General features: G+C 39.0%; 2 protein-coding genes across 21 annotated transcripts; both read right to left on the minus strand.

Moving 5' to 3' along the window:
* Nucleotides 1–26,813: 26,813 nt before the first annotated feature.
* LOC104217447 (uncharacterized) lies at nt 26,814–61,775 on the minus strand. 20 transcript variants are annotated; one of them, XR_011405374.1, is made up of 6 exons: nt 36,925–40,803; nt 29,774–36,586; nt 29,363–29,432; nt 28,422–28,484; nt 28,016–28,144; nt 26,814–27,140 (listed from the first exon to the last, which is right to left on the minus strand). XR_011405374.1 is itself a non-coding variant. In XM_070168027.1 (5 exons), the coding sequence occupies exon 1, from the start codon at nt 40,051–40,053 to the stop codon at nt 39,487–39,489; it is 567 nt and encodes a 188-aa protein (XP_070024128.1). In that variant the 5' UTR covers nt 40,054–40,803; the 3' UTR covers nt 26,814–27,140; nt 28,016–28,144; nt 29,363–29,432; nt 34,144–36,586; nt 36,925–39,486. The 20 variants fall into 20 exon arrangements, 5 of the variants coding, with proteins under 5 accessions (XP_070024128.1, XP_070024126.1, XP_070024125.1 ...); XR_011405365.1 differs by adding an exon at nt 61,246–61,775 and having other exon boundaries at nt 28,016–29,432; nt 36,925–37,383; XR_011405362.1 differs by lacking the exon at nt 36,925–40,803 and adding exons at nt 55,712–55,935; nt 61,246–61,775 and having other exon boundaries at nt 28,016–29,432.
* Nucleotides 61,776–64,070: 2,295 nt separating this feature from the next.
* Nucleotides 64,071–86,861, minus strand: LOC104214217 (protein MICRORCHIDIA 2-like). The gene is made up of 18 exons (XM_009763861.2): nt 86,474–86,861; nt 86,306–86,380; nt 86,035–86,069; nt 83,589–83,667; nt 83,410–83,499; nt 83,121–83,196; nt 81,220–81,298; nt 80,971–81,099; nt 79,118–79,216; nt 73,912–74,019; nt 73,673–73,822; nt 73,080–73,169; nt 72,563–72,614; nt 72,377–72,488; nt 66,490–66,724; nt 66,202–66,290; nt 64,603–64,645; nt 64,071–64,461 (listed from the first exon to the last, which is right to left on the minus strand). Exons 1-18 carry the CDS (start codon nt 86,712–86,714, stop codon nt 64,354–64,356), a joined length of 1,890 nt encoding a protein of 629 aa, XP_009762163.2. The 5' UTR covers nt 86,715–86,861; the 3' UTR covers nt 64,071–64,353.
* Between the last annotated feature and the right edge of the window lie 57,318 nt (nt 86,862–144,179).

Below are 144,179 nucleotides of genomic sequence, written 5' to 3' on the forward strand. Positions count from 1 at the left end.
CGAGCTATGTGTAGACAATAAATTGCATTGAGAAAATAAAATCGAGACTGTCACAACCCAAAATCCACTAAGAGTCGCGATGGCGCCGAACATCGTTGTTAGGCAAGCCAACCAAGATACTTAATTAAATTCTTGTTTTTTAATTTTTTGCAAAACTATGATTTTACTTCAATTTTACCAGTAAAAGATAATCGTTTCAAATCAAATATAAATGTTAAGAAGTTAATACAAGATAACCCATAATCATCCCAGGACTTGGTGTCACATGTGCATGAGCATGTACTAGGAATGAAGTAAAATACAGTAAGTGGACAGAAATGAAAATACGGTACAATACTCTGAAGGAGACTCTGCTGGCTACGGTCGTCTCGATAAATGCAACTCACATGAGTCTTCGTATCCACCATGCCGCTATGCCACTAGCCACACATAAACCTATGCAACAAAAATGCACAGCAATGTATGAATACGAAAACAACGTGTACCCAATGAGTATCATGTCTAATCTCGAAGAAGTAGAGATGAGAGGTCGACTTCGACATTTACTAGTGGTCCAATAGTAATATATTTTTAATGCGAGCGATCATGGATTTATTAAGAACGACAATAATTTCAAATAAGTCACGAACAGGAAAAAATTCCTTTTTATATTAAAAGTCTCTGTTTAATAATCTATTAATTAACAATTAGCTCAAGTCGGGGAGAGAAAATATCAATATTAATAAATCTCCAGGTAAGCAATATAAGCATGCGCAATTCATGCCGAAGTCGTACGGCCCGATCTAACATAAATGTAAAATGTGCATTGCCAAGGGTCGAACGGCGCGAACCATAGATGCATCTATTACCCCGCTCGCGAATCATCCATGCGATGTGGTCAACATAAAATAAACAAACACCCTACTCGCGAATCATACATGCGACACAGGTACACATAGAATCACATATTCAAACAGTTAATCAAGACTTTATCAGGGAACAACCATCCAAGGAAAATCCAATTCTCTTTTTACAATTCAAGAAAATGAAGCTCAATCTTTTAGAAATTCACTTACCAATTCGATAGGATTTACACAATTCAACTGTCAATAAGATTACAGATATTCCAAGTATAGCACGTTTTTGGGTCCTAGACTACCCAGACTTACACATATTAGTAGCTACGCATGGACTCTCGTCACCTCATGCGTACGTAGCCCCCATAAATAGGAGCACATAACCAATTATTTCACATATGGGGACAATTCCCTCTTACAAGGTTAGAAAGGAGACTCACCTCGCTCCGAAGATCCATAATCAGCATTCCTCGTCCTTCCGAAGACTTGAATCGATGTACAAAGCTCCAAATCTAGCCAATAATAATACAAATCCATTAATATATGCTCAATTACCCCTAATGATCCAATTTATAACAATTCTTAACTCCGATCGAGAAGTTGACCAATATGCCCTCGGGCCCACGTGTCCAGGTTCCGTAATTTTTCGAAGAATAAGTTTACCCATAACCTTGCGAACTCAAATATATAATTTACTCTCAATTTCCTACCCAAAATCGCGGCCAAAATCCAAAAATACCATTTCTAGGTATTTCCACCAAACCCCAAATTTCTACCAATTTCATGCTCAAATCCGTACATAATCAATGTATTTAACTCAAGATAGGTGGAAATATCTTTCCTTGTCGTTGATGATGAAAACCCCCTCTTCAAACCCTCCAAGAATCGCCAAAGCCAAGATAAATATGAAAGAAAATGGCCAAATCCCGACTTTAAAACAACCCACTGCCTCCAGCACTTTCCGCACATGCGGTCTCTTGACCACTTCTGCGGTCTCACAAGTGCGAACCAAACTCCGCTTTTGCGGTCCAAGGCTCCCAGCCCATTCTGCTTCTGCGTCCTCTCCTCCGCAGATGTGGTCCCGCATTTGCGGTAAAACGACCGCATCTGCGGTCCTAGCCTAGCCATCCATTTTCGCTTTTGCGGCTCCGCACCTGCGGCCCTAGTCTCGCAGGTGCGGTTACACCAGCAACCAGCAACTTCAGCCCTTTTTAAAATTTCATTTTCGATCTGTTAACCACCCGGAATCCACCCGAGGCCCCCGTGGACCCCAACCAGTCCCAAAACACATTACGGATTTGCTCGAGGCCTCAAATCATATCAAACAACGCTAAAATCACGAATCGACCTCCAATCCAAGCTTAATGAACTTTAAAATTTTAAACTTCTACATTCGATGACGAAACCTATCAAATCACGTCCGATTGACCTCAAATTTTACACACAAGTCACACTTGACATTACGGACCTACTCCAACTCCCGGAATTGGATTCCGACCCCGATATCAAAAAGTCCACTTCCGATCAAACTTCTCAAAAACCTTAAAATTCCATCTTTAGTCAAATGACCCAAAATGACCTACGGACCTCCGAATTCACTTACGATTGTGCTCCCAGTAGCAGAATCACTATACGGAGGTATTCCCAGACTCGAAATCTCAAACGGACATTGATAACCCTAAAATGCACTTCCATCCAAACTTATGAGATTCTCCAAAAATGCTAACTTCCATAATAGGCACCGAAACATTCCCGGGTCTTCCAAAACCCAGTCCGAACATATGCCCAAGTCTGAAATCATCATACGAACCTACTAGAACCTTCGAATCCTGATTCCGATGTCGTTTACTCAAAAATCCAATCTTAGTCCATTCTTTCAATTTAAAGCTTCCGAAATGAGAATTCTCTTTCCAAATCAACTCTGAACTTCCCGGAATTCAATTCCGATTGTGCGTACAAGTCATAATACTTGAAGTGAAGTTGCTCATGGCCTCAAACTGCTGAACGATGCGCTAGAGCTCAAAACAACCAGTTGGGTCGTTACATTCTCTCCCACTTAAACATACGTTCGTCCTCGAACGTGCTAAGAACTGCGTCGGAGTTGCCCGAAATCACTGTTTAACACCTCGAGAACCTACCCGTGGTACCACAACTCAGTTGGGCACGTTAGCTCGATCAATTTTGGAGATGTTCTCTTTTATTCAAGCAAATAAGCCTTAGAGCCAAATTCCAACGTTCGGAATTTTATGCCAGACCTACTTCCAACATACGCTCACCGTATCAGTAACTACACGCAGCACCAAAACATGATTGTATACCTTAGTTGAATTCGCACCTTGCACCACTTTACTCACAGGACCACAATAACATTCTCTAATCAAATTAGTCGAAATTCCACGAATCTGATGCTCCCAATGCACCTTATGATATATATAAGACTTGTTTTAACTCTTACAATACCGCCACGATGGGAGAGATGTGTAGGAATTCATAACCAACTGCCGAATCAATAAATCATTGAGTATATACTCCTGACAAGAACCATCACCTCATTTTGAACCAAATAATGGTCTTACCTCCTTACTATACTTCATATAATCAGATTGCACTGATCCTAACTCCAATGATCTCGTCTCACCCAGTACAAACTGCTCATGCAATAAGCTATCCCAGACATGATCAAAAGTCTTATATGATGCCACAATGTGCCAATATGTTACCAATTTGAACGTGATACAAAGGAAAACAAACTCTGAAAAGGAAATCCAATTGCCCCACTCGCGAATCATACATACGACGGGGGCAACATAATTAAACAAACACCCCGCCCGTGAATCATACATGCGACGCGGGCACACAACTAATATGAGTTTTTCTCAGAAAGATAGGAAACAAAACGCATAAAAAACAGATATAGGAATATGTACTCAACATCACACTGTTGCGGCGCGCAACCCGATCCAAACAACATACCCATGGCGGTGTGCCACCCGATCCACACATAAAATTCACAAAGGAGTTACACACCGAGCCAGATTGCTTACTACAACAAAATACCGAATATCGGTCACAAGCACACTAAGTTCACAATACCATCCCTGGGGAGACATATAGCGCCATAGGCTACAAAACTCAAGCACAATAGAGGTGCAATATATGATCTGAATCTCGAGAGCCATCTTACTCATATAACATCATCTCTGCGCGGAACCTCAACACATAAGAAATTCACCAAGCCGTCTCGCAACTCATACCGCACATTATATCACTACATGAAATAGTTGACGACGAAATAGTACCCCGACTACTCTTCCCTAAGGAGCGCATTGCTGAAATGAACACACCTGGCCTGATATAGAGCCCATATTCACATTTAGATCCATCCACAGACCTCAAACTAATTTTGATCACATTGAACTAGTCTAATAACCTTTCAAAGGTCCATAATAACTCCCTTTTTTTCTCATAACACCCGAGAACTACCATCATGGCTGGTGTAATCCTCCACAATCCACAATCCAATAAACCGAGTGCCCTCCAGGCATCAATTCTCAATTTAATGACATCACTACAGTCTTTGTACTTGGTTTAACTCTTCAATCAATCAAGTGACTACATGCCACACTTATATAACCTTCCTGTGGGGCACGCTCCCAAAACCTTCCGTAACAGATAACAGATCTGTACATCCAAACCACCGGTCGTACTAATGCTAAAAAGCTATCAAGAATCCTTAACCAGGATGCAAAGCCTTTTTCACAAAGCACCAATCTCAGGTGACGCTGAGGACAATACCAACTTACTTTAAACATCGAAACTCCCTTCCTGCTCATTTGAGCCTGTGACATCCTTGTCAACACGAACTGCAACCTTGATCCTTACTTTAATTTCCATACCACTTACTACACCCATCATGCAAATATGCGATAGAACAAGATTTTCATCATATAACTCCGGAACCACTAATAGGTTAACGCTTCATCATATAAAAACTTTTCACCTAACTCACTTCAGGAGAACCATAGTAACACACAGGTGAATTCTCATAACCGTAGAATATGCAAATCTTTAAGTAGTGGTCTAAGCCACCAGAGCCCTTCCGGGATCCGCCTCCATGTAACAGGCCATAACAGTAGAATGCTTTTGAATAACATCAATTACGGCGGTCGACAGGCCTCACACACACCATCACAAATCACTTGTATAACTTGATCACGCTGAAGGAATTGATCACTACCAGCAATATGCCAATTCAACTATGGCTAACCGACCTATCTTCTTTCCAATTTATCCTTGATTGCCTTAGAAATAATACTAACTCCATTCAACACATAACACACTCCCTCCACACTCATTCTGAGTGACCTTGAATCACGAGACCATGTTGTCTCAAATCCCACGAACCATTTCATACCTCCCAAATGCTACACTACAAGTCAAAATTAAACATCATAGAACATTCTGGGCCTCTTCTCATAAGCTGCTATAAATATTGATTCTTAACCGTACCTATAGGCTCGAAATTATTAGGCACCACACTTTACCCCTTTGAATCCACTAGGACCGTGGTTGAGAGCCACCCGCTCTAAGTTGGCCCCGAATATAATCAACTCCAAGAATCTTCTAGAATATGAATACCCTGTCGGCGAAGCACCCGGCAGAGTCACTTCCCTTGAAACCCGCATCTATACAAGGCATAAACCTTGAATCCTTCCCCAAGTATGAACATGATCCAATAAGGCCGACCATAGCACACCTTTAACAATTCTTTTGCTCAAATTATCACTTATGTTCTTTCCCTGCAGCTGAAATAACCCATCAATATGCTAATAACTAGAAACCTCGCAAGTAGTTAATCGTGCAACCCAACCGTAGGCGATGGAACTCTCCCACTTAGCTTGAAGCCACTATTACACAACTCTGGAATTCTTCGGGATTCTTTATCTCTTATTGACACAACCTTGCGAAATCAATCGCCAAAATTCTCAAAATCTTTCTATAAAACCCCTTTTATACTCTTGAATCATCAACCACATTCGCACGACCGATCGCTTTGCTGTATAACCAATAGAATTCTTCGCAAAAGCCTCGCCAACCACGCAACCGCTAACCTGCTCATATGGAATAACCCACCTATGGAAATCACTTCCTAACATTTTCCAACGCTGCTGCACCGGGTACAATCACTACGATATCAATAACCCATCCTGAGTCCGGGCTCACTCTCTAGTTGTACAAGTCCATTCACCCCTCGTGGACATCAATTAAATGTGTGGCAACATCCTTCCAATTCAAAGTTGTGTTGTATCCTTCTTCATTTCAAGCAGCTCATTCCCTTTGTATCAAATCTCCTGCCGCATAATCGCTCATACTTCAAATTAAATCCGTAGACACCAATCACTAAAATTCTCAAATCATTCCAAACTCTCCTTAAGGTGCATAGTCATCCTACCACAAAGCCCACACGCAACTCTTCCACTCTCCCACTTTAGCGGAACTCACCCCTTTAATCGACTACTCAACCTTTGCTTCTTATAACTGGCCTTCTAGAAATTTTAACCACCGTCTGACACTCCCCATATGTCCTTTTCTCATCCTCCGCTGCTCAGATGTTGCCTTAAATAAAATCTATCTTCACAGCACTTGAACCCTCAAATCGCTACTAACCTTAAACTTTTTCGAAGAAAATCTTTCTCGAGCCACCAGTATTAGAAACGCCGATTCAATCTTGAATCACCGTACCCCGCGATCTTTGACAGTCATTTCTCCCATATTATTTCATCATATCTTACCCCAAAGGAGAATTGCAGAAGACCATAACACCGGCAAACTTAACACATACAATCGAGGACGACGACACTACATCGCAGATAAAAATTCCACCACGATCGAAAATACCAAGTCTCGTTTCTCCATCACCCTAAATCTAGACATTCATAGACCAATTGCTTTTCCTCCGCCGGAAATGAAATATCATATCTCTAAATCGTGCACTGAGTAGACTTCCTTTCAAATTATTCACCGCCCCAACACATAGGCAAGTATCCTACCATCAAGCCAGTACTGTGCGCTAACCAATCATGAGCAATTATAGCGATCTGTGCATAGTCTTAAAGCTCTTAGAAATACTGTTACTGAGCTGAAATGACAAGATATCCTCCCGCAAGGAAACGACAATAGCCCAATCAACAATATCGGGAGAAACATCCCGCACCACATCTGTAGTGCCATTACAATCCTTCAATTCTCGATTTATAACCAGCGGTTCGCGTCGCGTAAGATTGAGTAGGAAGGAAACAAGGGCATAAGCCACAAGGAATCAAATCGCACGATGAGGAATCAAGAAGGAAAGTACTCCTAACAGCCCTATAGCCTCCCGAAGATAAGTACAGATGTCTCCGTACCAATCCGCGAGACTCTACTAGACTTGCTCATAACTCGTGAGACCTAATGGAACCTAGTGCTCTGATACCATGTTGTCGCGACCCAAAATCCACTAAGGGTCGCGATGGCGCCAAACACCGCTGTCAGGCAAGCCAACCAAGATACTTAATTAAATTCTAATTTTTAAAAAATTTGCAAACTATGATTTTCCTTCAATGTTACCAGTAAAAGATAATCGTTTCAAGTCAAATATAAATGTTAAGAAGTTAATACAAGATACCCCATAATCATCCCAGGACCCAGTGTCACAAGTGCATGAGCATTTACTAGGAATGAAATAAAATACAGTAACTGTCCGGAATACAAGGAGACAGAAATGAAAATATGGTACAATTCTCTGAAGGAGACTCTGCTGGCTACAGTTGTCTCGATAAATGCAACTCACCTGAGTCTCCTTATCCACCATGCCGCTATGCCACTAGCCACACATAAACTTGTGCAACAAAAATGCACAGCAAGTGTAGTATGAGTACGAAAACAACATGTACCCAATGAGTATCCCGTCTAATCTCAAAGAAGTAGAGACGAGAGGTCGACATTGACATTTACTAGTGGTCCAATAGAAATATATTTTTAATGCGAGCAGTCATGGATTTATTAAGAACGGCAGTAATTTCAAATAAGTTACGAACAGGAAAAAGTTCCTTTTCATATTAAAAATCTCCGGTTTCATAATCTATTAATTAACAATTATCTCAAGTCGGGGAGAGCAAATATCAATATCAATAAATCTCCAGGCAAGAAATACAAGCATGCGCAATTCATGCCGAGGTCGTACGGCCCGATCCAACATAAATGTAAAATGTGCACTACCGAAGGTCGAACAGCGCGAACTATAGATGCATCTATTACCCCGTTCGCGACTCATCCATGTGACACGGTCAACATAAAATAAACAAACACCCTTCTCGCGAATCATATATGGGACGCATGTACACATAGAATCACATATTCAAACAGTTACTCAAGACTTCATCAGGGAACAACTATCCAAGAAAAATCCAATTCTCTTTTTACAATTCAAGAAAATGAAGCTCAATCTTTTAAAAATTCACTTACCAATTCGATAGGATTTAAGCAATTCAACTGTCAATAAGATTACAGATATTCCAAGTATAGCATGTTTTTGGGTCCTAGACCACCCGGACTTACACATATTAGTAGCTACGTGTGGACTCTCGCCACCTCGTGCGTACGTAGCCCCCACAAATAGGAGCACATAACCAACTATTTCACCTTTGGGGACAATTCCCTCTTACAAGGTTAGAAAGAAGACTCACCTCGCTCCGAAGATCCATAATCGGCATTCCTCATCCTTCCGAAGACTTGAATCGATGTACAAAGCTCCAAAGCTAGCCAATAATAATACAAATCCATTAATATATGCTCAATTACCCCTAATTATCCAATTTATAACAATTCCTAACTCCGATCGAAAAGTTGACCAATACTCCCTCGGGCCCACGTGCCCGGATTCCGTAATTTTTCGAAGAATAAGTTTACCCACAACCTCGCGAACTCAAATATATAATTTACTCTCAATTTCCTACCCAAAATCGCGGCCAAAATCCAAAAATACCATTTCTAGGTCTTTCCACCAAAATCCCAAATTTCTACTAATTTCATGCTCAAATCCGTACATAATCAATGTATTTAACTCAAGATAGGTGGGAATAGCTTACCTTGTCATTGATGATAAAAATTTCCTCTTGAAACCCTCTAAGAATCGCCCAAGCCAAGAGACAGATGAAAGAAAATGGCCAAATCTCGACTTTAAAACAACCCACTGCCTCCAGCACTTTCCGTACCTGCGGTCTCGGAGGTGTGAACCAAATGTCGCTTCTGCGGTCCAGGGCTCCCAGCCCATTCCGCTTCTACGTCCTCTCATCCACAGATATGGTCCCGCATCTACGGTAAAACGACCGCATCTGCGGTCCCATCCTAGCCATCCATTCTTGCTTCTACGGCACGAAGGCCGCTTTTGCGGCTCCGCACCTGTGGCCTTAGTATCGCAGGTGCGGTTACACCAGCAACCAGCAACTTCAACCCTTTCCAAAATTCTATTTTTGATCCGTTAACCACCCGGAATCCACTCGAGGCCCCCCGGGACCCCAACCAGTCATACCAACCAGTCCCAAAACATATTACGGACTTGCTCGAGGCCTCAAATCATATCAAACAACGCTAAAATCACGAATCGACCTCCAATCGAAGCTTAATAAACTTTAGAAATTCAAACTTCTACATTCGATGACGAAACCTATCAAATCACGTCCGATTGACCTCAAATTTTGCACACAAGTTATATTTGACATTAAGGACCTACTCCAACTCCCAGAATTAGATTCCGATCCTGATATCAAAAAGTCCACTACCGGTCAAACTTCTCAAAACCTTCAAATTCTATCTTTAGCCAAATGACCCCAAAATGACCTACGGACCATCGAATTCACTTCCGATCGCGCTCCCAATACCAAAATCACCATACGAAGCTATTCCCAGACTCGGAATCTCAAACGGACATTGATAACCCTGAAATGTACTTCCATCCAAACTTATGAGATTCTTCCAAATATGTTAACTTCCACAATAGGCGCTGAAACGTTCCCGGGTCTTCCAAAACCCAGTCCAGACATACGCCCAAGTACGAAATCATCATACAAACCTGCTGGAACCTTCGAATCCCGATTCTGAGATCGTTTACTCAAATATCCAATCTTAGTCCATTTTTCAACTTAAAGCTTCTAAAATGAGAATTCTATTTCCAAATTAACTCCGAACTTCCCGGAATTCAATTCCGATCGTGCGCACAAGTCATAATACCTGAAGTGAAGCTGCTCATAGCCTCAAACTGCTGAACGTTGTGCTAGAGCTCAAAGCGACCGGTCGGGTCATTACAGAGATCAAAACATATCGCAACAATCGTAGTATTTTATTTCAAATATTTGAGTGTTACAATCTCTATGAATTCTTTGATTCTTCTTTCCAATAGAAAATAAATTCAAGGGTCTTTGAGCTTGATCTTGAATATGTATTTGTTACCACGAATGATGATCTTGTTCTTTAACTTGATTGCTTGAACTTAACCTTGATTTGTTCTTCGTTCTTGAGCTTGAACTTGATTGCTTGAAGCTTGAAACTGTGGAGGAATTTGCAGTGTTTGATCCACGAGCTCTTTCTTACTTCTTGTTATAACTTCTGGTGTTTGTTTTGAGTTATGAAGACCCTTATTTATAGTTTTGGAAGAGGGGTTGTGATAAGAACAAACTCTTTCCGACCAACCAAATTGAAGTGTGACATTGCCGAATTTGATTGGCCAGAACATGTCACTTGCACGCGTGGCACGGTTTCATTGGCCGTCAAATGTGAGTTCACATGCCTTGTCATTTTGACACGTGGCATGATCCTATTTGCTCTTCCATTTGACTTGGTGCGTCACGTCATTTGACACGTGGCACCAAACTGGACCTCTAGGAAGATGACATCTTGGGCCTAATGAAGTGAGCTCATCACTTTAGGCCAATCAAATGAGCTAGCCCAATGGATTAAGACTTATTTATTTAGTCCATATATATTAGATTTATATAATTAATTCAATTATATTAGCCCATAATATTTATTTGGACTAGTATATTTATCATATAATCTAAATTATTTATTGAATTTGAATCCAATAAATTTAACATGATTACATATGCCCTCTACTTTAAGGCTCGTCGAATACTAATCTTCGAAGACTAGTCTTGAAGTACATAATTTCTCTTTCACTTTGTCTATCTAATGACGTGTTGCTTAATTTGAGTGTTTGGCAGCACACAAAAATGTTGCAAAGCCACCAATGTTTGAGTTGTAATCACTAGGCTATGTAAGACAATGATTCATTTATTAGCCACTTTAGCATGTTGTATTCTTTTCTCCACTACATTAATATCTCGTATCCTTTCTTTAAGGATATAAAAAATCCAATCAAATTCCCTCATGAACTTACATCCTTATTTTAAGGAAACGAACTGCTTATTGAATTTGTCAAAAGACGAACATTCACGGTGGAATCCAGTGTTGTTAAAGAATTCCATACTTATCCAAATTAATTTTAAATTAGAACCTTTTCTCTATTAGCACTTCTAACCCGTGTACACTCAGAGCAACTTTCCACTACTTAATTAGACTTTTACTTGGATTGTGGAACACACAGTATTATTATCATATCAAATTACCACATCCCAATTCATGTGGGAAACTAGATGTCGGAGCCGCCAGCCATTTCAATTCCAAATAGCAATTTGAGTTGCTTTTGGATTCCTGCGATAGTTGTCGAGACTAGACCAATCCTATTACGAAGTAACAGTACAGTAGTCGAATTCTATCTGAAGTGCGAAATATGCAATCCCACATCGGCAATTCACCTCCAAAAACTGCCTTATGACTTCTATAAATACAATATTCATTATTCTATTAGTTTCACTTTCAGCTTTTGCAAACCACTTTGAGTCTATTTTTGACGACTTGAAAGCATTAACGTGAAGGTAATTTCTTTATTCTACGGTTAATAGGGAGCACTGGTGAGGAGGAGAAGAGAGCGAACAATGAGAGGTATAAGGTAGCTAGGAAGGAGGCGAAGATGGCAGTAACGGAGGCTAAGACAGCAGTTTTGGCTCGTCTGTATGAGGAACTAGGGAACAAAGGCGGGGAGAAGAAGTTATTCTGAATTGCTAAGGTGAGAGAGAGGACAACTCGGGATTTGGACCAAGTGAGGCGCATAAAAGATGATGACGGCAAAGTTTTGATGGGGGATGACCAGATTAAGAGGAGATGACAGACCTACTTTCATAAACTCCTAAATAAAGAAGGGGATCAAGATATTTTACTAGGTGAATTGAGGAATGTCGACAGTCCCCATGAATTAAGTTATTGTAGGAACATTGAGGTTGATGAGGTCATGGAGGCAATGCGTAAGATGAGAAGGGGCAGAGCTACCGGGCCAGACGAAATTCCGGTTGAACTTTGGAGGTGTGTGGGAAGAGCAGGCTTGGAATGGCTTACTGGGTTGTTTAATGTTATATTCAAGACTAATAGGATGCCTGAAGAGTGGAGGTGGAGTACAATGGTTCCGTTGTATAAAAACAAAGGCGATATCCAGAGCTGTAACAACTATAGAGGTATCAAATTACTGAGTCATACCATGAAGTCTGGGAGAGAGTGGTAGAAATAAGAGTGCGAAAGACGGTTTCTATTTCAGACAACCAGTTCGGGTTCATGCCGGGGCGATCTACCACAAAAGCTATCCACCTTATTAGGAGGATGGTAGAGCAATACAGGGATAAGAAGAAGGATCTCCACATGGTGTTTATTGATCTAGAGAAAGCGTACGACAGAGTTCCTAGGGAGGTCTTATGGAGCTGCTTAGAGGTTAAAGGGGTCTCGGCGGCCTACATTAGGGTGATTAAAGACATGTATGATGGAGCTAAGACTCGGGTTAGGACAGTAGGAGGCGACTCCGAGCACTTTTCGGTTGTTACGGGGTTACACCAAGGGTCTGCGTTCAGCCCTTTCCTATTTGCCCTGGTGATGTATGCACTAACTCAACATATTCAAGGAGATGTGTCATGGTGCATGCTATTTGCTGATGACATAGTTATAATTGATGAGACACGAGGCGGTGTCAATGAGAGTCTAGAGGTTTGGAGACAAGCCCTTGAGTCTAAAGGCTTCAGGTTGAGCAGGACGAAGACGGAATACCTCGAGTGCAAATTTGGGGCCGAGTCGACGGAAACGGGAGTGGAAGTGAGGCTTGACTCTCAAGTCATTCCTAAGAGGAGTAGTTTCAAGTACCTTGGGTTAGTTATTCAGGGGATCGGGGAGATCGACGAGGATGTCACACATCGTATAGGGGTGGGGTGGATGAAGTGGAGGTTAGTGTCGGGAGTACTGTGTGACAAAAAAGTGTCAACGTTACTAAAAGGTAAGTTTTATAGAGCAGTGGTTAGGCCTGCCATGTTGTATGGGACCGAGTGTTGGCCGATTAAGAACTCACATATCCAGAAGATGAAAGTAGCAGAGATGAGGATGTTGAGGTGGATGTGCGGGCATACAAGGATGGATAAGATTAGGAATGAAGATATTCGAGAAAAGGTGGGTGTGGCCCCCATGGAGGATAAGATGCGGGAAGCAAGACTCAGATGGTTCGGGCACATTCAGAGGAGGAGCACTGAGGCACCGGTGAGGAGGTATGAACGACTAGTTGTGGTGGGCACGAGGAGAGGTAGAGGGAGACCTAAGAAGTATTGGGGAGAGGTGATCAGGCAGGACATGGCGCGACTTAGGATTACTGAGGACATGACCCTTGACAGGGAATTGTGGAGGTCGAGCATTAAGGTTGTAGTGGGGGAAGTTGTGAGTATTTCTACAGCGCACTAGAGTGAGACTAGCCAGTTAGGAGTTAGTCTTAGGATGTTACTGGTCAGCTACTGATGCAGGGCTTTATCTGCTGGATATTATTATATCTTCTATCTTTTCGTACTTCTTATATTTCTTATATTGCTGTTATTTTTATTTTATGTTATGTTATGTTATTTTATGTTAATCTATTATGAGTCTATTGATAGTACTAATATATCGTCTCTTGTCGTTGTGTTGAGCCGAGGGTCTCCTGGAAACAGCCTCTCTGCCCCTCGGGGTAGGGGTAAGGTCTGTGTATATATTACCCTCCCTAGACCCCACTTGTGGGATTATACTGGGCTTTGTTGTTGTTGTTGTTCTTTCTTTATTCTATTGTCCTTTTTTGTAGGTGAAACAAGAAGGATTTGTTCTTGTTTAACAAGATGATCCATGCATGAAGAAGACCATCATAGGGTGTGAGGGGTTGGGTACTCATCCCTGCCCGAATATCGGAGATATTACTCTCATGGCCCAACTATCAGAGAGATTACTCTCAATATGGCTCAGCTATCGGAGAGATTACTCTCAATGTGGCTCGACTACCAGAGAGATTACTCTCAATGTGGCCCAACTACCGAAGAGATTACTCTCAATGTGGCTCGACTACCGAAGAGATTACTCTCAAAATGACCCGACTATCGGAGAGATTACTCTCAATGTGGCCCGACTATCGGAGAGATTACTCTCAATGTGGCCCGACTATCAGAGAGATTACTCTCAAAATGACCCGACTATCATAGAGATTACTCTCAAAATAACCCGACTATCGGAGAGGCCAACTTAAGGTGCAAAGGGACTCATATGTCCACCTTAAGATTGGAAAGTTATAGTTCCTTTTAAGGACAAACCCATGAACATGTCAACTTAAGGCACAAAGGGACTTATATGTCCACCTTAAGATTGGAAAGTTATAGTTCCTTTTAAGGACAAACTCACGAAGAGGCCAACTTAAGGTGCAAAGGGACTTATATGTCCACCTTAAGATTGAAAAGTTATAGTTTCAACTCGAAGACGACATCGACTTAACGACATCGACTTGAACACTTGGAAAACTTTGAAGATTTGGAAGACTTTGCAGACTTCAAGTTGAAGAACAATTGACTTTTGAAATTCAACTTGAAAAATTAGCAGAATTGAAGACTTCAACTTGAAGATTTGGAGGGCTTAAACAATTCTACTTTAAGACCGGCGAATTTGAATACTGAAACTTGAAGACCGACAGAATTGAAGACTTCAATTTGGAGGGCTTAAATATTTCAACTTGAAGAGTGGCGAACGTGAAGACTTAAACTTGGAGATTTGGAGGATTGAAATATTTCAACATCTCTTTTGCTTTACATTGTCCTACTTTGATCTTAGTCGCATAATTTTCAGCTTTACGCGCTTGTAACAAAAGATTCATATCTTGTCGTGGGAGAGTCCAAATAACAAACCATTTGATTTCTCGAAAATTAGACTTCAATATCTAAAATATATCCAAAACTTAGAATCAAACACCTTCATAATCGCCCCATATACTACTTTGAAATCAGCTTTAGATTTCACCATTTTGAAAATTTTGGATTTGTGCAGTCTCACCAAAAAATTAATATCTTGGTGTAGAAATGTCAAAATTATGAACCGTTTGATTTTATGAAAACTAGACTTTAAAATCTAGGACATATCCAAAATTCGGAATCAAACACTATGATAATCGTCCCAGATATTATTTTGAATCTAACTTTAAATTCCGACATATTGATAGTTTCAGATTTGCGCCGTTTCACCAAAACATTGTATCTTGATATAGGGACGTCGAAATCACAAACCGCTTGATTTTATGAAAACTAGACTTCAAGATCTAAGACATATCCAAAATTAGGAATCAAATACTTTGAGTCGTTCCAGACATTATTTTGAATCTAACTTTAAATTCCGACACACTGATCGTTTTAGATTTGCGCAATTTTACCAAAAAAAATGTATCTTGGTGTAGTAACGTCGAAATCATGAATCGCTTGATTTTATGGAAACAAGACTTCAGGATCTAAGACATATCCAAAATTTGGAATCAAACACTTTGAGACTTGTCCCCGATATTATTTTGAATATAACTTTAAATTTTGACACGTTAATAGTTTCAGATTTGCGCGACTTCACCGAAAGTTTTATATTTGAAGTAGGGACATCGAAATCATGAACCATTTGATTTCATGGAAACTGAACTTCAAAATCTAAAACATATCCAAAATTTGAACTTTAATGCCTTAAGGATGGTTTCAGATGATAGTTCGAAATCGACTTTGGTTTCTGATATGTCGACAATCCCAAATTAGCGCGACTTTACCAAAATTATGTATCTTGACGTGGAAGCCTCGAGATCGCAAGACCTTTTTAATTAACAAAAATTGAAATTAAAGAGCTTCATTTCACCAAATATCTTGGGTTCAAGTCTCATTGAATTTGAAACGTCGTGAAGGCTCACCAAAAAAACTTGAAGGTTTGGCGAACTTGAAGGCATAGCAAATCGCGGACTTCAATGCAAATGCTTGGTGGCCTCCTAAAAGAGATTAATCATTTTATTGAATACACCAATTTTCCATAGCGACTTGCCCCCTTTAAATCCAATGGGATCTAAATTTTAACAGAATAATGGTATCTCAGCTCGATTTTCAAGTGCCTAATAAAATGGATTACATTCCATCATACTTCATTCGAACGAAGATTGGGGATCATGTATCTTTTGAACTTATGCAACTGAACTCAAAATGAAACTCTAAGTTGCCTACGTACCTCTGTGAAGAGGATCAAGTCATACCGCAGTTCAGAATGGGTGATTTTTTTATGTCCTAACTTTTGCCTAGGTCGCCTCTTTTGAGTTTTTCAAACTAGTGGACTTTTTTTGTGTGGGTCGTACACAGTTTAGACTCATGTAGCCAGGAGTGTAGGAACATGCAGTTTAGGCTCATGCGTCAAGGAGCATTGCAACTTCAAGGATAATACTTCTTCAAAAACATGCCATTGATAGGGCCGATCTTCATGCCATCTGCATCAATCAACTTTTAAGCCCCACTTGAATAAGCTTCTTGCACGACATATGGACCATCCCATTTTGAAGTGAACTTTCCTATAGGTTTATGGAAAGTAATAATGGGTCTTCGTATGACGAGGACTTGATCTCCAACTCGGAAGGATCTCGGGGGAACTTTTTTATTGAAGGCGCGAGACAATCGAGCTTGATAACATTCAAGAATATGTTGAGCTTCCAACCTTTTCTTATCAAGATCCTCTTATTCTACTAATCGAAGTCGGGCATTTTCTTCATCAGTGATGCCTTCTTGAATAGCTAATCGTAATGAAGGTATTTGACGTTCGAGTGGCAAGACTGCTTCAACTCCATAAACGAGTGCATAAGGGATCACTTGTGTTAGCATGCGGTAAGTTGTCCTATATGCCCACAGAGCTTCCTCTATACGGTCATGCCAATCCCGTTTGGATTTGGAGACGACTTTCTAAAACAAGTTGCTAGAGTCTTGTTGAATCCCTCAGCTAGACCATTGGCGGCAGCATTGTACATAGAAGAGTTAAGTTGCTTGAAGCCAAGATCACAAATCTTTTTCACCAACCTATTGTCGAACGGCTTGCCATTATCCGTTATTATATAATGAGGAATGCTAAAGATATAGATAATGTTTACTCGGATGGAACTTGCAACATTTTCCTTCTTTACTTCCTTAAGAGCAACAACTTCAGTCCATTTTGAGAAGTAGTCAGTTGCAGCCAAGATGTATAGGTGCCCACCAGAGGACTTTGGCAGTGGTCCAACAACATCCAATCGCCAAGCGTCAAACGGCCAGGATGCAATAGTCAGGTGCAACACTTTAGGAGGTTGATGAATAAAATTTGCATGGAATTGACAAGCCTTGCATCTTTGACCGTAGTCCAAGCAATCTTTTACCATCGTTGGCCAATCCTTTTTATATGGAAGTGAAGCTTTGGTCCAGAATGGTGTGACCCACATACCCCAGAATGTGCCTCTTGCAAAGCTTGGAGAGCGTGTTCTTCCCCTAAGCATCGCAAGAGTACTCCCTCGAATGACCTTCTGTATAGAGTATCTTTGTAGTAAAGGAAGCGAGGTGCACGATGATGGATTTTAGTCCTTCTCCTTGGATTTTATGGAAGTATCCCATAGCATAAGTAGTTGATAATAGGTTGTCGTCATTCTTCTTTCTCAACTTCAGAAACAGCGACAAGATGTTTGAATTTATTTCTTCACCTTCAACCTCATTTGTCGGCGGTACTACCCATTTTTGGCAGACACTAACTTGCGCTTGATTAGGCAGGGTTAACAATGAAGCTAGGGCAGCTAAAGCATCAGCCTTCTTATTTTCTTTCCTTGGCATATGCTGAATAGTCACATCACCGAGCCACCCTATTAATATTTTAGTGTAATCATAATATGGGCATAGTTCAGCCTTCTTGACCTCGTAACTACCTAAAAGCTGATTGACCACTAACTGGGAGTCACAAAAGGCTTGCAATTGCAATTGCTTTATATCCACGGCCATTTCAAGCACACATAGTAATGCTTGATACTCAACAATATTGTTGGAATAGAGTTGTGTCAAGTTAAAGGAGTAGGGCAATACTACACCTTGGTAAGTGACAAATACTACACCAACACCAGCTCCCCCATGATGTGCAACACCATCAAAGTACATTTTCCATGGAGGTTGAACTTCAACGATCATTGCGTCCTCATCAGGTAGTTTGTCAGTTAGTTGATGAGCTCCCAATCATCAGGTATCGGATGATCCGTCAAGAAGTCTGCCAATTCTTGTCCTTTTACAGCCTTTTGAGGGATGTACAAAATCTCGAATTGTTGAAATTGGAGGTAAAATCTCGCTAGTTGATCACTAATAACATGTTTTGACATCACGAACTTGATGGGATTTTCTTTAGAAACAAGACGGACAACATGAGCTTGAAAGTAGTGCTTCAACTTTTGAATTGAGAAGACTAGTGTCAAACACAACTTTTCAATTGGCAAATAATTTAGCTCGTTTGGTGTCATCATTCTGCTCAAGTAGTAAAGGGAGTTTTCTTTCCCTTCACTAATTTCTTGGGCCAACAGCGCTCCAACAAACGTTTCTTGTATTGAAATGTATAGTATCAGCGGCTTTCCATGCATAAGGGCTACCAAAACTGGAGGCTTCATCAAGTAGGATTTAATGCTCTCAAAGGCATTGCTACACGCTTGATCCCGTTTGAAAGGGACACCTTTCTTCATAAGGTGACTGAATGGTTGGCACCTCCCGCTAGGTTTGAGATGAATCTCCTAAGGTACGCTAACTTTCCTTGCAGACTTTTCAATTCGTGAATATCCCGAGGCTCAGGCATTTTCAAGATCGCATCTACTTTGGCTTGATCAATTTCAATCCCTCGATGTTGTACAATAAAGCCAAGGAACTTTTCGAAAGTAACTCCAAAGGCGCATCTCAATGGATTCATCCTAAGTTGGTACCTCCGGAGCAAATCAAACACCATTCTTAAGTCTTTCAAGTGGTCGCCCTTTTCTCTTGATTTTACCACCAAGTCGTCAATATAGCATTTGACATTTTGTGGAGAAGATCGTCAAAAATATTCTGCATAGCCCTTTGGTAAGTAGCACCAGTGTTCTTCAAGCCAAAAGGCATTACCTTGTAGCAATAAATACCCTTGGGGTTGAGGAATGCAGTAAGCTCTTTATCTTTTGGTGTCATACGAATTTGTTTATATCCCGATGAACTATCCATGAAAGACATTTCCTCGTAACCAGTTGTAGCATCAATCATCAACTATGGAATAGGGAGCGGGAATTCATCTTTGGGACATGCATTGTTAAGATCCCTGAAGTCAATGCATACTCGAATCTGGCCATTCTTCTTCCTTACAGGGACAATGCTTGAAACCCATGTTGGGTATTTAACTTCCCAAATAAATCCAGCTTTAATGAGTTTGTTAACTTCAGTTTCGATCAGGGGAACCAAGTCCAGCCTAAAGCGCCTTTGAGCTTGCTTAATAGGACGAGCGTCATTCTTGACTGCAAGGTGATGGACTGCTACTTTAGGGTCCAAGCCAGGCATTTCTTTGTAACTCCAAGCAAAGACATCCCTAAACTCTTTGAGTAACTCAATATAAGTGCTTTCTTCATCAACTTCTAGTAAAGCACTTAGGTAAGTGGGTCTTGGATCTTCATCAGTGCCAAGGTTAACTTCTTTTAAGGCATCAATCAATGCCCTCACCCCTTCTTCAAGTTCTGGTAGAGCATCTTTTGCATCTTCATATTCTTGAGGGTCCCCATCGTTAAAGGATATGTGATAACATTGTGAAACATCATCCAATTTCTTGCCATCCTCCATTAGAGATAAAATACCATGTTCTCCTTGTGCAATAACATGATACGAAGAACCTACACTTTCTTCATGTTCATCACGTTCTTTAGTGTAGACCACAGTGTATGGCTTCACCTTCAGTACCTCATCACACGAGACCATGACTTTGGTTTGTCGCTTTTTCGAGAAGGAACCAAACTTTGGAAATCCTTAGAGATCTTCTGAATTTTGGGCGAAGTGGGTGCCCTTGTATTTCAATAATTTCTCTAGAAATTATTCCCTTCTTTAATGGACCCAATCTCTCAAATACGAAAGTTCTCACAATTGATTTTCCAAGTCGATCAAAGACAGAATGCTTGTTAGAAGCGGCCGATTAATCTTCTACAATGATATAATTGCTGCCTGACCTTCTTATGGAGATGCGAACTGGTGACAGTTGCTTGTATCCCAAACCTTCACGCGGTTGTCTCATCGCAGCTTCTAATGGTAGATTCCCTAACTTTGACGACTCATTAGGATTGTATCCAGCTTTTGCAAATAGCATGTAAGTGTTAGGATTAAAATCTTCATCCGTTCGCTTTGTCTGGAGTGCCACATTCTACAAATGATTTTGGGCCACAAACCCTACAAGAGGCATTAAGGACGACTTTACTGCCTCAATTTGCTTGACCGAAAGAGTTAACTCATTTAGCATGTTAGTTTGGAGATTAGATGATTCACCTTCATCTTTCTTCCTTTCAGGGACATACTGGAGCACAGGACTTACTTTCTTGCCATAAGACGCAATATTCCCTCAATAAGATTTATTTGCGTTGGGTTGTACCTCCTTAGTAATAGCTTTGGCTTCACCAGTAGTCACCTCTTCTCTTTTAGTCGTGGGCTAGTTATTCTTACTTTTCATGCCATCATCAGGTTTTAGCACCTTCACAATACGGTTCTTCAAGTAGAACTTTGCATCAGTGAAGTGTGACTTAGCCTCAGTGAATGGCTCATCATCAGCAACTATCTTCTTCTCGACTTCACCCTCATAGTATTTTAAACATTGATGGTAGGTAGATGGAACAACTTTATTCTCATGTATCCAAGGCCTTCCAAGCAAGATGTTGTATGAAGTCTTTGCATCGATCACATGTAGCCATGCACTTGATTGCATACCTTCAATGGTGATTTCCAGCCTGATCACACCTATGGCTATTTTCCCCCATTAGTTGAATCCTTGGATCATCACATGACTTTCTAAGAGTTCATTCATGGGAATACCAAGTTCTTTCACAGTGCGAAATGGCAAAATGTTCACTGAGGATCCTCCATCAACCAAAATTTGATTTACCCTTTCATCACGCATATAGCCAACCAAGTACAATGGGCGGTTATGAAGAGTGTCACATAGTAAAAGATCGTCATTTGAGAACGTGACTTTTTCCTCACAAGCATTAACTTCTTGAGGAGTGGACTCGATGAACTTTTCTGAAGATGGTGCCAACGGTAGGTCATCACTCTTTTCTTCCCCTTTGTCAGCATGGCAACAAGAGGCATCGATATCCTTATGGGAAATCTTCGTGCGGAACCAACTTAGTAAAAACTCTTTCAAGGTCACTAGATTTCATGCTTTTGAGAGTGTTGCACCTTCACTTTTGCTCTCTTTAAGTGCTTAACTGGATTCCATCTCCTTGGTCTTTTACCATCATTTTCCTTGTTGGTTGTTCTATTGATTCTTTTTGTGGGCTCCTTCTGTGGTGCCTACGATGAGTCACCAATGTCCAACCTTCATCATCATTAGGTTGATTGACTTCAACTTTGTTGTTCTCCAGTAATTCTTCATCTTTACTTTCTTTAAAACAACATAATTCATCCGGACTGAATGAACCAAAGGTGATAGAGACTTGGTTTGCGCTTGCTTTCTCATCTTCTAACACGATCTTCTTTTTGCGAGCAAAGTCCATAACTTTGTCCTTGAAGACAAAGCACTTCTGGTGGCCCACAAGTTGATGGCATTTGCATTAATTTGGGTCATTTATTTTCTTAGCTTCATTTGGTCGCTTTACCTCCGGAATCTCAATGAGATTTAACTTAAGGAATTCTTCAAAAATAGCTAGCACATGAGAATCCAGAAATGGGTACTCCTTCTCTTGCATTTCTTTTAGAATCAACTTTCCACTTGGCTTATCTTGAAAAGAAGTGGATCTCATACTCTGCTTCTTGCTCACCTTCGTTGTCAACTTCACAGGTGATGTGTTGACATTCATAGCTTCTTTGTTTTTAGATTGGGTACAAACTTGCCCCATTTCCTGACTTCTTACTTGTCGTTCTCTTTGTAAGGCTCATAGATAGGCAACCTTTCATTTCCAGCGGAGGCAATGGTCAACTCCATGTCATGAGCATGAGTCGCAAGTTCTTCAAATATACTAGGCTTGATACCTTGCAAGATGTAGCATAGTCCCCAATGCATGTTTTAGATGCACATCTCTATGCCCGAAACTTCACAAAGCCTATCTTTGCAGTCGAGGCTTGCATTCCTCCAACAATTGATAAAGTCAATAACCGGTTCACCCTTTCGTTGACGAGTATTTGTAAGTTATATCATACTCATAGTATGTCTCGTGCTATAAAAGTGATTGAGGAATTCTTGCTCTAGTTGATCCCAGCTATTAATAGATCCATCCTCGAGGTACGTGTACCAATCAAAAGCATTTCCTTTTAATGAGCGGACAAACTACTTAAGTAGGTAATCTCCATAAGTCCCAGCATTGTTGCATGTCTCAATGAAGTGCACCACATATTGCTTTAGATTGCCTTTGCCATCAATTTGTTGAAATTTTGGAGGTTGATAGCCAGCAGGCATCTTCGACATATCGATCCTTGAAATGTACGACTTTGCATATGTAAAGGAGGACTTGGAAGCGACTTTATATTTGTTTTTTATAGCCCCTTCAATGAACTCCTTTAGTTGATTGATTGGAATCATCCCTTCCAAAGAGACTGGAATTTCCTTAGTGGATGTAACTTGTTGTGGGGGAGGATCAATCTCTTGAACTTCTGGAAGTTTTCCAGGTGCATGGGTGGATTCTTCTTCCATCAAGATTCCCACCCTGTCTGTTAGCTTGCCAATTCTAGCATCTTGATTTTGCATGCATTTGGTCAAGCCAGCGATTGCTTCCGTCAAGTTTTCCAACTGCTCCTCCACAAATAAAGTGTTTGTCACCATGGCTTGCATGATTGTTGTGGACGATGGAGAGTAGCATGGGTTGTCACACAGATTGATCCTTGATTGGCTCATACTATGTGGTGTAAGTGGGGAGGATCCATCACTTAAAGCATCATCATCTTCCTTCACAACAAAATTTTTGGATCCGGAAAGGTCAAGCAGAGCAAGAGTATTCTTGATCTTTTCAGCAACATCGCTTCCTCCTTCGGGTGCATTTTTGGAAGATCTTGCTCCTTTTGAGGATGAAGATCCGAAAACAGGGGTAGATGTGGACGACACTTGGGGCGCTTATTGTCCTAACGATCTTGTTTTGCTCCTCGTAACTGGTCCAAAGCTTCCAAAGGTAACTTCGAGTATGTTTTCCACATCAACATAGAACCTGGAATTAGCAGCCTTGGTGGAAGTTGAACTGGAGTTGATTTTCTTTGAAGTCATTTCGATGTTCTTGGACTTTGGTGATTGAAAAGTTGAGGTGTGAGGTAGACATTGTCCCACTGGGTGTGCCAAAATTTATAGACAATAAATTGCGTCGAGAAAAATCGAGACCGAAAAATATTGCAACAATCATAGTATTTTATTTCAAATATTTGAGTGTTGCAATCTCTATGAATCCTCTGATTCTTCTTTCCAATAGAAAATAAATTCAAGGGCCTTTGAGCTTGATCTTGAACATGTAGTTGTTGCCACGAATGATGATCTTATTCTTGAGCTTGAACTTGATTGCTTGAACTTGACCTTGATTTGTTCTTTGTTCTTTAGCTAGAACTTGATTGCTTGAAGCTTGAAACTTGTGGAGGAATTTGCAGTGATTGATCCACGAGCTCTTTCTTGCTTCTTGTTATAAATCTGGTGTCTTTTTTGAGTTATAAAGACCCATATTTATAGTTGTGGAAAGGAGGAGTTGTTTTAAGAACAGACTCTTTCCGACCAATCATATTGAAGTGTGACATGACCGCATTTGATTGGCCAGAACATGCACGTGGCGCGGTTTCATTAGCCTTTTAATGTGACTTGACATGCCTTGTCATTTTGACACGTGGCATGATCCTATTGGCTCTTCTGTTTGACTTGGCATGCCATGTCATTTGACACGTGGCACCAAGCCGGGCCTCTAGGAAGATGACATCTTGGGCCTAATAAAGTGGGGTCATCACTTTAGCCCAATTAAATGGGTTAGCCCAATGGATTAAGACTTATTTATTTAATCCATATATATTGGATTTGTTTATTAAACCAATTATATTAGCCCATAATATTTATTTGGACTAGTATATTTAACATATAATCCAAATAATTTATTGGATTTGAATCCAATAAATTTTACATGCTTACATTATGTTCTTTGCTTCTGTGTTGTCTTTCGATCGCCGGGTCATGGCCGACCTAGAGTTCCTTCAGGAAGAGCATACAAGAAGACTCGCGTCGAGACCAACTAAACTCACCCAGGCCCCTAGAATAACATTTGATAGTCATCTGTGTTCTTAATTCTTTAGTCATCAAGTCTGTATTTTACTTTCTCTCGCATCGAGTATGTTTGTTCCTTCGTCCTTTTCAAGTTTGTTATTTTGCTTCGAGTCTGTATGTTTTCTTTTAAAATCAGTTATCAATGACTTTGAGTCTTTGTAATGAAAAACCCAAAAAGATTTTATTAATGAAATATTGAAAACCCCAAAATTTTCTTTGCTTTCATTTTTACATTTATTTCCTTGAACTACGTAATGGTCTAATTCATGCGGCATCAAGATATGTAGGCAATCCCCATCCGATGCGATCAAAGTCATATTTAATTTGAGCGAAAACCGATAAAAAGAGAAGAGAAAAAGAGAAAGATTGATAGAAAAAATAAATAAAAGAAAAGAACCAGGAGTGACGACAACAAGAGAAAAACCAAGAATGAAAAAACAAAAGAGAAAAAGAGAGTGGAAATGAAAGGAAAGAATTACAGAGTGGAAAAGAGATGGTAGATTCAAAATATTTCGGCGAAAATTGGAAAGTTGAAGTTTTGGAAGGTTGAGAGGTTTGATCGAGAGTTGACCTTGATATTATCGGGGTAGAAATGTAATTCCGAGAGTTGGATTATCTCTGTTATTGTCACACCTCCTTTTACCCGCAAGGGATAGGGAGTTTTTCCAATTTAAGTGACGTTGATCGAAATGGGAATATTTATATTCAAATTCAGAGTCGCCACTTGGGATAATTTATGGTGTCCCAAGTCACCGGTTTAAAATCCTGAATCGAGGAAGTTTGACTCTGTTTTACAGTCCGTGAAACACAGAAATTCGGGTAAGGAATTATGTTAACCCAGGAGTAGGTGTTAGGCATTTCCGGGTTTCATGGTTTTAGCACGGTCGCTCAACTATCAATAATTCGCCTAATTACCAGATTTATTACATATTTAAACCCTATTATGTATTTTAACCTTTTAACCACTTTTAATTATTTATGGAATTATTTTCTGGAACAAGGCACGATTGTCGTACACTTGTCATTCTTGAACACATTGCGAATCACGTCACATGAAATGCACCTGCGGTTTACAACATATTTTATTTTATTATTAAAGAATTGAAGTTGTAGTCGAGTCACATGAAATGTGCACCCGAATTTTGAGAATTACGTATCACAACTACGTCACGGGAACCGTATCCGTAATTGTGATAATTTATTATAAACGCGCCTAAAGCAAACTACGAATGTTTGTGGTTCTTCTTAAAACTAATTTGTGATTATTGCGAGGCCACAAATTATGGATATAACATTGGGAAAAAATATGTATGATTTTAGCTATCAAGAAAAGATGGACCAGTAGCAAGCCCAATACGTTATATTGAACTAAAACTTTAAGAATAGTATTACCAATGCTTGATTGGGCTCGAAATTGAGCCCAAAAGTGGGAAAAGGAACCAGAGACCCCGTCAGGTCTGATTTTGATCATGTTGTCTCATTTGGGCTAAATACCAGGCCCAACTATTTTGAAATGAAGGCCCTTAATATACTAAGACTTTATCTGACATTCACATTTCTTCAAATACACAAACAGCAAAATATTATACTAAATTCTGCAGATCAAAATGCTGAATTACTATATTATAGACTTAATTTGTTGCATTAACATGCCATTAGAAACAGTGATGTTAACTTGAACTAGATTAGTTGAGCAATGCAATCCTCGAATCATGATATATTACGCCTAGGGGAAAATTTCAACCAATCTCAGCTTTGAGATCAATAGCAACTAAAGTTAGAACTACAGGCCATGAACATTGCAAATAATTAGTTATGAACCATCAAATCACTGTAAGATGACTCCCAGAATCTAGCAGTCCCTATAATAACCCCAAAAAGATAGCTGAACAATTCAAGAGACTCAAATAGTGTTCTAAACCTGCGAGATACTACCTCTAACACAAATATCCACATGAAATTAAATGAGTTTCAACCAGCCTTCAGATCTGACAGTAAATATTATGCAAGGGCATCATTATTTTTTAAAGCTTCAAATCTGAGAAGCTCTTCAAATACTCCACCTAAAAACTCTTTTAAACAACTCCAACTTGAGCATCACAACTAAATATCAGGGTTACATTCGACTCAAACATATATCATGAAACAATTCTAACTAACAGTCACATATTCAAACTAACACTCGACATCATTACAGACTTTCCAATATATGCATGGTGTGTTTATTACATTCATTTAATACCAAACTTCAAACTACTTAAAGACAACATAACAGAATAGAACAGAGATAGAAAATCAAAATTTGAAACTCATGATCACACAACTTCGAAAGTGAGGCAGCAGATAGTTCATAACTTCAGGTATATAACCTATGGGCCAGGTAGATGTTCAGCCACATACCTGTTTACAGCAAATCAACCAAAAATAAAGCTCTGTAATTGAGAAGGTGTAACAGCCAAACAGAATAGTAGCAGAAAGAGTAATTCAGAATAAACTTCAGCTTTAACCCAAAAATCCAAAGAAAACTGCTCCAAACTTCGAGTGAAAAGTAGAAGATAGAAGAGATGATTCTTCTTTCTTTTTTTTCCGAAAAGAGTCAGATTTTGTTTCTAACTTTAAACTTAAAGGAGAAGAAAATTCAGAAAAGACTAAGGGTCCAGAAAATATAGGTGCTAACTCTGCCATGTGCTCCTTTTTAATTCAAAAAATAAAAAACATCTTCTATAACTGAATATGGACAGCTGTCCATTCTAGCTATTTTGTATATGTTTTTGCCCCCTTTTACTTCTTAAATTGATCAATTTCAACCCCAAAATCTATCTTAATTTCCAGTTTATTTGCATCTTAGACCCTTATCCTATCTCTAGAACATTCTTAATCAGTTGTACATAATATTCCCTCAAGTTCAATTCCTATAATGCCCAGTCATATCCTCAAATTTAACCTCTTAACAAAAAACCTGGGTTTGGGCTTCTTAGCCCATAACCACAGAATCCCGATTAGACCAAAACTAGCATAAGACATCAACCAAATATAAATCAGTAATTAACACCCAAAAATAGAAGTAATCCGGACTTAAATGGTTTTTAAACAAATAACCCTAAACTTATGCCATTAATCAATTGAACTCAATGAACCTAAACAACTCGATATTATCTCAAACAAAAGAGGAACAGGATTAACAGTGACAAAAAATAAAAATAAAAACTAAGTAATAAATAATAAAACAACAAAAACAAAGAGCAACAGAATCAAAAGAAAAGAGAGGGGAATACCGATTTGGCCGGGCTGAAATCAATGAATCGAAATGACTCGACCAAAACTGGTGACTTGGTTGTGTCACGACCCCAGTTTGCCCTCCGTGAACTATCGTGACGGCACCTAGTCTTTACGACTAAGTAAGCCTAACAAATGCGGGAAAAAAAAGAACAATTGCGGAAAGAAAATAATTAAAAATCGAGATAACAAAATGAAACAGTGTTAAAGATGTCGTCTGGCATATAACAGTAAAAGAATCTCAACCTAATACTCCCAAAATCTGGAATCCTATGAATCACAAGCTAAGAGATACACAAAAAGCTCTAACTCCAGGAATGTCTATCAAAAGGAAAAATACAGAAGGGCTATACTAGTATAGAAAATAGAAAGGGACTCCTCGGTCTGCGGACGCGACAGATATACCTCGAAGTCTCTATAAAAGTGTCTCGCCTCAAGGATGATAAGACTAAGTGGAAGTACCTGGATCTGTACATGAAAAACATGCACAGAAAGGGCATGAGTACACCACAACGGTACTCAGTAAGTTCCAAGTCTAACCTCGATCAGGTAGTGACGAGGAAAGTCAGGGTCATACTGAGATTAATAAAATACAAGATATAACAGTATAGAATAAGACAGTATAATTAAGTGCAACAGTGAGAAGTAACAAAGGATAGAAAGAACAACTATAACAGAGACAAAATAATCATGGAAAGGAATACAGCTCAACATAGAAATAACAACCGGGGATCTTTTAGGATACCATCCTGTAGTCCCCAAATATAAATATTCAGTGGATCTCCCAGGTGCAGTCCCGTAGTCTAACTCATAATGCCCGGGGATCTATCGGAAATCTGATTCGTAGTCCCAAATGTAAAAATCCAGTACTGAGGGAATCTACCTGGTGCAGTCCCGTAGTTCCAATGTAAATGTGCAGGAGATCTACCGGAATACAAATCCGTAGTCCCAAAGTAAACATGCAGTGGGGGATTTACCGGGATACCGTCCCGTAGTCCCAAAGTAAACACACATCAGCAACACGAAGAATATTCAGTGCAATCCAATTTCATAACAAGGTAAGACAAGTATTTCTAACCTAGCATGCTGCACATAATTCGAATAAAGCAGTTTGAGCAAGTAAAACAATTAAGTCAATTAGACATGCTTTCTTAAGCTAATGTAGGCTTAAATTGCGAGTAGTATAAACAGAAAAGGAAACACAGTTATAGTTACTTAATAAAAACGGATTTTCAACAATTAGCACAAGTACACACTCGTCACCTCACGTACAAGGTATTTCAAATGTCAACAATACCAAATCCTAAAGGGAGTTTCCCCCGCACAAGGTTAGGTAAGCCACTTACCTCGAACCAGCTCAAAATCAACTCGAAACCACGCTCTTGCCACGAGTACTCGACTCCAAATGGTCCAAATCTGTTAAATTCAATTTCATAATGTAAATATAACTTCAAGTAGCTAATTACAATAACTAATTCTAAGCTAATACGCGAAATTAAGAAAAATGACCAAAATGACCCTCGAGCCCACGTCTCGGAATCAGGTAAAATTTACAAATTCGAAAACCCCATACTCTCACGAGTTCATATATATAGAAATTACTCCAATCCGACATTAAAATCACGATCCAAACTCAAAAGTTAGGTCTAGGAACTATTCCAACTTTTCTCCAATTTTCCACCCCAAATTTGAATTTAAAGGATGAATTTAAGCATAGATTCGTGGAAATTAATCAAAACCAAGTAAGAATTACTTACCCAAAACACCCAGGTGAAAATCTCCCTCAAAATTACCAATCCCGAGCTACCAAATCAATTTTCCAAGTTTGGAAACTAAAACCTCGTTTCTGCCCCTTTTCTGACCAGTGAAACCGCATCTGTGGCCCTGGGACTGCACCTATGGTCACATTTCTGCGAAGACCAAGTCGCACCTACGAATTTCATTAAATTCCCATTGCCGCAAATGTGACCTCTTCACCGCATCTGCGGTCACGCAGGTGCGTGGACACTTCCGTACCTGCTGCTTCTAGTTTTTCCTCATCTAGCCGCATCTGCGGTCTCCCAGCAGGTTCTGGGATCTGCACTTGCGGTCCCCAATCTGCAGGTGCGGTTATGACAGCAATCCAGCAGTTTCAGCTGCACACTCTAACTCTCAACTTCCCGTCAACCATCCGGATTCATCCCCAGGCCCCCGGGACCTCAACCAAAAGCACGAACAAGCCATAAACCACTATCCAAACATATACCAATCCTTAAAACACCTAAAAGTCATCGAAACATCGAATTAACCATGGATTCAAACCTAAGAACTCCAAAAACTCTCAATTTATGCTTTCGATCAAAAAGGCTATCAACCCTCGTCCGAATGACCTGAAATTTTGTACACACGTCACATTTAACACTACGGAACTACTCCAACTTCCGGAATTATATTCCGACCCCGATATCAAAATCTCACTATCGACCCGGAAACTTCAAAAATTCAACTTTCAGCATTTCAAGCCTAAATAAGCTTAGGACCTCCAAAACACAATTCGAACACGCCCCTAAGCCCGAAATCACCCAACGGAACCAACGGAATTCCATTCTGAGGCTGTCTTCACACTGCTCCGACTACGATCCAAATTCTAAAGCTTAAGCTCTCATTTAGGGACTAAGTATCCCAAAACACCCAAAACCAAACATCCCGACGAATCAAAATAGTAGAAACAAACAGGGAGAAAGCAGTTAATAGGGGATCGGGGCATTAATTCTTAAAACGACCGGCCAGGTCGTTACATCCTCCTACACTTAAATATTTGTTCGTCCTCGAACGAGTATAGAGACATACCTGAAGTAGTGAAAAGATGAGGGTAACGGCTGCGCATATCCTGCTTGGTCTCCTAGGTCACCTCCTCGACCGGCTAACCCCGCCACTTAACCTTTACTGATGCAATGTTCTTTGACCTCAGCTTTCGAACCTACCTTTCCAATATTGCCACTGGCTCCTCAACATGAGATAGATCCTTGTCCAACTGAACTGAACTGAAATCCAATACGTGCGACGAATCACCGTGATACCTCCGGAGCATCGAAACATGAAATACTGGATGAACTCTTGCCAAGCTGGGAGGTAAGGCAAGCTCTTAAGCAACCTCCCCAACACGCCGCAATATCTCAAAAGGGCCAATAAACCTCGGACTCAACTTCCCCTTCTCCCCGAATCTCATAACGCCCTTCATAGGCGAAACCCGAAGCAGAACCTGCTCTCTAACCATATAGGAAACATCACGAACCTTCTGGTCCGTGTAACTCTTCTGTCCGGACTAGGCTGTACGGAGTCTATCCTAAATCACCTTAACCTTCTCCAAAGCATCCTGAACCAAGTCAGTGCCCAATAATCTAGCCTCACCCGGTTCAAACCAACCCACCGGGGATCTACACCACCTACCATATAAAGCCTCATACAGTTCCATCTGAATGCTGGACTGATAGCTATTTTTGTAGGCAAATTCCGCCAATGGCAAGAACTGATCTCAAGACCCTCCAAACTCAATCACACACGCACGGAGCATATCCTCAAGAATTTGAATAGTGCGCTCGGACTATCCATCCGTATGAGGGTGAAATATTGTACTCAACTCCACCCAAGTACCAACTCATGTTGTACGGCCCTTTAGAACCGTGATATGAACTGAGTACCTCTATCTAAAATGATGGAAACTAGAATACCATGCAGACGAACAATCTCCAAGATATAAATCTCTGTCAATCGCTCCGAAGAATAGGTAGTACACACAGGAATGAAATGCGTGGACTTGGTCGGTCGATCCACAATCACCCAAATGTCATCGAACTTCCTCAAAGTCTGTGGGAGCCCAACTACAAAGTCCATGGTGATCCGCTCCCTCTTCTACTTCGGAATCTCCATCTGCTGAAGCAACCCACCCTGTCTCTGGTGCTCATACTTCACTTGCTGACAATTGAGGCACCGAGCTACAAACCCAACTATATCTTTTTTCATCCGCCTCCACCAATAGTGCTACCTCAAATCCTGGAACATCTTCGCGACACCCGGATGAATGGAATACCGCGAACTATTGGCCTCCTCTAGAATCAACTCCTGAAGCCCATCAACATTGGGTACACAAATCCGACCATGCATCCTCAATACCCCATCATCACCAATAGTCACATCTCTGGCATCACCGTGCAGAACCCTGTCCTTGAGGACAAGTAAATGAGGGTCATCAAACTGACGCTCCCGGATACGATCAAACAAGGAAGACTGAGAAACCACACAAGTAAGGATCCGACTAGCCTCCGAAAGATCCAATCTCACAAACTGACTGGCTAAGGCCTGAACATACATCGCCATGGGCCTCTCTGCGACTGGTAAATAAGCCAAACTCCCCAAACACTTTGTCCAGTGACTCAAAGCATCAGCCACCACATTGGCCTTGCCCGGGTGATACAAGATAGTGATATCATATTCTTTCAGCAGCTCTAACCACCTCCTCTGGCGCAAATTAAGATCCTTCTGCTCGAACAGATGCTGCAAACTCCGGTGATTAGTATAAATCTCACAATGCACATCGTACAAATAATGACGCCAGATCTTCAAGGCGTGAACAATAGTAGCTAACTCGAGATCATGGATAGGATAATTCTTCTCATGTACCTTCAATTGTCTAGACGCGTAGGCAATCTCCCTAATGTCAAGCATCAATACCGCTCCAAGGCCAATCCTCGAGGCATCACAATAGACAATATAAAACCCCGAACCTGTAGGCAATATCAAGACCGGGGCTCTGTCTTGAGCTTCTAAAAGCTCGCTTCACACTCTTCTGTCCACTAGAAGGGAGCACCCTTCAACAAATCGACGGTAATAACCCGCCAAGACAAGAAAACTGCGGATCTCTATAGTTGAGGATGGTCTGGGCCAACTCTGCACTGCTTCCACTTTCTTCAGATCCACCTGAATACCCTCACTCGATACCACATGGCCTAAGAATGCCACGGAATCTAGCCAAAACTCACATTTCGAGAACTTTGCATATAACTTCTTTCACCTCAAAGTCTGAAGCACTATCCTCAGGTGCTGCTCATGATCTTCCCGATTCCGAGATACACCAGAATATCATCAATGAAGACAATGATGAACGAGTCAAGATACGGCAGGAACACACTGTGCATCAAATGCATGAAGGTTTCTAGGGCATTGGTCAGCCCAAATGACAACATAACAAGGAACTCGTAATGACCATACCGAGTCCTGAAGGAAATCTTCGGGATATTTGGCTCTCGAATCTTCAATTGATGGTAACCTGAACGCAAGTCAATCTTAGAAAACACTCGTGCACCCTGAAGCTGGTCAAACAAATCATCAATGCGAGGCAAAGGATACCGGTTCTTCACTGTAACTTTGTTCAACTAGCAATAATCAATGCACATACGCATGGAACCATCTTTTTTCTTCACAAACATGGTAGGAGCACCCTAATGTGATACACTGGGCCGAATAAAACCCTTATCAAGCGATTCCTGTAACTGATCCTTCAACTCCTTCAACTTAGAAGGGGCCATATGATATAGAAGAATAGAAATGGGCTAAGTGTCCGACAACAGATCAATGCCAAAATCGATATCTCTATCGGGCGGCATGCCCGGAAGATCAGCTAGAAACACATTAGAAAAATCTCGTACTACTGGGACTGAATCAACTGTAGGGGTATCAATACTGACATCTCTCTCATAAGCTAGATACATTTTACGCCCCTTCTCAACCATACGCTGAGCTTTAAGGAAAGAAATAACTCTACTGGAAGTATGACCTAAGGTACCTCTCCACTCTACTCACAATACACCTGGCATAGCCAGCGTCACAGTTTTGGCGTGACAATCAAAAATAGCATAATGGGCGACAATCAGTCCATGCCTAAGATAACATCAAAATCTACCATGCTGAGCAATAACAAATCGACTCTGGTCTCAAAACCACTAAGAGCAACCACACACGACCGATAAACGAAACATAAACAGGGAAACTCAAAGAATCTCGAGATACACCCAAATGCGAGGCAAAATAAGAATAAGTGGAGCCTGGATTGAATAAATCGATTCATCTCTATGACAAACCAAGACAATACCTATGATGACATAATTGGAGATGACAGCCTCGGTACGGGCAGAAAGGGCATAATATCTGGTCTGGCCTTCCCCTCTAGGGCGACCTCTAACTCCCCGACCTCTACCTCTAGCTGGCTGAGCAGGTGGGGTAGCAACTGGAGCTGTAACCATAGCCTGAAAACTCTACGGGGCACGATGTGGCTGAGAAGTCTGTGGAGGTGCATTCCTCCCAAGTCTAGGGCAATCCCTCACCACATGGTGTGTGTTACCACACTCAAAACAAGCTCTGGGAGGACGTGGCAGTGGGAACCGTGCGGTACGGGTACTCTGAGACCCCTGAACACCTGAAATATTGTGTGAAATCTGAGACATAAACTGAGCTAGCTGACCCACAAAACCTCTACCATTCCTTACTCTTCCTCCAAAGTAACCACCAGTGGGTCTCTCCAGTCTACGAGGCCTCCTTGCTTCCCTATACTCTTTCTCCTTACTTTATATGTCCTCTCTCTCTCTTAGACCCACATGTCCTTTACTCGGCGAGAGGTGCTCAACACTCGCTGAACTGAGACCATAGGCTGTGTCGCCATGACACCTGGACCCTAACCAATGAGAACTCGCTGCTCTGGAGTGGGGGCGGTGGGAGTCTGGGTCCCTCCCCCGATTTGTGAAGTAGTTGGTACAACCTGAATCAACCCCGCCTGAACTAATGTACCAAACATGCTCAGGAACTGTGCTAATGTCTCCTGAAGTGCTGGAGTAGTAGTAGCAGTAGGTGTATCAGGTGCCTAGACATTGACTGGAACTGTTGGTGGCTCCTCTATGGCAGATAATGTGGGTGCTCTGGCTGCACCATAGGCGCATCCTCGACCTCTACCCCGGCCCCGACCTCTGACGGTTCTAGCAGGGGGCACGGGTGCCTAGTCATCTCTAGTGGCACGTGTCCTCACCATCTGTGAGAGAATGGAAGAAAGAGGTTTAGAATTGGTGATGTCAAGAATCTCGCACGACAAGAAAGTCAAAAGAAGTGGAATTTTCCTAACAGTTACACAGCCTCTCGTAGATAAGTACAAACGTCTTTGTACCGATCCGCGAGACTCTAATAAATCGGCTTGTGATTTATGACTCCTATGAACCTAGAGTTCTGATACCAACTTGTTATGACCTCATTTTGCCCTCCGTGAACTATCGTGATGACACCTAGTCTCTACGACTAGGTAAGCATAACAAATGCGGAAAAAAAGAACAATTACGGAAAGAAAATAATTAAAAACCGAGATAACAAAATGAAATAGTATTTAAGATGCCGCCTAACATATAACAGTACAAGAATTTCAACCTAACACTACCAAAATCCGAAACCCCATGTCTATCAAAAGGAAAAATAAAAAAGGGCTATACTAGAAGAGAAAATAGAATGGGACTCCTCAATCTGCGGACGCGGCAGATATACCTCAAAGTCTTTACAAAAGCGTCTCGACTCAAGAATGATAAGATTGAGTGGAAGTACCTGATCTACACATGAAAAACATGTGCAGAAAGGGCATGAGTACACTACAGCAGTACTCAGCAAGTGTCAAGCCTAACCTCGATCGGGTAGTGACGATGAAAGTCAGGGCCCTACTGAGATTAATGAAATACAAGGTATAACAGTATAGAATAAGACAGTATAATTAAGTGCAACAGTGAAAAGTAACACATGATAGAAAAAACGACAACTATAATAGAGACAAAATAATCACGGAAAGGAATACAGCTCAACACAGAGATAACCACCAGGGATCTCCCAGGATACCGTCATGTAGTCCCCAAATATAAATATTCAGTGGATCTCCCGGGTGCAGTCCCGTAGTCTAACTCATAATGCGCGGCGATCTATCCAAAATTCGATCCGTAGTCCCAAATGTAAATATCTAGTACTGGGGGAATCTATCGGGTGCAGTCCTGTAGTTCTAATGTAAATGTGCAGGGGGATCTACCAGAATACAAATCCGTAGTCCCAAAGTAAACATGCAGGGGGATCTACCGGGATACCGTCCCGTAGTCCCAAAGTAAACACACAACAACAACACGAAGAATATTCAGTGCAATCCAATTTCATAACAAAGTAAAACAAGTATTTCTAACCTAGCATGCTGCACATAATTCGAATAAATCAGTTTGAGCAAGTAAAATAATTAAGTCAAGTAGACACGTTTTCCAAAGCTAATAGTAGGCTTAAATTGCAAGTAGTATAAACAGGAAAAGAAACACAGTTATAGTTACTTAATGAAAATGAATTTTCAACAATTAGCACAAGTACGCACTTGTCACCTCACGTACAAAGCATTTCAAATGTCAACAATACCAAATCCTAAGGGGAGCTTCCCCCACACAAGGTTAAACTAGCCACTTACCTCGAACCGGCTCAAAATCAACTCGAAATCACGCTTTTGCCACGAGTACTCGACTTCAAATGACTCAAATCTATTCAATTCAATTGCATAATGTAAATAACTTCAAGTAGCTGATTCCAATAATTAATTCTAAGCTAATACGTAACATTAAAAAAATGACCAGGATAACCCTCGGGCCCACGTCTTGGAATCGGGTAAAATTTATAAATTCGGAAACCATATACTCTCACGAGTTCATATATATAGATATTACTCCAATATGACATCAAAATATCGATCCAAACTCAATAGTTAGGTCTAGGAACTTTTCCAACTTTTCTCCAATTTTTCACCCCAAATTCGAATTTAAAGGATGAATTTAAGCATAAATTCGTGGAAATTAATCAAAATCGAGTAAAAATTAGTTACCCAAAACACCCAGGTGAAAATCTCTCTCAAAATCCCCAATCCTGCAATGATTGAGTTCAGAGAGTTGAAGATTTGGAGCTTAATGTCAATGTGGTCCGAGGTCCTTTTTGTGTGGACCGCAACAAAATGCACCGCGACTGCGGTGGCTTCTATTACGATCCGCACAAAAAGGATCGCGGATCGCATTGGAATCAAGCTCCAAATTTTCAACTCTCTGAACTCAATCATTGCGGACCGCTCAATATCGAGTGCGACCGCGTTGAGTCTATTGCGGTCCGCATGAAATGCTTTGCGGCTGCAATGCTTGACGTCTGAAATGAGAACCTCTCTGAACTTCTTCACTTCGGATCGCACAGAATGGAGTGCAGCCGCATTGGACCTGTTGTACTGTGCTTGGACTTGTTCTTGGTACTTGTGCATGTTCCACTCCTTTTTTAGCTGATTTTGACTAATTGTCACCTTGTTGACCAAACCATGTAAACAAGTACAACATGTAAGCCTTTGGGACTATTTTGTACACATTTTCAATCAGAACTCAAGTAAGAGGGAGTATAAAATGCACCATAATCCCTAGTTATCAACACCCCCAAACTTAAGCTTTTGCTTGTCCTTAAAAAAACAAAATAAGACTCACCCCTTAAGAGTAAATCCAAGAAAATTCGGCTGAACTAAAGTGACCTCATCTAGCATCAATTGGGACTAACAACTGCCCTTAATTCAAATGAATTATTAACATTCACTCTTTTAAGCACCATGTATTTAGTGCGACACAAGAGCATCAAGAGTTGACTCAACACATCAAAGAAACTCTTTCAGTTACTTTGGTCATTGTGGAACCCCAAACTCATACATCTTCAACTCTCCCTAAGCAAACCTCACCTTTAAGATTGTAGCACTCAGAACGAGGACAGTGAAAACACGTTCATCTCTCTCAAAGAAAGGTCACAAGTCCGGCTCTAAGTATCATAAGCTTACCCCTTATGTGAGTCACCACTAATGTAAGCTTCATTCAACTCAAGATCATATAGGACTTTTGTGTAAATATAGTGAAGGCTTTTGGTTCAGGTAGGAAATGTTTGGTCTAAGTAAGTTCTATCTTCCCTTTAGCACTTCATTTGCTTCATTTTGGCATACATTCACTTGACTTTTTAAGTCATTTGTTTCTTTCTTAGGGGTTAGAGAGACACACTGTCACTCTTTCTTGTTCATTTCAAACTTTTTCTCGTTTCTCAACTTTCCACATATTTCATCTTTTTATTTTTATTGAATCCCTTCATTCTTTTCTACATTGATCATTCTTTTTGTCTTTTTGTTTTTCTTTCTTTTTCATTGTCGTTCCTTTTCTTCATTTTGTACCTTTTACCACTTTGTTGCATTCCTCGTCTCTCCCCCCAAACTTATGTTTTTGCTTTGTGCTAAGGAAAGATTGGGTGCCAATAGAGGGAACGGGTAAAGGCTTGTATCGTGATTTTTTTGAAAGAAAAAGGTCCAACGCTCAAAAGGGTTGACTAGGGATATTATCATTGGTAGGCTATGGAACTGTTCAAGACATCATTCGGATCAAGGAGAACCTATAATCACATCTCAAGTCAAATTACACTTAGGATTTTGCCTAGACAAACATTAAGGGCAAGTTCTAGACTAATGGCTCGGGACTTAGACTTGCAATTCAAATTCTCACCATACGAGCTATGGGATTGCTAAAGAAACAGAGTCAGGGGGGCACAATAACCTTAGCTAAGATTTGAGCAACACAATGGTCCCAAAAAACCAATTGATGATTATCGGCCAACACAAGAGTCTCAAGGTCACAACTTTCACCATCCTATACACAACAATTTGTTTTTGATCATAGGATCAAAGGAAAATATATTAGGCCCAAGTGAAACTTTGCTTGAGGAACCCTTACCAACTAGCTACTAAAAAAAGCAAAAAGAAAACAGACTCAAACCCTTAAGAAGGTTGTCATGCCATCCATCATCGGGAAGAGCTACCCGGTTCACACAATTTTCACCTTTGAAAAGAACCGTGGCATTAAGAAAACCAAAAGCTTATTGCACGCAAAAACTCAAAACAAGAAGCTACAAAAATAAAATAAGAAACTATGAAAGGAAAAATATGAAAAATAAAATGAATATATACAAGAGGGGAATTAGTCGAATATACAATAGGGAGAATGAATATATACATAAGAACATAACTTTATATACAGACCAAAAGTAAAAAGTACGAAAAGCACAATAAAATGATAAAGTTATATACACACCAAAGGTAAAAAGAAAGCATAAAGAAAACATATTGTCATATATACAGTCATCCAAATAGGGCTACCCCCTCAAATGAAAGTTAGCATTGTCCTCAATGCTAACTAACCAAAATAAGCACAAAATAAGGAAGAGAGAAAAAAGAAACTCCCTATTGGCCCTCAGTCTGCATAGGGTCTTGAGTCTGGGTCTCGGGGTCCTCTGTCTGCTCGGGAGCCTATGACTGGCTCCCCGTGATCTGTGTCTCCACCGGGACCTGCGCCTGGACTGAGTCCTGGGCCTGTACTGGAATTTGGGGCTAGCTAGAGGAATCTCCTTGCAGGTCCTCCAACTCTATGACAGCATCATCATTATGGGGAATCACCCTCTTCCTCTTGGGTGGCCTCTCTGTCTCTTGCTCTGGCTGGGGCTGAGCTGCTGGAGCCGGGTCATGCAATAACAGATCCAGAGGCAAGTGATCCGCCTTCAACCTCTCTACCTCCACCCTTAGCTCCTTCACCGACTCTTTTGAAGCCCGAGACTTTCTCATTTTCTTCGCCTCCCTGGCAAGCTCCTTCAATTCCTTGTCATGAGAATCAATAGCATCTATTAGCTTCTTCTGATTGTCTAGAAGCTCCTTCAGAGTGTCCTCCACTGACTGTGGGACCTGTGGCGGAGGAGGTACTGACTGGGTTGCCACCGAAGTAGCTAGTACAGACAGCTTAGAAGTGGTTGTCTGCATCCAGTTGTTGATGTTGGAAAGGGTCTGGTTTAGGCGGTGGGCAGTCAAAGGATATACAGTGGATGAAGGAATCTCTGGAGCTGTAGAAGTGGAGGGTCCTTGGGCCATGTCTGTTGTGGCGGAAGGAGGCTGAGTAGGAGCCATTACTGCTACTAGCTCTTCAGACTGGCCAGTTGAAGTAGTGGCTTTGCCCTTAGGGCTATAAGCACGTGATTTTTGCTTCACGGACAGTCACTCCGAAAGAAAAATAGTGACAAAGGACCTCGCTGTACAATTTTCAATTTTCCGTAACGCGTGCTGCTAGTCATGTGTGGTTCTGTCCATTTTGCTATTTTTAACATTATTAAATAAAATACAAAATGTGTATGTCATGGTAATTAGACCATAATTCGTTCAGTAAAAGAAAATTCACAAAAAATATTCTAGGGTGCGATTTAATCTATTTAAATATTTTGATAATTATGTTAGGTGTTAAATTAATGTTTGCTTGAACTTCATTTTATTCTTAGTTTTAAAAATTAGAAAAAAAAGAAAGAAAGAAAAAAAGAGAAGAAAAGAATGAAGAAAACGGTTTGGGCCAAGAAAATAAACCAAAAATAGGCCCAAACCAATTCGAGCCGACCCAGTCCAAACCAGGCCTCAGGCAAACCCCCCAAACGACGCCGTATAAAGGCGTTTGATCTGAGCCGTCCGTCCAGGCCGATCTAACGACTCAGGACCTCTTTCAGCAACCCGTTTTCAAACCCGACCCAATAACCGGTCTGACCCAACCCCTCACTTAAACCAAACGACCCCGTTTAACTACCAAACGACCCCGTCTCATTTCTCACCATCAGATCCAAGCCGTTGAGATCATCTGATCTAACGGCTCAGATCCAATCCCCTACTCCGTATATAAACCCTCTATCACTCCCCACGCCCCCTATCCGAACCCCCCCTTCATCGTCCCCAAGCTCAAACACTGAAACCCCAAACCCTAGCAAGCCGCCCTAGCTTCCCTTTCACCAGAACCCGGCGGCACGAACGCCGGTGACCACCTCCTGAACACCCTAAGTCCCCCTCACTCTCCTGAACATGGATCTGCTATCCATTTGCCTCGAATCACTTTCCTTCGTCTCGAATCTTCATTTGAAGATTTGAGTCAAGCCCGGACCTATGCCAAATTACCCCATCTTCATACCAGACACTCCCCTGACCCTCCTCGTGACCAAACCAAGCTTGGTTTGGTCCGAATCTACCCACAACTCCCAAAAATCAGATCTGAAGATCCAAAGCCTAGAACACTAATAGCCTTGGAATCCGGTCGGTCTTAACAAGGGTTTGAGGTTTAATGGATCTTAACCAAGGTGTTCTCATGTGAGAACACCCTGGTTAAAATTTGTTCGGCCTCAAATGGTCAAAGTTGAGTCTGATTTGGGTCTGTTTGATTTCAAACTTTTTCGGTAAGTTTTCCTTTCTCTTTGTTTAGTTCTAATTAAGTTGTCAGCATGTTTCGTTGTGTTTGTTTGTTAGTTTGTCATTTTTCATTCGGATTTCTTCCATCTCTGTCAAAGGCCTTTTATTGGGTCAATTGTTTTCTGTTTATATTCTGAATGTACCCCATGATAAACGTGATCGTCAATTAGATTAGTCGTCAAATGAGTTAATTCATATAGACCCCAGTAATTGAACAAAAGTTGTTTGATGCCCTTTAGGTCCCTGAACGTATTGTTTATATGAGCGACTGATTATTACCTGTTATAATTAGTATACTCGACCTGATAAATGTCGTCGATTAGTTCTCTATAATTGATGGATCAAATAAGCTAATAATTTCACGTGACTAATTGAACCTTGCCACTGACTGAATGCCCCAGCATTGTTTGAAATGAGTTTGTTTGCATTGCAAAAATGACTGAAAAGGTTCAGTCCAGGGCAGTCCTGAAATTGAACTCTCAGAAGTTCAAAAATGCCCTGATGCTGCAATAGGCAGGGCAGTAATAATCAAGGGTTAACAAGGGTATTCTGGGGTGTTAAAAAGGACAGAAAGATTAGTTTAAATGAGCTGACAAGTAAGGTACTAATTTAGGATTTAACTAATACCAATGGGGAACAAGACACAAGGGTATGGGGCTTAAAATGAATAATAAAATGAGCCCATAACTCTTGATTAAACAAAACCAGGCGTGGGGAACAAAGGGCTGGCACCAAAAGATGCTTAGGCATGGGCTTAAAAGAGTATGGGCAGTCTGCAAGTAGGGGAGGAGGCAGCTCAGCTGCACTGGGTCATTTGGCTTATAAATAGGCCATTTGAAAACTGAAGAAGGGCTGGAATTTTTAGTCTTGAGGCTGGAACTTTTAGTCTGAAGAGAGGTCTAGTGAGTTCAAAAGAAAACTGAAAAAAAACATAAGGTAGTTTCCAGTAAACATTGCAACCAAACATTGTCTGAAAGTTGTATAAGAGTGCATTTTTGTCAAGCTGTCTTGGCCAAGTTCTGTTGTTTGCATTGACTGAGCTGTTTATGGTTGTTGAACTATTGGTGTTGCTGCATTGAACACTCTGTTATTGCTGTGGTTTCTCTACTCTTTCCTGGGATTGCTCATTTGGTGCTCGACTATTTGCTGGTTCTCTTTGTTCTGGGAAATATTGTTGGTTGTCTGTGGGTTGTGGAAAACATTTGATTGTTGGTTTGTTGTTGTGCTGTGGCTGTGTATCTGTTGTTGCTGTGTTTACTGCATACTGCCCAGCTGATCATTCCTTTTCTTCTTTGTCCTCTATACCAGGTACACAATTACACTACCAATGTAACTCGAAAGTTTGAGCAATGAGTATAAAAGAGAAGATCTGCAGATGTTGTTTATATACATGTACTGTTGTGTTGAATGTCATGTAGTGTCTAATAGCTCACATTTTTAGATACTGAAGGTGGCTTACAAGCCTAGTTGATGTCAATGTAGGGGATCGAATGATAGTTGTATATGTATGCTGTTAGATAAAAGTATTCTCAATGAATTAGGTTGCATCTCAGATTTAGTTTACTTTGCAGTATATGCTGTAACGTATGCCAAGCATGAAAACTGTACATCATGGGTTGAGTTCTTCCTTTTCTGATTAATGGTCTCATATAACTAGTAAACCACCTGTTAAGACAAAGAACATAAAACTTGTAATATCAACCCCATGAAGGTCGAGTTCAGGTCAAAACAGGCCAAGCAGGCCTGCTTCGAGCAAGCAGTGGCCCGGGTTTGGCCCATCACGCATGGGTTGGATTTGGGCCCGTGATTATTTATTCGACTGACTGTGCACGCAGCTTCGTTCCTGATTTTTTTAAGCATTTCCGAATTCCGTTACAAATAACTTGCAAGCATGTAACTAATTAGGACTATTTACTGTTTTCAATAGATAGAGACAAACACGACAAGAAACGTAGTTGCTATAGGATACCCTTTAAAAATAAGAATGAGATGAGCCTCGACGAAAATAAACAAAACGCGCAGATGCGGGGCCCTTGTTAAATGTATATTATCGAAGCATTTAGTTTCCAGGGCGGGTTGTTTAGCAAATCTCACAACCCTCCTAAAATAACAATACGTTAGACTCTTTAGGACGCGCCTTAATAAATCTTACCTTCTTAAACCCGAGTGCACATTTATGTGACCCAAATCCAATTCTCAACGGAGTCGAAATGTGTTTCTAACCACGGGTACATTGATTGTGGCGTGGTTCGAGGTGCGTGTCCATGACGTTGCAAATTCATTTTTAAAATAAGAATGAGATGAGCCTCACCAAATAAAATACAAATTACGGGGCCCTCAGTAAATATATTTTTTTTTTTAAAAAAAAAAAATTGTTTAGATTTCAGGATGGACCGTTTTAGTAAAATTCCACGGTCCTACCCAAAATAAATACGCTAGTCGCTTTAGGCGCGCCTTTAATAATTTAATTTCCTTAAACTCGGGTGCACATTGATGTGACCCAAATCCAAATCTCAACGGAGTCAAAGTATGTCAACGACCACGGGTACATTGATTGTAACGCGGTCCAAAGACGTGTTTTAAGCGATGTTCACATTTCTTTTAAAAACAATAATAATAAAGCGGTTAAAAGATAAAATTTGCACATAAGTTCATATTTGTATAAAATCAGATAATCAAGCCGAATATAACAGTTGAGCGACCGTGCTAGAACCACGGAACTCGGGAATGCCTAACACCTTCTCCCGGGTTAACAGAATTCCTTACCCGGATTTCTGGTACGCAGACTTTAATATAGAGTCATTATTTTCCTCGATTCGGGATTAAAATTGGTGACTCGGGACACCCTAAATCTCCCAAATGGCGACTCTGAAATAAATAAACAAATCTCGTTTCGATTGTCCTTTAATTGGAAAAACTCCCTTGCGCCCCCCCCCCCGGGTGCGGAAAAAGCAGGTGTGACAAGGGTCCTTGAGGTTGTCGGGACCCTTGGTTCTGTACTAGGAGAACGGTGCCTTTGCTTTCACTTTCACATCAAATCTCCGCTTCTCCACATCAAGGTCCTCGAAATACATGGTCAGGAAATTGGGGAAGGGTAGGATCTGTCACCTTCGTTCACAACCTATGTAATAACCCTTGACATCACATTTCCGATGTTGATCGGGTACCCCGCCATGATCGATGCCACCAATACAGCCCGGTGGATAGGAAGGGAGTTGTCGTGAGTGGTGGGGTCTAGCCAGCTACAAACAAATGTCTCTCACCCCTTTGCTTCAAAGTTAAGGATCCGCCTCAGAATATTTACCCCTGTTGTCAACCATGACGGGGTGGTACCTAGGATTGCCAAGTACTCAGCTAGCCACGGCCGGGCATCCTCCCCCAAAGCTACCTTGTCTAAGTACAAGGTCTCATCCTCCTCCGAGAAGCCCAAATAATCATTTATTGATTTGCCATCAAATTTCACTTTTAAGTTCCGCACTTTGGTCACTATTGTGCCCTTTTTTATGTGGGCAACATTCATGTAAAACTCCTTCACCAAGTGCTCATTTGCATCCTCTACATGGCCTATGAAATAGTTCCAGCCAGCTCTCTCCCTGAATTGCCTCAACACGTTGGGGTTGTGAGGCATGAGGTCCTTTGTAATGAATTTTCGCTCCAGTATTAGCTTCCCCTCGGGCCACCACTGTCTGAACTTGTGGTAGGCCACTTCACTCACGAACATGTTCTGCCAGGCCTCCGGGTTTCTGGTTCTCTCTACCCCTCCTACTTGGGGATCACCCCCTCCGACTTCTTCTCCTTCTTCTTCTACGGGCCCCTCCTCGGATAGTGAAGTTGTAAGTGAGGTGGAATATTCATTGGCATTGCCTGCAGCTGAGCCCTCAGACGACTCAAAAGATATGCGCACTGATGCTTGGGCAGTGGGAGAGACCGGAGGTGTATCCCTCAATATGTTCCTCTCCGGCCAGTCAGGAACATACTCTGGCACGGAGTCTGAGTCAGATGCCTCTCGGGAAGGCTCATACTCATTTCTTGATTGGTCAATAGCTTTGTCAGCAGCCTTTATGAGCCTTTTGGTGTTTTCGATGTTTTGCCGGGCTTGCAGGGTCAATCTAATCATTCCTTGTCCCCTACCCCGGGAGGACTCTCCTTTCCCTTTCTATTTATCACCTCTGCCTCGTGATTTCACCATGATCTGCAAAGAGAATACAGTTGAACTTTGTTAGTATCAGTAGAGTCAGTGAATAATTGCAGAAAAAGTTGCAGACTGCGGACCGTACAAAATGAAGTGCGGCTGCAAAGAAGCTACCACGGACCCTACAAAATGCACTGCGGTCCGCACTGAGGTGGGGTTCAGACTACCCACTATCTGATCAAAGGCACTGCGGACCGCAGAAAATGCACTGTGGTCCGCGTTGAGGCACCGCGGACCACACAAAATCCATTGCGACCACGGTCCTTAATTGTCAGCTTTTAAATAAATCTGACACTAAGAGAATCAAAGAAGAAAAAAAAGGCACATGAGTGGCCTCCAAAGAAGCGCCTGATTTAACGTCGCTGCACGACGCAGGTTACCATCAAATCACTTCAGATGGAGCAGTGCCATCACATGGTTGTCATCAATCTTGCCCAGGTAGTGCCTGACCATGTGCCCATTAACTCTGAAAACCTCCCCATTTTTGTTCTTCAAGTCAAGTGCACCAAACGGAGTCACAAATACCAGTTCAAAATGTCCACTCCATTTCGACTTAAGCTTTCCCGGAAACAGACATAACCGAGAGTTGAACAAGAGAACCAAATCACCCACTTTGAACTCCTTGCCACGAGCATATTTATCATGAAGGTACTTCATTTTGTCCTTGTACAAGGACGAACTGGAGTAGGCATGGAATCGGAATTCATCAAGTTCATTAAGCTGCTCCACATGAAGATTTGCTGCCACATCCCATTCAAGATTCAGCTTCCTCAAAGCCCACATGGCCTTGTGCTCTAACTCAACCGGTAGATGGCAAGCTTACCCAAACACCAACCGACACGGAGACATATCAATCGAAGTCTTGTAAGCAGTCCTATAAACCCATAGAGCATCATCCAACTTCTCTGACCAATCGGTCCTATTGCATTGACCGTCTTTGACAATATACTCTTGATTTCCATGTTTGAGACTTCAACTTGGTCACTCACTTGAGGATGATAAGGAGTAGAAACTTTGTGATTGACACCATAATTTTTAAGTAAAGTCTCAAAGGCTCTATTACAAAAATGAGACCCCCCATCACTTATGATTGCACAAGGACTGCCAAACCTTGTAAAAATGTTCTTCTTGAGAAACGCAACAACACTTTGGGCCTCATTGTTGGGTAAAGCCATGGTTTCAACCCACTTTGAAGCATAGTCAACCGCCACAATGATGTATGTGTTCCCAAGCTAACAAACGGGACCATTAAATCAATGTCCCATACATAAAAAATATCAACTTCAAGAATGGTATTGAGAGGCATCTTATCTTTCTTCGAAATTCCACCCGCTCTTTGATATTCGTCACACCTCTTCACAAGTTCACTTGCATCTTGTACAAAGTTGGCCAATAAAACCCACAACTAAGAACTTTGGAAGTCGTCCTCACCCCACCATGATGGCCACCACAGGGAGAGGAATGGCAAGCCTCTAAGATACTCAATTGCTCCTCCTCCGGGACACACCTTCGGATCACACCATCATGCAAATCTTGAACAAGTATGGCTCATCCTAATAGAAATCCAAACTATCCCGTTTGAGCTTCTTCCTTTGGTTAGAAGAGAGCTCACATGGGATTATACCAGTCACAAGGAAATTACCAACGTCCGCAAACCATGGCATACCATTCACTGACACTGAAAGGAGTTCGTCGAGAAATGAATCATTGATCTTTAGGCCATCAAGAGGCCTCCCCTCCTCCTCCAAGCGGGACAAGTGGTCCGCCACTTGGTTTTCACTACCCTTCCGGTCCACAATCTCCAAATCAAACTCTTGAAGTAACAAGACTCATCGCATCAGTCTAGTTTTGGAATCCTTATTCGTCCTCAAGTACCGGAGTGCGGCATGATCAGTATGGACTATGACCTTGGCACCCATGAGATACGGTCAAAATTTCTCCATCGCGAACACAATAGCCAAAAGCTCTTTCTCGATCACCGTGTAGTTCACTTAAGCATCATTCATTGTCTTGCTCGCATAGTACACCGGATGAAACATTTTGTTCACTCGTTGACCCAAAACCGCCCCAACGCAACATCGCTCGCATCACACATGAGCTCAAAACGCAAGCTCCAATTAGGTGCGGTAATAATAGGAATGGTGGTCAACTTGTGCTTGAGAAGTTCAAAGGCTTGCATACATCTCTCATCGGACACAAACTTGACATCTTTTTTTAATAACTTGCATAAGGGATTCACTACCTTCGAAAAGTCTTTGATAAATCTCCGGTAGAAACCCACATGCCCAAGAAAACTTCTAACTCCCTTGACAAAGGTAGGGGAGGAAGCCTCGAAATCACATCGATTTTTGTTTTGTCCACTTCTATACCATGTTTTGAAATTTTATGCCCAAGAACTATGCCCCCCTCAACCATGAAGTGGCATTTCTCCCAATTAAGAACAAGATTGGTTTCTTCACAACGGGCCAACACTCTATCAAGATTTTTCAAGCATTCATCAGATGAATCACCCACAACACTAAAGTCGTCCATGAATACCTCCAAAATATCTTCCATTATATCGGTGAAAATGGCTATCATACACCGCTGAAATATAGCCGGTGCATTACACAACCCAAAAGGCATCCGGGTGGAGGGTATGCATAGAATACCGCTTGAGTTCTGATTGAAAATGTGTACCAAATAGTCCCTAGTTATCAAGTGCGAACAGTAGTGCGATAACCTAATAAAGCAAAAGGCAACTTTTCATGTCATTGCCTAGAACCTTGCACCATCTTGCGAAGTATCTTCTTTATGTTCTTGTTAGCTGCCTCAACAGCTCTATTTGCCTTGGGGCGATACGGAGTGGAATTTCAATGCATAATCTTGAACTGTTGGCATACCCCTTTCATCAAATGGCTGTTGAGATTAGCAGCACTATTTGTGATGATTACCTTGGGGATTCTGAACCGACAAATGAGATTTGAATGGACAAAATCCACCACTACCTTCTTGGTCACATATTTGGAAGTTACAGCTTCGACCCACTTGGTGAAATAATCGATGGCCACCAGAATAAAACTGTGCCCGTTCGATGTTGCTGACTCAATTGGTCCAATGACATCCATGCCCCAAGCAACAAAGGGCCAAGGTGTAGACATTGTGTGCAACTCAGATGGCGGAGAATGAATTAGATCATCGTGCACCTGGAATTGATGACATTTGCGTACAAAGTTGATGCAATCTCGTTCCATGGTGAGCCAATAATAAGCTGATCGAAGAATTTTCTTTGCCAAAACATATCCGCTCATATGCGGTCCGCAAACTCCGGAATGCACTTCGACCATGATGGTCGAAGCTTATTTAGCATTTATGCACCTCAGCAGTCCAAGATCTGGAGTTCTTTTGTACAAGACTCCCCTGCTCAAGAAAAATCCACTAACCAAGCGTCGAATCGTTCTCTTTTGATCACCTGTGGCCTGTACCGGATATACCCCCGATTTGATGTACTCCCTGATATCGTGGAGCCAAGGTTCACCATCAAGTTCCTCCTCAACCATATTACAATAAGCATGTTGATCACGAACTTAAATATGCAAAGGGTCGACATAACCCTTATCCGGGTGGTGTAACATTGACGCAGAGTAGCCAAGGCGTCGGAAACCTCATTATGGATCCTAGAAATACGCCTGAACTCTACTAATCTGAATCGTAGACAAAGATCATGCAGACATTGTCAATACGGTATGAGCTTTAAATCTCGAGTCTCCCATTCTCCCTGAATCTGGTGCACTATTAGATCTGAATCTCCCAAAACCAATACTTCCTAAACTCCCATGTCTACAGCTAACCTCAAACCCAGAATGCATGTCTTGTACTCAGCCATGTTGTTGGTGCAATAGAAACGAAGTTGGGCTGTAACAGGGTAGTGGTGCCCTGTTTCAGAAATGAGCACAGCCCTTATTCCGACACCTTTTATGTTAGCGGCTCCATCAAAGAAAAGTTTCCAACCTGGCTTTTCATCCTGCTCAACCTTGTCAATATGCATCACCTCTTCATCAGGAAATTAAGTCCTCAATGGCTCATACTCTTCGTCCACCGGGTTCTCTGTCAAGTGATTGGCCAAGGCTTGGGCTTTCATCGCGATCCGAGTCACATAGATGATGTCAAACTCTATGAGCAAAATCTACCACTTTGCAAGTTTTCCTGTGGGCATAGGCTTTTGAAAGATATACTTTAGAGCATCCATGCGAGAAATGAAATAAGTAGTGTAGGACGACAGATAATGCTTTAACTTTTGTGCCACCCAAATCAGGGCGCAACATGTCCTTTCAAGGAGAGTATACTTGACCTCGTAGGATGTGAACTTCTTGCTGAGATAATAAATGGCTTTCTCCTTCTTGCCAGTGATGTCGTGTTGACCCAACACACAATCGAATGAATTATCCAGGACTGTCAAGTAGAGAATTAAAGGTCTCTCGGGCTCCGGCGGGACCAACACATGTGGGTTTGACAAGTATCCCTTAATCTTATCAAATGCCTTCTGTCAGTCATCAATCCATTTGACCGCGGCATCCTTCTTCAGAAACTTAAAAATGGGCTCACAAGTTGTTGTGAGTTAAGCAATAAACCTGCTGTCACACCTCATTTTTACCACCCGAAAGGATATTTAAGGGAGTTTTTCCAATTAAAGTGATATTATTCGACATGGGATTATTTTATTTAATTTTAGAGTTGCCACTTGGGATAATATATTATGGTGTCCCAAGTCACCGATTTATTTTAAATCCCAAATCGAGGAAAATCGACTTTATTTAAAAGTCTGCGAAACCAGAAATTCTAGATAAGGAATTCTGTTAACCCGGGAGAAGGTGTCAGGCATTCTCGGGTTCCGTGGTTCGAGCACGACCGCTTAAACTATTAAAATTGGCTTAATTATCTGATTTACTACATGTTATAAACCTAGTCTGCATTTTTAAACTTTTAAAACCGCTTTTAATTATTTTATGGAATTATTCTGGAACAAGTTACGATTGTTATACACTTGTTTGTTTTACACATTGCGAATCATGTCACGGGAACCGTACCCACGATCTACAACATGTATAATTTATTAACGTTATTAGAAGTTGTGGCCGGGTCACATAAATGTTCCCTACATATTTGAAATTTAGGTATCACAACTACGTCACGGGAACCATACTCGTAGCTATAATGATTTTATTATAAACGCACCTAAAGCAAACTACGATGTTCAAAGTGTTTTCTACACTAGTTATTATTAATGTGAGGGCCATGGGTTATGAATTTTATTTGTGTATGGCACGCCTCAATATATTTCAAAAGATTTTACTCAACTAAAGCAAACTACGGATGTATGAGTTATTTTCCTAAACTACTTTAAGATTATTTGTGAAAGGCTTATGATTTACGGAAATTAGAATTGTTTCATGGTTGTGGCCTAGTTGAAGTTTTGTAATTCTGTTGGTGATTAAAAAAATTTAGTACCATAGAAAGTTGTCTGCTCCTTTTTTTCATAGGAAAGGCTCTCGCTGCAAAGAAATGCTTCACTGTTCGTTGCCAATTTGTTAATTTCTATTATGATTTATATATCTTTGACTAATTATCCTAGGTCATAAAAAGATATTCCCATAAGGAAAATCTAATGACCACATTTAGTGCCAAAACAACGTATTATACAGTATCAGAATCCCATAGACAATCTATTCATTACAACATATAACCAAAACATTATCATCATATCCTATCCTCCACCATATACAATTATCACGTGTCACCTAATTTTTAACCAACCAAACATTAAAAATAACATAGAAAATATTTCCTAAACTAAAATATGAAAACATTTTCCACATAGCTATAACAAGGCATTTTCAAGTGTTTAGGTGCATAATCATCACGAATTTCATAAGATATCACCATCCAAACAACCATTACATCATTTGAAATTAGAAATCATACCTTGGACCTAAATCCAAAAGACCAAGTCAAGGCTTAATTCTAGTGGCCTCAGCAGCAAAACCAGCAACAGCAAAGAAAAGCTCTCAAATAAAGATGAAATCACAAAAAAACTTCAAAGCCTAAGGCTCAGCAGTCAGCCATAGAATCGGCAGAAAATAGCAATAATCCCAACGAAAAATCAACTTGAAAATCCAGAAATTATCAAACCTTATCAACAAAACCTGAACTAGAGACGTAGCCGTGAACCTCAACGAGCTCTTGAGCTCAACTTTGGAACGGTTGTTTTTGAGCGAAGAAGAGGCTCTGTTTCTGTATTTTTCAGTTGGTTTGGAGATTATTCAACAGCTTTTAATGGTGGTTCTTTTGTTTTTGAAATCAAAAAGAGGGGTCGTTGAGCAGCAGCTCTCTTCTTTTGTTCAAGGAGAAGGTCTCATCCTTCTTTTGGTTTTAGCTGCTCGTTCTTGTCTCTAAGGGGGGGGATTCGATTTTGAAAGCTATGGAGAAGGAGAAGAGGGAAAATAAGCTACTAGGTGAGCATCTAAAGAGGAGCTACGGCGAGGATTTCTGATGAAAGTAGTGGTGGTAGCGCCGTTGTTGAAGGGAATTAGGGAAGGTCTCTGATCTTTGTTTTTTTTTTTGGGGGGAATAAACGGCGCTAGGTTGGGGTCTAAGGATCTGATGGTTTGTTCTAGGTCTAAGATCTGATCTCTATTTGTCTTAGGTCTAGGTTTTTATTAAAGGGTAGATATGATGGTTTTTATCCGAAATTAGACCTAAAAATAGCTTAATTCCCCCTTTTCTTTCTTTGTTTTCTTTTTTTTCTTTTCTTTAATTTTAAAAATCCTAATTAAATTAATTAATTCCTAAATTAATCTATTTTGTAGAAATTAAAATTCTTTATTTATTTTTAACATTAAAACAACTAATTAACTTGTGCTAATTTTAAAGGCTAAAATCTAAATATGTAAGAATGACCATTTTTATGATTTTTGCTTAATAAAATTAATTTCTACATGCAAATTGAACCTAAAATGGCATGAAATTAAAACGTGACAATACTAAATAAAGAAAAACTCTTAAAAATCAATTAAAATTATTTTGGTCTATTTTTAGGAGTTATTTCCATTCAGGGCAAAAATTAGGTGATCACAGCTACCCCTCTTTGCTTTGAAACATGAAGAATTTTCGGGCAAAGATAAAGTGAGCACCTATGAGCAATTTTTGCCCGTTTGAAACTCCATTTGGAAGCATTTTGAAAAAGTTTGACCAAACCTTGCTTAGGAGATTGCCTACATATCCTTGGCTATAAAGGAATCAGGTCGGTGTAGTTCTGAAAGCTTTGGTAGTTAGGACTACCGAGAAACTGTGATTTCACTGTTGTTGATGTTGTTTCTTCTTGCTGAGCTCCTTATTACACCAAAATGAAAGATGAAAAACTAAACTAGCTACGCCTATCAACCATGAGTTACAAAATTCCTATCTATAAACCTTCTAAAGATTGATCTTGAGTCTTGGTTGGTTCTTCCTGCAAACTCTGATCTGAATATTGATGCTCGTTAGCTACAGGTGTTGGTTCATTCCTTTTTCAAATTCTCGGATCAAGGCGGGACATGCAAAGCTTGTGACTTCAATTATGTCTTGAGCAGTCCACATTTTTATCCGCTTCTGCACTTAGAGCTCAACTTCTTTTCTGGTTTTTCTTTTCTTTTATTTGGTTTGAGACTTCTTCTTTTGGTCATCTCAAACCTCGTGCCTTATGGTAAAAACCTGTTCAGGGACCAAAATAAACAAACGAATGAAATTTTCTGCCCCAGTTTTCACTAGGAAAATTTCGTGAGTTACTGTAACAAAAAATCTAAACTACTTCTTTATTGAAAGCAATAAAATCAGGATTGTGTATCCTTGGGAGAAAAGAGATTAGGGAGTGGAGCCATTTATCTAAAATAAAATCAAATGGGGATCAGAGGCCCTAAGTTGGAAAGATTACCAGGTTATGCTGGCATAAACTAAGGAATGGGACCTTGTGCCGGAAGAGATTACCAGGTTATGCTGGCAAAGCTAGGGAGTGGGACCCTATGTTGGAAAAGATTACTAGGTTATGCTGGCATCAGCTAGGGAATAGAACCCTAAGTTGGAAAAAATTACCAGGTTATGCTGGAAAAATCATCGAGTTATGCCGGAAAAGTCTCGGGTTATGCTGGGAAAGTCATCGGGTTATGCCAGAAAGGTCCTCGGGTTATGTCGGGGAAGTCATCGGGTTATGCCGGAAAGGTCCTCGGGTTATGCCGGGGAAGTCAGCGGGTTATGCTGGAAAGGTCATTGGGTTATGCCAGGGAAGTCATCGGGTTATGCCGGGGAAGTCATCGGGTTGTGCCGGAAAGGTCCTCGGGTTATGCCGGGGAAGTCATCGGGTTGTGCCGGAAAGGTCCTCGGGTTATGCCGGGGAAGTCATCGGGTTGTGCCGGAAAGGTCCTCGGGTTATGTCGGGGAAGGTCATCGGGTTATGCCGGAAAGGTCCTCGGGTTATGCCGGGGAAGTCATCGGGTTATGCCGGAATCAACTAGGGAGTGGGACCCTATGTTGGAAAAGATTACCATGTTATGCTGGCATCAGCTAGAGAGTGGGACCCTATGTTGGAAAAGATTATCAGGTTATGCTGGCATCAGCTAGGGAGTGGGACCCTATGTTGGAAAAGACGTAGCGAGAGATTAGAGACCCTATGCTACCATGATTTTGAATTTTTCTTCTTCTTTCTTTTCATTTCATTTTTTTTATTTAAGAAAATGAATAAAATGCAAGAAAGAATTTGGATAAGACTTCCCTTTTGGATTGATTATTGCTGTAGAGCTGTTTCTAGCCCTTGCACAGTTTCTTTTTGATTGCACCTACTTCTTGCAAGGTGCTTTGGATTGCACATGTTTCTTGTTCTCAAACAAAGAACAGTTGTTAGTTTGAAATGATGGTTGTTTTCGTGGCCTTGATTGTTTCAATCACTTAATCTCAGCCCGGCTTCTTTGATGAAGATCTCAACTGCAACTGCTTGTTCCCTGAGGACCGATTTTATTTCAGGCCCTAGAGAACCTCTGGCTTTTCCAGACTTTGCCATGACGGTTGGTCGGTGGAACTCAACCTTTTCAACTTATTTTCCCTTCGTAGGCCTTTCCCTTCTGACTTCTTTTTCTTTCTTTTTTTCTTTTTTTTTCTTTTTTTAGCTTCGGGGCATTGGGGAACTTTTGGCTCCTCAAACTTTGCTACAACGGCTAGTCGCGTGGGACTTAACCTTTTCCAACTTTGTTTCGCCTTCATAGGCCTTTCATTTCTGGATTCTTTCTTCCAACTTCAATTTCATAGCATTTGGACTGGATGTCTGATCTGTGTAAACCGTCCGATTCTCAAAAATTCATCACAACTTTTGCCTTAAAATCGTTAAACCTTGCCAAGACTCTGTCGATGTCAGTGGTTGTTAGGATCCTTTTTCGATCAGGGGTGCCCCTTGCGGGTTTTCACCGGCTGACCTCTCTCATGTCTCTTCTCACCATCACCTTGTAGCACTCTTTGTGAGTTTTCACTAACAAGACTCTCATTTTCTAAGTAGATGCGTTCTCTGATCCTTGAACATTCTCACCGATTGATCGGAAGGACTTGAAAGGACTTGGGTAAAAATGATTTGGACTGAATTACAACTTTGGAACCATTCAGGCGGGATCATCGCCGAACTATTATAACATTTGCCCCAGTTTCACTTTTGGGGGGAATTTGGATTTTTGTTTTGGTGTGACTGAACCTCCAGTGAGAGGCTGCCTACGTATCATTTCGGAATCAAGTCGAACGTAGTTCAGAGAACTTTATTTTTTGATTTTGTTTTATTTTTCTTTTTGCTTTGTTTTCTCTTTCTTTTTCCTTTCCTTTTTCCTCTCTTGTTCATCTTTTTTTATTTCATTTTCTTTGTCTTTTCTTCCCCCACCCCCCACCCCCCACCCCCTTTTTCTTCTCTTTTTTCATTTTTCATTTCATTCTTTTTTTTTAGTTTTTTTTTGTTTGTAACACTTTCAAGTTCCAAAAAGGGTAATCGAAGAAGAGTAACCGGCTCAAATGGTTTACAAAAGGGTTAATGGTATTTGGGTAGCGAGAATGAAAGTCTTCGTCATCCCAACCGGAGAATATTAATAATGTATGGAGGATCAAACATAGTACCTTTTGGTTGCATTTGCATTGACAATTGTTTCAGGATATTTCCTTCGATATTTTCCAGGTGCAACGCTCTCTTTGGCAGTACCCTTGTTACCATGTATGGATCTTTCCAATCTGGAGCCAATTTTTCTTAGTTGTTCCAACTCTTTGTTTTATTTCCTTAAACTTATCTTCATTGCAATCTAATTCTTGATTCATTATTTCAAAGTCGGACAGCATTTTAGGACCTGGGCATGAAGTCCGCAAGCATGTCATGTTATTGAAATCTGCATTTAAAAGAACTAAAAAGAGAATAAGAAAAAATGACAAGATTAAGAAAAGAGATATTCCTGGACAATGAAATATTAATATCATTTGATTTTTTGATTTTTTTTTTATGATGATTTTTTTTAATTCAAAGATAGATGGGTTTACATCAGAAAGTAATACATTAAAGTAGAACATCCGGATCACACCCTAAGATAATCCGAACGCATAAAGGATAACAAGATTGGCTACCAAGACTCCTGTCTAATGGGGAACTTTCAGGCTTGGCGACCATCTTTTGACTTTTCTTCTATTTCGGCAATGGCTGTAATAGCCTTCAGTGCCGGATCAAATTCCCCATCTTCACAAATCATTCCGACTATTGGCCTAGTGTTGTGAGCAGGCAACAGATTGTTCATCACATCAGGAGCTTCTTCATCCCAAAAAACAATTCTTTCAGCTTCAATCAAATCTTCAACTGCCTTTTTGAGGGTCAACGGTCATTTGTACCATGTCCCACTGCTCCATAGTGGTATTCACATCTAGCATCAGCTCGGTGCGACTGGGACTCGGGGTTCGGCCGGTACGGGGCCACTGGCTGCAATAGATTTAGCCTGATTAGCCTTTCGAACAAGCTTGAATACGATTCACCAATAGGGGTTAACTGATTCTTTCTAAAAGGCTCTCTTGGGCGAGGATTGTACTAGGGAACATTTGGTTGGGATTATATGTAGCTTGGTAAGGATAGGTATTTATGGGAGGTGGAGCTCGGTTTTGAGTATGATGTTGTGGCCGCGTGTAAGGTTGTGCATTCATTACCGCATAAGGAGGTGGTGCCACGGCATAAGCAACATCTTGAAAGGGATAATAATGTTGAGGGACCTCAGGAAGCATATATGATAGGCTGAATGACATGTGGGTCACCCTCGAGCTGGAAGCCATCATGGCTCCTTCTTCTCTCCCGTTTCCATTTCAGCATTGTTAGACAAATATGTTGATGTTTTTGAAGAACCTAAAGGACTGCCCCCACCTAGGGACTGTGATCATGCCATCTTTTTAATTCCAGAAGCACAATCCTTCAGCTTGAGGCCCTATAGATATTCCTATGATCAGAAGAATGCTATTGAACAAATGGTTGGGGATATGCTACAAGCTCAGATAGTGGTACCTAGTCAGTCTACTTTTGCATCACCTGCATTGCTAGTAAAGAAGAAGGATTCCTCTTGGAGACTATGTGTGGATTTCAGAAGATTAAACTCTTTAACAATCAAGAATAAGTACCATATTCTTTTGGTAAAGGACTTGTTAGACGAGTTGAAAGGAGCCAAAGTTTTCTCTAAGATAGACCATAGGTCTGGCTATCATCAAGTGAGAATGAAGTCTAGAGATGAGCACAAGACTGCTTTTCGAACACATCATGGACTATGGCAATTCAGGGTTATGCCATTTGGCTTAACAAATGCACCAGCCACCTTTCAATCCTTGATGCATCAAGTTTTTTGGGCCTATCTAAGGAGGTTTATCTTAATCTTTTTTTATGATATACTGGACTACAGTTTATCATTGGATGAACACTTGAAACACTTGCAGATTGTCTTAGACTTATTGGGGCAACATGAATTGTTTGCTAAGAGATCTAAATGTGACTTTGCCCAGCCAAAAGTAGAGCACCTTGGTCACATTATCAATGGTGAAGGTGTCAGTACAGATCCAAGCAAAATTTCAGCAATGGTTACTTGTCCCCTACCTACAAATATCAAAGAGTTAAGAGGATTCCTCAGCCTCACTAGTTATTATAGAAGGTTTATTAAGGATTATGCTACACTTAGTAAACCTTTGACTACATTGTTGAAGAAAAGGGGTTTCCACTAGAACAATGAAGCTACTGAAGCTTTTAAGGCACTCGAAGGCAATGACTAATGTCCCAGTTTTAGCCCTACCTAATTTTAGCAAACCATTTGTGGTGGAAGTGGATGCTTGTGGAACAAGTGTGGGAGCTGTTCTTATGCAAGATAGAAGGCCCATTGCCTTTCTTAGTCAGGAACTAAGCCTAAAGCATCAAGGTCTCTCAACATACGAGAATGAGTTGATTGCCATATTACATGCTGTCAACAAATGGAGACATTACTTGATCCCTAGTCATTTCATTATAATGACCGATATTTTAGCCTTAAGTTTCTCCAAGAACAAAAAATCACCACTGTCTTGCAGCATAAAGGCTTGACCAAGTTGATGGGGTTAAGTTTTGAGATCCATTACAAGAAAGGAATTGGTAATTCAGTAGCAGATGCCCTCTCGAGGAGGCAAATGTTAACAGAAGTTGTTGTTGCTTGTCAAATGTTAATACAATTGCAACCAAAATGGATGGAGGAAATCAAGAATAGTTATGAAGGGGATGAGGAAGTAACGAAGATAGTCTGTGCTCCTACAGTTGATCCTACAGCTTCAACTGAAGTAACACTGCAGCAAGGCATCTTTAGATTGAAAGGGAAGGTCTGGGTCGGTAAGCAAGGAAATTTGAGATAGCAATTGGTACAACATGTGCATTCTTCCAATTTGGGAGGTCACTCTGGCATCACTGCTACCCTCCATAGAGTTAAATTTGTGTTTTATTGGCCCTCAATACTGGAAGATGTTAAAAAGGTGGTCAAGAACGGTGCAATATGTCAAAGGTGTAAGAATGAACAGGTAGCATATCTGGGTCTATTTCAACCTCTACCTATACCCTCCTGACCTTGGGAATACATATCGATGGATTTCATTGAAGGTTTAGCCAAGTCAAGAGGGAAAGATACAATTATGGTTGTGGTTGATAGGTATAGCAAATATGCCCATTTCTTAACTTTAGCTCATCCTTTTACTGCAGTAAAGTTAGCTTCATTATTTCTAGATCGAGTCTATAAGTTGCATGGCTTACCTAGTAGCATAGTTTCTGATAAAGACAAAGTTTTTCTCAGTATCTTCTGGAAGGAGCTCTTCAATTTGTTGCAAACTAAGTTAGTTTACAGCTCAGCCTATCACCCACAAACAGATGGGCAGACTGAGAGAGTAAACAGGTGCTTGGAAAATTATTTAAGGTGTATGACCAGCCATAAACCAGTGGAATGGAGCAAATGGATATCTTTAGCTGAGTTTTGGTATAATTCTAATTACCACTCAGCTACTCAAATGACCCCTTTCAAAGTTGTATATGTATATGATCCTCCTCAGTTGTCTTTTGAATTGATTTTACAATCCAAAATAGCTGTTGTAGATCAAATAATTAAAGAAAGACAATTGATGGCAAGGTTACTGAAAGAGAACCTAAAAAGAGCTCAAAGCAGAATGAAGTTTTATGCAGACAAGAACAGAACAGAAAGGGAGTTTATGGTTGGAGATTGGGTGTTCATCAAATTACAACCTTATAGGCAAACCTCAATTGTTATAAGGAAGAGTCTGAAGCTAGTGGCCAAATTTTATGGTCCTTATCAAATCATTAAGAAGATCAGTCTAGTAGCTTATAAGTTACAATTACTTCCTTCATCCAAGATACACTCAGTTTTCACATTTCTCAGTTGAAGAAAAGGGTGGGGCATAGGTTAGATTCCTTCCATTGAGCCCCCTATATGTTCTCGTGATGGACAGCCTCTAGTGGAACCAATTGCAATTCTGGACAGGCGTATGGTGAAGAAACGAAACGCAGCTACCACTCAGGTTCTTGTGCAATGGCCAAATCTATTATAATGGGAGGACTAAAACTTCATCAAATTCCAGTTTCCCCAATTTGAACCTTGAGGACAAGGTTCTCAAGGGAGGATGGCATGTAACGAGTGAAGATGATATTAGAAATGTTAGTTATTGAGTTGTTTAATTAGAGATTAGAGGTTTTACACTTTTTCCAGTATTTTATGTCCATTAGGTCCATCCAAGTTTCTGTATGTTCTCTATAGTCTAGGACACGTGTTAGCAGTATTTGCATTCTTAGCTGTATTTGTACAAGCTGTAACAGAGTGGGAGATTATGCTAAATGAATATTCTCTCTTTTCCTCTTTTCTCTGCTTCTCTCTCTCTTGCACTCTATTTTCTTCTCTTTCCTTTCCAATACTCTGTTCTTTCCCGAATCTTTCACCATTGTTGAGCTTAGTGAGCTTAAGATTTGTTACATCAAGCTAAATATATGAGTTCTGTTAACACTCTAGTCACAAATTTAATTTCAAAGCAACCGGTTATTATTAATTAGATCTACAACATATTTTAGGTATTAACTATATCAAACATTTCAACTAAGTTTATAAACAACAGATTCTATCAAACACAGCAAACGAACTTTAGAAGAAACAACCAGCATTTCATTATAGATCCAGGAGAAAACAAAAATTTGAGATCTGTACCTAGACTTGACACAAGCTGAATAAGCCAAATAAAGTCAAAGAATTGAAGAACGAAGCTTAGCAAACCCCAAGAAAAAAAAAGTAGAAAACCAGCTTCCAATGCAGAAGATAATATAGAATCCTCTTCAAAATCTGCTTTCAGGTGTTTCTCTGTGTGTGACTAGTGAAAATCAGTGAAGGTGAGGGAATATGTATGAGAATTCTGCAGAGGATCAATGTATGTTATAGTAAGGGAATGTGTGTCCTTATATAGAATGTGAGGGTGTGTTATATGCACAAAAAGATAGGGAATAATCTAGGAATGTGCCAGCCCTAAAAAATAGGAAAAATGCATCTTTTTAACTGATTTGGATAGTTGTCCCTTTCCAATTATTCTTTCCTTTCTTCTTAATCCTTTTGCTTTCTGTATTTACCTGCTTCACCCTAAATCCTGTATTTTCCTATTGCAAAGTGACCCCTCTTCTCTATTCTAGAAGCTTTCCCAGCAGCAACAGAAAAGATTCCTCTAAGTTTTATCTCCCAAATGCCCCCAGAAGTTCAATTTTTACTCTAACCAGTCCTTCAAACTCTTTTAAACTCCTCTTTTACCCCTGTAACTCACAGCTCAATTGAGTTTAAACCGAATAGTTTCAGTTAGCAAGTCTTAAATCAATGAATGTCTCATAGTCAATGCAAATGGAACAATAACACGGAGATTTAACTTGAAATCACAAATGACTATTATATGAGCAACTAGAAAACAAACAATTCACAGTAATCAATCAACCTATAGCAATATTAACTACTAGAACAAATGGTTCCAATATGAAATCCTAGACCGATTAGTTATGAAATGAAACTGAGATGACTAAACCTATCTGAAAACCAACATAGAAAAATAAGCATGAAAACAAATCGACAGCAAAATAAGGAGATACACACCTATCCGGGGTTCAAAATAATGCGGCCAAATGAATTCCGGCGAGACGGAGGGATTGTTACACGAGCACTAGCCGGAATCTCTTCAGGGGCCAATGCTTCATGTTAAAATACATCTTGCCAGTCGAAGGAATAGATATCAGATGACTCGAGGTGCTTTGGGCCGGTTCGGGGCGATTTGGCCATCTTCTAGCAGTCGTGAAAGGACTGGAACCACCCCTCCAATTGAAGATTCAAGCCAATGGCTACTGATTGGGATCGATTTCAACACCAAGCAGGCCTGGGATTTAAGCAACAGACGAAGAGAAAGGATTTTGGTACTTTGGCCAATCTTAGATCTACTAATAGTGGAATTCCGTTGGATTTTTGAGAAAATGAATGATAGATGGAACGAGGACGGGCTGGGGACTGTAGGGTGAAGAAATGGGGTCGTTTGGTGATTACCCGCCACCGTGAGGCAATTTTTGGCGGCGGAAATGACGAGGGGTGAGAGAGGTGAGAAAGAGGTGTCTGTGAGGGGGTCTCTTCAAACAATTTTGTGTAATGGGCAGGTGAGTTCGGGTCCGTTAGATCTGGGGGTAATCAACGGTTGGGAATGTTTTGGGCAAAAACAGGGTCGTTTGAGTGGTCTTGCGGGTCAGAAGGATATGGACCGAGCATGGAAGGGATTGGGGCGTAAGGTTGTGGACTGGGGTGCTAAAAATCTGGCCCAGATTCGTTTTGAAAAAACTCTAACAACCCTTTTCTCTTTCTTTTCAGTTATTGACAATTGATTTTCAAATTGTAGCCAATTTATTCATTACTCCAAATTAATCCTGTTTTTTGCAAAATTAACCTATTAACTGTTTTCTAACAATTAACTAATTATTTAACTAAAAGTGCATGTAAATTGACTAATATATTTTAATTTTATGTATTTTTTAGAAATGCAACTAACATGTGATTAAAATCTAAAAACGTAAAGAGTAAAACATAGAATTTTTTTTTTGTCAGTTTTTATACTTTAAAATGTCACTAAATATGCTAAAAATTCATATAAATGCCAAAACAAATAAAAATAAAAAATAAAGAAAATTCCTAAAATTCCATAAAGACAATTAAAACTATTTTTTAAGTATTTTTAGGAGTAATTTAGGTGTGGGGAAAAAATTACGTGCTCACACCAGTATCAATGTATAAACTCTTACCATTGTGAAGAAAAATTAGAAAGAAGTTTTCTTACCGCTGAAATGGTATGGCTGAGTCGTGGAAGTTAAGTAGCACCTACTATATAATCTTGACAGAAAAGATTATGAAATGAGCAATTCGTGTTGATAACGTGTTATGAAATAAAAGCAATATAGCAAGAACTATGTAATTAAGATTAATAAAAAAAGAAAATAATATCATAAAGGAACGCTTCTTTCTTCGTTTCAAAGTGTCTTCTTTCATAAATGAACCTATTTATAGATACTATTGCATTATTACATAACTTTCTAAATCTAGTTATGAGTCTCAAAATCAATACAAATCTAGACATGAAGACAAATCTAGATATGGCAAGATTTTCAAATCTCAAGTTGGACATCCACCTTCTGTGCAAGTGGATTTATAACAATTTCACTTATCTTCTCTTTTATTGCATAGCATGTCGTCAACCCAATCCAATTAGGATGTAGAGAGCCTATCACGTTGAAAACTTACTTTACATTACATGTCTGAAATACACACAGAATAACAAGGATAATCATGGATCAGTACGAGAAGAAGGATACTTGATTCTTGAATGGTACTTGGAATAGTTGCAATCAAGACAGAGACATCACTGCTGAACCAATCTTGAAGGAAATAACCCGTATAGCGTCTAATTTACCATGTCTCAATTGTTAGAACACATTTCCTCAGGCTTGTTAGTACAAAACATGCAATCGATCCGGCTCACTTGTTTTTATCATCTTTCCGTTTCTTATCATTGGTTCAAGGAAGGGGATAAAATACCAATTTTCAAGCAACTACATCTGCAAAGGACGACAAATTACAAGATAACGTAATAAAAAGAGGGATTTTTCAATAATCTAGAGAGAGGCCTTGCAAAATCTGTCCCGATGCTATGAAAAGCTACCCTGTTTATGTTTAAATAACTGAAGGTGTGCAGGATCATCAACAAACTGATAGCATTAATTTGGTAGAGATGGGATGACAAGATGGGGAAAGTTTCCACTGAACTTGAGTACGTTATAAGAAGTTTAAGCAGATGAAAAACGTGGCTTTAGAAAGCTTGTTACATAGTAAATGCCGTGAAATCGAAGGTAGGGGATATTAAGTTCACTGAAATTTGGAAGCACAATTGGCTATCAAACACTGCACCTTACAAACATGCTCCTAGGCTAGCAGATTGTCAACTAACAAAGGTTATTTGATCAGAATGATTCCGTACAAGGTTTTGATACTATGAAAATGTTCAAGTCACCAACATGAGAGAACTGCTAACATGAGAAGGATTCTGTTTAACCCTTATTTCATTTTCTCCAAAAGTAAAATTATATTAGAAAACGATTTATGCATATCTTTTAACATGTTACTTAAATGAATCCAAACATAGAGGAGAAATGTTTTTTATCCTATTTTCTTTTAAATGGAAAAAATATTTAATTGATTTGAGGACAAACACAAAACCAATTTAATAATTTACTCATCTAATGCGCTTACCAACTACAACTATGGGATTAAGTTGGGTTTGTTGTTGTACTCATCTAATGCGCTTGAGTTTTTTAATGACTATTAATTAATTTTTCTTTTTCTTTTTTTGGTGGGGAAGGGGGGGGGGGATGGGGGATGGGAGAGAACGCTTGGTTGGGGCAGCATAAACAGAGCATCATACAAACGCCCCTAAATACTAGTAGAATAGTTCAGGGGACTTGTGCGCCCAGCATTTGCTGTATAAAATACAAAAGAGATGGGGATTAAGGAAGAGCCCATAAGGGGATGGGGGGAGGGGGGGAGGTAGGGGGCAAAGAGATGGAAGGTTGAAGATTCCCTGGAAGAGGCACCGAGAAGTCTACGGTTATCAATTCAACATGATCAAACCGAATGCATACAGTTCATGAGAGGATAGACCCTCCTGTATGCCTTCTACCCACATTGTTTCAGAAGTTTAAGCTTTTTCTGACTTTCCAGGCGTGAAGAAAGATCGGCAGATTTCTTTTTAGTGTCCTCTAACTCTTTCTCAAGCTCCTCTATCTGTGTCAATCCAAGCGGACAGAATAAAATTGAGACAAATATGTTAGATAAAAAAGGTGGCATTACTAGACTAAGTTCAATAACATAACTTAAAAGAAAACTAAGTATCAAACACATGCTCCGCATGGAAGTGCTACATACTGTACGTTTCAACTCGGTTTCCCTTTGGATGTATGACTCACACCTGTCGAACAAAGATTCAAAGTGTTAAACTGGTAGAGCCAATCAGTTTAGTTGCTAAACATTTTGTGATCACACGAGGAGGCCAAAAGCTGATACAAACTAGAGAAGGAAACAGGAAATAAGGATTAGTCCAGAAACTACATTGAGGCTTCCTAAATCAGAGATGTAAGAGACATAAAGGACGAGAAGCTTATATCTTTAAATCTCCAAGGCAAATTTAAGTGCAAAACCAAATCCAAAGGTTCAAAACATTAATCATGTACTCATATTGGACGGCTCATGCCACAAGAAGCAACATGAGGTTGTCACTCATCCATTGATCAACAAACTCGAGAGGAACCAGTAGCATGAATTCTGCAGAATCTTCTTCCCCTCAAATCCAATTGCTTTACACTGCAACCCTTGATCTTTTTTTTTAAAATAATGGTGGTGTCCATGCCAGCTTACGCGCACCTGAACTAACCCACAGGGTACTTGTTGCCTTGCACCAGCCCCAAGTGCCAGATAATTCTGTCTATCAAGGATAGATATATGGGAAGAATCACCTAGCATTTTCTGTCTCTATTGGGATTTCAATTCAATTCTTTCATGGTCCATTCCAAGCTTCATTTATTGCTAGACAAGACACTTTGCATGCCACTACACCCCTTGATTTTCCTGCCACCCACCATGTTGAAGGCTTTTATTCTGTTCCAATGAAGGAGATGACTTTTTACATCACATCATGATCCTTTAATTTCCATCAGAACTTGTCAACGATTAATCATGTGCAGCTCCAACAATGTGTTTTCTGACCAGGTTTGATAATACTGGCAGAGCGGGCCAAAGATCGTTCATATTCTGCTGTTTTGTTATATTTCGTGGTTATGATTGTTTAGTTTGTCTTAGCACAAGGTACAGGGTTTGCCTGGTAAGCCAACCCAGGCCATGACCCTTCATTTTTTTGGGTCGTGACACTTTGACAACAAGAATGAGCAACAAGAGAACCAGAAGATAAGCCCGAAAGCATAACCAACAAATGAAGAAGAGACACACCAAAAGAAGGAAATAATTATTGAAAAGAAAAAGAAGAGAGATTAGTAACAGAAAGAAAAAAAAAACCAATTGCAAGCCAAAGAAGAAGGACACAAACGAAAATCACACTAATGCATATGTAGAAGAGTTCTACAGTAGCAAAAGGCTTAAAATTTGTTCTCTTCCTTTAACTCTTTGATAACTAATATATGATATTGCTAAACACTATCTAAGGTCATTTTTGTACTAAGAGTTTATCTGACTACTCCAGCATAGCATTCATAGGACAAAGATTTCAATTTGGCCTACAATTCCCTAACAGAAATACAATCTAGGTGGATATAATCCCACCTTATCCAACATGGCCAAGAATCCTGTTATCAACAATCCAATCTGAAGGGATACACCCACCTTATTCTATATGAGGTACCAAATGACTCTTTTAAGTGTATAAATCCATCATCGATTAATAAATTATGCAAGGTTAACTATATGCCAGTAGGCTGTATCTTAAAGAGAGCATATTTTTAAAGAAGCATGTACCTCCTAAAGAGTTGGATATTCTCTTCACAAATCTGATCAATTGACATGCAACTTGAACTGGCTATTTGTGTATCTTTTTGAACAGATCCCTGAAATGTTCCATTAAACAAAAAAATGAAACAGTCAACCCTGTTTTTGTACTATTATAATAAATTGACATTATTCAACTAGACATTTGATAAATTTAGGAACATGAATGCAGTACGTTAACTTCTCATCCATGCAAAACCAGCATACACGATAAAGTAACTCAAATAAATGCCGAGAAAAGAAAGAACCAGGTCCTACAGTTGCATTCCCTGTGATAGGTTGTACAGCTGGCAATTCCCTACTGGAATTGGTTCTTCCCACTTTGTCACTCTGCACAGAACGGAAATCTGGCCTGGGATGAGCTGCAAGGCCGGTAACTGGCTGACAGTCAGTAGTTGGCGACTGTATTTGAGCATTAGCCGCTTGCTCTCTCTGAAGATTTTGCAAATGTGGTTCAAGAGGCTTCAGTCCTATCAGGTGACAATGACCTTTCCTGTATTATGATCACAAGAGACATGACTATACAAGTTGTGAAGTACTACTAGTCTAGTGACTAACACTGATAAAATACAAGGATGATGAGAAATTACAATTTTGGCAGTAGTTTTGTAGAAGGAATAGTAGGTAGATGGAGACAGACGGTGTGGGTTAAAAGGAATGTTCCCAGAATTATGAAAATTTTGGGAATCAAAAGTGATGTAGCAAAGGAGGAAATCTTGCGAACACTGACAAAAATTGAGAAGGACAGGACCGTCCCCAAGAAATTCTCTCCATCTCCTTCTCCACATTCTAATAGAAAACAAGGAAGCTATGAGGTTAAAATTTTGGTTTGTCACATCAATTATGATGGTTGTGTTGGCAGTGGTAAAGGAAGGTCGGTCCCCAGGATTTGTATCGAATGAAGATCAATATCCTAACCTGGAATGTTCGTGGACTTAACTCCATGGATAAATGTGGTCACTTGAATTCCCTATTCAGAAAATAGAAGCCTAATATTATTTTCCTTCAAGAAACAAAAATTGAGCAGTGGAACATCGAAATGGCGGGCAAATTGTGGGCTGGTCGTTGGGTGCAATTTTTGGCGCTGGAAGCAGAGGGCACTAAAGGGGGGGGGTATTATTTTTCTTTGGGACAATTGACTTTGGTCAGCCACCTTCCTGCTTAAAGGCTACTTTTCATTTTCCATCTCTTTCTCCAGTGTTCTAACTAGTTTTTCCGGTGTTACTCGGGCGTTTATGCCCGCTCAGTAGAGCAGAAAGGCAAGACCTTTGGCTGGAATTAGCTGCTGCCAGAGGTTTACAGGAGGGTCCTTGGGTTATTTGTGGAGACTTCAATGTCACTAGATTCCCGTCGGAACGTAGGCACAATCATAGTAGCTCTCCTAGTATGTCTGGTTTTTCAGATTTTGTTGAAGAAATGGAACTTCATGACCCTCCCCTGGTGGGTGGTCAATTCACGTGGGCTAGAAGTTTCATTTCTTCCAATGTATCTAGAATTGAGATTTTTATTTTGCTCGGCGTGGGATGAATCGTTTGGTTTCATCAAACAATCTTTACTCCCCAAGGTCTTCTCAAACCATTCCCCTCTGCTTCTTCAATGTAACCAGTGGAATAACAATGCTAAATCTTCTTTCAAGTTTAAACATATGTGGTTGGAAACAGAAGGTTTTGTTGACAGAATCAAGGATTGGTGGAACTCGTTCACCGCTCATGGGTCACCGGATTTCATTTTTGCCTCAAAATTGAAGTCCCTCAAATTCAAGCTTAAGGAGTGGAATTCTAATTCTTTCGGCTATTTGGGGGCAAGAAAACTCTATCCTTGAAGAGATTTTGAAACTTGACAATGTTGGTGGTATTAGAAGTCTCACTGATGATGAACTTGCTATAAGAGATGGGTACCAAATGGAGCTGGAGATGATTTCTAAACAAGAAGAAATCTTTTGGAGACAAAAGTCTAGAAGTATCTGGTTAAAACAGGGAGACAACAATACGAGTTTCTTTCATAAAATGGCAAATGCTCATCATAGATATAGCCACATTGATAACCTGGTTATTAACGGTAGGTCCGTCACGGATGAAGAATCTATTAACAATAAAATTCTGGCTTTTTTCAAATCCTTGTACAGTGAAGATGAACCCTCGAAGCTCCCCTGGTCTTATCCAGACTGCCCACGCATCTCTATGGAAGATAACTTGGAACTCCAACAACCTTTTCTTGAAGAAGAGATTCTTGCGGTCTTGAAAGAATGTGAAGGAGATAAAGCACCAGGGCCAGATGGTTTCACAATGGGTTTTTATAAGAAGTGCTGGAGCAGTCATAAGAAATTATTTCCTTATGCCTTGCATTATTTTCATGAAAAAGAACATTTCCTTAGGAGTCTCAATGCTAAGTCTTGTGGGTGGCTTCTATAAGATTCTCTCCAAAGTCTTGGCAGGTAGGCTAAAGAAGATTATAGGGAAACTCATCTCTCCTCACCAATTGACATTCATTAAGGGGAGACAGATCATTGATGCGGCCCTTATAGCCAATGAGTGTTTAGACTCTAGATCTAGACAAGGTACCCCAGGCATTCTCTGCAAACTTGACATTAAGAAAGCCTTTGATCACGTGAACTGGAATTTTTCCCTAATCTCTTTTAGCTAATATGGGCTTTGGGCAAAAATGGATCAATTGGATTTCTTTTTGCATCTCCACTGTCAAGTTTTCCATCCTCATTAATGGTTCACCTCACGGTTTCTTCCCCTCCCATAGAGGACTCAGGCAAGACGACTCTTTATCTCCTTTCCTTTTCATATTGGTCATGGAAAGGTTGAACTATATGATTAGGATTGTTGTTCTTCAACAATGGATTAGAGGTTTTTCTCCATCTGTTAAGATTTCTAATTCTTTGTGCATATCTCATATCCTTTTTTGCGGATGATACCCTCATATTATGTGATGCTGAAAGTTCTCAAATACTTTATCTGAGGGTTATTCTACTGGCCTTTGAGGCAATCTTCGGTCTTCACATAAATTTTTCGTAGAGTAAGCTTTTCCAGTAAATGAGGTTCAGAATATCCAGTTCCTTGCTGATATTCTAGGAGGCTCAATTGGCTCCTTTCCTACAACTTATTTAAGTCTCCTACTACGGGCAAAATCTACCTCAGTTTCCATCTGGGATGGGGTTCTGGAAAAAGGCGAAAAGAGATTGTCCATTTGGAAAAGGCCGTATCTTTCTTTGGGTGGAAGAGTAACCCTTATCAACAGTGTTATAGATGCTTTACCCACATAGACAATGTCATTATTTCCCCTTCCCGCATCCGTTTCCGATAAGCTTGACAAGATTCGAAGGGATTTCTTATGGCGAGGGAACAAGGAAAAGAAGGCTTACAACCTCGTCAAATGGAATATTGTTATTCAAGATAAGGAAATGGGAGGTTTGGGCGTTAAAAATTTAAGACTTCACAATAAAAGTTTATTGTGCAAGTGGCTTTGGCGTTTCAATTCAAAAGAAGAACCCCTCTGCAAATCTGTTATTTGCTCTAAATATGGTTTACCTTCAGCGTGGACTACTAACATCCCTTCTCCACCTCTCAGCCTTGGAGTCTGGAAACATATTAGAGCTCTATGGGATTTGCTGGGGGATCACTCTTCATTCAGGGTGGGTAATGGTTTTGGCATGATGCATGGCTTGGTCATTCTCCTCTGAAGGATTTGTTCCCTGTTCTTTTCAAACTAGCTTCTAGCCCTCTCTTGCCCATAGCAGATTCATGGAAGAACCAAGGGTGGTTCATCCCCTTCAGAAGGAACTTTAATGACTGGGAAGTTGAAGAAATCTCCCGGCTTTTGGAGCTACTCAACACTTCTCCTCCTCTGGGCTCAAATTCAGACTCTCTTCTCTGGAATTCCAACTCTAAGGGTCTCTTCTCCGTTCGAAGCTGCAATCGCACTCTTAGGGGTCGTTTGGTATGAGGCATAAGAAGGTATAAGGGTGGTATAAAAATTTAATACCACTTTAATACTTTGTTTGGTTAGCAAACAAGGTATAAGTTATCCCGGTGTTAATTTTAACACCGGGATAACTTATACCTTATAGAAGGTGGGGTAATTAGCACAGGTATAACTTATACCTCCTTAGAAATTATGCAATTGTCATTCTTAATACAACATACCAAACAATGAATAAACAACAATCCCAGCGTAACTAATCCCAGCATAATTTATCCCAATATAACTAATACCGGCACAACTTATACCGGTATAAATCGTATTCCAACCAAACAACACCTTATAGATACACCTTCACAATCCCTTTGGCCTTGGATGGCTATTTGGAAAAGTAAGGCACCTCACAAAGTCAAATGTTTTGCTTGGTTGGTAGCTCAAGGAAAATGCCTTACTCTGGACAACTTGCAAAAGAAAGAAAAAATACTTTGTAATTGTTGCTCGCTATGTGGAAGGGATTGGGAAGATGTGAACCACTTATTTCTGCATTGCAGCTTCACTAGTCAGATTTGGCATTTTATTTTGTGTCATGTTGGTATCAAATGGTGCATGCCTAGGACCACGGTTGATTTTCTCCTCTCATGGCACAAACGGGATATGCATAAAGTGTCGGATTACATCTGGAAGTCTATCCCAGCAGTAGTTTGGTGGGTCGTACGATGGCGGAGCCACCTTATAAGAAGGGGTGTCATTCGCGGAAAAAATACACTGTGGAAGTAGGTAAAAAAATAAATTATATGTATATATACTATGTATTGACTCCCCTTAATTTCCCGATATGTTTACTTTTATATATTTTGACACCCCTTAACGAAAATTCTGGCTCCGCCACTGGTCGTATGGAGAGAGAGAAATGCTAGAGTTTTTTATAACAAAAAGGACAATGTAGTTAATCTAAAGCACAAATGTATTTTTTGCTCCTTAGAAAAAAAATGTATATTTTTGCTTAATTTTTGGTACAACATAACCTCGACAAATGTTTTAGAGTCGGAGGCGTTGGCTGAGTTTCTTAGTTCTTTACCCTCTCTGTAAAGTTATCTTTTAGATGTACTCCTATCCAACTTTTTCTTAAAGTTGGCGAGGACAAAAGTACAGCCAAGGATACCTTAAGCTGGAAAAATAAAGTATAACCTCTACCCCACCCCCTTTTTATCTGAAGGTAAGGTTTGATTGTATTTCTCAGTAAGCAAGATCAAGAGGGTATAATCTTGGGCGGGAGCACGGACAATCAAGACTGGCTACATGTGCTATAGCTAGCTCATGACTTGAAGCAGGGTCTGACTACGAGAGAGTTTTGAAGAAAAAGTGAGAATTACTAGATCTCTCTATTAGTTTAACATTTTAAGTGGGCGTTTGGGCATAAGAATTGTAAAATTCCAAAAAAAAAAAGTGAAAAAAGATTTCAAGTGAAAATGCTATTTGAAAATTAGAGTTGTGTTTGAACATGAATATAATTTTGGGTTGTTTTTTAATTTTGTGAGTAATCTAAGTGGAAATTTTGAAAAATAGCTTTTTGGAGTTTTTCAAATTTTCGAAAAATTCCAAAATTCATCTTCAAGTGAAAATTGGAAATTTTATGGCCAAACACTTATTTCGAAAAAAAAGTGAAAAATTCGGAAAAAAAAGTGAAAAAAATATTATGTCCAAACGGGCTCTAAATCTCTCAGCATGAGCCCATTTGATTATTACACAGATTAGCCAACAAAATGAATCAGAACCATCTGAAGTTAGATGCGAGGTCAAAATTACATGTTTCACTATTTGCTATTTCACATTTTGCAGTATAAGTTCTTCAAAACAAGCCATCCTTTGACAGCCAACTCGCGAATTGAAGGCATAATTACCACTGAACTACATCTATTTCCCCTTTCAATCAAAAGGTATATTTATGTACTACATTGAAATTACATTTGAACTGCTAAAGCTTAGTTGATTTATGTAGTACTCAGACTTGCAAATGCACACAACAAAGTACAAGCAGAACCTCTCTTTCCACAGCCCCCATTTCATCCAGAAAAAAGGAGGAAAAAACCCTTAAGGGTTCTGAGAGAAGATTAAACCAACAAGGAATTGAAAATATGACCAACAAATTTATATAACTGAACATACAAAAAGATAATTGACTCCTGTTAAATATCTGAAATTACGGTATAGAACATACCAGTAGTCCATCACCATTTGCTTTAGCCTAGTCTCCAGCTTGAAAAACAGAGATGATCTTTCAAAATCTTGCTTGTCATGTGCAGGTTCTATGAAATTTGCTTCCAGAACACCTGAGTCAAGGGCAATTGAGTACATCATCGTCGTAATGGGTAGAATGAGTCTGAATAGAACTTAAAATACATACCAACAACACCATTTCCTTTGGAAGAACCATCTGCAGTAACTTTCCAGAATGGCTAAGAAAACCCAGAAGAACATAATCAGCAATAGGCAATTTCAAGTTTAACTTAGAAAAGTTATCTATTAAAGTAATCACAAATCCAGTAAAATTCATTTCAGACCAACTGCAAAGTTTAGATGCCCCTACATGCCCGCAGACATCCCAACATTTATTCATGAATTTCAAGGTCTACTCAAATGTTTGCCCTCTTTCTTTTTCTCTCTTTTCCCGTTGGGAGGGGGGAAGGGGTTAAACAGAGGCCAAAGCAGATAAAGTTTTTGTTAACAGCTTCAGCTAAGAAAAAGAAAATCTTGTTTTGTTAAACTCTTCAGCTAAGAAAAAAAAAGAGATTTTGCATATAATGGTAATAAAAATGCTTTGAAAATACACTGGTGAGGCGATTGCAACAAAAAAAAAAAATACTGCAACAAAAAAACTGCTCTAGAAGATGACAGATTTCTCCAACCACAGCATCGCATACCCTGATGAGGCGATTTTTGTGGTAAATGTTGAATCCACAAACTGGTGATGGAGCATCCTTGACGAAGCCTAAAGTTGTTTCAACCAAGATCTGCAGCAGAAAAGATGTTTGAATCCACATATTTAGATGATGGTCAAATATTACCACAAGTTCCGCAACGGACTTGCAATTAGTGAATACAGAATACCCACACTCAGAAAATCATGTGAGGAGAAACTCATAATATTACAACTGCTATTTTATTCTACAACAACAACAACAACAACAACAACCCAGTATAATCCCACTTAGTGGGGTCTGGGGAGGGTAGTGTGTACGCAGACCTTACCCCTACCCTGAGGTAGAGAGGCTGTTTCCAAATAGACCCCCGGCATCCTTCCCTTCAAGAACTTCTCACCTTGCTCTTGAGGAGACTCGAACTCACAACCTCTTGGTTGGAAGTGGAGGTTGCTTACCATCACCTTGCTATTTTATTCTCATTGTGAATATTTAACACAATAGAACAGTTTACAATCTAAAGTTGGACTTCTCTAATCTAATTTGAACATGCAGCCCCCTAAGCAGGAAAATCAAGAACCCTTATCATACCGTACCTCCTTTGATGTCCCAGCAAGCTGTGGCTTGTAGGTGATTACTTTTGAGTGCTTTAACTCCTCAAGAATATTAAACTGCTCAACGGGCTTCCCTCTTAGTATGATACTGAAATTTGTAAATCTTTTGAGGTATAATATGGATGTGTATGCCTGACAAGATATACACAGAGGCATTAAGATACATTAGCAAAATATTCAGCAGGGATGTTTGCAGGAATTAAGCAAATTTAAGTGGTTACTCTTAGTGAGTAGCGTAAGCGATAGGAAATATGGGATTGCTGTTCAAGCACTCTCTTGTTTGTTTTTGATGTATTTCCACAATTAGCTTCATCTCTCAACATTATATCCTGCGTGACCAACAAAAGAAAGAATACGACATCCTTTAAATAGCAAGAGGAGGATGAGGGCAAAAAGCAGAAAATCTTCAAAGAACAGCAGTGGCATGACCCGTGAGTCCAAAAATATAATACAGCAACAATCATTGTGATAAGACACATACTAAGAGTAATCAGAGGAGTTATAATCATTACGGTTAGATGAATGAAATAAAATTCTAGCTTAATGGAGATGACGTTTAGGCAGTGTTCAAAGGCGCGCTTAAAGAGCGCATAAGCCCTGAAGCGAGGCTCAAAACATGTTGAGCGCTTCGCCTCGCTTTATGGGCGCTTTAGTATCGCATCAAGGCTCTAAGGCATACTATTCCTTGCCAATGAGTGTAATTATGAAAGGACGACATTAAACAATTGATATTTCACTTTATCATAATTTATTTTCAATTTCTTTGTCCATATATTTATTATTTATACTTATAATTATTAGTCTTGGACTACATATACATATTTTTACTTTTTCTCCAGTTGCGCCTTTTTTCATTAAAGCCCACGCTTTATTTGCGCTTTGCACTTAAAGCCCCAACGGACCTTAGAGCTTTTTTGCGCTTTTCGCCTTTGATAAAACTGTGTTTAGCTGCTTATATGAAGAGAATTATGAGTTTCCTCCATAACAAGAGCATTAGATATAGACGGAACCGTCAAAACCATTTGTTTATCAAGACCTTCTTTCTCCTTTTTCTTCCTATGTTGGGATTAAGGCAAGTCATAGACACACTTACATAAGGACGTTCATGCTTCACTGGAATCTCTAGAGCCCGCCAAGAGATTCTACAATATTGTAAGGATAGGTGAGAAATTTGGAGAATTCCTAGTTTTAGAGAATCCTTGGTTTGTCCTAAAAGACAAATTACTAAGTACTGGAATGAAACGGGCCCAAATGGATCGCAATGTATTTAGAAGATTCATGAAACTGGCCCAACCTAGTTTCAGGTTGAGACGTAGTTGTTAACAAGAGCCACTCCATGAAACCGGCCTCTCATTGAGGCTTATACCAAACTAAATCCACTATTAGTGTGCTCAACATTACAATGTGCTTAAAATTTACTGGTCATGTACGAAATCCAAAATGTGCAATACATTGCCACGCCTAAAGGTTGTGTAAAACATCCTCATAAGAAACTCAATGAGGATGCCTTACATGAAAGCCAGGCTCTACACTTTACAACAACAACAACAACAAACTCAGTATAGTCCCACAAGTGAGCTCTGGGGAGGGTAGTGACCTTACCCCTACTTGGAAGGTAGAGAGATTGTTTCCGATAGACCTTCTACTCAAGGAAAGATGAGAAGAAAGCAATAGTAACAATCAGTAACAACAATAAGATAATAAGAGAACGAAGCGAAAGGAACAGAGTGTAGTAATAGAAATCTAGTAATAATAGACTACAAGACTAACACGGATACTTACTAGTATGGGAAGGAAACATTCTCGACTACCTACTAACCTTCTACCTTAATTCTCGACCTCCACACCTTCTTGTCGAGGGTCATACCCTCGGTAAGCTGAAGCAATACCATATCCTGCTAATCACCTCTCCCAATACTTCTTAGGCCTACCTCTACCTCGTCTCAGACCCGCCAAGGCCAACCTCTCTCGCCTCCTTACTAGGGCATCAGTGATTCTCCTCTTCACATGCCAAACCATCTAAGCGTCGTTTCGTGCATCTTGTCATGCACCGGGGCCACTCCCACCGTGGCCTGAATGAGGCTCTACCATTTGAAAAGGACACAGGTTTAAAAGATTTTGAAAGAGTAGAAAAGCTCTACCCATAACAACCAATAGGACCTAGTCTAAAAACTTAATATTACAAGTTAAACAAAATAGCATGACAGTGAAAGAGCTTATGTTCAATTGGGGTGGCATAAGGTGGAAGAGAAGACGCCGGGCTAGGGAGTAGGGGTGTTCCTCCTTTAGCACTTATGCGGATCGTCTGGAGATAAAGAAAGTAGGAGAGCTTTTGAAAGTATTGAGATACATTTTGTACCCCTGCTTTTGAGAGCGAGAAGCGGAAAAAAGCGAGGAGGCCTCGTTTCACCGAAGCGTGAAGCGAAGCGCACGCTTTTTTCATGTGAAGGTGCAATTTAATACATAAATAAAAAAATATTAAATAGGCAAAAATAAATGACCAAGAACCAATAAAAATAACATATTAAGCAAATGTTTCAATTCTTAAATTAAGAAGTAAATAATAGATAGTCAATAATCCTCAAAAGTCATAACATATTAAGTAAATGCAAAACCAAATCACAAAAGGAGCAACATACTATTCTTCAACAACCAAAAAAAAACAGAATTGTTAAAACAGGGCAGAACAGTGAACAACAGAAAAACAGAGCAGAAGCATAGTGAACAGCAGAAATTAAAAAAAAAAAAAAAAAAACAGCACTCGCTTTTAATAGAAAATACGGCAGAACAAAGAACTGAAAAAATTAGAAAAGAACAAGAGAAAGAGAAGAAGAAAAAAGAGGAGAGGAGTCAAACAGTGAACAGCAAAAATTTTAAAAAAAAAAAAAGACAGCAGAACCCTAAAAAAAAGGCAGGATAGAAAAGAAGAACTGAAAAAAATAGAAAGGAAGAAGAGAAAAGATGAGAGGAGTCGAATAGTAGCAGAGAAAATCAGAAGAGGAAGGGAAGAGAAGAAAGAGAAGGAGAAGAAGAGAAACTTCCCTGAGAGAAGACAAGAACTCAAGGCTTGCAGCAGTTGAGCGAATAAGAGAGTCGTCGCAGCAGAGAAGCAGATGTGTATGGAAGAAATATCGTAAGTGTATTTGCAATTTTTTTTTAAAAAAAACCCTAGACAGTCGCTGGATCTCGCTTAAGCGAGCTTTTCTCGCTTTTTTCCATCGCCTCGTTTCTCGCTTTTTGACTGAAGCGTGCACTTATTTACAGATGCTGCGCTTCAAGGCAGAAAAGCGTAGACCCCTCGCCTCACCTCGCTTCTGCGCTTTAAGCGAGAAGCGCTCGCTTTTAATAACATTGTTTTGTACATCTGAAGAAAGCCTCTTGTCCCCTATTTCCTCATGGTATACCCATGAGGTTCCTTTATGTATGGAAGATTGGGTGTCGTTCGTAGAAAATCATATTATTTTTTTTAGTTTTTTTTACTTTTTGGTATACTTCTTCTGTATAAGGAGCCGAGGGTCTCCCGGAAACAGCCTCTCTACCCTTCCGGGGTAGGGGTAAGGTTTGCGTACATCCTACCCTCCCCAGACCCCACTAGTGGGATTTTACTGGGTATGTTGTTGTTCTTCTTCTATATAGGCATTTTCTAGCCATATTTATTACTAATAGAATTATTACTTGATCAAAACGAACAAAATCAAACACAATTTCTCATGGATTGCTTCAAAAATAAATTCAACCATCATGTATTGGGATATAACTCTTAGATCTAAACAATGATCAGTTAATATTAGGGAATTGGGATTTAAACAAGCACAAAAAGCTTTTGGCTAACATGGCTCCAGCAGTTCGGCAAGGATTTGAGATGTATGGATAGACATACAACATCAAAGGTGGGGAACCAATTATTCACCAAGGCTATCAAATATTGTCAGCGATTGGTTTTTGGAAATGGTGAACATGTTGATTTCAGAGTCTAATAACATTTTTTTATAAGGTAAAGATTTTATCAATAAAAGTACCAAGATGGTACATAAGACTACACCAAGATCAGCCAACACCTACAACAACATACTTCCAGTTACAAAGTAGTTAGCACATCCAGAAACTCCATATACTGATCTAAGCTTTCAACTAAACATTTCTTACACCAAAGAAATAAATTTTGAAGACGAGTATTTTTTATTCTAGCAATGTGAATCCTCTTGTCCACAAAGCAAGCATTGTTCCTTTCTTCCCAGATGGTCCAAAAATGCTTAGGGGGATGTTTCTAATAACATAATTTTCACATGGTCGTCAATCGAAAGACAGGACATTTATGGATTGCTGGAAGATCAACCCCAAGTAAAGAAGCTTCCATAAATTTAAAAGTTTCTGGAGAAAAAGGAATTTGTGGGTTGCCAATCACATGAAGCTTGACTGCAGCAGAAAAAAGCTCTAAAAGAACTCCATCTTTACAAGGTTCAAATAAAATTTTAAATGTTCAAATATAATTATCTTTAGAAGGTTTTCTTTGACACTCATATCTCCAAACGACCAATAGAGTTTTTTTTGGGTTCTCGTTTCCTTCTTCTTTTTTAATGAATAAGGACCAAGTTGTCTCTCTACTACAGAACAAACTTTTTATTGGGACAATGGAAAGTTCAAGGTCGTGGACACCTATATGGAAATGAAAGCCAAAATAGTCTATGAAAATCAACTCTAAAAATACGCAGTTTTTGCAGGTTTAGAGAGTGCAATCACAAGGCTGTGCGAGTGTAACATTCTCTAACTCCCTCCGAATGTGTAACCCAATTCTGGGGTTTACATGTGGATTTGAACCTTTTTTAAGAAATAGAGAGAGAGGAGGCTCGATCTTGGAGTAAAGGGAGACATATTAGGCTCAACAGATTAATGAGTCGGCCTGGAGCAATGTTAGTTTGCTCGATCAGTTGAATATAGAGTGAGAAAGCAAAGCCCAGAGCAGCTCCATGGGTTGAGTTGAAAGAGAGAAGCTCAAAGAGATAGAGCATGAAAAGAAAAGACTGTTGTGAGAATTATGAATTTACCGAAGTTTGGATCTGATACCATGTGAAAGAATCTAAGCACCCCAACAGAAAATCTTAAGACAACAGGTGGAGTAGTCCAGAACTATTATAAACTCCTGACAGGCGTAGCACTCGCTAACACTGCTGGACATTACAAAAATGGTTATAGCCATGTATAAACTTTCTGGCCTTATTCTTTTTAACATGTTTACAAAGAGTAAATCCAAAAGCTCTGACCTTCACAGCAAACCAAAAGTTCTAAGTACTAATTTGTTGTGGTTGACAATTCAGTCTTAGGTGAAAGGCGCAATAGAATCCTTTGACCTTTATTAGCTAGCATGCCAAGATATCCAAGCTCAGACTGGAGAGAGCTGAGCCAAATGTTTTCAGGAAATAGACATACCTCATCATCGTCATCAAAGTTCAGCTCATAAATTCCTTCATCATTCAGCCATAGGTTGTACACTATAATCTTAGTTCCATGTGATTTTATATCCTCAAACTGGAGAACATACAAGAGAAAGACAGAACATTCAGTAATAACAAATAAAAGTAATTATTGTAACAATAATTGCAGGTGGTTAGCAGAATCATGTACATGCAGTTGCTATAGTTGCATATATAGTTATATGCTATGTACTCAAACAAGAGTGGACGTGGTGTCAAATCACCCCAATTCTTTGCAGTAATTTCACTAAGGGCATGTTTGGAAAGCCACCTTGGAATTGGATTTGAGTATAACTCGATGCAATTACACAGTTTTGGTGTGTTTGTCTCGCCAAGCAAATTACTTGGTCAACATGGAATTGGGTGTAGAAGATGACTTTTCAATTCTCTATTATTTTCTTTTCCAAATATATTACTCTTTTTACACTCTTTTCTTCCATTTCTTTTCTTCAACAGATATGAATGCTAGAGCAATTAGATAAAATTGCTTATAAAGTTTTGTTATGAGAATTCTTTTATGAGGAACACATGTTAAAAATAATTTCTTACTTTACTAGCTTTGTTTGCAATTCATTAGCATAAATAATTTATTACTAAAAAAAAGAACTTTCTAAACTCATGTCTATTTTTTGTTATTTAAAAGATGCAACAAATATTGAATTTCATATCCTCTTCACATGATTAAATTTAAATTCATAGTTGATAATATAATTTTATAGAGAATGTATTTTAAATACCCATTAATAAAGTACTTCCTCTGTCTCAATTTATATGGCGGCTTTGACTGTGCATGGAGTTTAAGAAAGAAAGAAAAAATTTTGAAACTTGTGGTCTAAAACAAACCATAGATATTTGTGTGGTTGTAAATCAATTCATTAAGGGTAAAGTCGGAATTCTAAAAATAAATTATTTCTAAATAATGAAATGTGACATTCTTTTTTAGACTGACTAAAAAGGAAAGAATGCTACATAAATTGGGACGAAGGGAGTAATATTTAATATTTCTTATATGCAAATATATAGTAGTCACACATTAAAGTTAATTTATTTGTCCATCTGAAACAAAGTTGATTTAATTTTTGATAATCACTTCTATTTTAAAAATTCAGAATATTTAGCTACGTAACTACACAATATAACCAAACATGATGGTGAAACTTACACTGTAATTACATTACGTTATGGCAAACAAGCATGTCTTTGTAATTACTAGGCTACATAATTGCACAACCTAGCAATTACACGGCGTCCAAACACACCCTGAATAATTTCCTGACAGATCTATGATTTTACAAATAAACAAAAGCAAGGAGCAACAATCGAACAGATCAAAAAATGGGAAAGAGAAAATGTCCCCCTCCCCCCCCCCCCCACACACACCCAAACAACAACAACAACAACAACAATAACAACCACCTAGTATAATCCCACAAGTGGGGTCTGGGGAGAGTAATATGTACGCAGACCTTACCCCTACCCGAGGGGCAGAGAGGCACACACACACCCAAAACCCCCCGGAAAACACCGTCTATGTAAATTTGAGAAAAAGGAAGTACATATTTGCTCAAAGTTCCGTGGGTTTGTCTTGATATGCTTAATGAGTTAGCATAAATGCATATTTTAATATTTGATTGTTTTGTGATCATGGCATCTTCTCATAAAAAAGAACTTCAGATAACACATCGAAGCTCTGAGTCTGCAACAAAGAATTGAATCTATAAAGCAACTTTCTAATACGTTTTTCACACAAAACAAATTTATAAAATAGAAGTGTAGCTTTATAGTATCTGCACCAATTATCCAACCAACCTGTTGCATAAGATCCATCTTTGTTGCAAAAGGGGACCACTCAAGGATTGTTTTCAAGTTAGTTGACCAATCATCTTGAGAGCCACATAGTATTGGTTCAGCCCAATGGTCGGAGATATCAAAATCGATCTGCATCAATTTTCAATTAAAAGGAGAAAGAATAAGAATAGATGTTCATGTTCAATAACAAATCACAAGCTTCAAGCGCCAAATATTACAAAACTCGAACAGATTTTAAAGAATATTTACCATTGGAACAATCACATCATCTTGCCCTGTTCTCCGAAGAAATGTATAGGACAGAAGACCAATACTTTGAGTTGCTCGGCTAGACCATAAAAGGGCAGAAAATATCAAATTAGATTATCAGGCGCAATATCAATTCTAGCAACATAACTAACAGTTTGGTAATACTAGTGAGCAGTAAGTTTCAGAAATAGTATGCTGCTATGTATCAAGCAGCATAATGCAAACAAATGCCCATCCATCACCTTCTGAGTCCCTTTCTTTTTTATATTTCTAGAACTCACTGGGATTTTACTAGGCTGTTGTTATTGTTGTTGTAGAACTCACTGGGATTCATTCTAGACAAGAATTAATATCTGTTCAAATATAAGCTTGTTCGATCCTGGGGGCAGCCTAGCGATAAAAAAATTGGAGTAACCACCTTGGAAATCAAGGTTCGAGTCCCAACGGAAGCAGCACTAGGTGAACTCTTCTTATTTGCCTAAGTCTAAATAGGCAGAGTTACCCTATAGGTGTACTGGTGAAAGTAGCACTTAGGTGTGTCTGCAAGCTTGATCGATCACCACTATTATCCAAAAACAAAACGATAATAATAAGCTTGTTCCAGCACTTCAAAATGTAGAGTATTGATGTTGTAGGAAGTAGGAACCCCCCCCCCCAAATCCCCCGGGGAGGAGTCATCTGCGATACCAGCAAATAGAGAAACTAAACAACAATAAAAATAGTTCTCTACAAAAGGCACCCTGTCATCAGAGGAATAGCCTTTTCCATAAAACATATGAAAACTCAAAATCATATAATATAATTAAGCATAATATATTAATCTATTATGCTTATCTCAAAAGACATAAAATCCATTAAAATCATCAACTCTTTATACAATATCTAAATGTAAATATTATTTATTCTCATGATCTCAAGATGGTACAACTTTTGAGTACATATATGATCCTGTCAAATAAAATACTTCATATCATCCCTTAACATAAAAGTAAACTTTCATATAATATACATGTAACTATACTATATGTCAATTAGTGGAATTCAAGTTAGCGATGAAATACAAAAGTTAATCATAACATTAACAAATATGTCAATCATAAACTTTCCGAATTCATGTGTCACCTCATGAAGAGATGCATTATTCAGACCATACAAGTAGTCCATGCAAACTTTGAAATCTGAATCCAAAAGTTCATTAGATTGAAAGTCTAATAAAATTACAAGCTAAAGATGGAGTCTCGCAGCGATTTCTCGTTGAAATAAAACACTGCAAGGAAACGTTTCTGAATTGGTTTTGAAGCCACAACAAGATGTGGTAATTGCAGCATAAAACGTCGGGTGATATTGTTGAATCATTATGTAAAAATGAGTATTCAATAAAGTGCTTTGACTTTTGGTAAAATCACAGCCGCTGGACTCGTGTCAATTTTGTTCTTCTTCCTTTTCTCAATTAAGGGATCAATATTTTGTTTGCAAGGGTTAAGCTAGTCTTTTATATTCTTTTCCCATTTAACAAAAACCAACCAACAGTAGCAACGCTTGAAAACCAAATAGAAAATAGGAATAGTTAGTTACTAATCTAAAGGGTTACACCCCTTCAAAAAAAACTTGATTATTTATTTATATTTTAACAAATGGGATATTTAAATCAGTAAGAAGGATATTATGGTAATTTAACTTTTCAGTTTAGGGGCTTCCCACTTTTATAATAATATAGATAGATATAGATATAGATAGATTATATAATAAGCTATGTTTTCTTAGAGGGACATAATATAAACCTTGAGAGTTGGCGATTCATAAAACAACTCCTAAAATTTCTTTATTGAAATCAATGTGATAAGGACCCTCAGGTTCCATAACTACTAGAGAGAGAGAGAGAGAGAGAGAGAGAGTGATACCCTGACTGCGATGAACGGCTGAAAACAATCACATCAGCGCCTAACCTCATGGTACTCGTCTTAAATCCATTACCATCTAAACTCCAGGAAAAGACCAAAGAAAAAAAAATTAGCTTTCAAAATATCAAGTAGCATATTCATCAAAAAGAAAAAGTCAAGCAGCATAAATGCCTCAAAACCTCACAGAAGTATAAGTGATTCCCAAGCACCAACGGAGCGCAAAAACAGATTATGCCAGTAATACAAATTAATACACCTAATCCAATTATTTGAAACTCTAGATGCTTACATTGTCCAATTGTTGAGTTTGATGTTTTTGAAGAATAACCCAGGCTCATGCACTTGCGAAGACGTTCTGGATCCATACCACCCCCATCGTCTGCTCAGATGATATAGTATATGTTATGGCAATTGTAACAAGGTAAAAAGTGTAGTATGATAGTGATGAAAATAACAGCAATACCACACCCTGGAAGAGCAATGCAGGAGAGTTGTCCCTTGGGTTATAAATTCTGTCAACTTTCACGAAAGTTGCCCCACTGCTTATCTAGTATGCAGATAAAAACCTTATCAAAAAAAGCATGCAGATTAAGACAAAGAAGAAAAATGGCCATTAGACAAAAGAATATATACAAGTGCAAGAGAGACAGGTTTCAACATACAATCTTGATTTTCCCTTCACCACATTATCTAAATTGCTTGACAAGAAGACACATGAAAGTGAAAGTATAGAATCTACCAGTGCAAGCAGCATAGCCAGAGATTTTTTTTTAAGTCGGCATGATTTTCGTCCAGATAAATTATACGACTTTCGATGTTGAAGGCTGGGAAATGGTGGCTCTCAGTTAAATGATATGAGTTTGCCAGCGTATAAGCTTCTGTAGAAGGAAACTTCTCACAGGACTAAAGATCAAAAGTGGTGATCGGTTCAGGTTGAAAGAGCTAAAATTGTCAGCAATGTTGTCTGCATGCCCATAATGAAGAAGAAAACTCATCAAAAGATCTAGGCCTTTTTGCCCTAATGCAACTGACACAACAACTTAGGTAGAACTAACAGAACAATTTCTATTGTAGGTCCAAAAAAAAGGGAGAAGCTGTGAGCAAAAAATCCGAAGAATCTTTAGTCTTGAACAACGGAGGATAGTTAATCACATAATTTATTTAAAAAATCAACATAAGAATGTTCTTTTTTTATAAGGTAATAAAATTTAATGAAGGGGCAAAAAGAAGCCCGTATACGAGTAGTATATCAAAAAGTAGAAAACCTACAAAAACATATGGTTTTTCTACAAACAAAACCCGATCTTCAATACACAAAGGAATCTAATGAGTGCACCAAAATGGTATAAGGGATAAGAACTACTCCAAAACTGTACAAAATTCATTTCTACCTACACCCCCATAAGCTCTCCTATTTTTCTCTCCAAAAGACCCACATTAGTGCGAGAAGACCACATCCCATGCCCTACGCCTTCTCTTTCGTTTTCCACCACTCCAGCTGAAAATTAACTCCTTCACACTGCCTGGCATCACCCCTTTTATTTACTCCAGGACACCATAAATTGAAGAACCACTCTTTCATGAGTAAAAAATATAAAATGAAGAGGGAATAACAAATAATTACTTAGATTAATTAAACAATTGCAGCCTCTAATTTTTTGCAAAATAATAATATAGAGAAATGAGAATGTGTCCCGCTGCTCTTCCTCATCAAGAAAATGTGCCTTAGTACTCTCTGGCACATTTGCTAGAACAAACAACAAATGTGAAAAATAAATATTTACAACTAAAAATCACAAAACGTTAGGAGCCAAATGCGATGACCTTCAGTATTAGAAAGTCTAACTGAAGAAACCAAAGGTTGGTGAGAATTATTGTTAAGACGTTCAAGTCTCAAAATAATTGAATTTTCATCCAAAATGAAAAAGGAGGAAATGAAAAACACGAAGGTAAGAAAGTTAATAAAGTTGTGAGGTATCCAAACCAACAGGTGTCTAACCTAAAGTTCTTACAAAAATGGAGCTTCTGTTACCTACTCAGCACAGAACAATGGGGAGAGAAAGAAGGGTAAACTTGCGGCCTTTTGGTTCTGATTGCTTGATGCTATGTTAAATTAGAAAGTTGTTAGAAACAAGATTCACTACAAGACCCAATCAAACTTCCACAAGGAGACCAACAAGCTCTTGGCTAAGAAGATGATCTTGTGAGGCATCATGTCTACCTCTGCAAAGAAACTTAGACAAAAGAACCACATTTTAGTTGCAAAACCTCCTAGGATATTTAACCTTTGAATACCACAATTACGTCTGAGGGCCACCTTAGACAACAAGAAGTCAAATGAAATTAATAGGAGTAAAAAAAGACAATGGTTCTCTTGCGAATGGTGATGTCTGCCAATCCAACGATGAACGTCTCAACTTTAACAACAATTAATTCAAAAAGGCAATGTTCCATAAGAACAATTCAAAGGTATTCTTCTCGCCAGAAACCAATTCAAAAATGCCTAAATCCTCTGTAGTCCCACGACTAACTTTTTCTATGAGGATATTATTGGCAGACATGGGAAAGAAAGCTTAAAATGAAACAACTTGGTAAAATTTTGGTTAAATTGTGCTCAACATGGAGGAAATGACATGATTCCGTGACAATAGGTTTCTAATTGGAGGAAAGTCCGTCGGACGACAAAGAGGAAAAGGTGATGGCTTCTGGTGGGAGAAAGCAAGTGTGTGAGGTAAGTTAACCAAAGCAACAAAATATAGCAGAACTCTTAAAGACATATGGGGCGACAATGCTGTAGTTTCAACAGAAACCAGACTTCAAGCAGAATCAATAAATTATAAGTAGAAAGCCTGAACTTCTATTTTCACCGCATAGAACACAATACAACAAAAGCAATCAACATTACAGTAAATACCTCGTCAACAGCATTATCCAAAAGCTCGGCTATTGCTGCAATGACATTCAAAGTATCAGTGGTCGTACAATAGCAAGAGCAAAATGGATCCACAGTGAAAGTTGTGAAACGTACTTATTAATTAACTATCTTCCACCACCATAAGACTATGACTAATAAGATTGGCAGTATGCACTTCTATCAAACCCAAAACAATCCAAAGTTCATTTATTTCTAAAACTAGATCACAGTGCCACATGAAAATGAAAAGCACACAGTAACAAAAGTATACCTCCAAACGCCCATTTATGAGAAGTAGCATTGGAATGCAGAAATTTGGGATGAACACGCGCATGTTCCAATTCACCTACAAGTAAAATAAATTTCAATCATGTTGGCAGCAAAAGTAAACTCTGAACTGCGAAAAAATAAACTAAAAAATTAAAAGATGAGAATGAACCATGTATAGCAGTTGATTTGATACGACCAACTTCAAAATTGCCAGCTTTCCAGAAACTTCGAGACTCCAGTGGCCTGTAATTGGATGGAACAATCGCGTTCGGATTTTCTATTACCGGTGATTTACTCAGAGAATTTCCTCCGTGAGGCAAGTCTGGTTTTCTCTTTCCGATGACGCCGGCGCCTTCGTCGTCGCTACTGTCGAGTTCGACGACATCGATTGGGGGCTTCTCAGGCGACATTGAGAAAAAATTCAATTTGAGGGAATTAGTGATTTGATTTCACGAGAATGTACCGTTTTGGTTTCTTCAGGTTTTAAATACTATTGTCTAAACCAGATTTTCAGTCAAGGGGGTTTCTCTGATTTTCTTTCTTCTTTTTTTCCAGCCAAAGGGGCGCAGAGGATTGTTGTTAATTGGATTTAGCCGCGGGCGTTTTTTTTTTTCTTTTTCTTTTCCTTTTTCCTTTAACAAGCTGATCTTTTCTCCCTTAATTGGAAATACTATTTTGCAAAAAAAAATTAATAATAATAATATAATAATAATAAGAATAAGAATAAGAACTGCTACGATTCAAGGCTAAGTAAATTGAGGTTAGCTTTCTTTGTGAATTTTAACTGACCTTGTCACTCCTTAAGTTCATCTCAAATTAATACAAGAGGCTCTCTTTATTTCTATTGAATACGAATCTCTAACATGACAAATGACCTTATAACATGTATTTGCTTAAAATGTGGTATTAGTAAAATCTGGGTTGACAATGTAAAAATTAGTAATGCGGATTGACAATATTTAAATTAGTAGTATAGAGATTGTAATATATAAGTTATTTTTAATGGATGTCTAATTTGTTGTGAAATATAACGTGTATAATTTAATATTTATATTTTAAATAAAATAAAAGTTTGTTTTATAGGAGAAGAATATATAAATTGTAAGGGTATCCTTATTATTCAACTAGTTTTACGCGGGTTGCACGTATGTATAGTGTCTATCAATTAAAAATATATATAGTGACGTTAAAATAATAGTTGTTTAAATGATAAAATAATTTTTCTTACTCTAACATAGTAATTATATTCAATATCTTCTAAGTATGCATAGATGATGAATTTAGTTAAATTAGTTGTACATTATTTTGTAATTATACATATCTTATAATATGTTATACAGATATGTTAAATTGTGTCTCTCTCACATGAAATCTCTTTATGAATACATTTTGTCTTCTAATATTTCATCCTTATTTCTTAAGTTTATATGTTAGCCAATTTAATTTTTAATATTATAAATTGATTTTGTTTTATATTCTGGTTTATTTTAATTCAAAATTTTAATTATATTTTTTAATTAATAAAAAATAATTTATATTTTTGGGATTATAATTATTAATATTAACTCATACCATATATAAATATTTAATTATAACTATACTTTATCTATAAAAGTTCTTTTTACAAATAATAAAATCCGAACGTTCGCACTTTATGTTTGTCGTAGTGTTAATTATAAATAAAAGTGTAAGTTTTTGAAAATAAAATATATTACTTCTATATATCTAATTCAATAAGAAAAGAAATTGCCACATAAAAGTGTTATCAAGCATTGATATATTGAAAATACCATTTTATATACAACTACTGAATAGGTTTAAAGGAATTCCTTTTATCTTAGGTTTTCTATGATGAAAATTTTCATCTTTAAGTTCCCCCTCAATAGTTTTAAACTTTTGTAAGTAAAAAAAAAAATTCATAAATTTATTTTTAAAATATCTAATTGAATTGCTAAAAGATTAACTTTTTGTACAACTATATATTTATAACCTCCCTTTAATGTTACTTATTTATCCTCCTTTCTATCTCTATATGTTTTTTTATTACATGGAGTTAAAATTGTCTTCTTCTTTTTTTGGATTTTGAAGATTACTTTATATTAACTATTCCAAAAAAACGTTACAGGGAGCTGCTGCCCGCAGGTAATGATACAAGGAGCCTAGGAGTACTATTAGAGGTAATGTTGTGTCGTTGTACATTACAAGGATAATTAAAACTACTACTATTACTATATTTAGAAATAGAACTAATACTGCTCTTTTGGTCAGCATCGTGCAAGACAGCTGTTGTTATAGGAGTAGAGCTTGTAGAAGATGCTGCATTTTGGGTACCAAGGGGTGTGTTGAGTCCATGCAAAAAATATTGCTTCTTGGTACCCTTCTAAGCTGTCCATTTCCATATTTGTTATTCAAAAGGTCCTGCTATATGAAGTGAGGAGAAGTGAGGAGGATCTGCAAAAAGGTGATAGTAGTGCCTTTCAGTTCCATACCAAAATATGCTAGTTTGTCGGCTACTATATTTTGCTCCCTGTAAGTGTGGTTGAGTGGTGGACTATTCAGGTGTTGGATCAGGTCCTGCAATCAAGTAAAATAGATGAGTGTAGTGAGTTGTTGTTATTGATCATATTAATTACCTCTTGTGCATCCATCTGGTTTTGAAGTGGTGTTAAATGGTGCGTAAATGCCATTTGCAAACCACGTAATAATGTCATGAGTTCAATATTCATAACAATGGTAGATGGAGAATGACTCGCATATCCCATAACCCAATTGCCCTTGTAATCCCTGAATACCCCGCCAAAGCCTGCGCGTGAATTGCCCTGTGTAACAGCTCCATCCGTATTTAGACAAAAAACTTTGGTTGGGGGTGGGTTCCATTTTACATACATAGATATTTGGGTGTAGGGTTTGGTAGAGTGATTAACAAGGTATTGATATTCCTGGGTGAGTTGTAGAATTGTATTAATGGAGGGTGTATGGTGTGGATTCTCAAAGTAGAACTTATTTCTAACGATCCAAAGGTGCACTACAACAAATGTGATTTTTAACTACGAAAATATTAGCTACAATAGAAAATTCGTCACTAATTGTTCATTTCTGTGACAAAAATTATATTTCGTACTTAACTGCATGAGGTACATACTTTTAGTAACAAAACATAAATTTCATAGCAAATTTTTGTCTACTAAAGTTTCCCATCAAAAAATTAATTGGCACCAATTATTGATTAACATTAGCCACAAAATTAATATTATTGGTGACAAATTACTTTCGTCACTAATGTTGCACACAATTGGTGACAAATAATTATTCGTCTTAAAATTAGTTATAGTTTGGCTACAAAATAGTTTCGTCACTAAAAGTTTTATATTTTTTCAACCTTAGTTTTTGTCACTAATAGCATAAATAAATTAGCGACGATCATTGTATCATCTCTATTTAACCTATAAAATTATTAGGTACCATAAAAAGCTCATCACTAAATGTTGACTTTTGGAAGAAAAATACTTAAATGCACACGTCACATACATGTAGTGATTAAACACAAATTTCGTAGTGATAGTTTTATCTACTCAGGTTTTCCACCAAAAAGATGGATTGTCGCTTAGTTATTTAGTGTGACGACCCGATTAGTCGTCTCATGAGTTACAGCTCCATTTCCCCCATTTTTGCTTCTTATTGCTTTGTATAATGGCTCTATATGTGATCGGGTTGATTGGTGAGGGTTCGGAAAGGAATTGGTAAGGTTTGAGACACTTAGTCTCTTTTGAGGAAGGTTAAGTTGTTACACCCCACAATATTACGTTAATATTACACCCTGCAGTATTAAGTTACGACAGTGTTCTACCCAGCAGTATTACATTACGGAGATGTTACGCTTCACAGTAATAAATTACGACAGTATTGAACCTGCAGTACTTTACATTGAATTTGTCGTAAGGTAATTGACATCGGTCCAAGGAAAAGATTATTTGGGGATTATAAGGATTTTGCAATTTCACAAGTGATTAGTAAATTCATGAAGGGGAAAGGGGGAGCAAGTCTAAGAAAATAAATTTTGTCAAAGTTTAGCATTTTGGGATAAAATACGGCCCGAGCTAAAATACTAGGTATTTATGGACTAGTGTCATACAAGGTATTACATGACCATGATAGTAAGATATACAAAGTATGTTAAAAGTGAGTAATATTTTAAGTAAGTGGGAATAATTTTTGATTTTGCGCGTAATTGATTAATTACCGGGTAACGGGATATTACCTGATTAACTAATAAGCGGACAAAACTTAATTAAGTAACTCCAAAAAAAATGTGGCACAAATACCACAAGGCAAGAATGACTCATAAGTCATATATGCCATGTGGCAACTTATGAGTCAAATTAAAATCTAGGTAACGATAAGACTTGAATAAGTCTTGTCTTTATTTCATTTCTTAGTCCAAATAAGATCATAAACGTTTCCTTCTTAAAAGGATTGAAGAAAACGTTAAATGCACTCTTATCTTCATTTCATTTTTAGCTCCAAATGAGATCAGAAACATTTTCTTCTTAAAATGATTCACGAAAATGTTAAATACTTTCTTATCTTTATTCATTCTTAAGTCCAAATACATGAGAAAGATTGGAAACATTTCCTTCTTAAAGATTCAAGAAAACGTTACACACAGAAGGTAGTTTTCGTTCCAAAAAAAAGGAATTTGTTGGAATACTAGTAACGTGAAATTTTGCGGTTCTGTAAGAGTACGGTGCAATCCTCGTCAAGAATAGTATACGGAATTTTTCCTACTCCAGGTATGTTAAGGCTAAGCTCTTCTTTCATTTGGCATGATCTCGTCATTACATTCATATCCCTGAATTTACGTATATTTTGCTAGTCTCGCAAATTGTGTATATTTTTCTAGTATTGTAAGTGATAATATTCTCCTTATCGGGACTGTATATTCAGTTGAGTATTTCCTTCTTCCAGTTAAGAGAGCAGAGAATTTGTATAAATACAGTATTAAAAGTATTTTCATTACCATTGAGCTATAATCGATGGGAGGGCCCCTATTGGGCAACCTCTAATCAGATGGTAAGTTATATACCGAGCCTATTGTGGCCGAGCATGTACGAGCGAGCCCAGTTGGTCGAGATACCGAGCCTAGTATGGCCGAGCGCTTACGAGCGAGCCTACTACGGCAGAGCAGTTATATATATACCGAGCCTACTGTGGCCGAGCGCTTATGAGCGAGCCCAGTTGGCCGAGATACAAAGCCTAGTATGGCCGAGCGCTTATGAGCGAGCCTACTACGGTAGATCAGTTATATATATATATATATAAATACCGAGTCTTATAGGGACCGGACAACTATTTTACTTACTATATTGAGAGAATTGAGTCAGTATCAGCAAGTAAGCATATCTTCAGATTATCTTTGACTTCCAGCTACTTGCAGTTATTATATTATCAGTTCAGTTTCAGCTTTCAGTATATTGCCTTACATACTCAGTACATTTTTTCGTACTAACGTCCTTTTTCTGGGGGCGTTGCATTTTATGCGTGCAGGTCAGACAGACAGACGAGTAGGCCTCTTCAATAAGTATTGCCCGAGTTCAGTTTGATCGGTAAACTCCATGCCTTTCGGAGTTTTCGGGTCTAGAGCCCTATGTATATCTTGTATATATACGTATATATATGTCATGAGTAGGTCGGAGAGTCGTTCCGATCACAGTATATCTATTAGTAGAGGCTTGTAGACATATCTTGTCAGTTAGTGCAGTATGTTGGGCTTTCAGGCCTTGTATGTATATTTGGTTGGTTTGTCAGTTGTAATAGTTATGACGGCCTTGTCGACCCAGTTGTATATTGACATTTAGTCAGCACTCGCAGTTATCTTGCAATGTGGCCCATAGCCAAAGTATGACATCATATGTTCAGAGTCCCTTAGTTTCAAGTTAGTACGCAATGATAGGAGAGGCACTGGGTGCCAGTTGGGGCCCATCAGTTTGGGTCGTGACAAAAGTGGTATCAGAGCAGTTCTGTCCTATGGAGTCTACAAGCCGTGTCTAGTAGAGTCTTGTTTATGGATGTGTCGTGCACCACACTTATAAGCAGGAGGCTACAGGGCATTTGGGATTGTCACTCTTTCTTCATACTCTAGATCGTGTGGTAGAGCTCACTTATAAGAATTCAAATTCCGAAATTCTATTTTATTCGTAATAAGACGATACCTACATCCAGAAAGAAGGCTGGAAAGAGAGATAGTTGTGGAAGAGCTGAGTCAGAGGAATTGGATTTTTTGTATACTGCCTATGATATGTAATTGTGAGATCTTTAGCAGATCATGGGTATACTGAAAGGTGTAAGTTTCCTGATAAGAAGTCATAAGGCAGGAATGTCTATCCATCTTTATGGTGAAAGATAACGAGAGATTAAAATGATAAATACAAGTTTTAACAAGTAAAAGAAGCAAGATGAAGAAGGATACGAGGCCCCCAGTTAATGGAGGTTAATAGCATTTATAATGAGGCAGAGGAACATATGATTTTCGAGTTATATTCAACAGTAATAAAGGTATATACAATTGGTTGCACCTATTTCAAATATGCCCTGTGGGGATTAACAGAAGTAGTATAAAAAGATATGATGGGTGAATTGTTTGCGTCAATTGACATTTTCGAAGGATATTGCAAATATGCTAATAGATCTCTTTATGAGACACCAGATAGTGCACTCTGAAATAGTGCAGCCAGATATGAGTACTACAAAGACATGCATTGTAATCCTTGAAGGGATAAATATTACCTTAGGGTGGCTTGCATCCCTAGTAAAGCGAGGACGTTAAGCAACTTGAAGAGCCATTGGATAGAGCAAAGGGAAGCTAAGAGCAAAAGAATGTCTTGTTCAAGTTTTCAGAATAAAGTGATAGGCATAAATGTTAGCGGGAAATAAGAAAAGAGTTAATAAAGCATTATGAGTAAGATGTGATACATGGGTAACAACGGTATATCAAAAGATGACAATATTACAAAATCTATAGTCAAGTGAAGGAAGAAACGAGAAGTGACGGGCCATAGGACAACAAAAGAGTATAAGCCATACAATTATGTCCTCATTTCAAGAAATAAATTTCTTGACTTCAACGCGACTACCAGAAGAGAGTTAATCCCCAGAGTAATAGAGATCAGTATGGGCTAGTAAATAAGATAAACTAAACATGAATTAGGGATTGGGGGACTGGTGATAGTCGCCACCATAAGAACTTCAGATTTTGTTCTGCTAATAATAGAATGGACGACAAAAGAAGATTCATGAGAAATTCAGAGGATGATCATTCAGGAGGACGCTTCCCTACAACAAGCAATGTGAGCAAAGTTCATCTTAAGGGACTGGATGTGCCAGTTACACTAGGTGTTTTCCCTCATGAGTAAGGAAATTTCTTAACCTTGGTACAAAAAGATTTCCGCAAGGCAAGTAAGGGTCATCAATAATGTGAAAAGATGCCAATGATGAAGAGGTAAAGCATCTATAGGTAGATCCTCGTGGCTTCAGCTTTTAGTACACCCCTAAAGGGGGGGATATGGAGTAATGTGGCATTAAGTCAGAATTAAGTGGTTCTAGTGACTATGGAATGGTAAAGGAAGAATGTGATAAATAAAAGAGGAATGAGATATCACTTATCCAAATCTTATAGATACGCTACGATTCAAGAATATTGTGCAAGCATGATGTCAAGGAGAGGAAGTAAAGGTTCCTGCCCGAGCTGTTATTAATAAATAAGGATCCAGTACGTGACATAAGTTAAAACAAAGTAAATAACCTAAGAAAGATTACGAGGAATATTGATATGAGAATGAGCCAACGAGTAGTTAGTAATTGGTCAGAAAGATCTCAGTTTTGGCTAAACAGGAGGTTACAGACGAGTCACCAGATCATTTAAGATAAACATAGTAGTACCCAACATGGAGAATTCAGCCTCGGAGAATATCATTATAATACTTGAGATATATTAAAACAAGAGTCGGAGTAGTTAAATGTACTGTATTAGTGTTACGGGGATAAAAGAAGTGCCACTGGGAAGGCAGTAAAAATATCAGTCCAGAAGCAATCATATAAGCACAAAGCCATGGAAGTAAGCAACTACGGATAATTATAGGCAAGGAAGGACATCAAAAGGTCCGTAATAAGCTCACAGCCTTACAAGAGTCAAGAGTTCTCCCTAAGTACTACAACGAAAAACTAGCCGAGGAAATAAGGCAGAAGGCTTCAACCTAAGCACTCCAAAAAGAAAGTGACACCTACCATGGCTAATAAACGGGAAGTAAAAATCAAAAGGAATATTCAAGATCATATGAGTTGCAAAAAAAAGAAAAAAAAACTCTGACATGTATAGTCACTAAGATGAGCTAAGTATGGACGCAACGAGGGGACAGAAAGACCAGGAAAAGTAATAGCGTACGTTGAAAAAAGCCAAGATGGAACAAAAGAATTATTTGATCAATGATCCCGAGTGGGTCACGTTATTAACACACCTAAGAGTTTGGAGTTCTATACCTGCATCATATACAGCCGTAGAAGATTCTGGTATACGTTAAAAGAAAAAATTAAGCCCAGGTCATAGACGAAGGATTGAATTGTTAAAGGATTTTATCATAAATATCCCGCAGCGCCTATGAAAGGCTAAAGTAATAACTAATACCGAGAGCTGCAGGTCGGAAGATAGCTTAAGCCTACATAGAGGCTGATCAAAAAGAAGAGGAGACTAAATAGTTACATCGAGTAAGCGAAACAGGAGGGAGCAAGAGAATTATAGACCTCAGAATCACTCTTAATATTAAAGGTGCAAGAGAGATAGCATAACGACTATGTTCTATAACGACTCTATGATAAAGCTAGTTAGAAGGGAACCAGTCTCATAAAAAGTTAGTATGAAACTCCCATCGGATTGTATATGTACAGAGGTGCGAGTATTATAATAGAGCTTCAAGTTATAGACATGAATTATACCTATGTAGAAGGGAGGTTATGAAAGAGATAGAAGATACAATACGAGATTTTAAGGTAAGTAAGGTAAAAGTGAACAACGTACGAGATACTCAAAGGCAGAATTTGTGAATAGTCCATACTCCGGATAGAAGGCTAGAAGTGCTGGGATTCAATATCCAGGAATGATAGCGGCATAATCAGTGGCATATCTCATAGCCTATGGTTTCTAGGTATCGAGGAGGCTAATTAAGACAGTAAAGAAGAGTTAGAGACGATGTGATATCTCACTTAGTGTCCCAGAATGACACAAGGAAATCTATGATGCAAGCAAGTTGAAAGGTTGCAAGTAATATAAATAGAGTTGTGTAGGTCGCAAGCCATTATATGGTGAAGCGACAAGGTTCTAGAAGACAAGATTAAGGATAAGAAAGGGCGAGTGAGAAGGTAACGAAAATGGATAAGTCCTCAGGATTAAGCCCATGAAAACAAGAAGAGTAGATGGTTTCTCTAAATTATACAAAGATCACTATAGCCTGAATGTACTCAAAGGAGTCTAAGACTAATAGCATTTAGATCCACCCTAGTAATAGAATGAGGGTGTAATTGTGATAGAAAAAAATGATGTTTGGGACTTTGATTGAGTAATGATTCAACGAAGAAAAGAAATGGATCTTATGAATTGGATAGAATTAAAGTGTCCACGCAAGGTGAATCACATTGGGATGTTATGAGGTACGGTTATGAAAGCAGGGTATCGCCCCGGGTGGATCAATCTAATCATTTCAGACGTTCCCGATAAAACGTGAATCCTAGCAGCAATATTACATAAAAGTTTAAGTTATCAGTGGCATATTGTAGATCAATATTGAGGTGAATCACCAATGGATGGACAAAAGTTACAAAGTATGAGATAAGATTAGGCCGTCATTCTAAAGATGAATAGTAATGAGGAAGCATTAAAGGACATAAATTTATACATATGGAATGAGCAACGAGAGTGAGCTGGGACTTGGTAACAGACCTTAGCAGCGATAAATTAATGTAAGAGTTATGATAGTAAATTCATACGGATGGTTAAACGGACCTATGCGATAAGATATAGCAATATTCGTAAATCCAACAAAGTATCGAGCAAAGGAATTCAATATACCTATAGAGGCCCAGAGAGGCATCCTATTAAGCCTTGTATATACAAAGCAAGGCCTACAGATTGACTAAAAAGTAAAAAGAAAAAGGAAAGATGAATCGCATAAGTGCACCTACAAAGTCAGGGTCATACAGGCCGCATGACAAGAGGTAACAAAAGTTGCATGATTAGGAAGATTTCGACCACAGGTCATGATATGAGCAAAAAGACTAAAGGGGGGAATACCCTAGACTTTGAATTTATTCACAGAGCAACTGCTTGAATGACAAGTAGAGTATTAATGTATTCATAAGAGCTATAAGTTATAAAAATGGTAAGAGCATCAATCAACATTCGAGGACGAATGTTCCAAAGGGGGGAATGATGTTACACCCCCACAATATTACGTCAATATTACATCCTGCAATATTAAGTTACGACAGTGTTCTACCTAGCATTATTATATTACGGAGATATTACGCTTCGCAGTAATAAATTACGACAGTGTTGAACCTGCAGTATTTTACATTAAATTTGTCGTAAGGTAATTGACATCGGTCCAAGGAAACGATTATTTGGGGATTATAAGGATTTTGCAATTTCACAAATGATTAGTAAATTCATGAAGGTGAAAGGGGGAGCAAGTCTAAGAAAATAAATTTTGTCAAAGTTTAACATTTTAGGATAAAATATGGCCAGAGCTAAAATACCTGGTATTTATAGACTAGTACCATACAAGGTACTACATGGTCATGATAGTAAGGTATACAAAGTATGTTAAAAGTGAGTAATATTTTAAGTAAGTGGGAATAATTCTCGATTTTGCGGGTAATTGATTAATTACCGGGTAACAGGATATTACCCGATTAACTAATAAGCGGACAAAACTTAATTAAGTAACTCCAAAAAAAACCTGGCACAAATACCACAAGGCAAGAATGACTCATAAGTCATATATGCCATGTGGCAACGTATGTGAGTCAAATTAAAATCTACGTAACAATAAGACTTGAAAAAGTCTTGCCTTTATTTCATTTCTGAGTCCAAATAAGATCATAAATGTTTCCTTCTTAAAAGGATTGAAGAAAACGTTAAATGCACTCTTATCTTCATTTCATTCTTAGCTCCAAATGAGATCAGAAACATTTCCTTCTTAAAATGATTCACGAAAATGTTAAATACTTTCTTATCTTCATTCATTCTTAAGTTCAAATACATGAGAAAGATTGGAAACATTTCCTCCTTAAAGATTCAAGAAAACGTTACACACAGAGGTAGTTTTCGTTCAAAAAAAAAAGGAATTTGTTGGAATACTAGTAACGTGGAATTTTGCGGTTCTGGAAGAGTACGGTGCAATCCTCGTCAAGAATAGTATATGGAATTTTTCCTACTCCAGGTATGTTAAGGCTAAGCTCTTCTTTCATTTGGCATGATCTCGTCATTATATTCATATCCCGGAATTTACGTATATTTTGCTAGTCTCGCAAATTGCGTATATTTTTCTAGTGTTGTAAGTTATAATATTCTCCTTATCGGGACTGCATATTCAGTTAGTATTTTCTTCTTCCAGTCAAGAGAGCAGAGAATTTGTATAAATACAGTATTAAAAGTATTTTCATTACCATCGAGCTATAATCAATGGGCGGGCCCCTATTGGGCAACCTCTAATCAAATGGTAAGTTATATACCGAGCCTACTGTGGCCGAGCGCATATGAACGAGCCCAGTTGGTTGAGATACAGAGCCTAGTATGGCCGAGCGCTTATGAGCGAGCCTACTACGGTAGAGCAGCTATATATATACTGAGCCTATTGTGGCCGAGCGCTTATGAGCGAGCCTAGTTGGCCGAGATACAGAGCCTAGTATGGCCGAATGCTTATGAGTGAGCCTACTACGGCAGAGCAGTTATATATATAAATACCGAGCCTTATAGGGCCGGATAGCTATTTTACTTACTATATTGAGAGAATTGAGTCAGTATCAGCAGGTAAGCATATCTTTAGATTATCTTTGACTTCCAGCTACTTGCAGTTATTATATTATTAGTTCAGTTTCAACTTTCAGTATATTTCCTTACATACTCAGTACATTATTTCATACTGACGTCCTTTTTCTGGGGGTGCTGCATTTCATGCGTGTAGGTCAGACAGACAGACGAGTAGGACTCTTCAATAAGTGTTGCTCGAGTTCAGCTTGATTGGTAAGCTCCATGCCTTTCGGTGTTTCCGGGTCTAGAGCCCTATGTATATCTTGTATATATACGTATATATATATGTCATGAGTAGGTCAGAGAGCCGTTCCGATCATAGTATATCTATCAGTAGAGGCTTGTAGACATATTTTGTCAGTTAGTGCAGTATGTTGGGCTTTCATTCCTTGTATGTATATTTGGTTGGTTTGTCAGCTGTAATAGTTATGACGGCCTTGTCGACCCAGTTGTATATTGACATTTAGTCAGCACTCGCAGTTATCTTGAAATGTGGCCCATAGCTAAAGTATGCCATCATATGTTCAGAGTCCCGTAGTTTCAAGTTAGTGCGCAATGATAGGAGAGGCACTGGGTGCTAGTCGGGGCCCATCGGTTTGGGTCGTGACATACGTTGGAAAAGACAACTAGATGTTGACTAATGTGTTAGAGGGCTCGGATAGGAGTTATTATGGTTCGGTTAGCTTCGGGAGGTGATTTGGGACTTAGGAGCATGATCGTAATGAGTTTTGGAGGTCTGGAGTAGATTTAGGCTCGAATTGGCGAAAGTGAATTTTTGGCGATTTTCGATTGGTAGGTGAGATTTTAATATAGGGGTCAGAATGGGATTCCGAGAGTTGCAGTAGTTCCGTTGTGTCATTTGGGATGTATGTGCAAAATTTCAGCTCATTCGGACGTGGTTTGTTTGGGTTTTTGATCAAAAGCGGAATTCAGAAGATTTTGGAAACTTAGGTTTGAATCCGATGTGTTTTGGTTGATTTTGTGTTTTTTGAGGTATTTTGAAGATTGGTACAAGTTTGAATAAGGTTTTGGGATATGTTGGTGCCTTTGGTTGAGGTCCCAGGGCCCTGGGTGAGTTTCGGAGGGTTGAACAGATCATTTTAAGTTAAAGAAAAGTTACATATTTTGGTTTTAGCTATTGCAAGTATTTTGCTCTTCGCATTCGCGAAGGGTCAGGAAGGGAGGCATCAGGTTTGGCCTTCGCGTTCGCGATGGGGAGTCCCGCATTCGCGAAGGGCCGAAATGGTAGGCATCGCGTTCGTGTAGGTTGGTGAAGCTGAGGCATCGCGTTTGCGAAGAAGAGTTTTTTGGTCAATGGAATTTTTGTGCTTCGCGAACGTCAGGGTTTGACCGCGTTCGCGAAGAAGGATTTTAGACCTGGACAGAATGTTTAAATACTCGTCTTGTCCGCGATTTTGGGGTTTATTTCTTCCATTGTTGATCTTTTTTGGAGCTTTTTGAAAAGGATTCAAGGAGAATAACTTGGAGGTAAGATTCTTGGACTTAAAACTCGATTCTATTGTGAAATCTATCTAATAAATCATGGAATCTATGCCAAAAATTGAGGAATTAGGGCTTGAGATTAAGAGACTTTAAAATGAGAATTTGAGGGGCCATTTTGGACTCCAATTTCAGTGTTCTTGGTATGTATGAACTCGTGGGAGGATAAGGATTCCATTAATGTGATTTTTATCGAATTTCGAGACGTGGAACCGGGGGTCGGGTTTTGGTAATTTCGGGATTTGTGTTATAAATTGATTATTTTTGCTTGGGTTTCGTTCCTTTAGCATATTTTGACGTCCTCATTCTGATTTTTGATAGATTCGACGCGAGTGGAGGTCGATTCGAGGGGCAAAGGCGTCGCGAGCTAGAGATTTGATCGGATTGAGGTGAGTAATGATTGTAAATGATGTTCTGAGGGTATGAAACCCCGAACTTGTACATCGTTGTGCTATATTGAGGTGACGCATATGCTTGATGACGAGCTTGGGGTCGTGCACTGTTGGGGATTGTGACTTAGTCCGTCTCGAATGACTATTTTGCCACGTATTTGACTGAAATCTATTTGCTATCATCATTATTTGGGTTGAATGTCATATTTGGGCTTCGTGCCAACTATTTGAACCCTTAAGGGACTTTTATTGATATTTCCTCACTGTTCTGACTTTATACTTGAACTCAGTCATGTTATATTTTATTTTTCTTGTGCTCAGCCATGTTTACTCTGTTTTAACACTTAAGTGATCTTTTAAATGAAATTTTGGGTTGAGAATCATGTTTTATTATTGCCCAAGTGGCTTGTGAGGATTTTGACTAAGTAAGGCCGAGGGCCTATGTTGTGAGAAAACAATTGATATTGATTATAAGGTCGAGGGCCTGAGATATGTACACCACAAGGTGTCTTGTTGATATGAGGCCGAGGGCCTAGTGATGATGCCACGAGATGGCTTGATATTGTGCTTGGGCCGTAAGGGGCCCCTCCAGGAGTCTGCACACCCCTAGTGAGTGTGGGTACCCATTATGATGTGAGATATAGCCCGAGGGGCTGGTATTGTTTGAGATATTGCCCAAGGGGCAAATTTGTTGATACTGTGCCCGAGGGGAAAACCTTTATGTGTTTATTTTCCTTAATTGCCTGTCATTTACCTGCCTAAATTGTTGAAAAAGGTTTTCGTGAAGTTTAATTTGAGTTAAATGACTTTCACATACCTTTCATTGGTTTTACTGCTTCATTATAGTCTGCAAATGTGCTTTACGTGATTTCTTGCTTTCAGTCTTTATTTATGATTATTACTCACTGAGTTGGAGTACTCACTTTACTTCCTACACCCCGTGTGTAGATTCAGGCGCATCTGGTCCCGCTCCCAAGTAATGATCAGTTCCAGCTCAGGCAGATCCGAGGAGTCTCTAGGTAGCTGTTGGCGTTCGCAACCCAGAGCTCTTCCCTATATTATTTCTTCATGTTCTTAGTTTTGTATTAAACCTTGTAGTTCCTCTGAGTATTCTGGATTGTTTAGATGCTCATGACTAGTGACACCCCAGTATCAGGCTGTATTGGGTTGTATTCTGCATATTATACTATCATCTGCTTAAACCTTGGACTATATTATTATGCTTTAGACTGTTTCTTACTGTTAAATTGTTAAATATTGAAATGGGAAGTGTCGGTTGGCCTTGTCTTCACGAGAGACGCCATCACGACCGTGTCCAGATTTAGGGTCGTGACAAGTTGGTATCAGAGCCTAGGTTACATAGGTCTCATGAGTCATGAGTAGGTTTAGTACAGTCTCATAAATCGGTATAGAGACGTCTGTATTTATCCTCGAGAGGCTACAAAACCTTTAGGAAAAACTTCATATTCTTGTCGTGCGAATTTGTTGATCTGAGTACTAAACTTCTGTTATTCTATTCTCTCACAGATGGTGAGGACACGCACTACCGGTCAGGATGGACAACCACTAGTACCACCAGCTGTGGCCACTAAAGGTCGAGGACGTGGTCGCGGTCGCGGTAGGGGCAGAGGTGTGGCCCGCACAGCAGCTAGGGCAACACCTGCAGATCCACCAGTTGCCCCAGTTTATGATCAAGTCCCAGTTATGGATGCTCCAACAACACCAACTCAAGCACCAGTTATGCCCATTGTGATTTCGAGTATTTAGGAGCCCTTGGCTTAGATTCTATCAGTTTGCACTGGCCTAGCTCAGGCAGTTTCAGCCACTACAGCCGTAGCTACTTCTCAGGCCGGGGGAGGCAATCAGACTCCCCCGCTCGCACACCTGAGCAGGTCATGCAGGGACTTCAGAACCCGGGGGCACATCTAGCCCAGCCAGTTGCAGCTGCTCAGGACTATGTAGTTCCTGCCATGCCAGAGGATGAGCATCGTAGATTGGAGAGGTTTGGTAGGCTTCAGCCTCCGACCTTCAGTGGTGCAGAGGGCGAGGATGCTCAGGCTTCTTGGATAAGTGTCAGAAGATGCTTCGTACAACGAGTATTTTGGAGACCAACGGAGTCGCTTTCACTACTTATCAATTTTCTGGAGCTGCCTTCACTTGGTGGGAGGCTTTTGAAAGGCATAGGCCTGTTGGTGCAACACCCCTTACCTGGCAGCAGTTCTCCGTTCTCTTTCTAGAGAAGTATGTGCCGCAGTCCCGCAGAGAGGAGCTGCGTAAGGAGTTTGAGTGTTGCGTCAAGGAGAGATGATTATGATGCAGTATGAGATGAGATTTTCCGAGTTAGCTCGTCATGCTATTTGGTTGTTTCTGACAGATAGAGAGAGGATTAGGAGGTTTGTTTATGGTCTCACTTATCAGCTTCGTATTCTCATGAATAGGGAGAGGGTGATTGCTGCTACCTTTGAGGAGGTTGTAGACATTGCTCAGGAGATTGAGTCTGTTTGTCGCTAGGAGCGCAAGGAGAGTGAGTCCAAGAGGCCTCGAGGATCTGGTAGCTATAGTAGTACTCCTTTGAGAGGTCAGTTTCCGCATGGCAGAGGCTGTCCATTCAAGCATGCTCAGCCAACTCGCCCAAGTTATCGTGGGGCGTCATCGGGTCATGGTTCTCACAGTTCTCATTAGGTCCAGTCATCACTTAGTTCCCTTCTAGCTCAGAGCTCGTCTCGTGCTCCATTAGTTCAGGGCTCTTCTATGGCAAGTGCATCTTCTAGTTACTCTGGTGCGAGGGATTCCCTTAAGTCCCCTTCTCCAGCACCTGGGAGTTATTATGAGTGTGGTGAGATGGGTCATATATGGAGGTAGTGCCCTCGTCGTTTTGCGAGTTCATCTCAGCAGAGGGGTCAGTCATCGGCTTCAGCGCCAGTTACTTCACCGCCACTCACCCAGCCAGCTAGGGGTGGAGGTCAGTCAACTAGGGGTCGCCCTAGAGGGGGAGGTCGATCAAGTGGTGGTCAGGCCTGTTTCTATGCACTTCCAAGTAGACCCGATGTTATTTCTTCATATGCTATTATTACAGGTATTGTTTCAGTCTGCCACAGAGATGCCTCTGTATTATTTGATCCTGGTTCCACTTTTTCTTATGTTTCATCCTACTTTGCTCGTTATTTGGGTGCGCCTCGTGAGTTTTTTGCTTTACCTGTTCATGTATCTACCCCAGTGGGCGATACTGTTATTGTAGACCATGTGTACCAGTCGTGTGTGGTGACTATTAGGGGTCTAGAGTCCTGTGTGAATCTTTTATTATTGTTTATGGTGGATTTCGATGTCATTTTGGGCATGGATTGGCTATCTCCATGTCGTGCTATTATGTACTATCACGTTAAGACAGTCACATTGGCTATACCGGGTGTGCCACAGATTGAGTGGCAAGGTGTGACTGATTATATCCTTAGTAGAGTGATATCATTCTTGAAAGCCCAGTGTATGGTTGGGAAGGGTTGTCTTTCGTATCTAGCCTTTGTGAGGGAGGTCGGTGCTAAGACTCCCAGTATTGATTATGTTCTAGTTGTGAGGGATTTTCCCAATATGTTTCCCGCAGACCTGTCGGGCATACCACCGGACAGGGATATTGATTTTGGTATTGACCTGGCGCCGGGCACTCAGCCCATTTCTATTCCGCCATATTGTATGGCACAAACGGAGTTGAAGGAATTAAAGGAGTAGCTTCAGGAACTCTTTGATAAAAGGTTCATTCGGCCTAGTATGTCACCTTAGGGTGCGCTGGTTCTATTTGTGAAGAAAAAGGATGACACTATGAGGATGTGCATTGATTATAGACAATTGAACAAGGTAACAATTAAGAACAAGTATCATTTGCCTCGCATTGATGATTTATTCGACCAGCTTCAGGGAGCGACAGTATTCTCCAAGATTTATCTCCGTTCAGGTTATCACCAGTTGAAGATCAGGAACTCGGATATTCTTAAGACAACTTTCAGGACCCGATATGGTCATTATGAGTTCTTGGTAATGTCTTTTGGGCTGACCAATGCCCCAGCAGCATTCATGCATTTGATAAACAGCGTGTTCCGACCTTATCTCGACTCGTTTGTTATAGTTTTTATTGATGATATTCTGGTATACTCGCGTAGCCAGGAGGAGCATGCAGAGCATTTGAGAGTTGTGTTGCAGAGATTGAGGGAGGAGAAGCTTTATGCAAAATTCTCCAAGTGTGAGTTTTGACTTAGTTCAGTAGCTTTCTTGGGGAACGTGGTGTCCAGCGAGGGTATTCAAGTTGATCCGAAGAAGATAGAGGCGGTTGAGAGTTGGCCCAGACCGTCCTCAGCCACAGAGATTCGCAGCTTTCTTGGTTTGGCAAGTTATTATCGTGGTTTTGTTCAGGGATTCTCATATATCGCAACGCCCTTGACCAAGTTGACTCAGAAGGGTGCTTCATTTATATGGTCGGACGAGTGTGATGAGAGCTTTCAGAAGTTCAAGACAGCTTTGACCACATCCCTAGTGTTAGTTTTGTCATCAGCTTCAAGTTCATATACCATGTATTGTGATGCTTCGAGAGTTGGTATTGGTTGTGTATTGATGCAGGAGGGTAGAGTTATTGCTTATGCTTCTCGTCAGTTGAAGCCCCATGAGAAGAACTACCCCGTTCATGATTTGGAGTTGGCTGCCATAGTTCACGCATTGAAGATTTGGAGACACTACTTGTACGGTGTGTCTTGTGAGGTGTTCACTGATCATCGTAGCCTCCAGGACTTGTTCAAGTAGAATGGTCTTAATTTGAGGCAGCGAAGGTGGTTAGAGCTGCTTAAGAATTATGATATCACTGTTGTACCATCCAGAAAAGGCTAATGTGGTAGTCGATGCCTTGAGCCGAAAGGCAGTGAGTATGGGAGTTTGGCATATATTCCAGTTGGGGAGAGACCTCTTGCAGTTGATGTTCAGGACTTGGCCAATAGGTTCATAAGCTTAGATATTTCGGAGCCCAGTCTGGTATTGGCTTGTGTGGTTTCTCGGTCTTCCTTATATGATCGCTCAGAGAGCGCCAATATGATGGTCCGCATTTGCTTGTCCTTAAGGACATAGTTCAGCACGATGATGCCAGAGATGTGACCATTGGTGCTAATGGGGTGTTGAGGATGCAGGGCCGGATTTGTGTGCCTAATGTGGATGGGCTTCGGGAGTTGATTCTGGAGGAGGCCCATAGCTCGCGGTATTCCATTCATCCGGGTGCCGCGAAGATGTATCAAGATTTGAGGCAGCACTATTGGTGGAGAAGAATGAAGAAATACATTGTGGGATTTGTAGCTCGGTGTCTCAATTGTCAGCAGGTGAAATATGAGCATCAGAGACTGAGCTTGCTTCAGCGGATGGATATTCCAGAGTGGAAGTGGGAGAGGATCACTATGGACTTTGTTGTTGGACTTCCACGGACTTTGAATAAGTTCGATGCTATTTGGGTGATTGTGGATCGACTGACCAAGTCCGCGCATTTCATTCCTATGTGTACTACCTATTCTTCAGAGTGGTAGACAGAGATCTATACCCGGGAGATTATTTGTTTGCATGGTGTCCCAGTTTCCATCATTTCAGACAGGGGCACTCAGTTTACTTCGCAGTTTTAGAGGTCTGTGCAGCGAGAGTTGGGTATTCAGGTTGGGTTGAGCACAACTTTTCACCCTCAGACGGACGGGCAGTCCGAGCGCACTATTCAGATATTAGAGGACATATTGTGTGCTTGTGTCATTGACTTCAGAGGGTCATGGTATCAGATTCTATCGCTTGCAGAGTTTACTTATAACAACAACTACCAGTCGAGTACTTAGATGGCTCCATATAAGGCCTTGTACGGGAGGTGGTGTAGATCTCCAGTTGGTTGGTTTGAGCCAGGTGAGGCTAGGCTATTGAGGACAAACTTGGTGCATGATGCTTTAGAAAAGGTGAAGGTGATTCAGGAGAGGCTTCGTACAGCGCAGTCGAGGAAAAAGAGTTATGCTGACAGGAAGTTTCAAGATGTGTCCTACATGGTTGGCGAGAAGGTTCAATTGAATGTTTCGCCCATGAAGGGTGTTATGAGATTTGGAAAGAAAGGTAAATTGAGTCCTCGGTTCATTAGGCCTTTGATGTGCTTTGGAGGATTGGGGAGGTGGCTTATGAGCTTGCGTTTCCACCCAGCTTGTCGAGTGTGCATCCGATATTTCATGTTTCTATGCTAAGGAAGTATATTGGGGATGCTGTCGACGCCCCATTTTTCTCTAACCGTGGGGTCAGAAATCGGGTATACGACATTGGGAAGGACAACTTTATTCCCTTTCGAGAATTGGGTTTCGGAATTTGAAGAGTCGTCACCTAATGATTATAGTGCATTATGACACTTTTTTTAGAAAAGTTTGAGTTGGAAAACCAGAGTTCGGGTAAGGGCTAGAAATTATCTCGAGGGGAAGGTGTTAGGCACCCCTCAAGATCCACTAGTCTGGTTCCTGACCATGTTACAATTGTGACTTTACAAGTAAACAATCAAGGATCAAATAAGGATTCGCATATAACATTGCAATCAGGTTGAAAACTTTCGAAGGTAAGTAGAGAGGGCAGAAAAATTTTTAAAAAAGAGATTTGAATAGTTTTACAAGAAAAGATGAAAGCAAATAAAGGGAGGAGGTCCTAGGTTTACAATTAATATGGATCACATCAATGCAATATCCAGCAATCACTCCTCAGAAGAGGGGTCGCACGTGATATTGGCGCACCGGTCATCATATCCATATTCTACCCTTCCCACCCCGTTAAGGTATTAAAGCGCGGAAAGTTTTGTTACTTATTGCATGCTAGTACCCGTCCCACTCCTATCAGTCCCGGAGTCATTTAGGACTACTAATCCTAAAGGGAAAGGGATTTAGGGCCTTTTGAGAGTTTCAAAGGACAAAATACTAAGGCGTTAATCAAAACGCATAATAAAAGTAAAAGTGGAGGCAGATAAGCAAGTAAGGCTCAAGCAAACCTCCTTAAATCAGATAAGCCACAGAGTTTAGCATGTCTCACATGTACTAGTTTGGTCTTTAAAATTAAAGCGATAAACGAACTGATTTAACTCATATTTTTAGACAGGAAGTCCGCATGAGGCTTACTTTAATGCAGTCATCAAAGACTGAACCACTTTAATTAGTCAACTTTACCTTAAATGTGGGACAGAACTACTGATTGTAAAGGAGTTGCAGAATAAGATAAGTTTCAGAAAAGATTGCAGACTTAATACAAAGAAAATGGTTTAAAACGAGTTTCAGAAAACATACTTGTTTAAGAAAAAGAATTGACAAGTTTTAACAAAAGAACTGAATTGCAGACTGATTCAAAAGGTTTATCAGATAAGTATAAAGAAGTGAATTCAGATTGATTTGAAAAATGTTTGTCAAATTATCAGGAAAGCAGTAAGTTTCCAGAAAATATGCATTGATTTTGAGAATATTTATCAAGAAGGAAAAAGATGCACTGGTTTGGTTGCAAGAAAAGTTTTAAGGGTTCAGAAAACATGCAGAAAGTTGCTTGTTTTAGCAAAAGAGGCAGTACTGTTTTAGACGAGTGAAACAATTCAGATTTGAAGTTCCTATAGGCATGATCTCTACAAGTTACTGATTTTAATACCATTCAAATGTTAACAGCCTTACAAACATGATATCTATATGCTGGCTTATCGTTAAACCTAACGGTTTGCCTAATGTCATTATAAATGCAGAAATGCAAATCCCTACAGGCATGATATCTATACGCATAGTTGCAGAAATCAGAAAGTTAGATCCTATAAGCATGGTTTCTACTTGTGAGATCGCATAGATCAAAAAAATTAAATCATATAGGCATGATCTCTACCCTTTGTGTATAAAAGTAAATCCCCTCCCCTTTTCACTAAATCCCCATGAGTTTATACAAATTATTATAGGCCAATGAAAAATAAGACAGAAATTAAAAGTACATCAGAAATCATCAGCTACATTCGAGCAGCCTAATTCAGACTTAGTGTCTAATAATATGAAATTGAACCACTTCCGAAATCCAGATTTCCAAAGCCTTCTCATATCTGGGGTGTTTCAGAGATCCAAGGAGTTTCAGGAACTCCAAGCAGTGCTTACACCCCAAATATATTGCAGATTTAGATTATAGTGCAGTGTGGAAATGCCAGCTCTCAGATGTCCAAGTTCAGAGGGAACTCAAGGTCCCAAAGCAAGGCTCAAGAGAGAGGGGCAAAACTTAAGATTCTAGGAATAGGTGTAAGTGCACAAGGTGGCAGGGAATCAAAGAGAGACAGGGCAAGTTAGTGGTCATGCCCAACAATCGGGATGCTGGCACACCCCTGACCAGCCTGCTGGTCAAGAATTGAGAGTTAGGATCCATTGTGGATCAAGCCAAGACCTGGACAGTAATTAGGATACTGTCAGGCCAAGAACTTAACTCGGCACATAGAAGGGAATAGGGGTAGAGGATTCATAATAGAAATAGAAGCAAGGAAGAAAATTTTTTTTAACACAAATTACTGAACATAGGCAGTAGAGTAAACAACAGTCTGAAGGTGTGAAGTAAACACATAGGGGGTGAGGCAGAATATTTAAACAAAGGACATACCAGTTTCAAAGAAAATAATTAAGCAAAAGCAGCCTTGAGAGAACCAAGTTGTATACCGCAGTTCCCAAAGATCTCAAGCAAAGCCGAATTTAAAACAGTATTGCAAGAAAGTGTTTTTGTTCGTGTGTATTTCAGTGTGTGTCTGTGTGTTTCTGATCTCTGAGCATTGATTCATGATAGAAAGAGGGAGGACTAGGTCCTTATATAGTTTTTTTAAAGCAAGTAAGGCAGGCAAAGAGTGCACAAACATAGAAACCAATCAATTAGTATCAATTAAGACAACTAGACTCCTTTAATTAAGGGGTCTAGGTCAAACGGCTAATCAAGATGGAACAAGGAGGAGAAAAAAAAATTAATTTACTAAGGCTTGATTAAGGTAAGGAAACCATATAGTGCACAAATAAGGTCAAGTACATAGTTGGTAATTAAAAAAAGATGGAATAGTGGTGTCCTTTATAAAGTAAAAATAAGGTATCAGTTTGAAAATAAGTCAAAAGGATCCCGGATCCAATTGTAATCATAAAGAACCTCAGGTAAATAAGGAAAGAATAATTCAAATGTTGGTACAGAATCACAGAAGAGATACGCAAGACCAAGTATTTAAGGAAATCATCATAAGCCTAGGATTTTACACGCAAAAGGATCAAAATAAACAGCTAGTAGGGTTAAAGGGATTTAATCGAAAGAAATCAGGGATGAATCACTAGCATGATTAAAGGGATTTGAAAATCAATTCTGGGTGAAATCTTTGAAAGGGAAGTTTTTTCCTTATATATAAAGCATACAGTCCAAACAAAAGAAAAGCTTAACAATGAAAATTTCAGAATCACAAGCAAGTAGGATTCTGAATTCAGTTCCAGGATCACAGCGAGTCTGAAACCTAGGGTTCCAAATTGAAACCCTAGTGCCATCTACTCGAAGGGAAACCCCCAAAATTTAGGGTTTCAAATAGAAACAGAGGTGAGAAATCGTTCAAAGTCATTGAGAGAGGCAGACATACACAAACAGAAGCAAGAGAAACTACGAGTTTTAAGACAAAAGGTAGGCAAGAACATGCTGAGCAGGAATATCAACGAAACTTAGTAAAGTGAAATAAAATCAAAGCATGAACTTAAACATACATAGCAAAGAGTGAGAAGCAATGACCTAAGTTAGCACGTGAACAAAGAACAGAAAAGAACCTTGCAAAATCAGTAAGAAAATAAGAGAACAATCTTGAACATAATAAGAAATAAACAGGCGAGCATAAACACACATAGGAGAGAGCAAAAGAGTCAGAAAACCTTTAAAGAAGTTTTTCCAGAAACCCTAAAATTGGATTCGAACAAATTTTTGAAAAGAAAAATTTGGGGAAAAGCCCTAAAACGTCTATTAAAGACCCAACACGTCACAAATTTGAGAGAGATAGACGAGTACAGAACCTTAGAAGGCTTCAAAACGGCAGAGAAGACCCTATGATGAGAAGGTCTTGAGGAAAGTCGGATCTTTAGTCGGAGAGACTCATATTGCTTCGAACATGCCAGAAAATAGCCGGAGAGGCCATGGATCTTGCAGATCTGAGACAGATCTAAAGGAGACCATGAAAGTCAGGCCTCCAATCTTCGAATAGCTTATGTTAGTGGTGAGGGAGAGTGAGCACAAGCCACCTATGGCATGGGCTGCCATGGATTCCGGTGGAAATGAGACGGAGATCGGTGGAATAAGGTTAGGGTTTCGGAGGGCCAGAGAGGTTTTGGGAGACGAAGGGAGTTTGGAGGCGAATGTCTTTGGGTAAATGAACTAGGGTTATTGGTTAGGGATTAAAAAAGGAAATGATACGTTATGGCCGTTGATAAAAAATGTTCAACGAGCAGGATTTAAAAGAAAAATCGGACGAGTTTAGCAATTGGGTCAAGGGGTCGGGTAAAAAAATGAAATTGGGTCGTTTAATTGGGTGGTATTGGGGTTTAATTTTGGGCTAAAATTGAAATGACAATAGCTATGTGTTAAATAACCAATTTCTCCCTTTTTATTTTATATAAAATAATTAAAAAGATATTTAAAATAGATTAAAAGCATTGAACTAATTAATAAGGCATAAGTATTAATTTAAAAATATTGAAAATAATTTAATAATAATGAAATGCTGCTAATTGTAAAATAGGCTATAATTGCAATTACATGCAATTTAGCTTTTAAATATCAAATAAATTTGTAAAAATATGAAAAAAATCACCTTAATTATATTTTGGTGTAAATATGAGAAATAAATAAATTATTCACTAAAATGATAATTTTGGGAATAATTATTGAATTTTGCACTGCTAAAATAGACAGTAAATTGGTTTTGAAAGTCTTTAGAAATTTGGGAAAAATACTAAAATACTTGGGCATGCTTATGTATGCACATATATATGTTATTTTGAAAGTATTTTGAGTGTAAAAAATACTTAGGAAAAAATTGGGTATCAACAGCGGCCCCTCTTTACCCGGAAAGGATGAAAGAGTTGTCGGGTAAAGATACGATGGCCAATTTTGTCCGAAAAGAAACGATTTGAAAAGTTTTGACCGAGCTCTGGTTCCTGAGCTGCCTACATATCCCTGGTCTTACAGGAATCAGGCCACGTGTAGTTCAGGATCTATTGACGGGATATGCCGATGGAGATTTTGAAAATAACGGACATGATGTTTGGTTGAGAAAAGTGGTTGAAGTCTGATAGGCTACGGGAACTGGAGCAGGATCGCTCTTGCTGAGACGGCTGTTGATAGCTAGTGTACCTACAAATGAATAATACCAACATACATTGTGCATAAATTTAAACGTGATGCAAGTTACCATCGGACCATGAATGTTGCCTTTGGACGGTTAGGATGACGTCCTCAGACCATGACGTCCTGGGCCATGAAGCGTATAATAAAGGATTCGCAGATTATGAAATGATGTTCTCGGGCTATGAGAATGATGCCTCCGAACCATGATGCCTTTGAATAATGATATGCTAAAGGTAAAATAGGGGTCCTCAGGCCATGGCATGGCGTTCTAGGGCTATGCAAATGGTACCTCCGAACAATGACGTCTTTGGACAATTTGACGATCTTTCAGCCCATGAAATGCAGAAGGTGGCGATCTTTCAGCCCATGAAATGTAGGATTTGGCGATATTTCAGCAGATGCGAGATTTAAAAGGTGGCGATATTTCAGCCATGCGAGAGAGATAAGGTGGCGATCTTTCAGCCGATGCAAGAAAATAAAGTGGCGATATTTCAGCCATGCAGGATGGAGACAGAGCTTAGTCTCGGAAGGCAGAAAGGTAGCCTTGTGCAATGCAGGAAATGCAGATGGAGGTAGAGCTTAACCTCGGAAGGCAGAAAGGTAGCCTTATGCAAAATGCAGATGGAGACAGAGCTTAGTCTCGAAAGGCAGAAAGGTAGCCTTATGCAACGCAGGAAATGCAGATGGAGGTAGAGCTTAACCTCGGAAGGCAGAAAGGTAGCCTTATGTAATACAGGAAATGCAGATGGAGGTAGAGCTTAACCTCGGAAGGCAGAAAGGTAGCCTTATGCAAAATGCAGATGGAGACAGAGCTTAGTCTCGAAAGGTAGAAAGGTAGCCTTATGCAACATAGAAAATGCAGATGGAGGTAGAGCTTAACCTCAGAAGGCAGAAAGGTAGCCTTATGCAAATGCAGATGGAGACAGGGCTTAGTCTCAGAAGGCAGAAAGGTAGCCTTATGCAATGCAGAGAAATGCAGGAGGGAGACAATGCTTAGTCTCGAGGCAGAAAGGTAGCCTTATGTAGAATGAAAATAGAGACATGGCTTAGTCTCGGAAGGCAGAAAGGTAGCCTTATGCAATGCAGAGAAATGCAAGAGGGAGACAATGCTTAGTCTCGAAAGGCAGAAGAGTAGTCTTATGTAGTGCAAGAATGTAAAAGGATGATTAGTAGTAAAATCTCTTAGCTGATAGCCGATTACGACAATATGACTGCTGGGGAGATTGTGTACGGATAGCAATTGCGGGCAAGTGATGATTCTGAGAAGTTGCATTCTTGGGAAAGTATGCGTACATAAATATACCTGACGATATTGCAAGTCGAGTGCCTGCATCCAAAGAAAATCGTGAGTTTTGTGAGGGAAAATGTTAGTTCGTCTTTCTCGGGCTCTTGATGTTGTGTATCATTGGGGTAGCGTCGCTAAACAATAGCAATTCGGATAATAGTTATGCATGCTTTAGCAAATATATAATCGAAAATAGTTTTCTTTAGATGAACCAATGACTGCGACGTGGTTCCAGACATTGCAACCTCTTTCGCTCCGGAATTTTGAGGATCCTCCTCAAAATTCTGCCCCAGTTTGCTGAGTGGACATCTCTGACGGCTGTGCTGAATGGCTAAAAATCATCTTCGGAATTTTGAGGGTCCTCCTCAAAATTCCGTCCCAGTTTACTGGGTTGGCGCTTCTGGCGATGCATGGACTAAAATCAACTTCGGAATTTTGAGGATCCTCCTCAAAATTCTGCCCTAGCTCCAATAGCGGGGAAAATGGATTTTTTATTAAATTATGACCGAACCTATAGGGTTGCCTACGTATTCCCTCTTAAACGGGAATCAGGTCAGGCATAGTTCAAAATTCATCATTAAGGGAATCATAAGCGGTTACACATAATATTGTTTCACTGCATCTGAATTGATTGGCTTCGGCCAGACTTCTCCATCCATCTCTGCAAGAATAAGGGCTCCTCCAGTTAGAACTCGGTGAACCATGTATGGACCCTGCCAATTGGGAGAGAACTTCCCCTTTGCTTCATCTTGATGTGGGAATATTTTCTTCAACACTAGCTGCCCCGGTGTAAATTTCCTTGGCTTAACCCTTTTGTTGAAGGCTCTGGACATTCTGTTCTGATACAACTGACCGTGGAAAACCGCATTCATCCTTTTCCCATCTATAAGGGCTAACTGCTCGTAGCGACCTTTTACCAATTCTGCACCGTCCAACTCTACTTCTTGTATGATCCTTAAGGAGGGAATTTCTACCTCGGCGGGGATGACCGTCTCTGTACCATAAACCAGCATGTAGGGAGTTGCTCCGGTCGATGTGCAGACTGCGGTACGGTATCCCAATAAGGCAAATGATAATTTCTCATGCCATTGTTTGTGCCTTTCGACTATCTTCCTTAGTATCTTCTTGATATTCTTGTTGGCTGCTTCCACAGCTCCATTCATCTGAGGCCTATAGGCTGTAGAGTTTTTGTGTTTGATTTTGAATGTTTCACACATTGCTTTCATCAAGTCGCTGTTGAGATTGGAACCATTATTGGTGATGATTGATTCCGGAACTCCGAACCGACAAACAATATGGTCGCGGATGAAACCAGCCACAACCTTCTTAGTGACCACCTTGTATGATGCTGCTTCGACCCATTTGGTAAAATAATCGATTGCCACTAAGATGAACCTGTGCCCATTTGATGCGGCAGGCTCGATAGGTCCGATAACATCCATTTCCCAAGCGGCGAATGGCCACGGTGAGCTTGTTGCAGTAAGCTCACTTGGAGGCGCCTTTATCATATCTACATGTATCTAATAGCGATGGCATTTGCGAACATACTGGATACAGTCTGTTTCCATAGTCATCCAAAAATACCCTGCTCGGAGTATCTTCTTTGCTAAGACAAAACCATTCATGTGCGGCCCGCAGGTCCCTGCATGCACTTCGTCCAATAGCCTGGATGCTTCTTTTGCTTCGATATACCTTAGTAAACCCAAATCGGGAGTCCTCCTGTACAGGATTCCTCCACTGTGAAAGAAGTTATTGGATAGCCTACGAAGTGTACGCTTCTGAGTAGCGTTGGCAAGTCCTGGATATTTCCATGTTGTCAAGTACTCCTTGATGTCATGGAACCATGGTTTTCCATCCGCTTCTTCCTCAATGTGGGTACAATAAGTTGGCTGATCATGAATCTTTACTGGGATGGGATCAATGAAATTTGTATCTGGATGCTGGATCATGGACGATAAAGTAGCTAATGCATCAGCAAACTCGTTCTGGACTTTGGGGACGTGCTGAAATTCTGCCTTTGTGAACCTTTTCCTCAACTCCTCTATATGATGCAAGTAGGGAAGTATCTTAGAGTTCTTGGTTTCCCACTCTCCTTGAACCTGATGTATGAGCAAGTCTGAATCCTCGATCACTAGCAACTCCTGAACGTTCATGTCAATGGCCATTTTGAGCCCAAGATGCAGGCTTCATATTCGGCCATATTATTGGTGCAAGGGAACCTGAGATTGGCGGATACCGGGTAGTGCTGGCCGGTTTCTGATACTAAGACTGCTCCTATGCCAACTCCTTTGAAATTTGTAGCTTCGTCGAAAAACAGCCTCCAACCATCATAGGATTCTGCAATATCTTCTCCTATGAAAGATACTTCTTCATAGGGAAAATACTTTTTTTAGGGTCTCGTATTCCCCGTCCACGGGATTCTCGGCGAGATGATCCGCCAAGGCTTGCCCTTTGATTGCTTTCTGGGTCACGTAAATAATGTCGAATTCATTTAGCAGGATTTTCCACTTGGCGAGCTTGCCAATGGGCATGGGTTTCTGGAAGATATACTTCAGAGGGTCCATTCTGGATATGAGATAAGTAGTGTAAGCACAGAAGTAATGCCTCAACTTCTGCGCGACCCAAGTCAGAGTACAACAAGTGAGTTCTAAAAGAGAATACTAGGCCTCGTATGGTGTGAACTTCTTACTGAGATAGTAGATGGCTTGCTCCTTTCTCCATATTTCATCCTGTTGTTCCAGAACACAACCGAATGGTCTATCCAATACCGCAAGGTAAAGCAATAGGGGTATTCCTGACTCAGGCGGAACCAAGACCGGCGGCGTTGACAGGTATTCCTTAATTCTGTCAAAAGCTTTCTGACAATCATCAGTCCATTTGGCAGCGGCGTCCTTCTTCAACATTTTGAAGATAGGTTCACAAATGACCGTGGATTGATCTTTGAACCGGCTGATATAGTTGAGTCTTCCTAGGAAACTCATCACATCCATCTTGTTCTTTGGCGGCGACAATCTTTGATAGCTTTGACCTTTAATGGATCCAATTCTATTCCTCGACGACTCACGATAAAGCCCAATAATTTTCCAGCAGGAACCCCGAATGCACACTTGGCAGGATTCAGTTTCAGATTGTACCTCCTCAGTCTGTTGAAGAACTTTCTTAGATCTTTCATGTGATCCCTGGTTTTCTTGGATTTGATGATGACATCATCCACATATACCTCGATCTTCTTGTGTATCATGTCATGAAAGATAGTAGTCATGACTCTCATGTAGGTGTCACCAGCGTTCTTCAAACCGAATGGCATCATTTTGTAACAGTACATTCCCCACGGCATGATGAAAGCCATTTTCTCTGCATCTTCCTCATCCATCCATATCTGTTGATACCCAGCGAAACAATCAATAAAAGACTGCAACTCGTGCTTGGCACAGTTGTCGATAAGAATGTGTATGTTAGGCAAGGGGAAGTCATCTTTGGGATTGGCCCGATTAAGATCCTGGTAGTCAACACAAACTCTAACTTTCCCATCCTTTTTTGGTATTGGCACGATGTTGGCTAACCATGTCGGATACTCTACTACCCTGAGAACCTTGGCTTTGACTTGCTTGGTAACCTCTTCTTTGATTTTCAAACTCATGTCGGGTTTGAATTTCCTGAGCTTCTGCTTTACCGGCGGGCATGTTGGATCTGTTGGCAGTTTGTGAGCTACAATGGATGTGCTGAGACCAGTCATATCATCATATGACCAGGCGAATATGTCTTCATATTCCTTTAGGAACTCCGTGTACTCTTTCTTTTCTGATGGTGACAGGTGAACACTGATGCGCATGTTGTCATATCATCATATGACCAGGCGAATATGTCTTCATATTCCTTTAGGAACTCCGTGTACTCTTTCTTTTCTGATGGTGACAGGTGAACACTGATGCGCATTTCTTTAACATTTTCTACATCTCCCAAATTAACGACCTCAGTTTCATCCAAGTTAGACTTAGGCCTATTTTCAAAATTCTCAAATCCTCTAACGACCTCTTCTGGTATATCATCCTCTTCTGAGTTCGTATCCGTTTGTTGCGTTGTCTCGTTACAAGTCACAATCGTTGGTTCATCGTCAAGGCAAGTAATAGTAATGCTGTGTAAAATAAAGTGAATGATAGAAAAATAATAAGAGCGAGATATATAATAAACTGAAATGCTTCGATTAAATTCGCAATTGTTTTTAGTATTAGAGCTCTTTTCAGAATTAAAGACAATGCGGAAATAAAATTAGCTAGTAAAAATGTAAAATATGATGCATGGTGGTTTTGTTTAGCCTTGATACCCCGAAGCTTTCCGGGTCCTGGTGGTTCTGATTGACCAATTGCTGAGGCGCTCTCCTCGGTTCACACCTTGTATAGAAGGGTCTTCCTCCCCTTCCTCCTCGAAAATAACACAATAGTCCATATCATCATCCTCCAGGAACAGATTCTTCACGGCTGCCAATGCTTCATCTTCCTCCGACCATATACATTATCTGCCGGCTGGAAAGTCTACTCCAGGTGAGGTATCAGATGCTCCAGTGAGTAGTAGGGACCGCACCATGGTGGCGACCAGTGATTGAACTCCTCCCAAGTGTACTCATACCCCAAACCAAATGTAATGCCATGTTTCTTCAACTTGATGGGTTTGGCGATTCCCTGGAGGTTTTTGTCGAGTCCCTTTCCAGGTTCGTATCCACACCAATTTAGGATACTTTCAATCTTGTTATCCCACCATTTATCTTTGTCTACAACGTTGACTCTTTCAATGTGGTGGTATGTTTCTCCGCGTATTCTCCTTCTGCCTCCAATCATCGGGATGGTCTGGCGACTATATATGGGGTTGCTACCATCGCCATGAATAATCACCTCTTGGTGATTCCATTCGAACTTTACTGCCTGATGCAGGGTCGATGCCACAGCTCCAGCGGCGTGGATCCATGGTCGTCCCAACAGCAAATTGTAGGATGCTGGGACATCTATCACTTGAAAGTCAACGTCAAATTAGGTTGGCCCCATTTGCAAGCATAGGCTGATCTCTCCGATAATAGACCTTTGGGACCCATAGAAGGCTTTGACATTAATGGCCCCATCTTTGATCTCGTGCAGGCACTTTCCCAATGTTTTGAGAGTTATCAACGGACAGATGTTGAGGCTGGAGCCTCCATCGATCAAGACTCTAGTGACGAAGTAATCCTCGTATTGCACGGTGATATGTAGGGCCATGTTGTGACTCAGTCCTTCCGGCGGTAGCTCATCTCCGTGGAAGGTGATTTTGTGGCTTTCCAGTATTTGTCCTACCATATTTGCCATTTCGCCCCCAGTTATGTTGCTGGGCACATAAGCTTCGCTTAATATCTTCATCAAGGCATTTTTGTGTGCGTCAGAGATCTATAGAAGAGGTAGGATGGAGATCTGTGCTGGTGTTTTGTTCAACTTCTCAACGATCGAATACTCTTTGGCTTGTATTTTCCTCCAAAGATCATCGAGACCAGTTTCAGTAGTCCGTCCCGAGGCTTGCTTACTAGACTCAACTAGGTGCTCTGGAGTGTAAACTCTGCCTGTTCTGGTCATACCCTGCGCAACAATTGCTTCTCCCGTCTTAGTGTTTCCTTTCCTCCTTGCTTCAGTTGTGTAATCCCATGGTATGTCATTTGAGTGGAATGGTGTTATGTCTGACATTGCTACAGGAATGGGTACCCTCGGTGGTAACACAGCAACTTCAAAGAGAACATGTGCCTTTGGAGCCCCGAACTCAACCTCAATTGGCCCAACCACCTTTGCAGAAGAAGGTGTTTCAAATTCGAGAGGTATAGACATGTTTACTTCATCGCCCCTGGAGGGCTGGTTCTGCACAACAATCGGGTTAAGTGTGACTGCCGGTTTCTTTGGCTCATCATCCTCAGCAATCAATCCTATCGATACCTTGGGGTCCCAGTCATCTTCAATCTCGATCATGTGAATGTCCCCACCTCTGTGATCAGGCAGAGGGTTGTTGCAGATATTAGGAGCAGGCTTCTTTGCTACGATAACCTTATTGTCGATTAGAGTTTGAATACAGTCCTTCAACGAGCGACACTCATCAATGGTATGTCCCTTCATGTCGGAGTGGTACGCACATGTCTTATTAGGGTTGACCCACTAGGAAGGATTTTCTGGAGTTATGGCAGGGATAGGGGAGACGTAACCAGCAGCTTTAAGTTTCTCATACAACTGGTCAATTGGCTCAGCGATGGCTGTATATTGTCTGGAAGGTCTGTGGTCAAAATTTGGTCTGGGTCTAGGGAAATTTTGGCGAGTGGGAGGTGATTGGTAGTAAGAGGGTTGGGCATTATAAGCTTAGTAAACAGGTGCAGGTTGAGAGTATCTGGGTGAAGTGGGTTGATATGTGGGAGGTGGAGATGATTGGTAAACGGGTGGTGGATTTTGGTAAGAGGGTGCAGGTGCTTGGTAATTCGGGATAGGCTGATATGTAAGTGGAGGTGAAGGGTAAGTGTGGTATTTTAGTGGTGATTTGGCTCCCTGTACGACTATCATGGCATTGACATCCTTCTTCTTGGCCGTGCCACCAGACTGTAAAGCATTGTTGGTGGCCTGCAATGCTTCAAGATTAATATCCATACCATTCTTAATGCCTTCCTCAATTCTTTCTCCCAGCTTGATGATATCGGAGAATTTCTGGCCCTCGATCAGCATCAACCTCTTATAATATTGTGGGTCCTGAGCCCGGACGAAGAATCTATTCATTTGTTCCTTTTCTAAGGCCGGCCTGACCTTAGCAGCCTCTAATCTCCAACGAGTAGCGTACTCGCAGAATGTCTCGGTAGGCTTCTTCTTCAGATTCTGGATGTAGAATACATTTGGTTCATTCTCTGTATTGAATCAGAACCTATCCATGAAATCTGATGTCATACCTACCCAACTTGTCCATTTATTGGGGTCCTAACTGATGTACCAGGATAAAGCATCCCCCTTCAGGCTTCTCATGAAGAGTTTCATACGGATTTTCTCATTCCTTCCGACTCCGACCATCTATCACAATATGTCCTTAAATGGACTCTGGGATCTCCCGTGCCAACGAACATTTCGAACTTGGGAGGTTTGTATCCCTCTGGAAGTTCAACATCTTGCCGAATGTAGAGGTCCTCATAATTAAGTCCCTCTATGCCTCTGTTTCCTTCCATGCCCTGGACTCGGCTGGTCAACTTCTTGAGTTTTGCTGCCAAGTTTCTGATAAGAGAGTCCTTGTCATCAGACTCAGGTGCACTTGAGATTGGTTGAGTGTAGTGGGGTATGGTATCTACGTAGATGGGAGTGTTGTAGGGGTGGTCATTTGTGGTGTTCAGTGGTTCAGGAATGAGTAGTGGAGTGTGGCATGTGTTGCAGTGTTGAGCATGAGTGGGTTGCATCTGTGGTTGTGGGGTGTACTGTGGAGGTGCGGGGTTTTGAGCATTTGGAAAGTTGACATCAGGAGCGGTGAGAGTGAATGATAAATTTTCCAAGTTCCAAACTTGATCCAGTTCTTCTTGGAACTTCAATAGTTTCTGCTCAAGTTGGGCTGCAGTTTCCTTAGCAACCGGGGTACCCTGAGGAATCTCAATTTCCTTTCTGGCGCTTGAATCTCCCATTCTACCTTTGTTCTTGTTCTAGATAGGACTCGGAGGAGGAGGAGGTGGAGGGCCCTTGGATCTTGTACTGTATGATGATGGTGCCAGAATGTACGAACTAACCTTTGGGGAGGGGAATAAAAAATAAAGAAAAACAAAAAAAGTAACAAGTTAGTGCGGGTTATGAGAAGAAAATATTGCAATATTTAAACACATTGTGCAAGAATATAAATCGTGTCATAATTTGGGTGCCTCGTTGTGCCCGAGGTAGGCCTAGCGACAAATTAACTTGGAGAACTTATAATGCTAAACGCCTCATTTTATTGATAAAAATAAGACGAATCCAAAACGACACTAAATAATAAAATGTCACTAGTGGCCATCGGCCTTATTACATCATTAAAAGCAAAATAAAAGACTCCTAACTACTTGGTCCCAGAAGGACCTTCCTCAGATTCGGTATCTTTATCCCCCTCGAACAGCTTCACCAGCTCGCGCAGTCCTAGCAGCAGATAAGCTTGGGCCAAATGTCCGTCTGCATTCCCTCCAGCGTTTCGACAATCTTCAATCCTTTTGAGGAACTTTCCTTCTAGCTCCACTAGACCCCGCTCCAAATACCCTAGTTGCTTGTTGGCGCTGATAGCCATATCCTTCCATTCCTCCATCAACTTCCGATGGGCTTCTTGTATTTCCCGATGCTCACTTTCACACTCTCGAATCCTCTTGTGCAGTTGATTATACTTAACCCGTGCTTTAGCTTTCTCGTCGATAATTCTGTGTCCGTGAATGAACCCAAGCTGACCCATACCATTGTGATTATCTTCCAACCAACCCGAATAGTGCGGCATGCAACCAGCGTGATACATGTCTGGCTCAATAGATTCTTTCCCCAAAACGAGCTTGCAATGTCACATGAGTTGAGCTTGGCATTTGTGAGGGCTATCATCGTCCTGGAAATCAGCCCTAAAGTGACTTATTTTGTCGACCCATGGTATGATTTGCTTTCTTCCCTCCTGCCTCATGGCTCAGAGAGGAATGTAGGGATAAGTTCCTCTTAGACCAATGAGTATGAGAAATGGTGTGTCTCGGGATCGAACAATGAATTCTTCCATAGGGAACTATTCGACCATCCACTGAACCTGGTCTTCTTTTAGATTCTCGAATAGCTCCACCCATCTTCCAGTGTCCTCTGGCTGAGCGAACATGTTAGGCATATAATTCATACGCCTTGGCTGGTGGAAGGTAATGTGATCATCCTAGTCTCCGCGTAAGATCTCCTGTCGGTATTCTCCTTTTTGGAGGTGCTCCATGAGCCAGAGCTGAAGTAATAAATTGCATCCCTCAAAATGACTGGCCTTTCACTGACAGTTGTCCAGAGCCCGGTATATCTCAGCAACAATCATGGGTACTATACTGAAAGGCTGTCCGTCAATTCCTTCCATCAGAGTCTTGGTTATCATGGCCAGTCTGGTATGGATCCTAACCTTCTTCATAGGGAACACTATCATCCCCAGGAAACAAAACATGAATACGAAGACCCTTATGTGAATATGCCCCAGTGAGGTGAGGGCAAATTCATCTGAGTAGGTGTGGTATGACTTGCTATGGTCGTACCTCTCATACAGATAGTTGAATGGGATGTAGGAGTCTTTCAAACAGATCAAGTCTGGGTTCTTCTTCAGTCCCATCATCTTAAGGAAACCCCTACCATTGCGATTCTCTGGCATAAGCAAACCCGGAGTCTCCCAAGGAATACCAACTAAGCCTCCTATTTCTTCGAGCAAAGGAGTCATTTCAAGGTCCCTGAAGCGGAACACAGACTTGTCATTATCCCAGAACAGAGTTTCAGCCTCTATGATTTTGTTGTCAGGATGGATTTCTAGAAGAGAAGGCAGATTCCCTAAGTATTTTCGGACGAGTGTCTGATCACTGGAGTGGAGATCTTCCCACCAATTTAGCAGCCTTGGATGAATGTTGGTTACCATGCCAAATCTGGGGACTTCGTGCCTCATTTTCTGCAAAACAGAGTGTTAGACCCTTACCCCGCCAGACTAGACTATTTAAACCAATAATTAGCATAAAAAGCATTTAGTTCTCCAAATAAATGCACAGAACATGTAGGTGTCCATTTGGGTTTCAGGGAAACCCGATGGACTTTGGACAAGGCTATCTTAATGAGTCATTATGTGGACAACATAACTGACTCGGCTAGGTTTGACCATGATGCATGCACAGTTAGACAGAGTAAGGTTTCTATCGGGGTGTTAGACAGGTACCCTTGAGCGGACAACTCAAGAGGGAAAGGCACGGAACCGTCGACTGCACCGCTGATCGACTGGTCTTACAGCAAATACGCCTTTGCCGAATTTAAAGGGTGATAATATTAGAAGAGCGCAACCACTCATTATAAGCGTTGCTATAGTATTTGTTTGGCACGAGTGGAATATGATGTTGAAGATGCAGTTTACAAGAATGAAACAAATTGACATGTATTTTTACGTTCATAAGATAAATGATTACAATAATTGCAGTAATTACAACAATATTGAAATAAAGCAGTAAAGGAAAGAAAAGACATAAAGAGCCAAGTCAGTTTCATAGTGAAAGAATAAAAGACAGTAAATAAAGTAATTAATGAGATAGTAAAGTCAAGCAACATGCAATGGTAAAAGCCTAAAGAAGATCCCCAGCAGAGTCGTCATGTTGTCGACGCCCCCTTTTTCTCTAACCGTGGGGTTAGAAATCGGATATATGACATTGGGAAGGACAACTCTATTCCCTTTCGAGAATTGGATTTCGGAATTTGAAGAGTCGCCACCTAATGATTATAGTGCATTAGGACACTTTTTTTAGAAGAGTTTGAGTTGGAAAACCAGAGTTCGGGTAAGGGCTAGAAATTATCTCGAGGAGAAGGTGTTAGGCACCCCTCAAGATCCACTAGTGTGTTTCCCGACCATGTTACAATTGTGACTTAACAAGTTAACAATCAAGGCTCAAATAAGGATTCGCATATAACATTGCAATCAGGTTGAAAACTTTCGAAGGTAAGTAGAGAGGGCAGAATTTTTTTTTAAAAAGAGATTTGAATAGTTTTACAAGAAAAGATGAAAGCAAATAAAGGGAGGGGGGGTCCTAGGTTTACAATTAATATGGATCACATCAATGCAATATCCATCAATCACTCCTCAGAAGAGGGGTCGCACATGATGTTGGCGCACCGGTCATCATATCCATATTCTACCCTTCCCACCCCGTTAAGGTATTAAAGCGCGGAAAGTTTCGTTACTTATTGCATACTAGTACCCGTCCCACTCCTATCAGTCCCGGAGGCATTTAGGACTACTAATCCTAAAGGGAAAGGGATTTAGGGCCTTTTGAGAGTTTCAAAGGACAAAATACTAAGGCGTCAATCAAAACGCATAATACAAGTAAAAGTGGAGGCAGATAAGCAAGTAAGGCTCAAGTAAACCTCCTTAAATCAGATAAGCCATAGAGTTTAGCATGTCTCACATGTACTAGTTTGGTCTTAAAAATTAAAGCGATAAACAGACTGATTTAACTCATATTTTTAGACAGGAAGTCCGCATGAGGCTTACTCGAGTGCAGTCATCAAAGACTGAACCACTTTAATTAGTCAACTTTACCTTAAATATGGGACAAAACTACTGATTGTAAAGGAGTTGCAGAATAAGATAAGTTTCAGAAAAGATTGCAGACTTAATACAAAGAAAATGGTTTAAAACGAGTTTCAGAAAACATACTTGTTTAAGAAAAAGAATTGCCAAGTTTTAACAAAAGAACTGAATTGCAGACTGATTCAAAAGGTTTATCAGATAAGTATAAAGAAGTGAATTCAGATTGATTTGAAAAATGTTTGTCAAATTATCAGGAAAGCAGTAAGTTTCCAGAAAATATGCATTGATTTTGAGAATATTTATCAAGAAGGAAAAAGATGCACTGGTTTGGTTGCAAGAAAAGTTTTAAGGGTTCAGAAAATGTGCAAAAAGTCGCTTGTTTTAGCAAAAGGGGCAGTACTGTTTTAGACGAGTGAAACAATTCTGATTTGAAGTTCCTATAGGCATGATCTCTACAAGTTATTGATTTTAATACCTTTTAAACGTTAACAGCCTTACAAATATGATATCTATATGCTGGCTTATCGTTAAACCTAACGGTTGGCCTAATGTCATTATAAATGCATAAATGCAAACCCCTATAGGTATGATATCTATACGCATAGTTGCAGAAATCAGAAAGTTAGATCCTATAAGCATGGTTTCTACTTGTGAGATCGCATAGATCAAAAAAATTAAATCCTATAGGCATGATCTCTACCCTTTGTGCATAAAAGTAAATCCCCTCCCCTTTTCACTAAATCCCCATGAGTTTATACAAATTATTACAGGCCAATGAAAAATAAGACAGAAATTAAAAGTACATCAGAAATCATCAGCTATATCCGAGCAGCCTAATTCAGACTTAGTGTCTAACAATATGAAATTGAACCACTTCCGAAATCCAGATTTCCAAAGCCTTCTCTTATCTGGGGTGTTTCAGAGATTCAAGGAGTTTCAGGAACTCCAGGCAGTGCTTACACCCCAAATATATTGCAGATTTAGATTATAGTGCAGTGTAGAAATGCCAGCTCTCAGATGTCCAAGTTGAGAGGGAACTCAAGGTCCCAAAGCAATGCTCAAGAGAGAGAGAGGGGCAGAACTTAAGATTTTAGGAATAGGTGTAAGTGCACAAGGGGGGAAGGGAATCAAAGAGAGACAGGGCAAACTAGTGGTCATGCCCAGCAATCGGGATGCTGGCACACCCCTGACCAGCCTGCTGGTCAAGCATTGAGAGTTAGGATCCATTGTGGATCAAGCCAAGGCCTGGACAGTATTAGGATACTGTCAGGACAAGAACTTAACTCAGCACATAGAAGGGGATAAGGGTAAAGGATTCATAACAGAAATAGAAGCAAGGAAGAAAAAAAATTTAACACAAATTACTGAACATAGGCAGTGGAGTAAACAATAGTCTGAAGGTGTGAAGTAAACACATAGGGGGTGAGGCAGAATATTTAAACAAAGGACATACCAGTTTCAAATAAAATAAGTAAGCAAAAGTAGCCTTGAGAGAACCAAGTTGTAAACAGCAGTTCCAAAAGATCTCAAGCAAAGCCGAATTTAAAACAGTATTGCAAGAAAGTGTTTTTGTTCGTGTGTATTTCAGTGTGTGTCTGTGTGTTTCTGATTTCTGAGCATTTATTCATGATAGAAAGAGGGAGGACTAGGTCCTTATATATTTTTTGAAAGCAAGTAAGGCATGCAAAGAGTGCACAAACATAGAAACCAATCAATTAGTATCAATTAAGACAACTAGACTCCTTTAATTAAGGGGTCTATGTCAAACGGCTAATCAGGATGGAACAAGGAGGAGAAAAAAAATCAATTTACTAAGGCTTGATTAAGGTAAGGAAACCATATAGTGCACAAATAAGGTCAAGTACATAGTTGGTAATTTAGAAAAGATGGAATAGTGGTGTCCTTTATAAAGTAAAAATAAGGTATCAGTTTGAAAATCAATCAGAAGGATCCCGGATCCAATTGTAATCATAAAGAACCTCAGGTAAATAAGGAAAGAATAATTCAAATGTTGGTACAGAATCACAGAAGAGATACACAAGACCAAGTATTTAAGGAAATCATCATAAGCCTAGGATTTTACACGCAAAAGGATCAAAATAAATAGCTAGTAGGGTAAAAGGGATTTAATCGAAAGAAATCAGGGATGAATCACTAGCATGATTAAAGGGATTTCAAAATCAATTCTGGGTGAAATCTTTGAAAGGGAAGTTTTTTCCTTATATATAAAGCATACAGTCCAAACAAAAGAAAAGCTTAACAATGAAAATTTCAGAATCACAAGCAAGTAGGATTCTAATTCAGTTCTAGGCTCACAGCGAGTCTGAAACCTAGGGTTCCAAAGTGAAACCCTAGTGCCATCTACTCGAAGGGAAACCCCCAAATTTTAGGGTTTCAAATAGAAACAGAGGTGAGAAATCGTTCAAAGTCATTGAGAGAGGCAGACATACACAAACAGAAGCAAGAGAAACTACGAGTTTTAAGACAAAAGGTAGGCAAGAACATGCTGAGCAGGAATATCAACGAAACTTAGTAAAGTGAAACAAAATCAAAGCATGAACTTAAACATACATAGCAAAGAGTGAGAAGCAATGACCTAAGTTAGCACGTGAACAAAGAACAGAAAAGAACCTTGCAAAATCAGTAAGGAAATAAGAGAACAATCTTGAACATAATAAGAAATAAACAGGCGAGCATAAACACACATAGGAGAGAGCAAAAGAGTCAGAAAACCTTTAAAGAAGTTTTTCCAGAAACCCTAAAATTGGATTCGAACAAATTTTTGAAAAGAAAAAATTGGGGAAAAGCCCTAAAACGTCTATTAAAGACCCAACACGTCACAAATTTGAGAGAGATAGACGAGTACAGAACCTTAGAAGGCTCAAAAATGGCAGAGAAGACCCTAGGATGAGAAGGTCTTGAGGAAAGTCGGATCTTTAGTCAGAGAGACTCATATTGCTTCGAACATGCCGGAAAATAGCCGGAGAGGCCATGGATCTTGCAGATCTGAGACAGATCTAAAGGAGACCATGGAAGTCAGGCCTCCAATCTTTGAATAGCTTAAGTTAGTGGTGAGGGAGAGTGAGCACATGCCACCTATGGCATGGGCTGCCATAGATTCCGGTGGAAATGATACGGAGATCGGTGGAATAGGGTTAGGGTTTCGGAGGGCCAGAGAGGTTTTGGGAGACGAAGGGAGTTTGGAGGCGACTGTCTTTGGGTAAATGAACTAGGGTTAGGGGGTAGGGATTAAAAAAGGAAATGATACGTTATGGTCGTTGATAAAAAATGATCAATAGCCGGGATTTAAAAGAAAAACCGGACGGGTTTAGCAATTGGGTCAAGGGGTCGAGTAAAAAAATAAAATTGGGTCGTTTAATTGGGTGGTATTGGGGTTTAATTTTGGGCTAAAATTGAAATGACAATGGCTATGTGTTAAATAACCAATTTCTCCCTTTTTATTTTATATAAAATAATTAAAAAGATCTTTAAAATAGATTAAAAGCATTGAACTAATTAATAAGGTATAAGTATTAATTTAAAAATACTGGAAATAATTTAATAATAATGAAATGATGTTAATTGTAAAATAGGCTATAATTGCAATTACATGCAATTTAGCTTTTAAATATCAAATAAATTTGTACAAATATGCAAAAAAATCACCTTAATTATATATTGGTGTAAATATGAGAAATAAATAAATTATTCACCAAAATGATAATTTTGGGAATAATTATTGAATTTTGCACTGCTAAAATAGACAATAAATTGGTTTTGAAAGTCTTTAGAAATTTGGGAAAAATACCAAAACACTTGGGCATTCTTATGTATGCACATATATGTTATTTTGAAAGTATTTTGAGTGTAAAAAATACTTAGGGAAAAATTAGATATCAATAGATCCGTCTCATGTTCTGGATTTTAGCACGGTTTAGTTGGATGATGATTTGACCTATGATGTGGAGCTAGTAGCTATTTTGGGTTGTCAGGTTCGAAAGTTGAGATCAAAGAATATAGCTTCAGTGAAAGTATAGTAGAGATGTCGGCTCATGGAGGAGGCTACTTGGGAGACCGAGCGGGATATGCGAATCAGATACCCTCATCTGTTTGAGGCTTCAGGTATGTTTCTTGACTCATTCAAGGATGAACGTTTGTTTAAGTTGGGGAGGATGTGACGACATGGCCAGTCGTCTCATGAGTTACCGCTTCGTTTCCCCCATTTATGCTTCTTATTGCTTTGTATAATGGTCCTATATGTGATCGGGTTGATTGGTTAGGATTCGGAAAGGAATTGGTAAGGTTTGAGACACTTAGTCTCTTTTGAGGAAGGTTAAGTTTGAAAAGTCAACTAGATATTGACTTATGTGTTAGAGGGATCAGATGGGAGTTTCGATGGTTCAGTTAGCTTTGGGAGGTGATTTGGGACTTATGAATGTGACCGGAATGAGTTTTGGAGGTCCGGAGTAGATTTAGGCTCGAATTGGCGAAAGTGGATTTTTGGCGATTTTCGGTTGGTAGGTGAGATTTTGATATAGGGGTCAGAATGGGATTCTGAGAGTTGCAGTAGTTCCGTTGTGTCATTTGAGATGTTTGTGCAAAATTTTAGGTCATTCGGACGTGGTTTGGTTGGGTTTTTGATCAAAAGCATAATTCGGAAGATTTTGGAAACTTAGGCTTGAATCCGTTGTGTTTTGGTTGATTTTATGTTGTTTGAGGTATTTTGAAGATTGGTACAAGTTTGAATAAGGTTTTGGGATATGTTGGTGCCTTTGGTTGAGGTCCCGGGGGCCTCGGGTGAGTTTCGGAGGGTTGAGCGGATCATTTTAAGTTAAAGAAAGGTTGCACATTTTGGTTTCAGTTGTTGCCAGTATTTTGCTCTTCGCGTTCGCGAGTGGACCCTCGCATTCGCGAAGAGTCAGGAAGGGAGGCATCAGGTTTGGCCTTCGCGTTCGCGATGGGGAGTCCCACGTTCGCGAAGGGCCGGAATGTTAGGCATCGCGTTCGCGAGAGGCCTGGCCGCATTCGCGTAGGTTGGTGAAGCTGAGGCATCGCTTTCGCGATGGTGGGATCACGTTCACGAAGAAGATTTTTTGTCAATGGAATTTTTGTGCTTCGCGAACGCGAGGCTTTGACCGCGTTCGCGAAGAAGGATTTCAGGTCTGGGCAGAATGTTTAAATACTCGTCTTGTCCGCAATTTTGGGGTTTATTTCTTCCATTGTTGATCATTTTTGGAGCTTTTTGAATAGGGTTGAAGAGATAATCAAGGGAAATCACTTGGATGTAAGATTCTTGGACTTAAAACTCGATTCTATTGTGAAATCTACCTAATAAATCATGGAATCTAAGCCAAAAATTGAGGAATTAAGACTTGAGATTAAGAAACTATAAAATGAGAATTTAAGGGGTCATTTGGACTCCGATTTTAGTGTTCTTAGTATGTATAGACTTGTGGGCGGATAAGGATTCTATTGATGTGATTTTTATCAAATTTCGAGACATGGGGCCCGAGGTTCGAGTTTTGGTAATTTCAGGATTTGTGTTGTAAATTGATTATTTTCGCTTGGGCTTCGTTCCCTTAGTATATTTTGACGTCCTCGTTCTGATTTTGGATAGATTCAACACGAGTGGAGGCCGATTCAAGGGGCAAAGGCATCGCAAGCTAGAGATTTGACCGGATTGAGGTGAGTAATGATTGTAAATGATGTTATGAGGGTATGAAACCTCGGACTTGCACATCGGTGTGCTATATTGAGGTGACGCACACACTTGATGATGAGTGTGGGGTCATGCACTGTTGGGGATTGTGACTTAGTCCGTCCCGAATGACTATTTTGCCGCGTATTTGAGTAAAATCTATTTGCTATCATCATTATTTGGGTTGAATGTCATATTTGGGCTTCGTGCCAACTCTTTGAACCCTTAGGGGACTTTTATTGATATTTTCTCACTGTTGTGACTTTATACTTGAACTCAATCATGTTATATTTCACTATTTTTGTACTCAGCCATGTTTACTCTATTTTAACACTTAAATGATCTTTTAAATAAAATTTTGGGTTGAGAATCATGTTTTATTATTGCCCGAGTGGCTTGTGAGGATTTTGACTGAGTAAGGTCGGGGGCCTATGTTGTGAGTAAACATTTGATATTGATTATGAGGCCGAGGGCCTGAGATATGTACGCCACAGGGTGGCTTGTTGATATGAGTCCGAGGGCCTAGTGATGATGCCACGAGATGGCTTGATATTGCACTTGGGCCGTAAGGGGCCCCTCCAGAAGTTTGCACATCTCCAGTGAGCACAGGTACCCATTATGATATGAGATATAGCCCGAGGGGTTGGTATTGTTTGAGATATTGCCCGAGGGGCGGATTTGGTGATACTGTGCCCGAGGGGCGAAGCTTTATGTGTTTATTTTCTTTAATTGCCTGTCATTTACCTGCCCGAATTGTTGAAAAAGGTTTTCGTGAAGTTTAATTTAAGTTAAATGACTTTCACCTACCTTTCACTAGTTTTATTGCGTCATTATAGTCTGCAAATGTGCTTTACTCATTTCATGCTTTCAGTCTTTATTTTTGATTATTACTCACTGAGTTGAAGTACTTTACTCCCTACACCCCGTGTGTAGATTCAGGCGAATTTGGTCCCGCTCCTGAGTGCTGATCTGTTCCAGCTCAGGCGGATCCGAGGAGTCTCTAGGTAGTTGTCGGCGTTAGCTGCCCGGAGCTCTTCCCTATCTTATTTCTTCATGTTCTTTGTTTCTGTATTAAACCTTGTAGTTCCTCTGAGTATTCTGGATTGTTTAGATGCTCATGACTAGTGACACCCCGATATCGAGCTATGTTGGGATGTATTCCGCATATTATACTATCATCTGTTTAAACTTTGGATTATATTATTATGCTTTAGACTATTTCTTACTGTTAAATTGTTAAATACTGAAATGAGAAGTGTCGACTGACTTTGTCTTCACGAGAGACGCCATCACGATCGGGTCCGGATTTAGGGTCGTGACATTTAGTAACATTAGTCACTACGTTTAAAGTTATTGTTGACAAACTAGTTTCGTCTCTAATATTGTAGGCAACTAGTAAAAAATATTATTTGTCTTAAATTTGTTATATTTTATTTGGTGAAAAAGTTTGGTGACTAACTGTATTATCTATAATATATTAAAAGCAAAAAAATCTCTTAGCAAAATGTCGTTTGCCTTTTTTATCCTCAAAAATAAAGTTCACAATAGATAAAATAATCATTTAATTGTTGCTTTACTATTTATGAATATTCATTTAATAAGTTTTTTAATATTTAGTAATAGTCATTTAATTATTTTTTAATATTTAGAACTTTGAAATCAATTAAAACTTTATATGTTAGTAAAATTTTCCTTATCTTAATTATGTAGATTATTTTCACCCTAACTAAGATTCTCAAACATATGTAGTTAACATTACGACTAAAGGTAATATTTTTTTTATTTTGGTATTTTATTTAAACATATTGAGGGATTTGGTTTTACTACACTCTAATAAAGTGTTAAGAATAAGTAAGTTTTAAATTATTATAATCATATGTTGGTACATTTAACAAAAATAATAGTTTAATTATCTCTTAATATTTAAATTTTTTAAAACAACTAAAATTATGTATGAGAAATATCAGATCGGTTTATTTATCCTTTGAACATAGAATTTTTATTGGAATATAATATAGTTATAGTTAAATATTAAAAACTTGGTATGAGGTAATATTAACAATTTAAATGAAGGAAAATTATTTCCTCTAATGTTGAGAATGAATAAATAAATTTTTGAACTAATTTAACAAAATAAGTTTCTGAATCAACTAATTAGTTATAAAATTCAATTCAACTATTTTACAAACTAATCATATTATTAGTAATTGCAAAATTTATAGTGCAATAAATTTATTTTCATAAGAAGAGCATTGAGGGTTAAAAAAAAATAAACATTAGTTCCAATATAGTATTAAGAAACAAATTGGTAAAAATACAAACTTAAAGTAATGCGAATGAAATAGTAGAAGATAAAATATATTCTAAATAACTTATCATTAATTATTTTTTCTGCTTTTGCATTTGTCCAACAAATCACAAGTTATATTAAGTTATTTATCGTAAAATATTAACTCAACATCGGTTATTTTAAACTTTACATTGCCACTTATTAGCTTTAGCTTTTATTTAAGGAGTTGACGACAACATTTTTTTTCCCACGACGTCCGTAATATTTCTTGTTAGTTTTAATAAATGGAAGCAATTTAGTTTAATCTATCTCTCTCTCTCTCTATATATATATATATATATATTAAAGCAAGAAAGTTACCGTATATAATTGACATTATGGTTAGACCAAGTGACAAGCTAATAAATATCAATAGTATATGGTGACTTTATTCTATATTTGACTATTTTAGTTAAATATATATATATATATATATATATATATATATATATATATATATATATATATATATATATATATATATTTGAATTAAAAGATAATTTTGAATTTATATATAAATTTCTAAAATTCGAATTTAAATTAAAAATAAAATTTATCTTTTTTTATCATGTTATCATATGCAATCATGTTAGGAACTTTTGTTATTTTTTCTAATTATTTAAATACTACTTCGCCTATAGCAAAAAAAAAAAACTACTCCATATAACTATAAAACTCTTTCACATTTAAAATCATATAAATATAAGTCTTTGAAACACTGTAGCTTGATTTGAATAAAACGAAATTCTTTTAAAATAAATTTAATATATAGGATACACGTCTATGTTTATCTAAATAACAAAAAAGAGTTTACAAAACCAAATAAAAGTTTACTTACATATATAATAAAGTAACATACATGTTGGAGAAAGAAACATCACAAAATCAGTCAACATTACAAAAAAAGCTATTTCTTTTTTCTTCTTAAAGATTATTTGTTTGAAGAGTCGATTTGCATGAATGGACATCAAACAAATAACAAAACTTTGGCTATACAATTGCTATCATTAATTTCAATTTAGCACATTCAAGTAATTGAAGGGTAGAAGCTGAAACCTCTTCATTTAGCTGTAGTCAGGCCAATATTGCAAGGATATATATTTTTTTCGTTGAAGAATATTAGTTTTGAATCATTAGATTATGTGAAAGGTTTTTTTTTCAAACTCAACAAGAGATAAATTGGTATCTAATTGATAGTTTCTATAACGACTTTTAAGTGTAACAAAGAGCATATATAAAGAAAAAATTGGTGTGACATGATTTTTTTTAAGTGTAAACAAATTATTTCGAAAAAACTCTTTCCCTTTTTTTTAATTCAAAGATAATAAAAAGATAAGATATTTTTGAACATTAGTAGAGAGTTTTTATAATTATTTATAATAGAAGTTATATCATGGATAAACTAAAAAATCGAAATCTTATGGAATATTTACATAATATCCGGCCATATTTATTGTTTACTTTTTATAGCTAATATAAATAGATATATACCGGTAACACACGATTATACACATATTATATATGGATTATATATAAATTACACATCATTCAATTTTTTAATTTAAGTGGTTGGGTGAACACCTATTTAGGCTGATTAGATAAAGACAAAAGAAAAATATGACAATTTCAACCAAAGAGCAAAAATATAATTAAAGTTCATATGTAGATAATATTTTATTAAAACTCATCCTTATATAGTGAAATAAATTAATTTTTGTAACAAAAAATATAATGACATAAAAAATAAGATTAAAAAATAATATTGAAAAAAAATGTTAGAAAGATCTAAAAACGAGAAATAAAAGATGACAATAAATTTCTTCTTATGTTTCATCTTTGTTGAATATAAAAAATTTGAAAGTTAATCTCATCGATTTCAAATATTTTTTTTCAACTCAAATACATAGATTATAAGATAAGGATATCTTAGAATATTTTTTTAATTTACATTATATATCGTTTTTAATAATCACTATTACTAACAAACTGATATGATATTCGAATTTGAATTGGAATGCAATTTGAGTAGTTTGCATTGAGGTTAAGCCAAGTATGGTATCGAAAAATAAACTACTTGACAATTTTAAGACAATATATGCAATGCTTTATAATAATAATCAACTAATTTAACATTTAATGATTCAAAGAACAATTTTTTTTGTATATATAGGATATTAAAAATTCAAATTCTAGGGCTAGAGATATCGATAAACTTAAAGTGGAGTCATACTGAAATAAATCCGGCCAAAGAATCATTTAAATTTTAGATAGCTGATTAAAGTAAATTTTAAACTAATGATAATATCTTCACTTGCATCATTATAAAGATAATTATTATTATAATATATATGAAGTTTTAGAAATTGAAAATTCAAAATAGAAATATTTTTTGAAAGATAAAATCATACCAAATAAGAGTTCAAATCGTAATATAAGAGTCACGTCGTAATCAAAGAATCGTTTATATCGTGTCAATTTTTGTGCTTTGCCATATTATGAGTTATTATTTCACTTTGTGGTTATTTTTAGGTTCCAATGACACCTATGAGAATAGTGCAAAAATAAAATTATCACTACGAGAATTGAGAAAATGTTAGTCTTTTTTCATGTAGTGTTTCTTAATTAATATATGACGATTATCTATAATTATTTAGAAGGTTTAAATGTTAAGGTTATTTACATATAATTCAAATAACTCTGATATTTAACATGGTTAATGTCAACTATCAAAATGGAGTAAAAAATTCACTAGCTAAAGAATTTTTTATATTTTTAGATAACCAACTAAAATGAGTTTTGGATTAAGAATAATATTTTCAATTACATTATTATAAAAATAATTATTATTGGAAAATAATGTTTTAGTAACTGAAATTATAAGAAAGAAATATTTTTTAAGAGATATCAACACACCAAATACGAGTTCAAGTAGTAGTAAAAGAGTTAAGTCTTATCCAAAGAGTCATTCATTGTCTCAACATTTGATTGCTTTGCCATAAATATGAGTTATTATTTTGCTTCATGACTATTTTTAGGATCCAATGACACTGACAAGAATGATATCAAAAAAATAGAAGAAATGGTTAATTTTTTATGTAGTTAATATCTAATGACTATCTATATTTACTGAGAAAGTGTAAATTTTAAGATTACTAAAATACAATCCAAATAACTTAAATATTTGACATGATTAATGTCCGCGCATCCGCGCGGGTACTAATACTAGTATATATATAAAAGAGGGAAAACAAATGCTGACATGACACATCTCTATGGCCAAGAAGCCTATTTATCTTTTTTTTTCTCCTTTTTTTTTTTTGCTTTTTTTTCTTACCTTTTTCTTTCTATCACTTTCTTTTTATCTCTCGGCAGTTTAGAGCCATTATTACAAAAATAAACGTAGTATTAAAACTTATTCATTAGCTGGAGGGTAACATACTGATAATAAAGCGGGTCAATCATTCACCAAAATTAACCTCTTCGGTGACTATTAAAAAGGCATTTATGATAATTGTTATACTTCCAAACGCATGTAACGTCCCTGGGGATTAAAGAAGTAATTAATTTATTTAATTCTCTCAAAAAGCTGCATAGTATTCAAACCAAGACTATAAAGAACCCCTCATACCAAGTTATCAGTCACTACCAACAAGAAGAATTTTGAAGAGGTTGCCATTATCCCTTTCAAAGATCCCCGCGATAACACAGGTTTTTCTAATCATTAACCCTTTGTTAGCCTCATCTATTTATACTAATATCATATAGTGTCACTTAAACATGCATTGATTAACTTTCTGTTAATACTGAATATTGAAGTATTCCCTAAAAATGGATCTTTTCTTATTTTAATGTTATTCTGTTAAATTAAAAAAAATTCATGTTGAGAGGGACAATGTTGCCTTATTTCTTTATTTTCTTTAAATCTATCAATTCTATTTGTAGTTTATTTGTTGATGTTCTTGGAAAAATAATTTTTAAATTTTCGCTTGAAATTTGGGGTTTTAACTTGATGTTCTGGAGATAAGAAATATTTTATATTCATACCATCACTTTATCTTTGAAAGATATTTTTTTTTTGCAATGATTTCATTGTGCAGGAGCCTTCAGTGATTATATATAAATACTAATGGAACAACAAGTAAAAAAATGGCGTCTTGAAGACAAGAATATCCTTTTTTTTTTTGTGCAAAGAAGACAAGAATATCATGAGCGAGTTCAAGAAGAAAACTCACTTAAAATTTTGATGGAATTGATCGAAGTGGAGTATTATACTTTCTTCTCTATAATTTAATATGCTACTCTTTTTTCTCTTCTTTTGTTTCTTTTATATGTTTTTTTATGGAGGAAGGTAAAAAATGTGATTGGTATAGATGAATTTTATGAGATAAGGAATTTTTTTAAGATGCTGGTCCAGTTCTAAGAGGAAAAGGGATTTTGCCTATATTTAGAATAACGATTTTTGTTTAAATACAGGTGAGCGGTGCGGATGGGATGCTTCGGTCTGCATCCATACATCGCTCCTATTCCCGGTGCGCTAAGTGATTAACGAACCCGGCAACATAGTGTATCAAGGAAAAAAAGATTGCTTAAAAAGAATACTCTTATTTAATTCTTGAAAATCTACACTATTAAATGGATTTCCTCTCTTTCAAAAGAAAATATATCTCCTAATAAGGAAACCAACGGCATGAAAAGCAACAACAACAACCCAGTATTATCTCATTTAGTGGGGTCTGAGGAGGATAGTGTGTACGTAAACCTTACCCCTACCCTAGGGTAGAGAGACTGTTTCCAAATAGACCCCCGACATCTTTCCCTCCAAGAACATCCCACCTTGCTCCTGGGGAGACTCGAACTCTTTGTTAGTACTAATTAACATTTTCTATTCGGTACTCTTTGCCAAGACAAGCGGGAAATGGTAGGGAGAGTATATGATCCATATCCCCACAATGGCCAATGGCCAATGGAAAAGGAACATAAAGAACATAAAATAACTAAAATTTATTCAGAAAAGAGAAGCAAAAGCACTGACCCCACCGAATTAACTGGGTAAAAACTATATTCTATAAGAAGAAAGATAATATTATATTTGGAAAATCTTTTTGTTCAAAGCCTTCCCTGATCAAATTGGGCCATGGAAAACTTAGCATAAAGGAAGCACAGACCCTATTACAACATGAATAATTTATTGAAGATTGATACAGTGCAACAAAGAATACAACAACAAACCTAGCAAATTCCCAGAAGTAGGGTCTTGGGAGGATGGGATGTACGCCGCTTTACCCCTACCCTGAAAGGCAGGAATTTTGCTTATATTTAGAGTAACGATTTTTGTTGAATAAGTGACGGGTAAGAAATAGTTATTAGGAAGGAAATAAAGAAAAAAGGAAAAGGAAGACATGAAAAATGAGAAGAAAATGAAGCACCAAAAAGAACATTAGAACAAGGAGCAAGAAAATAGGTACTCAGTATTTCAAAACTAACATGAGTACCAAAAATACACGATAACATTTGTTTTATACATTACCGTTTGAGAATATTTTTGTAAGTGTTTAAAAATTTTAAGAACAAGGATGAAGAATTATCTTAAACTAACAGATGCCAATATTTGTTTCACTTTCTCAAGTACCATTTTGACACAAATAGTGTTGTTAGTGTTTCAACTGCTTTTAAAAGTATTTTTGTTGGTGAACTTTCTAATAAAATTTAGAAAGAATTTTTGTGAGAATTTGAATAAATTATCTTTGAATAGACAAGTGAAATATCAAGAACGTACTCAAAAGCTATTCTTTGTGAACAAATTTTGATTGCTATTAAATATTAAAGAATTAATCTAATCACAAAAATGAAGACCTTAAAATTAAGAGATATAACTAAAATCAGAATTTGCTTAAAATAATTTTTTATAAAAGATCATAAAGATACATGAATTGAAACTATCTTTTGTTGAGGTAAAAAAAAAAGTGATACCTAATTAAAGGGTTATCCTTTGGGAAGTTAAAGACAAGAAAAGTATAAGAGAAATTCCTATATATATTCACTTAAATTCTTTATATCACTTTTAAATTAGATAAAGAAGAAAAAGCATGTTTCTTTTACTTCTTTTGCACTTGTACCAAACAACTAAGGAATCGTTTGGTAGGGTGCATAAGAATAATGCTGAATAAGGTGTATTAATAATGCTGGTATTAGTTATGCTTGCATTAATTATGCTGGTATTAGTTATGCTGATATATTTTTTATCCATTGTTTGGTTTGATGTATTTTTAGTATTGGACAATTTCTACAAGAATTGTTTGTTTACAAAAATGCCCTCAAAACTAGTCCACACTCTAACTTTTTACAAGAAACATATGTTGAGAAATGTTTTTATATGAAAAAGTTTAAAAAAATTATTTTATTTGTCTACCTATATTGTAAAATTAAATTAAATATTTATTTATAAAAAGGAAATATGCTAAGTATTTATTTATTTACTAGGGATATAATTTTATTTCTCACTATTTGGATTATTTTGAACTTGCATTAATATACTAACTAGCATATTTTAATCAAGCATAAATTTTGAAGGACAATTTTGCCTTTAACTAAGCTAATGCATGCATTAAAACTCATTACATTGCTAATACCATCGTTTTCTATGCATTAGTTATGCATAGGATAATACCAAATAGAATGTATAACTAATGCCTGCATAGCTAATGCATAGGTTCAAAATGTCTACCAAACAATGTATTATTAATACACAAAGTCAATGCATATATTAGCTTATCTAATGCATCCTACCAAACGACCCCTAAGAAAGTAAACTATAAATCTTTTATGCGAATGAAAAAAACAACAAATTATTCTCCTTTATCTTCATCATTCCCTTTGTTAAACGTACGTGATATGAAAGAACTAGAAAGTTTTAATTTAGCCCTTCACAACCTATTTTTCAAATTTTGTTAAACATTTGAATATTATAAAAGATCATTCCATGCATGAATATAATGTGATCCTTTATGACCACGCTTCACTAGTTATTGGTATATATGATAATAATCATTAATTGCTACTTGATAACACAAATTTTATTCTTGTGGTATTTTGTGGTAATAAAATATATTCAAAGTGCAAATAAATTGACAACAATATATTTCATAGTTATTACTATAGACATGTGATTTTTGATCCTCCCCAAGATTTTACATATTTTAGCATGTAAATATTTAGTTTATGTCCAATATAGGTATTTCAACTAATTTCGACTCCTTTACTTTATTTCGTCACAAAAATGAAAATGAAAATTTTTATTTTTTTATTTTTATGTACCTTTCATAAAGCTAAAAAATATATACAAAAATAGTATCTTATTTTTATTTTAATATGATATTTGAAAATACCAAAAAAATATAGGTTATTTTAACGGTTAATCTTATTTTAATAGCTATTTAACTTAAGTAAGATTAATTAGTAAATGAGGTCGTATTTTTAGTCTCGTTTACCGAGAAAGAATAAATTTAGGCTCAAACAACTCATTTTTAGGCCTAATTTTCAAATTTAACCCATAATAATCCAAACCCAATACCATTAAAACCCTAGACTTAGACTATACCCACAGCCTAAAGACCCTAGACACACATCTGATCCGCGGTTCTTCGCCAAAACGACCACCCTCATATTTTGGACTTCCTCTCCTTCACATTCAAAAAGCCTGAACCTCAGCTTCTTCACCTTAAACACAAAGCAGCCATAGCCACTGACCAAAAATTAGATCCCTTCCCCCTTAAGCCAGCGCCGTTTCCCCATTCGTCTTCCTCATTTCTTGCTGAACCAGAAACAGAACCTCTCTCTTTAGCAGGAAAGAGACAGCCGCACCCCCCCTCCACCCACCAACAAAAGGCCTTCTTCTTCCTCCATGAAAGTCTAGCCATGAACACCCAGAAAAGGTCTCAAATTACAGCTCCAAAATACCTTTAAACCAGTCAAAAAACCTTAAACCAATCCTCATTTTCAGGGTCGAGTTCGTCGTGTGGTTATGTTTCGAGTTGAGGTTTTCCGTTAGAGCTCCGACAAAATTCCTGTTGGTAGAGTTCGGTTGTCGTTCATTTTAGCCATTGCTGTACGAATAATTGCTTGGATTTTTTCTGATAATTAAAGTTTGGCAGAGGCAAGCTCAAAGGTCCATTTCACTCTTTTGTTATCATAGCTGTGCCGTGTTTGAATATATTTTCTTAAGCTTTTCTGTGTGTTAATGTCATATTTGTTAACATGTGATTGATTTTGATGTAACTTTATGAAAATCTCTGTTTTGAATTGATTTAGAAAGAATAGAGTTTGACAAAATGGATTGCTAATATACGTGGGCTTTGGGATTAATTAAGAAAGGATGCTTGGGTTGTAGAAGACTGCTACTTTTTTCATTTTGTTGTGTTCTATGAGCCAAATGAAATTTTAAAAGGGGGCCTAACCCACCGAATAACTTCAAACAATTTTATTTTGGTTGACTCATTAGCAATTAGATCCCTTTATTAGATTAACTTGTAACTTGTTAAATAGCTGTACACATGGGGTGTAGTAATTCATTTAAATGACGCCAATTTCTAATAAACTTAGTGTATAAAACTTGTTCTCTTACTAATTTGCCAACTATTCAGTCTTACACTTGTTACGATCCAGATTTTTCATCCTCGGGAGTCGCGATAACGTCTACTCGTAGAAGTTAGGCAAGCCACGAAATTTAGAAAATTCTTTACTTCTTTGTTTTAATCCTTTTAACATCTTGCTTTTAACATGTGATAAACATTTAAATAACAGCGGAATATGAGATTAAGCGAAAGATTTAAACGAAATAAACCAAAATAATACGGAAATCAACATATGCCTCTACCCAGAAATTGGTGTCACAGCATTCACGGACTATCTATGATTACTACATACAAACGTCTGAAAGAAGGAACATTGTCTGTCTCGGATATAATGATAACATAAAAAATAACTGATAGAATAGACGCCGGGCCTGCGAATGCCTGCAGGACTACCTCGAAATCTCGGTGGACTGAAGGCTGGCTCCCAAGCTACTGCTGTTGACCTGATGCTGCTCCGGTATCTGCACAAAAGTGCAGAGTGTAGGTAAGTGCCTGGCCTAACCCCGGCGAGGCAGTGACGAGGCGGTAAGTGCCTGGCCTAACCCCGACGAGGTAGTGACGAGGCTAGAACCAGACTCCAGATAAACATGTGCAGTTATATGATATACAGCGGAATATAAAGTAGGAATAAACAAGTAAGGATGAGAGGGGGAAACATGCTTCGGGGAATAGTAGGGAAAACAAAATATCAAGAGAGCCATAAAGGAATCAAAATCCAACCACTAACAAGAATAAGGAAAACAAAGGCAGATTTCACTTTCTTTTCACGTCTTGTTGCAGGCGTGCAACCCGATCCCATATCCTGTGTTTCGTGGCAGGCGTGCCACCCGCTCCCATTTCATTTATCTCGTGGTAGGCGTACCACCCGCTCCCATTTCATTATATCTTGTGGTAGGTGTACCACCCGCTCCCATTTCATTATATCTTGTGGTAGGCGTACCACTCGCTCCCATTTCATTATATCTTGTGGTAGGCGTACCACCCGCTCCCATTTCATTATATCTTGTGGTAGGTGTACCACCCTCTCCCATTTCATTATATTTTGTGGTAGGCATACCACCCGCTCCTATTTCATTATATCTTGTGGTAGGCGTACCACCCGCTCTCATTTACAAGCCAACAATAATCACAAGGAATCCTGACAAGGGCACAAGAACAATATAACAACTTCCCGGCAAGGAAATAATGATATTTCAACAACATTCGGCAAGGGAACAATAATATCAAATAAACATTCCGGCAAGGAAACAATACTATCAAAACAAATATCCCGACAATGGAACAATGTTGATAATAACATATGAAGTGCAATAAACCACAACGGAGTCATAACAATTATAATACAAGACTCACGGGCATGCTTGACACCAACGTATAGATACTCGTCACTATGCCTATACGTCGTACTCCACAATTAACATGTAGCAAATAAGACACAACTCCTAATCCCTCAAGCTAAGGTTAGACCAAACACTTACCTCGATGTCTCGAACACAACTTAAGTTTCAATTATAGCTTTACCCCTTGATTCCTCCGCCAATTCGCTCGTATCTAGTGATAATAGGTGAATTTAACTATAATTAGGCCCTAAATAACCACCTTCTTGTATAGTTTGGATGATAAAAGTGATAACAAAATACTCTTATTAGTGTTTTTCATGCTTTGCAGGTTATATATGACCAGAGAAGGCTATGGAGTACTTTTGGGATCAAATATGAAGAACAAGAGGCCGATCGTAAAATTCCGTCAAGTAAACCACGCAAAACAACTCAAGTCAGAACTGAAAGAGGACTGCCGCGGTTCCACTGCGACCGCGGCAGAACCGCGGTAGAAGATGGCTGCAGACAAAGTGAGAATCAGAGAGCGTGTTTGGCCGCGGTTTGACCGCGACCGCGGCAGAACCGTGGCAGAGGCGGAGAACTTCAGGGACTAAAGTGCAAAACACGGGATTTTTAGCCCCAAACCCTATTTTAAACATTAGACTTTGCCCAAGAGAGACATGTATTGATTTGGAGAGTATTTTGGCAAGGAAAAACAATTGTGAGAGATCACCCAAAACATCTTTCTTCTTTTCTTTGATTTTTCTTGCAAGTTTTATGATGAATATTATTTTAGTTTGTTTACCCATAGTTATGAGTAGCTAAATCCTTTGTCTAAGGTTTTGATGGAACCTATTGGGGGATGAACTTCTTGTTTATGTGAATACAAATTGCTAGTCTCAATCTTTATTTGTTCAACTTTGTGCATGTTGTAGTTAATTGACAAGATCCTCAATTAGCTGTGCCTATTTAGTGTGCATAACTCGGGAGAGAGTGCATATTTATGTTATTGTTGAACAACACCACTCCCAAAGTATAAGAGGGATCTATAACTGCGGGATTAGGGATAACGAAGCCTTGAGTGCAATCTAAAGTGAACCGTGTTAATTAGAGCTAGCTAGTGTATCTAGGGAGAGTGCATTGAGTATATTACTGTGATTACTCGAGAGAGATTTACGGTAAGATGAGCGTTCATGATTGATAGAGAAATGTTGGTCAATTTGTATGAAGCATAAACAGAAGGGATTCCATCAATAGGGGAAGTCATTACCTTAGTGTTTTCTCATTATTGTTTACAACCTTAGCATCCTTAGTTTATAGCTGTTTATTTACTTGCAATTTTAGTTATTGAAGACACCATCAACTGTGATTCAAATGTTTGGGGAAATTGGTTCTCAAGAGTTTAGTGGGTCTAAAGATAGTGATTGATAGGTTAACTCTCTGTGGATTCGACTCTGGGCAGAATGCTCAGGTTATATTTGCAACGTCCGCAAGGTCCTTTTTATAAGGCATAGTTGGCGTGATCAAATTTTGGCGCCGTTGCCGGGGAAGTTAATGGAATTATCAATTACCATTGATAGAAATACAAAAATTCTTAGTGTAGTCAGTTTTCTCTACACCAAATTTTTGATTGAAATTTTTGACGGTTGTTGACGTGGTTGCACAAGTGTATGCCTAGAAACTCTACGAGGACTGGAGAACTACTTGAAGGACTCTCAGACCCCGAGAAAACATTCCGGATATTGAACCGCGCCAAGAAAAGACTTCAACAACCTCATCAAACACACAAACTCGAATTGACATGGGTGACGTAGACAACGTCAACGGAAACGTCAGAGATATGGCGCGTCCTATGCCTGAGGCTGCACTATATGACTGGGCACAACCAACAGCTGACAATCTAGCCACTGCCATTGTTGTACCCGTGATACAAGCTGAATCGTTCCAGATCACGAACAACATGCTGCAAAACAAGGGACTATTTTCTGGGACACCAGCCGAA

The sequence above is a fragment of the Nicotiana sylvestris genome, chromosome 2 (assembly GCF_000393655.2).
Source record: "Nicotiana sylvestris chromosome 2, ASM39365v2, whole genome shotgun sequence".
Classification (NCBI taxonomy): domain Eukaryota; kingdom Viridiplantae; phylum Streptophyta; class Magnoliopsida; order Solanales; family Solanaceae; genus Nicotiana; species Nicotiana sylvestris.

Coding starts and splice junctions, on each gene's coding strand:
- LOC104214217 (XM_009763861.2), bottom strand. CDS start 86,714: ATGTCGCCTGAGAAGCCCCCAATCGATGTCGTCGAACTCGACAGTAGC. Junction 74,020..79,117: donor ACTTTGATGACGATGATGAG/GTATGTCTATTT, acceptor TTGGTCACGCAG/GATATAATGTTGAGAGATGA. Junction 66,291..66,489: donor CTATCACAGGGAATGCAACT/GTAGGACCTGGT, acceptor GGAACATTTCAG/GGATCTGTTCAAAAAGATAC.
- LOC104217447 (XM_070168026.1), bottom strand. CDS start 40,053: ATGGCTCCTACTCAGCCTCCTTCCGCCACAACAGACATGGCCCAAGGA.